The 144,179-nt window shown below is 37.5% G+C and overlaps 1 pseudogene; it reads right to left on the minus strand.

Moving 5' to 3' along the window:
- Window positions 1-3,849: 3,849 nt before the first annotated feature.
- On the minus strand, window positions 3,850-4,627 carry LOC111879758 (uncharacterized; annotated as a pseudogene).
- Between the last annotated feature and the right edge of the window lie 139,552 nt (window positions 4,628-144,179).

The following is a 144,179-nucleotide window of genomic DNA, read 5'->3' on the forward strand; positions in this document are numbered from 1 at the left end:
CTGGGCCGTAAACTCCTTATCCCATGCCTTCTTGGATGGTTTTGGGGCTATAATTACAGCTGGTAATGTTTAGAACAATCTAGGTTAAGCGGACTTACAATTTGGAAGCGTTGGGTTTTGGATTCGGGGCGAAAACGGGTCTAGAGAGAGAGTATAGAGAGAGTGTAAAAAGTCTCCAATGGACTCCACTCACCCTTATATAGGGTTTCGAGTCGGGGCTCAGTGGAATTTTACCCGATACTGCCGTTAAACGGGGCTTTTGGTCGCACCCTATTTAGTGGTCGTAACAATATAAAGCTTAACATTTTCCAAATAAATGGAAATGTGTGTCCTGTATTTTTATTTCCTTTATATCACAACTTAACGGCATTTTAAATGTAACCAAATGGAATGTTTATTAAATTGACGCCCTCTAATTAACGTAACTTTTATACAGTGGAATATTCCATTAACGGTAACGGGGAAATGTAACGGGACAACTTGGGTTGTCACACAAGGCAAAGGCGTGATCGTACCGCTCCTCATATCTCATGATTTTGTGATTTGGTTATGGGGATACTCTTATGTTTAAACTATTTTGAAAACAAGTTGTAATAACTTAATGGTTTTTGAATAGATTAAAATGTTTTAAATTGGCGTAAATTTTTTGGATGTTACATGTGATAGATAAATAGATCATTTTTCATTTGTTGATTTGTTGTAATAAATTACTTAGACTAGTTGTATTCCTTTTAAATGTAACAAGATGAATAAATGACCTCCTTGAAGATGACTTAACCATTTAAGACCATAATCCCAACCATAAACTTCTAATTTTGGTTTTAGGCTTAATTATAGTCTTAATGGTTTAAGTGTTGCAACTTTCACTACATGAGTATTTGAAGTCCTTTTGCAAGCATGAGTTGACTTGGAAAATGGGAGCTTGAAGACCTTTTAAAGTATCCCTTAAGTCCTTTAGGAAAGACTTAATAATTTTTGTGATGGCTCACAAAAATTATTACTAGATATGGCTTGGCTTATACACATTAAAATGCATGCATGCGATGTTTAATTTTATGTTATGTTTTGTGTACGAAAATGAGTTTTACATGTTATTCAAAATTTTAACATAAGATAATATCACTTGGAGTTTGAGTAAAAAAATATTCAAAAGATAACATAAGATGTTTATAAACGGATATTTATAAAAACATTTTACCGGTTACCAGTTAAAAATTGAATTTGTGTTGAAAATAGTTTTATTGTAAAACTTATAAATATCCAAATTTAAAATATTTGAAATTGTTTAGAAGATGTTTAAACATTATATAAACTTCATGTATGTATAATAAATAAGGAGTTTTTATTAAAAAGACTAAAGTCGGTTTTGTAGTGTTATAACTGCAAATAATAAAACCAATGACTATTTTTGTGTTGAAACTTAACATATGATATTGGTGTTTTAAACATAACGAAACATGTTGATATTATGTTTTATGCATGCCAAATGAGATTTAAAACAAAAGTATTATCACCCAATTTTTAGTTTATTAAAATATGACTTTTATCATAAGATGCATAAAATTGAGTTTATAAAATGGAATGAGTTTTTTCTATAAATCCATGAAGTCATATGTTTTTGATTGTTAAAAGGAGAATTAAAATAATGATTTTATAACTCATCCAAAAGTCATCCAAAACTCCAAGTCTTAAGTATAAAATGAAATTTTATTAAGACTGTTACCGGTTCTTAAAACCGATCTACAACTAAACTTTAAAATACCAGATTTTAGTTTATAGTTGATTGTGGCGAATGGAAAATAAAATGAAGTTAATTTGACACCTAAATAACCTCATAACAACTGATATGAATTTTAGAAAAGGGTACATGAATTGTTGGATGCATGCAATATTCATGAGACCATGTTTTTATAAACTATAATTGTAAAGCATATATAAAACCCTTTCTAAAATTGCAAGTCATTGTCGTCCTTTTGAAGAACATTCATTATCATTTGTATGGTCTTAGTGTCATAGGGTCACCTGGTCATTAAGATTGGATTATGATGTTCGGGGTAGTTTTGTAGTTTTTGGTTTCTAAAGGTCACCTTGTCATTGGTTAGTTACAATACTACAAGTTGTTTCAAGTAGAATGACTTGATCAGAACTTCTGTGATAAAGGTCACCTAATCATGAGAGGTCTAAGACATAGATGGGATAAACATCCCAAGTTAAGCAATAGTTGTTTAGGATCCCATAATCTAGGGGTTACATATTGCATGCAATTGGTAATCGCTACCTATCGAGTTTTTTAAGTTTATGGGATAAAGGTCACCTAACCATTGACTTGTTTGTTACTTGGATCCTAGAATTTAATAAATTAATGTTTTAAGAAACAAAAAAAGGTATTAATTTTAAAGACTAAATATTGAAAATATTAAATGAAACGTTGTTAAATTCTGTTGATAACTATTAATAATTTTACGCCCTGTAAAATCCCTCTCTTGTTGAGTTTCAAGAGATAGTAACATTTGATAATTATAATTTATGTAACTGGTAAAATATCCTAAGGTTCCACCTGAAGGATAAATAGAAATTATATATACTAAAAGATCTCATACCTAAACAACCTCTTCTAACCAGTTACATTGATCATGACACTTTGATGGGAGTATTATTGTAATGATGTTGATGTGTCTCACATCATACTGGAGTAATTAACCCTGACTTGTAGAAAGTCTTGGACAATTATGAAACATATCAATTGTGTCATCAAGTAAAGCCGATATTCAATCAGAACAGTAGAAAATGTTTCAAATCTGTTCAAACATTGAATAATGGAAGTATAAGAGATTGTGTACACAAATAGACTTATAGTTCAATTAAGGGAAATGCAGATGTTTTGTACCTATCCTTATAGGGACATGTAACAATTGTAATTTATAAATAAATCTAGACTTACTTATTGTTTAATGGATGTTCACATTCATGTTCTGAAACGATGTATTTTGTGTAAAAGAATATTTTCTCATAATGTCATTTATGAAGTAAATCTCTAAGCTTTCATGAATTGATAGTTCAGATCATGACACCTAAATAATAAAATGATATTTTATTCAAACTTATCTATGTCATAATCACCATGAATATATAAATATGAAACATATATACCAACCTCAAAAGGAGGACCTACCTTGTATTAAGATGATGATTGGGGTGGAGAGGATGGAAATGAGGACCTACCTTATATTAAGATGGTCAAAAGTCAAAGGCAAACCCAAAGACCAGGTGGGTTCTCGAACCCACCTACTTTTTAAAATTTATTTGTAATTTATATAGAAAAAAAATCAAATCTATATTGAAAAAAAAATTAGGACATATCTTATTTGTAATCTGTATTAGTTTATGCTAGCTTATAGTCATTTCATAGTTAATTTAGGTGAATAAGTTATAAGCATTTGAAAGATAAGAAACATAAGAAACATGCGAATTTTCAAAAACTCATTTGTGAGTGTTTTGAAAGCTATTTCTAAAATCACTTTATCCATTCGCAAGCACTTTTTTAGACTTTTTAACTTTTTAAAAAGTCAAACGTCAATAAGCCCCTCTCATAAGCATTCTCAAACACACCTTCAATCCCCTTTTTTAATAGGTCAAATTATTACATTAACCCTATAACAAGATAGGGGGACATAGAAGTACACTAGTAAGTTTAATCCAAAAAAACATCCTCATGATCAAACACTACTCAAAGTACAAATAATGCTCTAAAAGCAAACCTTTATAAACAGCTACATATACCATAATCAAATAAAGAAAAAAAACAAATGATATACTTCTCAAGTCTCATTCTGAAAGGCAAAAAACTATGTAAAGTCCACATCATAATAAAATTTAACTCAGTTCCGAAGAAGAGCCAACAGAAAAAGAAGACCAATTATCAGAATTGGTGAAGCTGCAGAAAAACCTGTTTCATTGTGATGACCTCTCTGCTGATGGCCTCCATGTGCATGATTATGATGATGATGATGATTGCCGCCAAAGTTAAAACCATGAACAGCTCCACCACCACCACCACCATTTCCATACATCTAAGGACCAGTGAAAGCATGCATTTGAACATTAAAGAAAGATTGAATCAACCCACCAAATGAGAAAGTAAAATTCCCAAAACTTGCAGTCATTGAAGGCCCAAAACCACCCATTAATCCAAACCTATGTTGAGGGAATGCGTTTCTCTCTGGTGGAGGGGCGGTTTCTGGTCGCTGACTTGGCGGCCGATGTGGAATCTCGACACCTGGAACTGACTTTGATCTTGGGTCTGTTGAGTTTTTACCTCTTCCATATAAAGGTACTAACTTTTCTTCTTGAATTAGGGCTTTACAAACTGGGCATTCTTGTGAATGTGAATGAATGTGAAGCCATTTGTAAAGGCATGGCCAACAAAACAGGAGACCACATAAAGTCACGATTGGATCTTGAGCTAAATCAAATAATATGATCCATTCAAAGTTTCCTAGATCGCCATTAATGGAATTGTTAGCGTTTAAACAAGATGGGGATTGGGATGACCTATTTGGCACTTCCCCAAACCCAGCAGACATCTCTCTCAGAACAAATGCTCAATTTCCTATAATAAACCCACCAATTAATTATCAAACTTCAAATAAAGAGCAAGAAGAAAGATAAACAAAATACCCTAGAAACTCAAGAAACTTTCATGGTAACATAGACTTGAAGATAGCCAAATCGAAGTAGCTAGACTTTTAAGGCAAATGAGCTTGATTCATTTGATATATGCGGATCCTATTTATACAGGATGATGATCCGTAAGTGTCTTTATTTATTAGTAGTTAAAGGAAGAACGGCTTGACAATGAATTATACATAAGTGATGTATGTTATCTTTTCAATCCATGAATAGATTTGGTGATAGATACTTAGTCAATTTCATTGACAACTTTTATTTTTTCTTATTGAAACTTTTGATTTGCTCAAATTTTTTCATTATGAAGATTGAGATTCGACTTCATGAGATCATCATCAACCTGTCCTTGTGATAAAGAAAATGAGTTTTCTGAACCAAGTCTTCTTGGGACATCTTAGGAGTTATGGAATTGATCATAACTCATTCTGTCAAAAACACTCACTCGTCATTAGTATGGTTCTTGTGGCACAGGATCACCTAGTCACTTGGATCTATCTTTTGATGTTCGAGGTAGCCTTTGAATTCTCTAGTGAGATAGGGTCACCTGGCTACTGGTTAAAAGTCGATAGTACAAGTTTTTGAAGAGGATAAGGATAGACCTTTCAGTCTATTATATGATGTTATAAGAGAACTAATTACTTTATAAATTTTTTGAATTATGCTCATTGCAACAAATATATATTGAATATATATATATATATATATATATATATATATATATATATATATATATATATATATATATATATATATATATATATTCCAACCAAACAAGTGGATTAGATAATAATATTAGACTGGGAATGAAATGTTTTATCCTTATCTAAAAGGTATAGAGTTATAGAGCTTATGTTAGACAATAAGCTTAACCACTCTAGCATCTACTAACTGCATTTAAGTAGATTACCCTACATGATTGTTTCGGATGAAGTTTCTACTAATCCCACTAATTTTCATTCCATAAGACAAGTACTTAGAAAGTTCTTTTTCTAAGCGGGAGCTATATGGAACTTTAAGAGGTAAGGAACCATAAACTAAATGCATCATCGTTTGGAACTAACAAGTTTTCAATTATTGTTGAATATGCTTAATAGTTGACCAAAAACTAAGAAAACACATAGAGATGCATTTATGTATGATTATCACGTATGGGCTTGATTAATATTCTTCGATATAGTTTGAATATAAAGAACCTTCATTAGATATAGCATGAAAATCAAGTTGGTACTATAAGAACTTGTTAATATAAGTAGATGTATTTGATTAAATTTAGTATTTGGATATTGGCACAGTACAAGCAACATATATTATAATGAATTGATATATTCGTTATGAGTCTTTCATTGAATAATTGTTATGCTCTATATTAGGATGTTTAAACTAGGTGTTTCTAAATGTCCATAGTCGTTCATAGTTCTGAGAGCATCAAAGAGGTAAGACTAGTATGAGTGGATTGGTTGATATTCATGGAGATGAAAATTGCATGAGATGCTACCAAGTTCATAGGTACTTGATTAGGAGAATAAGTATTGGACTTGACCCACATCAAAATCACTTTATGGATCGTAGTCAAGAGTGATGTTTTGATCAACGTTGTATCTTTGTATTCTTAGACCTGAGATACATATTTAGGACTTGAAGTGTAGGGAATGTTGTTCTTTGACATGGTTTAACGATGTTCCATTAAAGGCATAAGGGCCATCGTTGGGTATGACATGATCTACATTCATGGGCGTATATAGGCAAGATGGAATTTTTATTGGATATAGTGTCTATTTCCATAACTTTATTTGGTATGTACCTGATGCGACTCGGCATGGTCCATTTGGGTTGCGTGGCATTCCAATACTTGGATTGACAAAATGAGAGAAAGTACACATGTGATTATTAATATATTATAAGTTCTAATATATTAATAATAGTATTATTTAATTAGTATTGATCAAGTATTAATCTAGTATTAATTTGGTGATCAAAGTAAGTCTGATTAAATATATAGGGTTGATTATGACAATCATCAATTCTTTTATGGTGGATTAATGATCCATGGTTTATGGGTTTGGTTATAAACATATGGAGCTCCATGGATAGTCCATGGGAGTTACAAACCCATGGGTCATGAGAAATGAAGAGTCATTACAATTAAGAGTATTCATCGGACCTAGCGAGTTCTTGTGAGGGCATAACCGATTTTGAGTATAGCAGTATTCTCTCAAGTTATTCCAAGTTTTGTGGTGTTGTGTGAAGCATTTGAGGCACAACATTTGGGCTGTCAGGCTCACAAAGTCTTGAAGGAATCCAAGCAACAACAAGGTATGTATTTCTACTAGTTTTTATGTTTTATATATTCCACATGCCATTCTAGTTAGGAAATAACCTTGAGAAAGAAATTTGCATGTATATAGAGAAAACATAGATTCAAGGTTAATAGGGTTGCATGTACACCATAGGGGTGTTAGAATGCTCTAAACCCATCAGTGGTATCAGAGCCTAGTATTGTTTTCTGTATACTTGATGCAAACTTCTTGAAAAAGTCGAAGATCTGCTCTCTGACGACTGGACTCGCTGAGTTCATGGGGAGGACTCGACGAGTCCATGAACAAATTCATCCTACTCGTTGAGTAGGTTCATGCACTTGACAAGTAGGAGCGTGTTGGACAGTTTTCGGAGTTTTGTTGCTGGAAATGGATTAAAATCATTATCCCAAACTATTTTGGACTTGTAAAATCTGTTTTTCAAAGAGGTAATGATTATGTTAACCCATTTCACATGGCTTTTATCAATATTTCAAGTATTATATGTGTTAATATGATTTCTTTAAATTGCTTGAGATGAATATGTGTTCTTATGAGTTTTTAGAAGATCATAGGAATTATGTGTAACCTTCATATGTGTTTAATTCTTGATCTTAATGTCAATGATGAAGTACATAACTTGTCCTCAAGTTATGGATAACCAAAAGTCACTTACATAAATTGTGATTAAAGAACAAAGAGGTTTCATAAAATGAAGAGTCTTCATTTTTATGAACCATTAAAACTCATAAGTTAAAAATTGAAGAGCCTTGGAATAGTTTCAATTCATGCCCTCAGGTTTTGGAATTTGTAAAGTCCTACACTTTAATACTTTAATTCCAAATTAAACCTTAGATTTTTAAAAGTTTAATAATCAAAACTTATACTATTATTATAATTTTATTATATAAATATGTATAAGAATATGTCTTTCTTACTATTAGTAGGCCTCATTCACGAAGCCGGTCTATAGGAGGGGTATAAGGTTGTTGCCTATAAAATGGTGACTTAATGTGTGTCCACTCTCGCCCACCGCTTTCTTGATCGATGGAGGGTCGTTAGCCAAACGGATAGGATACGACTTTAAATTCTCATTAAAAGTGTAATGAATGTAAAGTAACTATACATTATCAATTCCCAATCTTAGTTACTTTAGGAAAATGTGAAAAAAGGTGCTAGCCCATAAAATTACACTTTGTACCTTACCAAGTCGTTAGTGGAGCGTGTGTGGTTAATCGGCACACTAGCAAGGACTAGTAATTGTGGCAAAGGGTAACTTGACTTTATTATAGATCGGTGGAGCGTGTGTGGTTAACCGACATATCGATTAGGTAATATGGTTAAGGGTACGAAGTCAATTTGTATGCTTATTCACACCTTGTTTGTGATCATCGACATCCCAGTCACAAACTTGAGAGAGCACAATCGAGATTCAAACATGCCATTGAAAAGTTCAATGTATCTCAAAAGATCTAGGAGTTTCAAAACCAATAAAACCTAATTATAAAATATTTCATTCTTATGGTGGAAATTGGTAAATCGTCATTTACCTACCTTCAAATATTTTATAGTGTGGATTACGGCATCCCTCTTCTAACTATAAATAGTTTGTTGGATCCTAGCCTTAATATTTCATTTGGGTGACTTATTAAGGACTCTTAATCTAATGAAACTTGTCTTCCTTTTATTTCAGATGTCTTCCAATAACGCTGCTGGCTCAAACCCTACAGGCTCCTTTTCCCTAATGAACTTGTGTTGGAAAACCATTTTTGATGGATCCAACTTTAACGAGTGGATCAGAAACATCAGTATGATTACTCGCTATGAGGACAAGGAGTATGTCCTCGATAGGGAGCTTAAGGTTGTGAATGAAGCCACTGCTACTCCTGAAGAGTTTGCGGAGTTTGTTGCCCTTGAGAAGGATGATACGAAAGTAGCATGTATCATCTTGGCCACCATGGCTCCCGAACTTCAAAAATCCTTTGAAGATTTCTACCCCTATGAGATGCACCAAGATCTATTGGAAAGGTACCACCAGATCGCGCGTCAAGAGAGGTATGAAATCATCTCCTCTATGATAACCACCAGGATGAAGGATGGGGAACCCATCACCAATCACTTGCAGAAAATGCTGATAACCACCAGGATGAAGGATGGGGAACCCATCACCGGTCACTTGCAGAAAATGCAAAGGTTCGTGGACCGATTGTTGAAACTAAATTTTCACTTCCCTAAGGACATGGCGATTGACATCATTCTCTATTCCTTACCTCCATGTTATGCTCAGTTTCGTATGACTTATCATATGAACAAGGAGGAGGTCACAATTAGCAAGCTTCAAGGACTCTTGAGGACAGCTGAAACTGGCCTTAAGGGTAAGGCGGTTGTTACTTCTACTTCTACTCCTTCAGCAGCCCCTGTTCTGGCTATTGGGAAGGGAAAGGGTAAGAAGAGGAAAAGCCCTTCGAAGGGTACCAAGTGTAAGCCCCTTGATGCTTCCTCTTCAAGTGGGACAAATAAAAGTCCCATTACTCCTTCTTCAAACCCAAAGGAAGCACAATGCTTCTATTTCTAGGAAAAAGGGCACTAGAAGCGAAGCTGCCCCAAATATATGCAAGATGTAAAGGATGGGAAGGTTAAACCCACCCATGTAGGCATTTATACAATATTGTCTAATAACTTATCTAATGCCAACTCTTTGGTGGGAAGGTTGTGGTATTCACATTTGTACTGATTTGCAGGGCCTAAGAAGAAATGAGCAAATGGAGCACGGGAAGATAAACTTAGTCATTGGCAACAGGAAAGCATCACATGTCACCAAGATAGGAGTTTATTCTTTATTGCTTAATAATGGGTTAAGGTTAGATTTGAATAAGTGTTGTTACTCGCCCGAAATGCCGAGAAATATTATTTCTTTTCATGCCTTGTACAAACAAGGTTTTTCATTTTCGTTTGATAATAAAAATGGTGCTATTAATGTTTATTACAATTATGTATTTTACTTTAAAGCATTACCTTGTGATGGTGTATATGAAGCTGTGAATGTTGTAGACAATTTAGGAAATAATGTGTTGTATATTGATTTTTCAGATAGCTTGGATAAAGCATCCTTGTGGCATTGTCGTCTTGGACATGTTAACAAGAACCGCATAGGCCAACTCCAAAAGGCTGGAGTCTTGGAATCATTTGACCTCAAGTCAGATGATAGTTGCGAATCTTGTTTGCTTGGAAAAATGACAAAGTCAGCCTTCACAGGTACTTGTGATAGGGATGAAGGTTTGTTGGACCTTGTACACACGGATGTGTGTGGGCCCTTCAGAGTGGCTACAAGGGATGCTAATCGCTATTATGTGACTTTTACTGATGATTACAGTAGATATGGATATATTTACTTAATCAAGCATCAGTCAGAAACCTTTGAAAAGTTCAAAGAGTTTAAGAAGGAAGTTGAGAATCAATTGGGTAGGAACATCAATATGCTCCGATCTGATCGGGGAGGAGAGTATCTTAGCATTGAGTTCCTTGACTATCTTAAGGCTGAGACGCGCAATCAAACCTTGTTGGATATGGTTCGTTCCATGATGAGTCGAGCTTCGTTACGAATCTCTTTCTGGGGGTATGCCTTAGAGACTGCCGCCCATATCCTTAATCTAGTCCCTACTAAAAAGGTTGCCAAAACACCTCACGAGATGTGGACTGGGAAAGTGCCCAATTTGGACCACATTAAAAATTGGGGTTGTGAAGCTTTTTTGAGGCGTGAGACTCATGACAAGCTTGAACCCCGAAGCGAGAGGTGTATTTTCATCGACTACCCACAAAGATCCTTTGGTTACCTCTTCTACAGACCCAGTGATAATGTGGTCTTTGTAGCAAGAAGAGGAGTCTTGAGAGAGAGAGAGAGAGAGACAGAGAGAGAGACAGAGAGAATTCATAAGCCAAGGGTACAGTGGGAGGCAAATTGACCTTGAAGAGCTTCAAGAGTCAAGTGGTGAAGGAACATCAAACACTATCGTCCAACCTAAAGAGGAAAGTCCTGTTGAGCCGATAGATGAGTCCGTACCTCCAAGGCGTTCCACTAGAACTAGGAACACACCTGATTTTTTTTATGGTTATCATATCACTATTGAGGGTGATACATTTATCCGTGATAGTATATTGATAGATTTGGATGAACCTAATAATTATAAGGAAGCCGTGACAGGCCCTAAGTCTGCAAAATGGAAGGAGGCTATGGACAGCAAGATTCAGTCCATGTATGACAATCAAGTTTGGAACTTGGTTGAAAATGTACCCGGTCGTAAGACAGTAGGATGCAAATGGATCTTCAAGAAGAAGACCGACATGGATGGGAAGGTACACACTTACAAAGCGTGACTGGTTGCGAAGGGATTTACTCAAACTTCGGGAGTTGACTATGATGAGACCTTCTCGCCAGTAGCAAAGATTAAGTCTATTAGGGTGTTATTAGCCATAGCCGCATTTCATGATTATGAAATATGGAAAATGGATGTCAAAACCGCTTTCCTTAATGGGAAGTTGGCTGAGGATGTTTCAATGCCTCAACCAGAGAGCTTTGTCGATCCAAAATACCCTAATAGAGTGTGTAAGCTTGAGAAATCCATTTATGGACTGAAACAAGCGTCTCGCAGATGGAATCTTTGCTTTGATGAGAAGGTCAGAGAGTTTGGCTTCTCTAGGAGTGAGGATGATTCATGTGTGTATGGTAGGGCCAGTGGGAGTATAGTTAGATTTTTGGTGTTGTATGTGGATGACATACTTCTCATAGGAAATGACATCCCAACTTTGCAAGAGGTTAAGTCTTGGCTTGGGAAGTGTTTCGCTCTGAAGGACCTTGAGGAAGCTGCCTATATCCTAGGGATAAGGATATTAAGAGACAGGAGTAAGAGACTAATTGGACTTAATCAGAGTACTTATGTGGATAAGGTATTGAAGAGGTTCAGTATGCAAGATTCCAAGAAAGGAGAATTACCAATCCATAGTAATGACAAGTTGAGTAAGACTCAGAGTCCGAATACAGAGGTTGAGATAGCTGAGATGAGTCAAATACCATATGCTTCCGATGTGGACTCAATCATGTATGCTATGACTTGTACTCGCCCTGATGTGGCCTTTCCTTTGAGCATGGTCAATAGATGTCAAGGGAACCCTGGCAAGGCACACTGGACTGCGGTAAAGAACATTCTTAAGTATCTGCGGAGGACTAAGGAATGGTTCCTTACCCTTGGTGGCGGTGATGACTTGAGAGTGGAAGGATATAGTGATGCTAGCTTCCAGGATGATAGGGATAATTTCTACTCTCAGTCAGGCTGGGTCTTTATCCTAAATGGAGGGGCAATTACTTGGAAAAATTCCAAGCAGGAGATAGTAGCTGATTCAACTTGTGAATCAGAGTACATAGCAGCAAGCGAGGCAGCAAAGGAGGCGATATGGCTAAAGAACTTCATCGGAGACCTTGGAGTTGTACCAGCTATAAAGGAGCCAATATAAATTTTCTGTGACAGTGAAAGTGCGGTTGCTTTGGCTAAAGAACCAAGAGATCACGGGAGATCTAGGCACATTGACAGAAAATACCATTTCATTAGATATCGAATAGAAGAAGGACTTCTCGTGGCAAAGAGGGTATCATCAGATGAGAACCCGCCAGATCCCCTCACGAAGGGACTGAGTAGGGTTAAGCATTTACAGCATGCGAGGCGCATCGGGCTGAAGGATGATATCAGTTTCAATAATTAGTTTTCTGAAACTTGTAAAATGTAATTGACATTTGGTTATTAAATAAAAGTTGTTATTTATTTATGAGTAAAGTGTTACTATCTTGTGTTGATTGTTTACTATGTTTCAATTTTGCATGTTTTGACTTCCAGAATAATTATGTTATTATTTAAACTCTCCACAGTCAGTCAAACTTTGGAAGTAGGTATTGATTTAAGACTATCATGAATTTGGGTTGTATGATTTGTCTAAAGTGCTTTAGACATAGAAAAGGTTGCTACAACATTCATGAGTACTCATAAGGCCTGAGTATTGGATTCAACCCACGCTCACTTGCATCACTTCATGGAATTTATCTCGAATGATTGTGAGACGGTAATATCATATAAATCTTCAAACCTAGAGATATGAGTTGTTGACTATGAGTTGGTTATCCATTGATTGTACGAAAACGCATTGGTAACTCGATGCTATAAAACGTGCCTTTTTGTATAATTCAACAAATAGTCAGTACAAGCATATCAGTCGAAGTTTATATGTTCCTTTTAGAAATAGAAGTGATATCTGGGTCCCTCGATGATTTGGTTTTGACTTATGTACCGGGCCCTGTTGGGTCAAAAAATATGGTTTATACTTTTCTTTTTTAGCAAAAATATATTTTTATGTAATGTTGTATGTGTTTGCGGTTTGTGTGTACGGTCGTACACGTGTATACGGCCGCACACCCTGTGTACGGTCGTAAACAGGGTGTGTGGCTGTACACATGTGTATGGCTGGAGGTCCATATAAATACAGGAGTGCATGTGGGAGTGTACGGTTAGAAAAGAGAAGGCTAGAGAAGAGAGAGAAAGTTAGAGAGGAATAGTGTGTGTAAGAGAATCTATTGTAAGCAGCATCAATCATATCATCAATACATTAGATTCAAGTTATTATTCTTCTTCTTCTCTTCTATTTGATCTGACATCATCCAATTGATCGTGATTCCGCACCATCAATTGGATCTGATTGATACACAAGCAATTTAGGGGACTTACAATTGGTATCAAAGCTTGGTTGTATCAATCAATTTTTTTAGATCTAGAGCTTATTTGATCTTATTTTGAAAAGAGAATAGAGTTTTTGGATATATCTCGCGAAAATAAGGGGGGTTACTTCTTTGCATTTTTCCTAAAAACGAGTTTTTGATCGAGTTTTGGAGCAAAAAGGGTGAAAAAACATCGTTTTTTCGCGAATCTGTTCAAGGTGTGCGGCTCGGTTGAAAGAGTGCGGCTGGTTGAAGGTGTGCGGCTCAGCAGCCTCGGTGTGCGGCCTCGGTGTGTGCGGCTCGGAGTATACGGCTCGGTGTGCGGCCCCGATGTGCGGTCTTGGATTACGGCTCGGAGTATGCGGCTAGGTCTTCGGTCTTCGTCCTCGCATCGCAACCTCGCATCGCAGCAGACTCGCCTCGCCTCGGATCCTCGGCCTCGCAAGCAGCAACCTCGCACAGCAGCCCTTTCATAAAAAAAAGGAAGCGAAGTTGAGGTGCCAGGGAACGAACCCTGGACATCAAGGTCATTGCCCCAGCACCTTACCATCTCATCTGGAATACTCCTTGTGTCACTCCTCCGAAATTTGAAAGATAACTTCTCCTTCTAGGTTATTATTTTCGAAAATTGGCATTTTTAACCCCAAAAATCAATTTTTTTTTATTTCTAAATTCTATTTTCAACCCAAATTTTTTTTTTGTTTTTAATTTTTTATTTTATTTTTATCTTTAACCTTAAAATTTTGACTTTGACTTTTAAAATTTGACCTTTGACTTTAACCTTTTGACTTTCTCGTTTGTCTTTTAATTTTTCAAATTTCGCTTTTCGGTTTGACTTTTATGTTTGACTTTTGAGTTTGATTTTTTAAATTTGACTTTTAAGGTTGACTTTCTCGTTTTTTAAGTCAAAGGGAAATTAAAATTATAAAAAAAAATAAAAATAAAATTAAAAATGAAAATGAGTTCCATATCAATTCCGGTAAATGAAGTTTCATGTACTCCATCTTTTAAAGCTACGATTAAATTTCTTTGCGAACAAATTGATTTATTAAAAAGAGAAAATGAGGACCTCAAATACGAAGGCTATACTCTTAGGAAAGGACAGAAACCGTTAAAAGCTCAATTAGAAACAAAAATCAAGGATTTCCGGAAATTACAAGAAGATTACAGCAACAAGTGTGAAAATTATGATCACATTAAGAAATAACTTGATGCTGTAACTGAAGAACTTGACACTTTGAATATAAAGTGTGGAAAAACAGATGTTAGTTTCAAAAATTACACTGTGTCAAGTAAGACAGTCGAGTCCTTATATGAAACCCAATTAAAATTCAAAGAAAATCAAAACAAGGGTCTAGGGTATGATAGTGTTCCTCCACCTTTCAATCATAACTACACATCCATCCCTATGACAAATGATGAAATTGACAGGGAGGCACATCTTCGATATGGCAAACCAGCTGGATTTGTGTCAGGAGGTATTCAAGTTGAAGATACTAATGCTTCTATTGTATGTGCAGGTAAAGTAGTAGAGGCTGAGAACAAGGGGAATACTACTGAACAAACAAACATCTCCTTGAACTCTGAATCTGTTGCTTCGAACTCAAATGCTTCTGATCAACCTTCCGTTGAGAAATACAGGTCACCAATTCCAACGCAACATAGTTCTTGTTGCAAGTGTGAGCATGGGAAAAGTAAGAGACAAGGAAAAGACACACCACCAGGGGCAGGAGGAAACGACTCCACAGTGAAGAAAAAGCCTTGCTTTCACTGTGGAACACCTGGACACATTGCTAGAAATTGTCCTAATCGAGCATATATTCCTTACTATGCACAAGACTGGCAGAACGCACCAAGAGGGAGGTTTTCTAAAAGAAACCCCTCAAGGTCACGTTCAGACAATGATGACTGGAACGCACAGAAGGCCAACAATCAAACCCAAAAGGCCAAGAATCCAACTCCCAAGGTCTAGAAGGGAATGTCGGTCAAGAAGCCAAATCCAAGAGATGCTCCCATGAAGCCAAAATCAAATTCATCTCAACAGCCGACATCAAGATCAAAAGCAAGTACTGAGCCATCCATCAGAACGAAAAAGAAATGGGTTAAACCCAACTACAAATGGGTTCCAAAGGCTCACTCTCCCAAATCTTTTAACACTTCTAATATTTTTACATCTTCTGTTTGTGGTAAGCAGGACATGTCATGGGAGAGAGTATCGTGCAAAGATGACAAAGGTCGACCCGGTTTCAAAATGGACTGGGTTCCAAAGACCAACTGATCCCGCTCTATGTCGGAGCAGCTATGGAGGCATATCATCAGACTTCGGTTTGTTGGTAATGGCTGTTCCTGGCACTTGATAGGGGACATCTCTCAACTATACAACATTCAGACATTTGTTTGAGAGTATGTGTCCTTTGCAGGAAGGGAATAAAGGAAGGGATCACATGGGGTTTGTGCTTAATGACATGAAGAATTTTCAGATATGTTCTGAGAGTACGTGTGCTGTTCTCAGAACTTCTGGATGCAAATTCAATCGGTGACTTATGGTTTGAGTTTTCTTCTCGATACTCCTGAGCTTTTCTTAAACTGATTCGCTTTAAAGAAATTTTTTTGTTTTAGGATACTTTAAATTTGCGCATTTACTTTCAGTTCTCTCCTATGCACAAATTTAGGGGGAGAAATAAAAACAATGTAACAACGTAAATTTTCAAAACAAAATTTTCATTTCTTAAAAACATGTTTTCATCCAAAACAAGTCATAAAGATCCAATGTATCATATCATAATACAAATCATATAAATCCCAAGATCATAAATCCTCCATCATTGTGTACAGATCACGCCAGCGCCTTCCTACGGTCCTCGCTAGTACCTGAAAAAAATAACACAACAATTGTAAGCATAAATGCTTATTGAGTTCCCCAAAATACTACTTACGCACATACGCCTTTCCAGGCCATGACCTTCCAGTCCATGTATCTCAGGGACTTTCGTCCCGACCCGGTAAACCTTCCGGTCCTAACCGCGTCGACCTTCCGGTCCACATCACAATGCCTTCTGGCCCATAACATAAAATGCCTTCCGGCTCATATCAAGCATAGCATACATAGCACATACAAACGGTGAACTTATCATATTCAATGCATACAACTCATAACATATCTGACCTCTCGGTCACACATAAATACCCTTCCAGCTACAGTAAAAAGACTCACCTCGTAGGAAGTCTAGAATCTCACGTGCTCGCTATCTCCGAATCTTGAAACGAAGACCCAACCCCGCCTAATCATAACGAAATATCATTTTAATTAATATAGACTTTCAAGACTAGGCTACACCCTTATCATTATCCCACACAGGGGTAAAAGACCATTTTACCCTTCCTTGACTCATGTTGACCAAACCCTAAAAGTCAACGAAAGTCAACTGACCACAGTACGCGGGGCGTACCAGCTTCTGTACGCGGGGCGTACATCGATGAGTCACAATCAGGGGTCGCAACCCCTTACGCTGCGCGTACTGGGAGTTACGCCCAGCGTAAATCCTAGATTCAGCCATACCATATTTCTTGTCTTAAATGGTTAACACATTCCTTCAACTTCTAGATCTGGCTCTCATTAAGCCTCCTAATCCATAAAGTCAGAACCTTTAAGCCTTATCATGGTTGTAAAGGCTCCTACACTCTCTAATACCTTCCTTTTCAACTCCAAAGATCTAGATCTCATGCATGGCTAAAAATATACGTCCAAGATCACATTTTTATGAACATACAACTCAAATGGACCTGGAATATGGTAGATTTAAGCCAATGGAGACTACTTGATCAAGAAGTCTCCATCTTTGGGACCAAAACCCTAGAAATTGGTCCATGAAGCATACCATAAGAACTACAAGGCAAGATCTGAACTTTTTACCTTAGGAAGAAGCTCCAACCTTTTCTTTTCACGGATCTACACTTACACACCAACTTCTAGCCTCCACAATGGACTCCTCTTTCCTTTTGCTACCTTGAAATGACACCTCAAAGCTTAGAACACTCAAAAACAAGCTATGAACGAAGGGACAACTCTCTTAGGGTTTCTTTCTGAAGGATGGTGGCTGAGGAACCAAGCCATCTCATTCCTTTTATAGCCAACAACTCAAATTAGGGTTTTGGGTCTGGACCGATTACGCCCGGCGTAACCTTGGGTACGCCCAGCATACCCGACGATGACGTGTTTTAAATGAGGCGCGCGAGTAGGCGCAACGTACTCCTTGTATGCCCAGCGTACTCGCCCAACACAAAGGCCCAAAATGACAAATAAATAAAGATGAAGGGCTAATCGGTTGTACCTGAATTTCGGTTGTTACAATTCTCCCCTACTACAACCAGACTTCGTCCCCGAAGTCTTATACCGAAAACAATTCTGGATGCTGCTCCCGCATCTCCGACTCGGACTCCCACGTCAGCTCGGACCCCTTCCGATGCTGCCACTGCACTTGCACCAAGGGCACTTCCTTGTTCCTCAGAACCTTAACCTTTTGATCCCTAATTGCCACTGGTCTCTCAACATAGTTCAGACCCACATCCACCTGAATATCCTCTAATGGAACCACAGCCGACTCGTCGGCAATACACTACCTCAACTGCGACACATGAAAGGTGTCGTGAATCTGACCCAGCTTCGCAGGTAGATGCAAACGGTACACTACCCTAGCTACTCTCTCAATTTCCCTGAAAGGTCCAATGTATTGAGGTCCAACTTGCCCCTCTTCCTGAATCGAATCACTCCTTTCCAAGGAGAGACTTTTAAGAGTACCAGGTCACCAACCTGAAACTCGAGCTCGGACGGACGCCTGTCCGCAAAGCTCTTCTGGCAACTCTGGACGGTTAACAGTCTCTGCCTGACCTGCTGTATCTGCTCTTTCGTCTGAAGCACAATCTCCGTACTACCCATTACCCGATGCCCCACCTATCCCCAGCAGATGGGGGTCCGACACCTCCTCCCATACAACAGCTCAAAGGGTGGCATACCAATGCTCGAATGATGGCTGTTGTTGTACGAAAACTCTGCCAGGGGTAAATAGGTGTCCCAAGTCCCTCCAAAATCCAAAACACACGCTCGAAGCATATCCTCGAGTGTCTGAATCGTCCGCTCACTCTGCCCGTCCGTCTGTGGGTGGTATGTGGTACTGAAATGCAGCCTTGTACCCAACTCCTCGCGAAACTTCTTCCAAAATGTGAAAGTAAATCGCACGTCTCGATCTGAAACAATCGACATCGGAACCCCATGCCGCGATACCACCTCCCTCACATACAACTCTGCCAACCTCTCAGCAGAAGAGCTCTCATTGATAGCAAGAAAATGAGCGCTCTTCGTCAACCTTTCCACAATCACCCAAATTGCATCGACTCCTCTCGCAGACCTTGGCAATTTGGTGATAAAATCCATGGTAATATGTTCCCACTTCCACTCGGGAATCTCCAGCGGTTACAGCTTACCATGCGGACGCTGGTGCTCGGCCTTAACTTGGCGACAAGTTAGGCACCTCTCGACGAACCATGCAACATCCCTCTTCATACAGGGCCACCAATACTCCTTCTTTAGGTCCAAATACATCTTAGTAGCCCCGGGATGGATCGAGAACTTCGATCGATGTGCCTCCTCCATCAAAATGGTACACGTCCCGCCCACAAATGGTACCCAAATCTGACCCTGAAATGTCATAAGTCCCCGACTATCGGTAACGAACTCCGAAACCTGCCCAACAACCCGCTCCCACTTTCGGTTCTCTAGTCTCGTAGCCTCAGCCTAGGCCCCTCGGATGGTGTCCAATACCGGAGTCATCACCGTCAACCTTATACAAATGTCTCGGATCAGGGCGCTCTCCGACCTACGGCTCAACGCATCGGCTATGACATTATCCTTGCCCGGGAGGTACAGGATCTCGCAATCATAATCCTTCACCACATCCAACCATCTCCTCTGGCGCATATTCAGGTTTGGCTGATCCATCAAGTACTTCAGACTCTTGTGGTCCGTGCATATGGTACACCAAACCCCATATAGATAATGCCGCTAGATCTTGAGGGCAAACACCATAGCCCCCAACTCCAGATCGTGGGTGGGATATCTCGACTCATGAGGTTTCAGATGCCTCGATGCATACGCTATAACGTGCCCCCTCTGCATAAGCACTGCCCCTAACCCAGATATGGATGCATCACAATATACCACAAAATCCTCCATCCCTTCCGGGAGTGAGAGCACCGGGGCCTCGCACAACTTCTGACAAAGGGTCTCAAATGAGGACTACTACTCTGGACCCCAAGAAAATGCAACACCCTTCCGGGTCATCTTGGTAAGTGGCACGACGATCTTGGAGGAATCCCTAATAAACCTCCTGGTGGGGTTTGAGCATTCTAACACTTCCTAAGTGTACATGCAACCCTAAATACCTTGGATCTATGTTTTCTCTATTATACATGCAAATAAGAACATCCAAGGTATTATCCTAATCTAGCATACAAAAACTATGAATGTAACAAGATAGAATACATACCTCTTGATGTAGCTTGATGTCTTCAAGCTTTAAGAGCTTAGCCCCAATAGTGTGGAAGCCTCAAGTGGAATCACAAATCACCAAGACACCTTGGAATACTTTAGAGAATATGATTACTTGGTTCTCTCTAGTGAAATTGGCTAGCCCTTCTTTAGTGTATTCACACTAGTGTCAATTTCACCAACCAAAGACATCTTTATATAGTATGGAGGATTAGGGTTAAACCCTAATACCCATGACCTTTCATTTCCTAGGATCCATGGGTTAAACACTCCATGGACTATCCATGAAAGCTTAGCCCAACCTAAATGAACTTGGCCCATTCCATATATATAAGAGTCCATATTTAATTAGTTCCTTTTGATCACTTAATTAATTATAAATTAATTCTTGATCAATACTAATTAAATAATATGATTCCATATTAATATATTAGAACTTATAATATATTAATATTAATCATAAACATACTATTCTCAAAAGATTATCCATATAAATTGTGTCGGTGAAGTGCAACCCAAATGGACCATGCCGGGTCGGGTCAAGTACATACCAAATATAGTTATGGACTTAGACATTAATCCAACAGTCTCCCACTTGGATAAGTCTAAAACTATTATTGCGTATGACTTCAAACCTAACTGGCAATCGTAGCTCTTAAAGCTGCTGTCGAACTCTGATCTTGTCAACGAACTTGTCCATTAGATAAGGGATCATATATTCCTCCATTCTAGATATCATATGGACTGAGACATGGATTATAATCATTCTCTCTGTCCATTTGTTGTTTCCCGATTTCCAATTTATGACGACTGACTAATTGAACGAATCAAATCAGTCCTGGCCCGGCCGAGCACTTCCATTTGTCATCATCAAATCATCGAGGGGCCCACAGATATCGCTTTTATCCTGAAGGTAAAAGGAATGGATAAACTTCGACTCATATGGCTTGTTCTACTACTTGTTGAATCATACACAAAGGCACGTTTTATAGCACCGAGTTACCAAATGCGTTTTCGTGCAATCAATGTACAACCAACTCATAGTAACAACTCATATCTCTAGGTTTGAAGAATATAAGATATTATCGTCTCATGATCACTCGTGATAAAATCCATGAAGTGATTCCAATGAGCGCGGGTTGAATCCAATACTCAGAACTTATGAGCACTCATGAGTGTTGTAGCCCTTTGTCCAACACCTTAGACCTCTACAAGCCAACCCATGACAGTCTTAATTCATATCTACTTCCAACATATGACCGACTGTGGATGGTTTGAATAACTTAGTCATTCCGGAAGAATAACCTAGTTTATTCGGGAAGTCAAAACATGCAAAGTGAAACACAATAATAATTGAATCCAATATGGTATCAAATCTTTGAACATAAATAAAACACCTTTTATTTATCACCATATGATTACACATTATTCATTGTATACTGTTTCAGCTATCAACTTTATTCTTGAATTTAAAACAATAGTTGTCCCATGCTCCAAGCATGTACACTATGTTTTCTTAAACACTAGTCATGCCACACACCAAGTATGCATACTATGTTTGTCTATGATCCTTACTTTGTGAACTAGATCAATTGAACATAACTTCAATGATTCTCTTTTCACACTCCCAAATCCTTACCGCAAATGCAAGAATTCCAAATTCATGCCATTTACTGAAATCTGTTAGATTCTAAACTTATATGCATTGATCCTCTCGTAATGATTATGCACAAAGTCATAAAGACTTGGCAACAATCATTACAGAGTATTCCAAAGGAGATCAACTCCTTGGAAATATCCTTCTTGCATTAAGTTTCCTTAATCTTACACAGATTGAAAATTCTAACTTTGAAACATTTCCAGATTCCATTTTGACTATCACTTCTGAACAAGAGTTGCCTCCTTACAGGTTATGTCAATATGGTCCTTCCAGAATTATCACTATACTTCCAATTGTCCTTGAGTAACCAATCTTTGGTAAACCTTAGATTGTCCTCGACAATTGTTTAATCCTTTTAGTCATATCCAGTTCTAAAACTTTTCCCTTCTTAATGCCCCAGGCATTTGGAAAATTTTAGAACGGATGAATATAGCACATGTAATTGATCCTATATCCGAAGCATATGAGACACGATTCATGATGTCTTACATAAAGACTAAACCAGTCTTTTGCTATAATATTTCCATTTCAATTTGCCAAGTTCTCATAATTCAGATTATGAAAAGGGATGCCGTAATCATAATCAAATTTTAGAACGCAAATAATGGACCCATATACAGAATTTCAGAATTTCCTTATGTTGAGCCATTCCAACATGAAATTCATATATATCCTTGACTAAATGATTAAAACCTCACGATCTAAGCTTATAGATTTGAGATGAAGCATAATTTCCTCTCCCTTAATTATAGCAAAACAACTTTTTCCCAATTGAAACTTTTGTTTTCTATAATTAACATTGCTGACTTGCAATACTTATCATAATTATCATGCTCCCACTAACATGATGATTATTAGCATAACACTTATGCTCTCACTAGCTTTGACATGTACTCAGAAATCAGCTGGACAGTCTGAAATTTAGATTCATACACCCTTTCCGTAGATAGCTCACCTGTGTGTCTAAGCAATTTCAAGAATCATGAAAAGGAATACCGTAATCATGGTCTCAATTGCTTAGGCATTTGCCATTTCTCACAAGTCCATGTTAGTGTGCCGGTTAACCACACGCGCTCCACTAACGACTTTTGAAAATGCAAATAACACAATTGATATCTTCGTAAAATCTACTTAGTGAAAGCGTTTCCTCACCATCATTTTCATCAATCGGAGAGAAACCTTATGACACTTAGATTTATATGGTGTATGAGTTCCTACCCATATGAATTTGTCAAACCATAATCACAAGACAAAGATAATGACAAATCCAAAACCATATGGATTGAACTCAATCTTAACTTCTTGCCACCTGGCAGCTCAAGGGCCTGCCATTGCTTCCAAGTTGTTATGCAACAAACTGAGAACTCTAAGAACTCATATGCAAAGCCAACTTTAACTGGAATGGGCACAGATATGTCAACACGATAGGTTATAAACCTCAAGTCGTGTGCTAGTGAAGAACTTCAGGTTTTATTCTTGATTATTTCTTGAGACTTTCAAGACCTTTAAGACTCCCACTGTCCTCTTGACATATAAGACTCCCTTGTCAAACATCCAAGAGATAGTGCGGATTCTAATCAAGAAAAACACTTTACCCAATTGGCCTAAGTTGGTCTTTGTTTTATCCAAAACATCACAACTTACCAATTTCAAATGTACAAGAGTAGAAAACTTTTACTCTTACATTTGACAAGTGTTTTAAACCTTCTTTAAGACATGTCACTCAAATGACAATCTTGGAGTATGACTCTAAGACTTGTATTGGAACGAAGTATGACTCATCTTCTTGATTTAACCATTTCAACAATTCAAGTTCCTCTTCTTAGTCATAAGAATGCACTAAGATTTCCTTAGAGAACTAATTTTGATATGGTTTCTTAATCATTAAGATGATCACAAAACTGATACTAAAGTACTCTCCCATCTTTTTAGATATGAGAAACTTTTATCCTTCTGCCTAATTTGATTCTTCTTATTCGCCCTGCCATACATTGGAACCTTTTCCAATGTCTCAGAGTTACACTTAAGCTTGTAAGTATAATCATATTTACTGAGCTTTAGTAAACTATGACGAATAGTCTTATCAATCTTTTGTGGTGGACTTAATCAGTGCACAAGAATGTGTACTCGATCCCTTAGTCCTTTACTTGACTCACACATCCATGTGGCCGAGTAATTAGTCTTAAGTTTCCAAAACTTGAAAGTTCTCATTCATCATGCTATACAACTTGCATGATTCCAAGTTCCGGTCCAATTGAAACTTGGGTGATGAGAATCTTTCCTTATTTGGTAAATCCAGACATTACCACAAATGAAAGAATCAATTTCATATTTCCACTCTTGCTTTTAATGGAATCATATAAGCAACAATTTTTCCTCAAAAGCCATTGTAAGGATATTTTAAAATAAATAAAATCAAAAAAATTTTCTTTTATTTTAAAACTTTGCGGAAAAACTTATCCTTACAATCCATATGAAAACTTGTTGTTATCTATTCCTAAGCAATATCTCATAACTCCTTAGAAGTTGCTCAAGAATCCGATCTTCAAACTATGCGATAGAAATCCATCTAAGCCATCAGATTCAGCATATTCTTTCTTTAAGTTTCTTCACTTTTCTTTGATTCTTAAAACATCACCATGTGACCCAGTCACATCATGTATCAGGAATCTCAGAATAGAAACTTAACAGAGTTAGATAGTGGTCTTTACCTGAAGTAGAGTCAAACTTATTGACTTTAACATCCTTAGGTAAATTTGGCAGCTTCGCAACCAATGCCCCTTCCCTTGGCAATATAAACATATGGACCCTTTGATAATGGTACACGAGACTATCACAGACTTAGCTTTTCTCTTTACCATTTGGTCAACCGAGTTGACTATGGCCGATCCCTTTCCATTGGGAAGAGAATGCTTTACTGGATATCCAATGTCATCATTGTCAATGTCCATAAAGTTTTAGGAAGTTGATCTTAGCAAATAGATAAGATCGTTAAGGGTCTTGTCATAGTCTGTTTCATAGGTGTCCCAAAGGAACTCACTATGTGACTTAGAAAGTGATTGAACCACCAACTTTCTCAAGACTTTGACACCCAACTCTCCCGGCTTGTCAATATGTGACTACATCTCCAAGATGTGCTCACACCTAGACCTTGCCTTGCCAATAGGGCTTGAGTGACCTTAAACTTTTCAAGAACTTGTGGGTTGGGGAGAATAATTGGAGGAGGTGAAAGAAGTATGATTTCCAAAGGACATCATCTTCATTTAGGAAACCTTGTTTCACTAGATTTGGGAAGATCATAGGTGTCTATTACAGACATCTTTTGGGAGATATTCAAGATAGTTGATTTAAAGTCCTTAATATGACACCCAATATGAAATATTAAGGCTAGGACCCAACAAACTATTTTATAACTTAGAAGAGGTATGCCGTAATCCAAGCTATAAAATATTTGAAGGTAGGTGAATGACGATTCACCAATTTCCACCAAGATAAACGAAATGTATTATTAGGTTTTAATTGGTTTTGAAACTCCTAGATCTTTGAGATTCATTGAACTGTTCAAAGGCATGTTTCAATCTCGAGTGTGCCCTTCAGGTTTTGTGACTGGGATGCCGAGGATCACAAAACAAGGTGTGAAGTAACCATGCAAATCACTTGGTACCCTTAATAAATTACCCCTCAATCGATGTGCCGGTTAACCACACACGCTCCATCGATACTATGATAAATATTAAGTCACCCTTTACCTACCTTGTTAAGTCCAAGTTAGTGTGCCGGTTAACCACACACGCTCCACTAACGACTTAGACAAAGTGTAAAGTGTAATTTCATGGGTTAGCACCTTATTCACATTTTTCCTAAGTAACTAAGATTGGGTATTATTAAGAGTTTAGTTACTTAGTATTATCATTAATACTTTTAATGAAGGAGAATTATAGTCTTGTCAAACCCGTTCGGCTAACGACCCTCCACCGGTCAAGCAAGCGGTGGGTGAGAGTGGACACCCATTAAGTTGCCATTTTATAGGCAACAACCTTATACCCACCTTATAGACCGGCTTCGTGAATGAGGCGTACTAGCGGTAAGACTGACTTTACTCTTATACATATATATTATTAACTTATAATATTATAAAGTATAAGGGTTGAATTTTAACTTTTAAAATTCTAAGGGCTAACTTGGAATTAAAGTATTCATAAGAGAAAACTTTACAAATTCCAAAACTTGAGGGCAAGTTTTGAAACTATTCAAAACTAATTAATTCCATAACTTATGTGTTTAAAGTAGTTTTAATCCAAAAACTCTTCAAGTTCCATAACTTGAGGACAAGTTATGGAAGACTTTAAACTAATAAAAGAATTAACTTTTCTTTATTTTATAACTTATGGATTTAATTATGGTTACATATTTTTCTTTAATGAAGTGACTCTTGAACTTCCATAACTTGAGGACAAGTTATGGAGTCATAAAAAATTATTCAATGACACAAGACTCTTCATTTTGTAACCATTGCCAACTTTATGAGTTTTAAGATTCATAAATGTGACTTTTAAGTTACATAAACACATTTTATGAACTTATTTTAGATTAATTTGGATTAAAACCAAGTAACAAATAATATTTTTCATCAATCTAAATTAACTCATAAAACAAGATAACACAAAAAAAACTTTTCATGTTCCATATCTTAAGAACAAGTTATGGAATTCTTTAAAACATTAAGACCAAGTTTTGTAACTCCATAAAAAACTTTGAATCAATTTTTTTTTAAAACCTTTTCAAATCCATAACTTATGGAGGTTTCAAAAATAAAACTCTTTAGATCAAACTTTTAAAACTAATAAAATAATCATATTATTTTATCTTTTATTAAATTTGACCTAATTCAACTCATAAAGCAAATTATTCAAATTTTACAAATAATTAGTTTTTCACAAGAACAAGTAATTATCTTAAAATTTGACAAACTTCATGTTTTTTTTCCTTTTTTTTTTTCAACTTTGAAAATAAAATATTTGCATCAATATAACAGAAAACAACCCGTGGCTCTGATACCACTGGTAGGGTTTGAGCATTCTAACACTTCCTAAGTGTACATGCAACCCTAAATACCTTGGATCTATGTTTTCTCTATTATACATGCAAATAAGAACATCCAAGGTATTATCCTAATCTAGCATACAAAAACTATGAATGTAACAAGATAGAATACATACCTCTTGATGTAGCTTGATGTCTTCAAGCTTTAAGAGCTTAGCCCCAATAGTGTGGAAGCCTCAAGTGGAATCACAAATCACCAAGACACCTTGGAATACTTTAGAGAATATGATTACTTGGTTCTCTCTAGTGAAATTGGCTAGCCCTTCTTTAGTGTATTCACACTAGTGCCAATTTCACCAACCAAAGACATCTTTATATAGTATGGAGGATTAGGGTTAAACCCTAATACCCATGACCTTTCATTTCCTAGGATCCATGGGTTAAACACTCCATGGACTATCCATGAAAGCTTAGCCCAACCTAAATGAACTTGGCCCATTCCATATATATATAAGAGTCCATATTTAATTAGTTCCTTTTGATCACTTAATTAATTATAAATTAATTCTTGATCAATACTAATTAAATAATATGATTCCATATTAATATATTAGAACTTATAATATATTAATATTAATCATAAACATACTATTCTCAAAAGATTATCCATATAAATTGTGTCGGTGAAGTGCAACCCAAATGGACCATGCCGGGTCGGGTCAAGTACATACCAAATATAGTTATGGACTTAGACATTAATCCAACACCTCCGATAATAGCCGGTCAATCCCAGAAAGCTCCTGATCTCAGTGGGTGATCTCAGCACCTCCCATCTCATCACTGCCTCAATCTTGGCATACAGCCTCTCCGATCTTAGAACTCCAAGGATCTCCCTTAAATGCTCCTCATGCTGCTCTCTAGACCTCAAATATACCAAAATATCATCAATGAATACGATCACCGACCGATCCAAAATCGGCCTGCACACCCTGTTCATGAGATCCATGAACGCAGCTGGGGCATTGGTGAGCCCAAAAGACATCACCACAAACTCGTAACGTCCATAACGAGTTCTGAATGCAGTCTTCTGGATATCTTCATCCCGAACCCTCATCTGATGATAACCTGACCTCAAGTCTATCTTGGAGAACCAAGATGCCCCCTGCAACTGATCGAACAGATCATCGATCCTAGGTAACGGATACCGGTTCTTGACCGTCAACTTGTTCAACTCCCGACAATCGATACACATCCGGTGCGAACCATCTTTCTTCTTGACAAAAAGGATCGGTGCTCCCCAAGGTGAGCTACTCGGTCGAATAAACCCCTTCCCCAACAGCTCCTGAAGCTGAGAGGATAACTCTTGCATCTCCGGCGGCGCGAGGCGATAAGGCGCCTTGGCGATAGGTGCTGCTCCCGGAATCAAGTCAATACTGAACTCCACTTGTGTTTCCGGAGGCATGCCCGACAGTTCCTCGGGAAAAACATCCGGGAACTCGCGCACTACCGGAACCTCGTAAATCGAACCCTGCCTCCCAGTGGCCACTCGTGCGTCCATCACATAGGCTATGAATCCACTGCAACCCTGCTGCAAACTCTGCCTCGCCCTGGCAGTCGAACAAAACGCTGACCCACACAGGGTCCCCTCGCCATACACAGTAAGCACTCCCCCACTAGGGTCTCGCATAGTCACCAGCTGTCTCTCGCAGTCAATGACCGCTCCAAACTTACTCAACCAGTCCATGCCCACGACGACACAGACATCTCCCATAGCGATATGAACTAGGTCTATAGGGAAATTTGATGGGTTTTAGGTAAAACAAATAAACTAGAATACAATTCCTAAGTTCACATGCAACCTACTTTGGATCTATGTTTTAGCTATTGAACATACAACTTTGAATTGCAAAATAAGAACCCTAGAGGAGAGAGGCTATTTTCGAAATTCACAAACTAGGGTTTAGAAATTACATACCTTTCAATTGTTATAGTAAACAATTGATAATTCCCTTGATCTTGATCTTGATCTTCTTGGAAGCTTAGCACCACAAGTGTAATGCCTCTAATGGAATCACACCCAAACTAGCAAGAAGGAAAGTAGAAGGAGAGAAAGGGAGTATGCAATTTTCGGCCCTAAGGGTTTCTTCCCAAGAAAGAGTGACCAAAATGTGAACAAGGAGGCTCCTTATATAGTTGAGGGATCTAGGGTTTAGGAAAAACCCTAATGCTCCTTGCTTAGCGCCTAAGCAAAGCCAAAGGCCTTATCCAAGCCCCATTGGACGAAATCCTTAGGGTTTCCCCTATAGATTTCGTCCACCTCCTACCAAGGAGGTTCTGGAGCCTTCCACTCAACTATTAGATAATTGCAAACTAGTCCCTGCACTTTATAATTAATTCTTTTAACCCCAAAATTAATTCTAATTAATTTCTGGCTAACAATTAATTAAACAAAATGATTTCTTATTAATATATTAATCTTTTAACATATTAATAAATTCATTTATATTAATTTATTAATCTTATAATAAATTAATATCTCTCCTTTCATAATTTCCTTGTCCAGTTGCTAGGTTTGAGGGCAACCCAAAAGGACTGTGCTGCTATCAATTGAAGTACATACCAATTATATTTATGGGCTTAGACACCTAATCCAACAGTCTCCCACTTGGATAAGTCTGTAACTATAATTGCTAGTATGCCTTCTAAATTTGACCAGCAAATTGTAGCTTCCAAAAAGTTGCTGCCGAACTCTGACCCAGTCAGTTACGAGTCCTAAGATAAGAGATCACGTTACCCTTCGTTCTACTAGATATCTCTATACATAAGACATGGAATACAATCAATCTCTTTGTCCAGAATCTATGTTTCCCCATTTCTGATTTGTGATAATATAGGACTTCTAATCGAACACATCAATTAGTCCTGGCTGGGCCCAGCACATAAGTCAACACCAAATCATCGAGGGGCCCACAGATATCACTTTTCCCGTTAGGGAAAAAGGAACGAATAAACATTAACTCATATGCTTATATCTTTTACTCATCAAACCATACATGACAATAGGTTTTATAACACCAAGTTACTGATGCGTTTTCGTATCACCAATGTATAGCCGACTTGCAAATTACAGCTCATGTATCTCTGTTTCAAGATCATAGATATTATCGTCTCAGTATTACTCGTGATGAATTCCATGAAGTAATACTCTGAGCGTGGTTTATCCAATACTCAAATCTCAATTTCTGAGTACTCATGAACGTTGCAGCAAATCTATTGCCATGTCTATCCTTAGACAATCTACAACCCAGTTCATGACAGTCTTGATTCACTACTTACTTCCAAAAGTACGAGCGACTGTGGAGTTTGAATAATCTTATTATTCGGGAAGTCAAAACATGCAAAGTGAAACGCAATAATAATATTAATCCTATATGGCCCCAAAGCTTTTGAGCGTAAATAAAAACACTTTTATTTAAACACCATATTGATTACTCATTATTTATTGCTTATAGTTTCAGAAAATCAACTTATTACTTGAATTATAACCACAATTGTCCCATGCTCCAAGCATGCACACTTTGGTTTCCTATGGTCCATACTTTGTGAAATAGATCAATTGAAAAACCTTTCCAATGATGCTCATTTCACAATTCCCAATCCTTATTATTAGTGTTAGAACACAAGTTTCTTGCAACTACTAGAATATGCTAGATTCTAACATTTTATGCAACGATCCTTTCGCAAAGTCATAGCACAAAAGTCACCAAGACTTGGCCAATGAAATTACAAATTACTCTATCGGAAATTGTTACAGGATAATTCCATAGACGTGAAGTCTCACATTGAAAGTACATTCCTTTGAACATCCTTCTTGCATAAAAGTTTCTAATCTAGACACAGACTCTCAACATCCAACTCCCAATATGGAGACATTTCCATATTTGCCATATGACGACTTATTCTTAACAGAATCTTATCTATTCATAATAATGTCGATATGGCCCATTCATTACTATACTTCCAACTACTCATAAGTGATAAATCCTCAGTGAACCTCATATTTTCCTTTGATAGTTGTTTAATTATTTTAGTCAGAACCGATTCTAGATCCTTCTTCCTTCTTAATACCCTAGGCATTTGGAAAATTTTAGAATGGTCAAATATTACAGCATATGCAATCGATCCTATACCCGAAGCGTATTGGACACAATGCATAATGTCTCACATAAAGACGTGATACTTTATCATCCTTCTGCCATAATATTTTATGTGTCCTGTTCCCACAATTCGATCTATGAAGAGGGATGTCGTGATCATAATCAAATTTGAGAATGCACTATATCCTTGACTAAATTTATTAACATTTCTCGATCTAAGCTTTAGAATTTTGAAATAAAGTATAATATTCTCTCCCTTAATTATAGCAAAACAACTTTTCAACCATTGCAACTTTGCAAAGTGAATCTTTGTTTTCTATAATTAATATTGCTAACTCGCAATACTTTACCATAATGATCATGCTCCCACTAACATGATGATTATTTTCTTACCAGCATAACACTTATGCTCCCACTAGCTTTGACATGTATTCATAAAACAATTAAACTTCCAGAGAACAATGCTTATTGAATTCCTTAAGTTCATATTTCTAATACCTAATGCTTTGATAAGCCTTTATCAAAGCTTCTTAAAATCATACACCTTTGCCTTAGAAAGCTCATATGTGTGTCTAGACAAATTCAGAACTTATGTCACTAAGTCCCAAATGTTCAGACTAATTGCCAAATCTCACAATTCGAACTATGGAAAGGGATGCCGTAACCATAATCGAATTTGAGAATACAATTTCCACAATTGCTATCTTCTTAAAATCTCTCTTAGTGAAAGCATTTCCTCACAGTCATTTTCATGAAGGAGGTAATCTTATGACACTTAGATTTTGTGGTGTATAAGTTCCTATCCATGTGAATTTGTCAAAACCAAAGTTTGTGACAAATCCAAACTCATATGGACTGAACTTTCTCAATCTCGATTTCTTGCCTCATGGTAACACGAGCGCCCACCATGTCTTCCAAGTGGTTTATCAACTCATCCTTACTTATCAATGTACTTTCCATTGATCAAGGTGCTATGTCTTTATGCATTCACATGAGAACTCATAGAACTCACTTGCATAATTAATTCAATTGGAATGGCATAGAAAAGGAGTATGTCATCCACGATATGCTATAAACCTCAAGTCGTGTGCTAGTGGTGATCGATAAGGTTTATTCTTGATTTGTTCTTGAAACCTTTTCAAGATCATTAAAACTCCCACTGACCTCTTGACATATACGATTCTCTTGTCAGGAAACTTTCCTCGACAAAACAAATATTCAAGAGTTAGTGTGGTTCTTATCAAGAGAAAACACTTCACAAAATTTGTCCTAGTTATTCTTTGTCTTATCCAAGACATCACAACTTACAAATTTTAAATGTGCAAGAATAAGAAAACTTTTCCAAATTCCACATTTGATGAGTGTTATAAACCTTCTTGAGACTTGTCACTCAATTCACAATCTTGGAGTATAACTCTAAGACTTGATGTTGGAACGAAGTATGATTGACTTCTTGATTTTAACCATTTCCACAATTCTCGATTCCTCTTCTTAGACATGCAAATGTACTAAGACTTACTTAGAGGATCAATTGAGATATGGTTCCTAATCATTAAGACTTATCATAAAACACAATAAAAGTTACTCTCCCTTCTTCTTAGAATAGAGAAACTGTTATCTTTCTGCCTACTTGATTCTTCTTATTCGTTCTGCCATTGATTGAAACTCTTTCAATCAACTCAGAATTATATTTAATCTTATAAGCATAACCATATTCACTAAACTTTAGTAAATCATGACGAATATCTTTATCACTCTCGTGGTGGACTTGATCAATGTACAACCTAGTGTACTTGATCTCCTAGTCCTTCTCTTGACACTTTGTCAAAGAATTAGTCTAATTTCCAAATATGAAGTTTCTCATTCATCACGCAATCAAGTTGCATGACTCCAAGTTTCTGTCCAATTGAAGCTTGGGCGATGAGAATCTTTCCTCATTTGGCAAATTCTCGACATTTCCACAAATGACATAATTAAGAATCAAATCCATTATTGATAACAATACATCAATTTTTCATAACGACTTCATTGCAAGGATATATAAAATTATTCAAACCAAAAATTTTATTTTATTCATAAAAGAAGCGGAAAACTTGTCCTTACAATGCAAAATCAACTGAAAAACTATGTATTTATTCCTAACAAATCTATCATAACTTTCTAAGCTCAAAATCTGATCTTCGAATCCATGCAACGGTGATCCATTTCTTCGTGATCAGACTCATCTTGCTTTTCCATCAAGCTTCCTCTCTTTTCTCTGATCCTGTAAAACATTCAAATGTAATCTTATCACATTATGTATTAAGAATCAATGAATAGGAACTTGATGGAGTTAGATAGTGGATTTTATACCCAAGGAGGAGTCATAACACTAGACTCTCCCATCTCTTAGATCTCTCAGGTAGATAGGGCAGCTTCATCTCCAATGCCCCTTCTCTTGGCAATAAAAGCAAATGGACTCTTTTCGAATGACACAAGGAACAATCTCAGAGTTTACATTTTCTGGATCTCCACTGTCATCATTTTCAATGTTCCTTGAAGTTTGGGAGTTTGATTCACCAGACAAGCACGCCAAATCATTGCTGATTCAACAGCTATAAGCAAATAGGTGAGATCAATGAGGGTCACGTCGTGATCCATCATATAGTACTCTCTAACGAACTCACTATATGATTCAGGAAGTGACTAAAGAACCCAGTCAACAGCCAACTCACTTGAAATCTCGACACCAAACATGCTTAACCTATCAATATGTGACTTCATCTCTAAGACGTGTGCACACACAGGTTTCCCATCTTCGTGTTTACTTGCCAAAAGGGCTTGAGTGAGCTTGAACTTTTCAAGCCTTCCAACTTGTAGGTTTGGGAGAACAACGGGAGGAGGTGGAGGAAGTGGGATCAAGTTAGTCCACATGGTAGGGATTAATCTTTCACCTTCATAGTGGAACAGACTTTGAGCAGGAATACTTTTTCCTTTAGATTCGGGAAGACCATGGTTAGATTCAGACATCTACAAAAACGGGAGAAAATTCAAGTCAGTTAATAAGAATCCTTGATGTAACACCCAAAAGAAACATCAAGGCTAGGATCCAACACAACATTCCACAAATTGGAAGAGGGACGCCGTAATCCAATTTGCAGAATATTTGAAGGTAGGTAAATGACAATTTACCAATTTCCACCATGAAAAACGAAAAATAAGGTTAAGTTTTAAATGTATTGGAAACTCCTAGATTCTTTGAGATACATTGAAACTATTCAATGGCATGTTTTAATCTCGGATTATGCTCTTCTATTTGTGACTGGGATGCCGAAGATCACAAACAAGATGTGAATAACCATGCAAATGTGCTTGGTAACCTCATTGCCTTTATCATTAACTATTGATGTGCCGGTAAACCACACACGCTCCATCAAAATGACAATTATGAGATACCCATTACTACTCTTTATTAGTGCCTTTTAGTGTGCCGGTTAACCACACACGCTCCACTAACGACCAATAAAGCATTATGTGCAATTTCATGGATTAGCATACTTTTCACATTTTTCCTAAAGTAACTAGAGTTGGGATTTTGTAAAATAATGTTCTAGTACTTTCTTTAATAACATTATACTTCTAATAAGATGTAGTTGTCCTATCAAATCCGTTCTGCTAACGACCCTCCAATAATCAAGGAAGCGGTGGGTGAGAGTGGACACCCATTCAACTACCATTTTATAGGCAGTTTCTTATACCCCCTTATAGATTAGCTTCGTGAATGAGGCATACTAGCGATTTGACTGACCATATTCTTATACATATATAATATTTAACTTTTAATTATAATATACATATAAGGTGTGTTTTAAAACATTTTAAAACTCCAAGGGTTTATATAAATTTTTCGAAATTTAAACTATTAAATTTTAAATTTAAGTAAACCAATTAATTAGATTTAATATTTATCTATTAATTAAATTTTAATTAATTTATTAAATCTTTTAAAGATTATCTAATTAAATTAAACAATTAACTTAATCCTAATCCATATCCCTTCTAGATTTCAAAAATATGGGGGTAGGATAATTTCCTTAATTTTCTCAACCAAATAACTAGATTTAATATTTGTCTATTAATTAACTTTTAATTAATTAATTAAATCTAGTAAGGATTATCTAATTAAATCAAACACTTAATTTAATCCTAATCCATATCCCTTCTAGATTTCGAAAATATGGAGATAAGATAATTTCCTTATTTATCTCAATTATCCAATAAGGCAACTATTATCCAAAACAAAGAAACCTTAAAAAAAGGAGAGCATATTTCGAAATTACAAGGGGAGGAGGCTAGGGTTTTGGAAACCCTAACCCTAATTTCGACTAGGGTTCATGGAGGCTAGGGTTTTCGAAAACCCTTTGCACCAAAACCCTAAAATCGAAAATTTTGGCCTTTAGGGTTTAACGGCTATAAACCCTAATTTGCAATTCAACTATTATAGCAATATAATTTAAAACAACAATGGCTCTGATACCACTGATGGGTTTTAGGTAAAACAAATAAACTAGAATACAATTCCTAAGTTCACATGCAACCTACTTTGGATCTATGTTTTAGCTATTGAACATACAACTTTGAATTGCAAAATAAGAACCCTAGAGGAGAGAGGCTATTTTCGAAATTCACAAACTAGGGTTTAGAAATTACATACCTTTCAATTGTTATAGTAAACAATTGATAATTCCCTTGATCTTGATCTTGATCTTCTTGGAAGCTTAGCACCACAAGTGTAATGCCTCTAATGGAATCACACCCAAACTAGCAAGAAGGAAAGTAGAAGGAGAGAAAGGGAGTATGCAATTTTCGGCCCTAAGGGTTTCTTCCCAAGAAAGAGTGACCAAAATGTGAACAAGGAGGCTCCTTATATAGTTGAGGGATCAAGGGTTTAGGAAAAACCCTAATGCTCCTTACTTAGGGCCTAAGCAAAGCCAAAGGCCTTATCCAAGCCCCCTTGGACGAAATCCTTAGGGTTTCGCCTATAGATTTCGTCCACCTCCTACCAAGGAGGTTCTGGAGCCTTCCACTCAACTATTAGATAATTGCAAACTAGTCCCTGCACTTTATAATTAATTCTTTTAACCCCAAAATTAATTCTAATTAATTTCTGGCTAACAATTAATTAAACAAAATGATTTCTTATTAATATATTAATCTTTTAACATATTAATAAATTCATTTATATTAATTTATTAATCTTATAATAAATTAATATCTCTCCTTTCATAATTTCCTTGTCTGGTTGCTAGGTTTGAGGCCAACCCAAAAGGACTGTGCTGCTATCAATTCAAGTACATACCAATTATAGTTATGGGCTTAGACACCTAATCCAACAAAATTGACACCAAAAATCTCGAGCACACATCCTCGAATCACGTCGGTGGCATATACCGCTTTCTCATCAGCTATGGAAACCCTCAGAGGTCGACTCATCGCCTCTCGATCAATACCGAGGTGCTGACTAAAAGCCAGAGATACAAAAGACCGACTCGCACCCGAGTCAAATAATACCAAGGCAGGTACAGAATTTACAAGAAAAGTACCTACGCATATCATAAAATAAGCACAACATCTCAGCAAAAAAAGTAAATACACGAAAGAATACATACCAGCCACGACATCGGGCGCCGCGCGGACCTCCTCCGCTGTCAACTGAAAACTCTCCCACGAGCCCTCAGGGCCTCGGCCTTCACTGGTCGAGTCTCAGTAGCCCTAGCAGCAGACGCAGATCCCTAGAGAAGGTGAGGACACTCGGCCTTCCGATGGCCGGTCTTGTTGCAATGGAAGCAAACCATAAATCCCTTGGGGCAATCCCTAGCGATGTGTCCCTCCTTGCCACATTTGTAGCAAGCACCTGATCGACAGGCCCCCTCATGACCCTTGCTGCACTTTCCGCAAGTACGGCCCTTCTGACCTCCTGTCCTCGAATCGGCGGACTTGGTCCGCTTGGTTGCTGGCTGGGACTGAGCCGGCTGCCGATCCACCCGCTGAGACTCGGCCTCCTCCCTGGCCTGGGTCTCCAACTCGATTTCCCTCTTCCGGGCATTTGCCTAGAGCTCAGCAAATGTCCGGTATGTCGAGTTCGATACGAACTCCCGAATGTCCCTCCTCAGTATACCCAAATATCGGCTCATCCGTGCCTGCTCAGTAGACACCTGCTCAGGGCAGAACATCGCCCTCTCATGAAACTTTCGGGTGACCACAGCAACTGAATCATTACCCTGCTTGAGGGTCAAGAACTCCTGAACCAATCGTTCCCTCTCCACCGGGGGAACATACTCATCTCTAAACATGGTGGTGAATTTCTCCCAAAACCGCTGAAATTTCCTCAAGAGTGAAGTTCGCCGTCACGAACTTCCACCAATCCTTTGCTCCCATGTGGAGCTGGTTCAAAGGGAACCGCACCCTCAGATGCTCCGGACATGAACACGTGTAAAAGCATCCCTCAATGTCAGCAATCCATCGCATCGTAGCGACCGGGTCCTGCGTCCCATCAAACTCGGGTGGCTTCGTGTTGCTGAACTCTCGGAACAACAACGAGTCACCTCCCTGAGGTCTGGCAGCAGCCACAACTGTTGTAGCTGCAGCAGCCGCAGCCTCAGTCACCGCGGCGTACCGCTCATCAAAAGTCTCCAACAGCGTGGTCTTCATAGACCCAAACATCTACGGAATCTCGGCCCGGATTGTCGCGGCCACCTCATCGTGGATCATCTGACGAAGCTCCTCATCACTTACACCGCTCGTCTCAGGTCTGTGGCGTGTCCCAACCATGATGCCTCTGAAATACAACATAAAAATATCATATACCCAATCGAGCATACTCGCACTCGATAACGCAACCCTACTCGACCTCCGATACCCAAAGGATTCTTACTTGGACTGCCCACTGATCGGGTGTCTTCAGTAGTACGGGCCCTATAATACTGACTACACCGCATCAGCGTTCACCCCAAGTCCTCCTCCTTGGACCCCGAATCACGAGTACTCTATTCTTGCTATGCCTTGGTTACCTACTAGCTCTCAAAGCATCTCATAGCAGCAGATTTCCCCTAGACTAAGGCATTACAAATCAGGCCACTCTAGTCCTAATATGAATACCTAGTCTACTCTAGCATGCATAACATATCGCAACATATCTCATAACACATATTGTAAGGGTATTTTGGGGATTTTACCGTTCGGGCGCTGGCTGACCATACACACTGCTTCATCCTTAGTTATCACAAAATCCCTTATAAAATTTTATGCTTTTATTTTTGAAAATTTTTCCCAAATCCTCGGTTTGAGTTCAGTTACGCCCGAAGGTGCACCTGAATCCCTCAAACCAAGGCTCTGATACCAACTTGTAGCAACGTAAAGTTTCAAAACAAATTTTTCATTTCTTAAAAACATGTTTTCATCCAAAACAAGTCATAAAGATCCAATGTATCATATCATAATACAAATCATATAAATCCCAAGATCATAAATCCTCCATCATTGTGTACAGATCACGTCGGCGCCTTCCCACGGTCCTCGCTAGTACCTGAAACACATAACACAACAATTGTAAGCATAAATGCTTAGTGAGTTCCCCAAAATACTACTTACGCACATACGCCTTTCCAGGCCATGACCTTCCAGTCCATGTGTCTTAGGGGACTTTCGTCCCGACCCGGTAAACCTTCCGGTCCTACCCGCGTCGACCTTCCGATCCACATCACAATGCCTTCCGGCTCATAACATAAAATGCCTTCCGGCCCATATCAAGCATAGCATACATAGCACATACAAACGGTTAACTTATCATATTCAATGCATACAACTCATAACATATCCGACCTCTCGGTCACACATAAATACCCTTCCGGGAACAGTATAGTGAGAAGACTCACCTCGTAGGAAGTCTAGAATCTCACGTGCTCGCTATCTCCGAATCTCGAAATGAAGACCCAACCCCGCCTAATCATAACGAAATATCATTCTAATTAATATAGACTTTCAAGACTAGGCTACACCCTTATCATTATCCCACACAGGGGTAAAAGACCATTTTACCCTTCCTTGACTCATGTTGACCTAACCCTAAAAGTCAACGAAAGTCAACTGACCACAGTACGCGGGGCGTACCAGCTTCTGTACGCGGGGCGTAAATCGATGAGTCACAATCGGGGGTCGCAACCCCTTACGCTGCGCGTACTGGGAGTTACGCCCAACGTAAATCCCAGATTCATCCATACCATATTTCTTGTCTTAAATGGTTAAGACACTCCTTCAACTTCTAGATCTGGCTCTCATTAAACCTCCTAATCCATAAAGGCGGAACCTTTAAGCCTTGGCATGGCTGTAAAGGCTCCTACACTCTCTAATACCTTCCTTTTCAACTCCAAAGATCTAGATCTCATGCATGGCTAAATATATACGTCCAAGATCACATTTTTATGAACATACAACTCAAATGGACCTGGAATATGGTAGATCTAAGCCAATGGAGACTACTTGCTCATAAAGTCTCCATCCTTGGCACCAAAACCCTAGAAATTGGTCCACGAAGCATACCATAAGAACTACAAGGAAAGATCTGAACTTTTTACCTTAGGAAGAAGCTCCAACCTTTTCTTTTCACGGATCTACACTTGCACAGCAACTTCTAGCCTCCACAATGGACTCCTCTTTCCTTTTACTACCTTGAAATGACACCTCAAAGCTTAGAACACTCACAAACAAGCTATTAACGAAGGAGCAACTCTCTTAGGGTTTCTTTCTGAAGGATGGTGGCTGAGGAACCAAGCCATCTCATTCCTTTTATAGCCAACAACTCAAATTAGGGTTTTGGGTCTGGACCGATTACGCCCGGCGTAACCTTGGGAACGCCCAGCGTACCCGACGATGACGTGTTTTAAATGAGGCGCGCGAGTACGCGCAGCGTACTCCTTGTACGCCCAACGTACTCGTCCAACATAAAGGCCCAAAATGACAAATAAATAAAGATGAAGGGCTAATCGTTTGTACCTGAATTTCGGCTGTTACAAACAAAACAAAAATTAGAAAATTTAAAAAAAAAATTAGAAAATCAAAATAATAATATATTGGTTATGGAATGTGCTTGAGGGAGATGTTTTGGGAAGTGATATTATCAAGTGATAACGGGCAACCTGAGTCTGCGTAACGTACCCAAAGTTGAAGGGTCTATGCTCTAGTTTGATGCGTCGGTAGGCACGAAAGATTCTAAATGGACATGACTAGGTAGAGTTGAACTTAGGAAATCAAATGACTTGACAAATCTTGACCTAGATAGTTCCGTTTAGCCTGACAATACGACGCTTGGATAGGTTGAGCAGGGAGATATATATGGGAATCTACTCGTCACATTAATTGAACCCGTACTTGGAATCGTGGTTTAACTTTTCCTCGATGTGCGGATTCTGTCCTTAATTCCGGTTGGATGGGGCGACTGGTAAATTCCGATAAATTAGGTCTATAGAATATCATTTTCTTTCTTTCCGTCTGTTAGTCATATGTTGTCTCCTTTGCGTGAATTACAATCCGACCTGGTACACAACATATGCAACTCTATTTCTCTGCATGTTATATATGTGAAATACTTCTTATCTGTTAGCCATATGTTGTCTCCTTTGCGTGACTTCTAATCTGACCTGGTACACAACATATGCAACCTTCTAATTCTCAAACCCTCTAAAATAATAAGTAATAGAATGCTGAATCTATCCTCTCTCTGAATGGTTGTCTGCTCACCTGGTGTAATGTGACAGATTGCATTGAAGCCTCCTCAATCAGTCTGCTGCTATCTTAAACCTGTTGAAGTTATCCAGTGGATTATTTCTCTCCGTTGTTCTCTCTGAAGATTCTCAAGCTGAAAGTGCTATCTCTCAAGAATCTTTTCATCAAGCCTCCTCACCCGACGTGCGTTCAAAGCCAAACTCTGAAGAAAAGCCCAACCGCTCAACCTGAAGTCATTCATTGAAGATTCATCAAGTTCATCTTGAAGCTGTGAAGAATTTGAAGATTAATGCTGAAGCCAAGTTCCCAATGAGGACTAACAAGAATAGCCAGCTACTTTTTAGGGGGAGTTTGTTGGGCCAATTAGAAAAGAAAGCTATAAACCAAGGGGGAGACTGTTGGGTCAAAAAATATGGTTTATACTTTGCTTTTCTAGGAAAATATATTTTTATGTAATGTTGTATGTGTTTACGGTTTGTGTGTATGGTCGTACACGTGTGTACGGGCGCACACCCTATGTACGGTCGTGCATAGGGTGTGTGGCTGTACACATGTGTATGGTTTGAGGTCCATATAAATAGAGGAGTGCATGTGGGAGTGTACGGTTAGAAAAGATAAGGCTAGAGAAGATAGAGAAAGTTAGAGAGGAATAGTGTGTGTGAGAGAATCTATTGTAAGGAGCATCAATCATATCATCAAAACATTTGATTCAAGTTATTCTTCTTCTTCTTCTCTTTTATTTGATCTGACATCATCCAATTGATCGGGATTCCGCACCATCAATTGAATCTGATTGATACACAAGAAATTTTGGGGACTTACAGGCCCGGTCAGAAGCTAATTGATGTGTTCAAATTAGTTCTATGTCGAAACAAATCAGAGATCGAGAAACAAATGATGGACAATAAGTAAGACCATGTTCCATGTGTTTGTCCGGCTGATATCTTGAGAGCAGAGGATTATATCATCACTTATCTTAAATGGCGCATCATCATCATCTCAGTTTCGAGAGACTTTGAAAGAGCTACGATTGCTAGTTGGATTCTGAAGTCATATCTGCAAATAGAGTTATTAGACTTATCCAAGTGGGAGACTGTTGGATATAGTGTCTAAGTCCATAACTTTATTTGATATGTACTTGACCTGACTCGGCATGGTCCATTTGGGTTGCATGGCATTGCAATACTTGGATAGACAAAATGAGAGAAAGTACACTTTTGATTATTAATATATTATAAGTTCTAATATATTAATAATATTATTATTTAATTAGTATTGATCTAGTATTAATCTAGTATTAATTTCGTGATCAAAGTAAGACTGATTAAATATATAGGGTTGATTATGACAATCATCAATTCTTTTATGGTGGATTAATGATCCATGGTTTATGGGTTTGGTTATAACCATATGGAGCTCCATGGATAGTCCATGGGAGTTACAAACCCATGGGTCATGAGAAATGAAGAGTCATGACAATTAAGAGTAATCATGTGAAAACCCTAATTGTGACAACACTATAAAAGGAACCCTTTGGCTAGCAAAATCGGACCTAGAGAGTTCTTGTGAGGGCATAACCGATTTTGAGTGTAGAAGTATTCTCTCATGTTATTCCAAGTTGTGTGGTGTTGTGTGAAGCATTTGAGGCACAACATTTGGGGTGCTAGGCTCACAAAGTCTTGAAGGAATCCAAGCAACAACAAGGTATATATTTCCACTAGTTTTAATGTTTTATATATTCCCCATGCCATGCTAGTTAGGAAATAACCTTGAGAAAGAAATTTGCATGTATATAGAGAAAACATAGATTCAAGGTTAATAGGGTTGCATGTACACCATAGGAGTGTTAGAATGCTCGAAACCCATCAATTTTTTCCTCTTATTTGTTGAGAGTTAGACATTAAAAACCTTACTAAAAGCTGAACACTAAATAAGATTGATGGAGATCCATATCTATGACAACCGTCAAAATTCGAGTTGGTTCTAGATTTGATTAAACTTAGTTGCACGTATAGGCACGACACATACTAGACTTAGGTGCTGTTTGGAAAGATCTGAATTCTTAAGATCTGAAAAATTAAGAGGTCTAAATTTCTAAGAGGGTCTGAATACTTAAGATCTGAATTTTTAAAAGTTGTTTGGTTGGATCCTCTGAATTACAATATGAATGATAAAAATGACCATTTTACCCTTATTTATTATCTTTTTCTTGAATTCAATGTTTTTATTTATAAAATAAATGAATGAACTTATTGAATAATATATATATATATATATATATATATATATATATATATATATATATATATATATATATATATATATATATATATATATAAACCATATAGAATCCAAATTAAACATAAATCAAAAGTTAGCACATAACATCAAAAATCAACACATAAAGTCACAAACAGCAAAAATCAGCACATAAACAAAACAAATCATCACATAAACATCACAAATCAACACAAATCAAAAATCAGCAACATATTTCAGCAAATGAACTAGAAATCAAAAACATCACATCATATTTTAGAAATCAACTAGAAATCAACCCATATATTTCAGAAATCAACATAATTTTAGAATATTTGATTAAAATTCTTGCGTTTGTTTTTCAACCTTAGCTCATAGTACCATCCAAATCATGTTAAAATCTACTCAGATCTTATACAATCAAATAAATACATTGCTTTTAAAATCATCTAGATGTACATAATTTTAGAAGCTTAAATGATCAGCCATTGGAACTCGTTCATTCACAAGAAGTAACAACCCAAACAAAACACCATTTGTTCTTCTTCTTTCTTGTCGAGGTAAGAACAGCTAGAGGTTGTTGGAACAGCCCATGACCACCGTACCAGTCTCTTCCTTCTCCATTGACAGTCAACAGAAAACCCACAAACACCCCTCCTTCCATCGAAGACCACAACCCAAACACCTCCTATTCACACAATGTTTTCAGTCGACCCCTCTTCTCCACCTGTTCAAGATGAACACATCAAAACCAAACATTCCATGCCATCCTTTGATTTTTGTCAAAACAAACAAAAAAATGAAGCTAGTCGCTACTTACCTTGCCTAATCAAATACTTCTTTCTGGTCTGCCTTCGTTTTCCCTTCGCGACCGGCCAAAGACCAGAAACCCCCTTCCCTTCGTTTTCTTCCTCTAATGAAAATATTTTAGACAACAGGGAGCATCTTCTACACTTGAAGAATGTGATTTGAAACAACATCAGAAAAAAAGGATAAAAGAGAAGGAAACAGAACGAACCTGATGTCGATGTTGCTAGAGTCGACGACGGTGAGGATTGCGACGACAGGAGATGACTCTGGGGAGGGCGGCGACAGCAGCAGAGGACCAGGGGAGGAAGGTCTTCGGTGGCGAGAGTATCAATGAGAGGATGGAAGAGAGAAAAGCAAGCGAACAGAGAAAGGGTTAGGGCGTCTTTTTTTTCTTTTCAGATGGGCTTCCAAGTCTCATTCGGTAAGTGATAAATTTTAGATTAAGACCACAAAATAAGAGGTAAACAAATGGTTTGAATCTTACAAATTCATATCTACCTCTTATTAAGTGGCATTAAGATGCAAACAAACGGGGTCTTAGTAACTAGAAGCTAAGTTATACCCTACTAGAAACTTGAAAACACTTAGAATGATGGATAGTATACTTAGATTTCACATTGATATGTGAAGTCTACAAGTACTTAACTTTAGTGAGTATCCATATTCAGGTCACTCTTTGACTCGAACACCTTTTCATGAATCATATACACACATAATGCACTTGACCTAGAAATAGACATTAGGTCAAAGTCTCATAGAAACTTAAGTCAAAGTTGAAGACTAGGAGTAGTATACTTGATTCCTTAATTTCTCTTGAATCTCGGAATCACTACATAGAATGCCAATAAACTGGTAAAATTAAATTACAAACATTAGTTATAATTTGAATAAGAGTTATGAAATTCAAAAATAATTTAAAGTCTCAAAGATTCAATTTATTTTGATATCCAAAGATTTAGAAACTCTCAAAAACCCTAAATGCCCTAAAAATTCACATTTATAAACTTTAACCTTAAAAATTCTATAAAAATAATTATGAAACTTATAATATTATATTATAACAATTAAAATTATGAAAATGCATTTAATGAAAATAAAATTTAACTCATTAACATTTACCCATAATTTATAAGTCAAAAATCAAGGTTTTATGAATAAAAACTAGGATAAAGTGCAAAATTTATAAAAACTTGATATTTTTATAAAATATGTTTTAAATTTTATAAAATTTAAAAGAGGGAAATGAGATAATATGAGCCAAAATCTCACCCATGGACTTCAGATCCGAAAGATAGAGTGACCAAGGGACCAAGGTGAGCTATAAAGTTGCAAACTTTATGTCATCAAATCGACCCAAACTTGAATACGAGCCAATAAATGCAATGAATCTTAGATCTATGAAGAGAGAACCAAAAAGTGGAAGTTTTATACCTTACCAAGCTCCACAAGATGCATGTGGTGCAAGATCTGGAGTGACGCAATCTTCCAACTAGCAAGCACACCTCTCCTTCTACCAAAATGCAAACCAAAGCTTCAAAATTCAAGAATCACCATAAATACAATAATAATCACTCCAAAGAGGGTAGGGTTTCGTTTGAAAGGGTTGGAGCCTGGAAAGGATGCCCAAATGCTTGACATTATGTGTTTAAAAATGGAAAATACCCTACAAATCATGAGCTTGGGCTTCCACAACTACCACATTGTGGCCTTTCCCTTGCCACATCGTGGCGACCATCCAAACGTGCATTCTTGAATAATTTATGTTGCGTCGTGGTGCTCCATTCACAACTTCATGGCCATAGATTTTTCCAAAAGATCTAATCTCTGATCCCACCAAGCCCTCACCTAATTCATTATGTGAAAAGGGTGCTACAAGAAGGGTGTATACATGTGACATCCCCATTTTCACAGCTAGAAAAGACCGATTTATTTATGCTTCATTTTTTAAAATCATAGTATACTTTTAAAGAAAAGTGTTGCGGAATTTGTTCCCAGAAAACATGATACTAATATTATCAAATCATTTCCAATGAAATGTATTTAGTTTATATTGAAACTTTGGGATATCATCGTCAATACAGAAACATAAGCATAAACTGAACTTACATTCATTTACACTAGTGATTCACATCTCCTTTAATCTTTCATTGTAATGTAGCTTTGAATCGATACATGTGATACAAATAAACTGAGTGAGTCAGGTTAGAAAACCTGGTGAGTACATAGGGATTTCAATTCCACAATGTTATATCACATATCTATTTTAGGACTCACAAAATATACAATTTCACCATATATAAGCAACTTTACCACACCCTTTCGATCCTCATAATGACGCGATCTACACTCTAAAATTAACCTCTTTACCTAATCCATACCCCCAGATCGGGTACGTCTTGATCCATACTTCTGGATCTGAAATTTACCTTTTTACATAATACATACTCCCGGATCGGGTATGTCTTGATCCATACTCTTGGATCTAAAATTTACATCTTTAACTAATCCATACTCTCGGATCGGGTATGTATGATCCATACTCACAGATTTAATAGCAAGTAACTATTTCCTAATGGTACTCTCGGAATAAGGACAACTGACTAAATCTAATCCATACTCTCAGATCAATGACAAGTTTTAAACTTATTTCCTCCATGTATATCTCACTTGTACTCACAAGGAGATACTATCCAATATCCCTCTTATTTATTTAGGTCTAATATGTATCCTAAATAATCATATATTTATTAGATATGATCTTAACACGTATTTCAGGCGATATCAAATATTGCACACATAAGCATATAATTTAATTATTGTATTCAAATCATGTTCATTAAAGGGACTATGCACTCACCTGATAAAGTGGTGATTCTAACTTGGACAACACTTTTCTTCATAACGATATGGTTTCCTTTGACGAAGCTAGGACGTTTGCTGAAAACCGAGCTCTGTGGGGGCAGAACTTTCTAAACCGAAGAAACTCTATTTCCCGGAGCCTTCAGGCACTCCAGGTTTTTCTTCTAGTGCTAGGGAAGTTTCCTAGGCTTGGGGGAGGGGTGTTTAGGAGGTTTAAAGAGAGACCCGAGAGAGAAAGAATGAGTGGGAGGTATGAGAAACCAGGATGCCTTCACACCCTTTTATAGGTCGAAGCCTCAGTCTAGGCTATGCGTAACATTGCAGGTATGTTGCGCGTACCTCGGAACGTTGGGCGTATGAGGGTAGGCAGCGCTGTCTTACAGATACGTGTCTACAACTTTCATTTAGACTTCTAAAATCCATAACTCTTGCATACGAGCTCCGTTTTTGACATTTTTTTATCATTGAGCTCCTATTGACGAGATATTTGATTCTCGTTTAGGTTGTGTCAGCTAAAAATCTCTCGATCTAAAACTCGAACTCCAGTATGCACACAGTTATGCCAAATCTTAGAAAATTCATAACTTCCTCATAGGAAGTCAGCTTTGGACGTTCTCTTTATGCACGCTCTTGGTTTAACGCATACCAAAACTTTTGTTTAAATTGATAAGGCTAAAAAGCACTTTATCATAAACTCACTTTTCATGTCACACAGCGTCGTGTCGGTTTTGACGCAAAATGTCGACAGGTCATAACTTCTTCGTTATAACTCGGATTTCGGCGTTCTTTTATCCTGGGAATCCTTTTCTCGACCACTACAAGCTTATTCATAGATATCATGTTTATCTAACATTTTATTTTTGACGCTTATTTTCATTCTTAATTTATTTTATCATGATAAACAAGTATAAAGCACATAATTTCACATAATTCACATAATACTCAAATAAGTCCTTTTTATTACATCAAAATAAGTTATATTTGTTAACCCTAACTATTAAATCATTGTATCAATGCTTAGCCTCGAGACACGGACGTTACACTTATCTCTCCCTTAGGATGATTATGTCCCAGAATCAACAACAAAACAGGGATTGTATAATGACTACATAAGTTATCTCTTCATCCTAGGTAATAATCGTAACTTTTGTGTTCCTTAGAATGAGTATCTAACTTTTGGACTTCTTGACTACAGGCGGTGCTCGATCTTGCACATGCTCTCTATCTCATGTTGGACTTTCAATCACGACCTTTTTAGTTACAATCTCGATCCTTATTGGAGACTCCTTCTTCTTCTAAACAAACTTAAGATAAGTTCCTTCCTTCGATTACCATAATAGACCGATGGGTCATGTTCTAATAACCTCTCATTGTGTGATGCAATGCTTAGACTCATGTCTCCTAAGGTGAAATTCCAGAATGGAATATACCTTCCTTCGTGTTCTAATGGAATATAATCACATTCTAGCATGCAGAACTTCTAGCTACAAGCTTCTTACTTTAACAATGATCACGATACTTCTATTGATCGCTTCGATTATCTTTCACTTTAATCGTCTGGCTTAAGTCAGATGCTACATCAAACTTGCTTCTCTGAACCACGTAACATACCTATCTTAGTCAAACTCAATTTGATATGACCTCTAGGGTCGGAATAACTATCATCTTCTTAGTCATTACTGAATCAATGGTAACGAAATACATGAACAAAATGGAATCAATTACTAGCTTCTTGGTAACCTTGTCACTTTCCCTGATCCAAGTGTGAGTTCTATGCTTCCGGTAGTATAGGCCTCTACTACCATTCACACCTACTCTTACTTGTCCCAAGTATTGTCTCACGGTTTTCCATGTTATCATACAAGAATTTCACATAGTTATTGAACACATCGAATAACATAACCAAGCTTTATATCATTTCTTGAAATGATTACATATGTGTCTAAGTTCAAGCTATACTATGCATCTAATAGGCTACACCACATGATACTATCCAAATGGCTAGTTTATACCTTGATCCTCGGATATAAAGTCCCTTACTTCTAATCCCTTGCATTGTTGCCTGCTTCGTCGAGGATCATGTGGAATGCTCTCACCTTTGGCTTTGGTGGAACGTTTGGCTTCGTAGCTCCTTCCCTGTTTAGACAGTCTTGCTTGAAGTGTCCCTCTTCACCACACTTAAAGAAGACTTCTCTCTTGGCCGTGCATTCACCGGCATAGTGACCATTCTTTCTGCATTTTAAGTAGGTCATCTCTTTAGAGCAGCTCCCAATGGGTTTCCGTCTACACTTGTCACACCACTTTTCCTTATTGTTATCCCCATACCTTTTGTTGTTGGGGTCAGACTTTGGGAACATGTTTTTCTTTTCGGATCTTGAAGACCCCCTCAAACTTCCTCTTCTCGCTAACTTTAACATTGTCGGCGGTTCTTCCTTTGATTATTTCTTCAACAGACTTAGCAACCCAAATAACTGCCTCCAGCATGGGTGCCTAACGTACTGGAACCGCATACTCCCATGGAAGTCCCTTTGCATATCCTGTCGATTTTCGTTAGCTCGTATGGGACAATATGCAAAGCAAAATCCTTTTTTTCTGTGAAGGTATTAGTGTATTCATTGATGGACATGCTTCCCTTCTTCAATGTTAGGAATTGGTTCTCTAGTTCAAGTAGATTTTGAGCCGAGCAGTACTTACGCTTGAAGTGCACTAAGAACTCTGCCCAAGTCAGTTGCAGGGGCGCATTGGGGCTTATGGTCTTCCCCACAGTGTTCCACCTCTGAATTGATGCACTGCAAATGTGGTTTGAAGCTTGCCTTCGCAACCACATGTCATGAAGACTAATTCCATCTCTGAGATCCAATCCATTACTGCAATGGGATCCTCATTTCAAGTGAAATTTGACGTTTTACATGTTATAAAATCCTTATACTTCCATTTATTCCTCTCGACTCCGTCCTCTTGGTTATTCCTCTTAACCACTGGCTGTTCAGCTTAACCAATGGTCCTAATCTAGTTCCCTACTTTCGACTGTCCATCATTCAGTTCGGGCAATTCAAGAAGCATAGAAGTTTCATCCCGATTATTCAGTAACAGTTGTCTCATCTCTTCCCTCTGTTCGGTCATCATGGCTTATACTTCAGCCATTGTGACTAGATCATGTGCAACTTCTACTATTGGCACTTTCTCATTCACTTGGGGACGAGGCTGTTGATTCATGTTCTAATTTGCATTTCCGAGTCCACTTCGGGTTCTCACCATTTAGATCTTTATTTAAGATAGAACTTTAAATTCTCCTTATCACTTCTAAGTGTTACATGCTAGTTCTAATATCGTAGTCGAACGCTTAGAATCCTAAACACATAAGGTTTCTAGATCCAGTCAGCAATAGACCATAGATGCGAACAAATAATAGCATATAAGGAAAACATAAAGCATTTAGCACATAAAAGCATTTTAGGCATCTTTCCTAAAATAAACTAGTGCTTTTGTCTAAAATATGGTAGACACTCATCTCATGATCATCGCTTAGCATTCTAAGTTTAAGTCTAGAAATCCTACAAATTCCTAGTTCGCTTAAACTAATGCTCTGATACCAACTATGACATCCCCATTTTCACAGCCAAAAAAGACCAAATTGTTTATGCTTCATTTTTTAAAATCAGAGTATACTTTTAAAGAAAAGTGTTGTGGAATTTGTTCCCATAAAACATGATAAATATATTTTCAAAGCATTTATGAAGAAATATATTTAGTTTATATTAAAACTATGGGATGCCATCATCAATACAGAAACATAAGCATAAACAGACCTTACATTCATTTGCACTAGTAATTTACATCTCCTTAATCTCTCAATGTAATGTAGCTTCGTATCGACACATGTGATACAAATAAACTGAGTGGGTCAGGTTGGAGAACCTGGTGAGTACATAGGGATTTCAATCCCATAATGTTATATATATATATATATATATATATATATATATATATATATATATATACACACACACACACACATACACACACATTAGGACTCACAGAATGTACAATTTCACCATATATAAGTAACTTTACCACAACCTGTCGATCCTCACAATGACGCGATCTATACTCTAAAATTAACCTCTTTACCTAATCCATACACCCGGATCTAAAATTTACTTTTTTACCTAATCCAAACTCCCGGATCAGGTATGTCTTGATCCATACTTCCGGATTTGAAATTTACCTTTTTACCTAATTTGTACTCCCGGATCGGGTATGTTGTGATCCATACTCCCAGATCTGAAATTTACCTCTTTACCTAATCCATACTCCCGGATCGGGTATGTCTGATCGATACTCCTAGATCTAATAGCAAGTAACTATTTCCTAACTCCAATCCATACTTTTGGATCAATGACATGTTTTAATGTTATTACCTCCGTGTATATCTCACTTGTACTCAAAAGGAGATACTACCCAGTATCCCTCTTAACTTATTTAGGTCTACTCCGTATCCTAAATCATCATATATTTATCATATATGCTATTAACACGTATTTCAGGCAGTATCAAATATTCCACACATAAACATATAATTTAATGATTGTATTAAAATCATGTTCATGAAAGGGACTATGCACTCACCTGATATAGTGTTGATTCCAACTTGGTCAGCGCTTCGCTTCTTAAAAATATGGTTTCCATTGAAGAAACCGGGAGGTTTGCTGAAAACCAGGCTTTGCGGGGGCAGAACTTTCCGAACCGAAAATCTCTTTTTCTTAGAGCCTTCGGGCGCTCCGGGGCTTTTTTCTAGTGTTAGGGAAGTTTCCTAGGCTTAGGGGTGTTTGGGAGGTTTAGATAGAGAGTAGATAGAGAAAGAATGAGTGGGAGGTATGAGAAACCCAGCTGCCTTCGCACCCTTTTTAATGGTTGAAGCCTCGGTCTATGATACGCGTTACTTCTCTAGTACGCTGCGTGTACCTCGGAACATTGGGCGTACGAAGGTACGCAGCTCGTTCGTACATATACATGTCTATCATCGGATGGAGATTCGTTGCTCGCTTCGGACCAAGTATGCGAGTACGCTGTGTGTTCCTTCATCTTGCGCAAGGCGTTCCTCGAACAGCTCGCAAATTCTATTACCGACTTATAAAATTCATTACTCTTGCATACGAGCTCCGTTTTTGACATTCTTTATATCCACGCTTAGGTAGAGACATATTCTACAACTTTTTTTTAGACTCTGTCAGCTAATTTTGACTTTATTTTTAAAGATATATTTTTAATAGGCTGGGACAGGAAAATTCCGTTAACACTTCATAACTTTGTCATCTGACGTTCGTTTCCGTCTGTCTTTTTATCTTTGAGCTCCTATTGACAAGATCTTTGATTCTCGTTTAGGTTGTATCGGCTAAAAGTCGCTCAATCTAAAACTCAAACTCCGGGCTGCACACTGCTATGTCAAATTTTAGAAAATCCATAACTTCCTCATACAAAGTCTGATTTGGACGTTCTCTTTATGTCCGCTCTCGGTTTAACACATACCATAACTTTCGTTTAGATCGCTAAGGCTAAAAACACTTTATCGTAAATTCACTTTTCACGTCACACATCGTCGTGCCGGTTTTGTCGCGAAACTTCGACAGGTCATAACTTCTTCGTTATAACTTGGATTTCGGCTTTCTTTATATCCCCGGAATCCTTGTCTCGACCACTACAACTTTCTTCATAGATATAGGGTTTAACTAACATTTTATTTTTGACGCTTCTTTTTATTGTTAATTTATTATATCATTATAAACAAGTATAAAACACATAATTCACATAATACTCAAATAATTCATTTTTATTACTTCAAAATAAGTTACATTTGTTGAACCTAACTATTACATCATCATATCAATACTTAGTCTCGAGACACCGGCATTACAATACATCTCAAAGTGAAGATTCGTATTTATACTTAACAATTTAGGGTTTCCGCCAGGGGCTCTGCCCCTTGGACCCTGCTAGGGATGTTGTCCTTAAGACCCTTCATGTGGTGCAACCCCCTTGCCCCTCGTTATTTTTCCGTATTGATTTATAGTTCGATCTTATATATGTGTGCACTCCGAACATACCAAACATATAATATAGAGTACAAATCATAAACTCCTTAGCTTACTTATTATTTTTAATTATACAAAATGCTTGGTCACACTAAAATCACCTACAAAAAAGCTACATCTATTTAGACTACCCCATGTGGAGACCAACTTTACTCCAAGTTTAAGATTGTTTTAGTAAAAAAAATGGATAAAGCGGTTTAGCTTTGATGCTCTCACCATCAATTTTTATTTATGCTGAACCGGTTATTTTTCTAATTAAACCTGATTTTTTTGTTGAACTGATACGGTTGAACCCGGTATAAAAACTACGTGGTTTTCTATTCTAGATTCCTCACTTATCTTAACCGACAACAATAACTAGTATAAACACGTGCCACATTTGTGAATAATGGTGTAAAATTGTCATTTTAAGGGTTTAGTTTAAACTATTCTATTAGTGACTTCAGCTTAACTTGTTTACCTGTCATTGACGTAAAAACTATTTTTACAAATACTCAAATATAAATTTTTTGCCGGTCCTGATTGTCAAGCCGTTTTAATCTTTAAATAGTAGTTGTTATAGAGAAAATAAATTCACCATTTCTATACTTGTCAATTAGGATCATTTTAGTACCCCGTTTGTTAGACTAAGTATAAACATGAATATCAATGATTTTAAGACAGGTACTATATTTGCCCATATCTCTTTTAGTAAAAATTAAATAAAATAATTTGTGATCAATACATGTTTTTTAAGAAAATGTAGTCTTGTCTGATCTACAAAGAATGCCTCGGACCTTCCCCTTGCATTACTACCAACAAAAGCGAAGTGAAGGTTACCCACAATGATTGTACAACCGCCACATCTAAACACTTCAACGTATACCATAAAAATTGACATTTTGTGGTCAAAACACCACATGTTGTTAATATATTTCACATCATTGCAACATAATTGATTATGTTTCTATCTGCAAAATGGCTCTTTTAAAAAGTTAATCTTAACTTAATATATATATATATATATATATATATATATATATATATATATATATATATATATATATATATATATATATATATATATATATATATAGGCTTGGTAAATATGTGGCTGTCATGTATACAAGTTTAGATATAGAACTTGATAAAACTACGTAGTTTTGATTAAAATCATTTAAATTACCTTCCTATTATGTGAAATTCATATATTAATTATTTAGTTTTTCGTTAATTTTACAACCAAATGGTAAAAACCTCATCTATTTTTTTTCATTTGTGAACGTATTGTCCACCACCTCAAAATCTATTTCAACCATCTTTATTTTCTAATATATATGTCTTCATATGTAACTGGGTACATCGAAGTTATAATAACTTTTTGTGAATCATGATTTTTCATATCTACAAACACTTGCTTCGCAGCACAACAAAAAGCAATAAATAAACAAGAATATATGATGATGCCTGAAAACAATTTTAAACAATAATATGATGAAGTCTGAAAACAATTTTATATTCAAAAATTGTTAATATAGTTTTGTTATTTATTCATGAATAGAATATTTCAACGAAAGAAGATACACACAGTTTAACTTCGTGAAGATGTTTATTTATGTTGTATTTGGTCATTTGAAAACATTTAACAAAAATATAGTAAAAAAAACTGACGCAATTAGGTGGAGTGAATGCAGGAAAGAGACGAATGACTTGGAGAAAAATTAGGAGAAAATGTAGATCGAACATGAATAATCTTCTATTATTATGTAAGATTTAATCAAAAGTACATAGTTTTGATGTGTTCTATATGTATACTTACATACCTAACAACCTTATATTCACTTTTGTATATATATATATATATATATATATATATATATATATATATATATATATATATATATATATACACTAGTTTATAACCCGTGAGAATCATAGTTATAAAATTAATTAAATTTTTATATTAATTATTAATCAATTATTTTAAATAAATTATTACTTAACATATATTTTTTTAGTTATATAAAGTTATAATTGTTGATTTAAATAAATACGTGAAGTTATATCATATTAAAATCTGTATTAATTTTACTTTATTTTTTAATCTAATGTTATTAATTCAATATAATTAATGTGAAAAAATTTGAAATTTGAAATTTAAAATTAAATGTAATTAGGGTGGGAAATTTAAATTTTAAAATTTGAAATGAATAATTAATATATTGACAAGTGACATGATAAATAACATATAATTTTAATGAGATTTCTAATATAACGCCACTTGTCAATAGAAGATTAAACCTATTCATTTACTACTTTATAACCCGTGAGAACTACGGTTACAAAAGTAATTTAATTTTTATAGTAAAAGTTCAAAGTTATTAATCAATTATTTTAAATAAATTATTAATTATGAGATTTTTTAATTATATAAAATTATAATCATTGATTTAAATAAATATGTGAAATTATATCACTTTATAATTTGTATTAATTTTTATTTTAATGTTATTAATTTAATGTAGATAGAATGGAAAATTTAAAATTTAAAATTTGAAATGAAGAATCAATAGGTTGATAAGTGACAAATATTAATTAGGAGACATAATATGGTGACACATGGCAAAAGAAGAATAAAATATGCATTAATTAAGAGTTCTAATAAGGTGACACATGTCAAAAGGAGAATAAAACTATTTTTTTATTAGAATAGGGAGATTTATAACCCGTGGGAACCACGGTTACAAAAAGAATTTAATTTTTATAGTAAAAGTTCAAAGTTATTAATCAATTATTTTAAATAAATTATTAATTATGAGATTTTTTAATTATATAAAATTATAATCATTGATTTAAATAAATATGTGAAATTATATCACTTTATAATTTGTATTAATGTTTATTTTAATGCTATTAATTTAATGTAGATAGAATGGAAAATTTAAAATTTAAAATTTGAAATGAATAATCAATAGGTTGACAAGTGACAAATATTAATTAGGAGACATAATATGGTGATATATGGCAAAAAAAATAATAAAGTATGCATTAATTAAGAGTTCTAATAAGGTGACACATGTCAAAAGGAGAATAAAACTATTCTTTTATTAGAATAGGGAGATTAGAATAATGATATATATATATATATATATATATATATATATATATATATATATATATATATATATATATATACTAGTTTATAACCCGTGGAAACCACGGTTACAAAATTAATTAAATATTCATAGTAAAAAATTCAAAATTATTAATCAATTATTTTATATAAAATTTTAAATACATTATTAATTAAGAGATTTTTTTATTAGTTATGTAAAGTTATAATTATTGATTCAAATAAATATGTGGAATTAATTTATCATATACATTAGACTCTTTTTATTTGTGAACTAATGAGAACAATAATATAAAATTTAAAATTTAAATTTAAAATAAAGAATAAATAGATTGACAAATAACATCACATTAATTAGGAGGTTTAATGAATTTAAAATAGAGAATTAATAGAATGACAAGTGACATCATATTAATTAGGAGTTCTAATATTATGACATTTGGCAAAAACACTACTCTTTTATTAGTATATATATATATATATATATATATATATATATATATATATATATATATATATATATATATATATATATATACTAGTTTATAACCCGTGAAACCACGGCTACAAAATTAATTAAACTTTAATAGTTAGAACACAAAATTATTAATCAATTATAATCGTTAATTTAAATAAACATGTGGAATTATATCACCTTATAATTTGTATTAATTTTATTTTAATTTTTATTTCATTGTTATTAATTTATTGTAATTAAAGTGAAAATTTTAAAATTTGAAATAGAGAATTAATAGGTTGACAAATGGCATGCATTAATTAATAGGTTTAATAGAGTGACACATGACAAAAAAAGAATAAAATGTGTATTAATTAGGAGGTCTAATATGATGACACATGTCAAAAGTAGATCAAAAGAATATATATATATATATATATATATATATATATATATATATATATATATATATATATATATATATATATATTATGTTTTAGATATCCATCTTCGTTTGTCAATGTGAGCCACCTCACAAGCATTTATCAAAATGATATTTGATGAACGTGTTAACCTCCCATTCAAATAATGAAACTTTCGAAGTCCCTTTCACAACTCCTGATATTATATCCTAACGCCTTTGATAAATCTATAGCATGACATAACTCATCAACTATAGAGAAAAGCCAAACTTTTGTTTTGAAGAAGAATGTCCAGACATAAAAGGCTCCTGTAGCACAAGTCTTTACTCTCAATGATGAATTTTTGTAGCTCAATTTGAAAATTTTGTTTTGTCCTTATCCTCTTTAATATCTTTAATAACTAAAGAAGGTGAATTATGCTATTAGTATTAGTAATGGCATACGATTTGCACTCCTCAATAGTTTAGCTCTCACAGCAGTTGGTGTGTCATTTTGGCCCAATCCAGCATCAACAGGCCCATATTCGACAGTATGAGACTATGAGTCATTCTACTTATGTAATTATGTTAATTGCATTTTTTTAATAAATTGCACTCGCTGGAAGATCCATAGCGAATCCGTTCTATGATCATTATATATGAATAAGTCATTAAGTACTAATAATACTTGAGATGTTTAAATCTTTAACTTTTTTTTTTATTAAATTATACATCTCAATGCATCTTAAAAGTGTACGAGACTATGGGTCTCAAAACGTTGCTTATTGAAGACTTATATTATCAATTAGAAGTGAAATTCGTGTACTACACAGATTTATAATGAAAAAAATGAAATTATAAACATTAAAAGAATTTTTAAGTAATAATTTTACATATATACAAAATATTTGATGAATAAATATGTATTTACACGCAAAATAATAAGAATTGGTAATTGGTAAAGACATATTTCAAATAATTGTTACGAATAGCTATGAAATGTGAATAAAAAAACATTTCTATGCCATATCACTAATTTAAAACTTAAATCCTGTAATATTTGAAACATGAAGGAATGAAATTGATATATAACTTTTATTATGAAATTTAAAGAATGTATATAATAATAATTATATACTAATAAATACCTTATATATTACCATACATACATATTACCTTACATAGGTTAAATGTGGAATTTAAATTTAATGAAATGAAAAATAAAGCATGTATCACCATACATATCTATTACCTTACATATTACCATACATATGTATTACCTTATATATAAGAAAATGTCATATGTTCAAATGAATAAGAAAATGACATGTGAAAAAAAGATTTTGATTTATTACGGAGGATTATAATCTTATTTTTTTTCTTGAAATAGTTCATATATTAAATATTAATATTAATATTCAAATAGTGATCGAATTTTAATTTTTTTAAACAATAAATTTAATTTACTTCTAAACTATTTTTAATTTTACATTGTGCTTCGTACGGGACATAAAATTTCGACCTGAAGAAGGACAATAATTGTACCTCATATCATGGTTGTCAAAATCGCGATCCTGATCCTAGGATCGTACGATCCTACGATTCTAGGTATGAAAAACGATATGGATCGTAAAAGGATCGTATTTGGGGTAGGATCGTAAGAACGTAGGTAGGATCGTAGGATCGAGATCCGATCTGATCCTACCTTTCCTTGATTTATTATTATTTTTTTTTGAAAATAATTTTTTTACCACTTTATGTCTTTTATCCTTTACCAATCTACAATTTATCATTTTTTATTCTGACTTATGACTAATATTTTGAAGTTTTTATAACTTTTGGATGAAAAATTAATTGTTTGAAATATTTTTCATGATTAAATATTATGAATTACAATTATATTTTATTTTGTGTGATCTTTAGATATCGATCCCGATCTTGCAAACCCAAAAACGATTCTAGATAGGATCACGATCGTCAAAACATTGCCTTATATTATAAATATTTCTACATAGGATCTCGATCTTCAAATTTTAAGATAGGATTCTAGATAGTTTTATTAACTCTTCAAAAGAGCCCTTATGGAAAGAGAGAGACTCCAACATATATAGTCACTTTTAAGACCGTGTCAGACCGATATACGATACACTAGCACTCCCCTCAGAGTTAGAGGCTCGATGGGAATATACATGAATGTGTTGAGTACGGATGAACGTATATGGGTACATGTCCTAATTATCTGGAACCGGAACCGAAACCAACGGTTCCTAAAATGTTGGAATCGGAACCGGTAGGTAGTGGTTCCAATATCAGGTATCCGGTTTGTTAAATTTGTTTAATTATTATAACTTATAAAACTATATATGTTGTAAACATATAAAAAGTTATCGATAACATCAATATGTAATTCGCTACGTATTAAAAAAAGTTTTCTAAATATCAATAATTTGAATGACATGATAAAAAAATATGTGTATGCTTATTAAAACCTTTAAAGGTTCAAAACAAAACAAATTATTCAAAATTTTAGAATTTAAAATGATGTTATTCAAGATACCGTATAAAGTGTGTGTGTGTATATATATATATATATATATATATATATATATATATATATATATATATATATATATATATATATATATATATATAGAGGGAGAGAGAGAGAGAGAGAGAGAGAGCTAGGTTCAAATATTCTAACTAATTATTGTATGGATGTAGGAATGATTGTGAGTCAATCATTTCCAAAACCTAAATAAGGGTAAAATTGTAACATTACTTGTTAATTAATTTTGGTAAACAAATGAAAATTTAATTATCCTTTTGATTTAGTCACAATCGTTCTTCTGCCTCATCCCTCACAGTTCGTTCGCTCATTCTCTTAGACGCCGATGAAGGAAATCGACAGTCAACAACGATGAAGGAAATCAACAATCAACAACGAGGAGGCGGTGGTGGTGGGTATCAGTGACCTGCCATTTAGCCCTCATCTTCTTCACGCACGTCTCGATTCCCTCCAAAAGTCACAAAGAGTCGACCGATTGAAGATAATCTTTACTGATATAGCAAGTTCAATAGTCTAGGAAACAGCGATATGTAGTTGATTATTTGTCTTTAATTGTGTGTTGTAGGGGTGGAAGACCGGATGCTTTTCCGCTAGATTTTCATAAAAGGTTTAAAGAGCGTGTTCATATCATACCCGACACCATGACTAAAGAAAAAACCTTGGAGGAAAAAACCATGGAGGAGTATTTATATCCATGAGTTTTTTTGCGGCGAGCCATCGTGAGGCATATAATTAAAGCGGAATCTTACGAGATCAACCCTTTAACTCTCCAAATAATAATCCAAGATTATCGATTCAACGGGAATCTTGAAGAAGATCCATATGACCATATTTCAGATTTCTTGGATATATGTTACACGTTCAAGCTAAAAGACGTCTCTGAAGATGTAGTTCGTCTTCTACTTTTTCCTTTCACATTGAGGAATAAAGCAAAGGAGCGGCTTCGATCTCTTCCAGTTAATTAAATCACTACTTGGGATGAGTTTAAAGCAGAAGTTTCTAAGGAGATTTTATTGGGAATTCAAGACTTCAATGATGAGCAATCAAGAACAACAATCCCAACAACCAAATTAAAAAGAAAAGCAATCATGAGGAGTTGATGACAAAATACATTGCTGACTAGGAATTGAAAAATGTAGTGAATGACAATTAGTGTGTATTTGGGATGACGGTTCCACTACAGTAAATGATTCAACTTTGGTGCTTGGTGTTCTAATGACTGTTGTATATTGTTTAATTGCATATGGTGATAATATTAAAGCACTAGCACGATATAAGACTAATTGGGGTTCTGACTGACTTATTTCTACAAGGAAAGGTTCAAGGGATTGGGTCAATAAATATGATACTTTAAAGAGATAGAGAAGAATTTGGCTCCATTTGGCCCTTCAGCATGGTTGCTTGGTGTCACATCAAGTGGATGTACAATTTTCTTCTTCTTTTTTCTAGTAAGTTTAGCAGCCTGGATCAGTGCTAGATGCTTCACTTGTGGTGGTGGAAATGGAAGAATAAAATTTTAAGCAGGGGATGCCCCATCATTTTGTAACTTGTAAAACCTTATTTTTGTATCTAATTAGAGTTTTATGAACAGGTTGGAATGGGAATTCGTGGTGATGCTTGTAAGGTTTTCAATGATCATAATGCGAGGGTAATTCTGCCAGAATTGAATCTTGAATTCCAATTCTATCGAAATGGAATCACGAATTACAATTCTTTTGGAATGGAATATGGATATTTTCCTACTGATTTATACATGTTCTACAATTCTTGGTTATTGGTTTTGGTGGAATTCACAAGTCCGCATATTTTTCCAAAGGAATATAGTTTTTATTTTTTATTTACTAATGCATTATTGGATTCTCTAACTACAATTGGATTTGTTTTCACAGAAGTGAATGCTTGAAGAAAGGACCACAAAATTGAAAGTGATTCTTAGCAACATTATGCTTGAAGAAAGGACCACAGAAGTGAATGTTTTTTTCTCGATTTGAAAGTTTTTTAAGTTTTATTCTTTAACAATAAATGTAATTCTTAGCAATTTTTACCCGTATTCTATAAGAAATAATGTAATTTTTGTTTTTATTCTTCAATTGAACCGAATTAATGTTTTTTTAACAGCTTAAAATTGAACACGAAATTAGCAAAATGCTAGAAATTACAAAGAAATAGCTAATAATGGGTTTGAAGCCAATTAACCCAAGTAGCTTTAACCTTATTGTTTCTATGAACAGACCAACTGTAACACATACTAACAATATCATCAAAAATAAAAACTTCAGACGAAACCACTTCACAAAACATAATATCATTTCGAAATCTCCACATCACCCAAATGATTGTTTGAATAGTCGATTCCAACACATCCCAAATATGTAGCTGATCAAATATGTCTTGTAACATATCCCAACCAGGAAACACTAGATCAACCCATCTAAAAACCCTTCGCCAAATAGAACCCGCCAAATTACATAAGAGAAAAAGATGATCATTTTTCTCCACATAATCATCGCACATATGGAAAACCAAAGAAGGAAGCTCCAAACCTTTAAGACTTAAATTCCACCTTGTAGGAAGTCGATCTCGCAACACCCGCCAACACAAACTATTTGCCTTCGGCAGCACACATCGATTCCATCTATCTGGAAGCGAAACCTTGTCAATAAATTGCCTTATATCGTGAACCGAAAACCCAACGACACCATTAACATCCCATCTCCAAGTTTTCATCTGTGGGCTGAAAATTGCCAATAAGGTTTATGAAATCATCAAGTTTTCGTTGAAAAACACCTCCACATATTTGACGACTCCAAGACCACGATCAACCATTAGACTACCTTTCCGCAATGAAAGTGTCCGGATTTTGGTCAAGATGAAAAAGACGATTAAATCTCAAATTCAGAGCCATGTCCCCTATCCAAACATCCGACCAAAAGCGAGTACTTCGACTATCACCAACTTATTTCCAAATGCAAGAATAAGATATGGCACATTTATCATGCATCATGTTATCGAACCCACAATACGAGACCAAACTACAAAAATATGAATCTTAGCATTCTGAAGAGAATCACCTGGATTATACCCATGTACCTCTAAAATCACATTAACCCATAAAAAACCTTCTTCATTTACAAATAGCCACCACCACTTTTGAATCAAAGCACAATTAAGGGACATTAGGCTTCCAAATCCAAGACCCCTTCTCCATTGAAGACATCACCATATTCTAGTTAACCCAAGCCAACTTCTTTTTGTTTTCACTCAAAACCTAGAAAAACATGGCTCCCAATGCCTCTAAATGTTTTTTCACCAGAGTGGATATTGGGAAAAGAGACATATAATAATTCCCCAAAGAACCCAAACCTGAAGTAATCAATACCGATCACCTCCAATCAACAACAAGCTAGCCTTCCAATTTGCAAGTTTTTTTTAAACATTTCCACAATCGAATTCCACCCTTTAATTCTGCCCATATTTACACCTACCGGAAGACCAAGATAAAAGAAAGGGAACTTCTCCGCTCTACATCTTGTAACAGCTATTAAATCTTTCACCTCCAAAAAATCAACCCCAACTCCATAAATATTTGATTTTTGAAGGTTTAGCCTAAGGCCCGACGCACAATAAAAACAGTCCAGTAGATCAACCAAACAATTAATGTTTCGCCGAGACCAATCACCCACAAATAACGCGTCGTCTGCGTAAAAGAAATGAGATAAAATAATAGACTCGATGTTAAAACTTTGAAACATCCCCGCCTCTACAACATCCTTCACGGCCACATGGAGACCTTCCATTATCATAATAAAGAGTAACGTGGACAAAGGATCACCCTGACGAAAATTCCATTGAAGGACTACTATTAATCAAGATTGATGCTTTGGCAAAGAAAAGGCAACCACGAATCCAACTGATCCATTTGGACGCGAAACCCAAAAAATTCATCATCTGACACAAGTAATCCCAATTAATAGTATCATAAGCCTTCTGAAAATCTACTTTAAACACCATGAGTTTCTTTTTCTTTTTTTTACACCAATCGACAATCTCATTAACCATAAGCAGACCATCCAAAATCTGTCTACCCTTCACAAACGCTGATTGTGCAGACCTAATGGTCGAATTCATTATTGGAGCAAGAAGTTTAGAGATAATCTTATATTAGGCACCTATAAGACTGATTGGTTGAAAGTCCGTAACAACCAAAGGGCTAGCCACCTTAGGAATTAATGTAATAAAAGACGAATTACATCCCGAAGGTATCTTCCCTTTCTGAAAAAAATCACCAACAAAATTCATCACATTACCTTTCAGCAACTCCCATTATGGCTTATAAAAAGCAAACATAAAACCATCTGGGCCCGACGACTTATCAGAACCACAAGCACACACCACATTCCTAACTTCTTGTTCTATAACCGGACCTTCAATTCCAGCTGCCTGAGAAGCTAAAAGAGACCTAAAGCTACTGCTACGCTGAGTAATCATGATTGCAGGGACCTTCTGAAATTTCCCTGCAAAAAAGTCAAAAAACTGTGCTTTAACTGACATCGGGTCCGTGATCCAGACCCCTTTGCTGTAAATCCCTTTAATCGAGAGCTGATGTCTTCGCCGATTAATAAGCCTGTGAAAAAATTTAGAGTTTTCATCAGCTTTAATATTCCATTTCACTTTCGCCTTCTGAACAACATCTTTCAAATCCGCCTGATCAAGACTCCATATTTCTGCTATAATATTGCGACGATTAATAGCAGCTTGAGCATCACCACTACCATCTTCTAAAACCTTGTCGACACCAGAAAGTAATTGAATGAGTTGCTTTTTTCTACTACTTTTCTCCATTGTTACTTTAGAGGCCCACTCACGAATTACTTTTTTAATACTCTTCATTTTATCCTTAAACAAAATAAAAGCATTTCCATTGCCATTCATAGTAGCCGAATCTTAAGCCTACTTAATTAATGAATCGAATCCTTCTGTAAGCATCCAAGAGTTATACAATTTAAAAGGAGATGGCCCATAATCGTACTTTTTTTTGAAAAAGTAGAATAGGTCGATGATCCGAAACAACTCTATCTAAGGCTATATGTCACGGGACAATACAATCACCGTGTGCCACTTAGTGTAACTTCGACTAAGTCAGGCTACGACGCTTCCTTTGGATGTATAAATGACTAAGTAAGTAAGAGAATAATGGCTTCAAAGTTTCTACACACGAAAGAGAACTTCTATTAGAGAGAACGAGAGAATACAAGAGAACTTCCAATGGTTTGGAGCAAATGAGCTCCTCCCTATTTATACTTGTCCTTCTCCCTCTTGGGAAGTTTCTAGATATTACTACAATAGTCCTATATTCTTGACTAATCTAGAATATTCTACCAAGTTACATATATTTACAAGTCTTCATGAAATGTTCTAAATCATTCTTTGATGTCCTAGAGAAATCTAGGACGTTCCAGTGTCTAATGTGCTATACTTGTAAGTTCTCCCATTTTCTTGAGTACTCCGGAAGAGTCTAGAATCTCGATCGTGACACCCTCCCCCACTTAAGTTCTTGACGACCTCGTCAAGTCTTAGATATGTACTCCTCGATCTTGCTTTGGAACTGCCACAGATCTTGTTCTCGTTCCCAACTGGACTCACTATCGGGTAGTCCCTTCCATCGAACATAATATTCTGTCCAATTGGGTAAGCCTCGTTTACGAACTGTTCTATATGCTAGGATTTCATCCACCTCCTTGTCATATGAGACCATGTTTGCTACTGGGGCTCGATGTGATTTGCTCCTCAATGGATCTTCTTCATCGCGGTTGTAAGTTTTGAGAAGACTTACATGGAATACTGATGGATCTTCAAGTCGGATGGTAATTCAAGCTTGTATGATCGGGTCCCAACCTTTTCGAGAACTTTGTATGGCCCCTCGTATCTTCGTGTTAAGACTTTGTGTACCTTTTCGGGTGGATTTGAACATCCTTTGTGGGAGTTTTACCATCACCTCGTCCTCTACTATGAACTCTCTTGGCTGCCTCTTCTCGTCCGCCCATTTCTTCATTCGCTTGGCTGCCTTGTGTAAGTAAGACTTTGCTATGTTGAGTTCCTTGTCCCATCCTTTGACAAACTTGTACGCAGGTGGGCTTGATCCTTTGTAACTGTTTGTTAGCTCTTGGGGCATCAATGGTTGTTGGCCTGTTACAATCTCGAAAGGACTCTTCCCCGTAGCCTCACTCTGTTGTAAGTTATATGAAAATTGGGCCACATCAATTAGCTTGGCCCAATCCTGTTGGTTTGCACTGACAAAGTGCCTTAAATATATCCCGAGCAAGTGATTCACCCTTTCAGTTTGGCCATCGGTTTGAGGGTGGAAACTAGTTGAGAAGTGGAGTTCTGATCCCATTAGCTTAAATAGCTCCCTCCAAAACTTCCCTATAAAGCGGGGATCTCTATCACTTATAATGCTTCTAGGAAGTCCCCAATACTTCACGACATGCTTGAAAAATAGTCGCCCTACTTCTTCAGCTGTGCAATCCCGAGGGGCTGGAATAAACGTTCCATATTTGGAGAATCGGTCTACAATCACCATTATGGATCCACACCCTTCGGACGTCGGTAATGCTGAAATAAAATCCATCGATATGCTTTCCCATGGTCTTTCGGGGATCGGTAGTGGTTCCAATAATCCCGCCGGTTTGGTCTGTTCGACCTTATCTTGTTGACAAATAAGGCAAGTCCTCACATAGGCGTCTATGTCATTTCGCATATTGGGACAATAATAGGATCGTTCTATAATTGATTTCGTACGATGAGTACCTGGATGTCCAGCCCATTTGGAATCATGACATTCCTTTAGGATTTCTCTTCTCAAGTTGTTCCATCTTGGGACATACATTCGATTGTCGACCGTGAATAATAATCCGCCTTCGACCCAAAATTTTCTAGTCTTGCCTTCTCTTGCTATTTCCATTAAGTTCTTCGTTAACTGATCGTGATTTAGCCCTTCCTTGATCCGGTCAGCAAAATCGCATGTTACTCGAGAGAGGGTTGCTAGTTTGGCCTTTCGACTCAGGGCATCCGCAATTACATTGGTTTTTCCCGGCTTATATTCCATGACATACTCGAATTATGCTAAGAAATCTTGCCAACGAGCTTGCTTAGGACTTATCGTCTTCTGATTTTGGAAGTAACTAGTCGCCACATTGTCGGTTTGGATAACGAACCGGCTCCCAAGCAAATAGTGTATCCATACTCGAAAGCAATGTAGGATTGCTATCATTTCTTTGTCGTGTACCGGGTATATCCGTTCTGTATCATTTAGTTTCCGGATTTCATAGGCCACTGGATGGTCATCTTGTAATAACACTCCTCCAATCGCGAAGTCTGACGCATCTGTTTGCACCTGGAATGGTTTCGTGTAGTCTGGTAGCTTTAAGACCGGTTCCTCCGTGACAGCTTTCTTTAGAAGATCAAACGTCATTTGACACTTCTCAGTCCATTCCCATGGAACTTTCTTTTTTAGAAGGTCGGTGAGGGGAGTGGCTTTAGCTGAGTATCCGGATATAAATCTTTGATAGTAGTTTATAAGGCCTAGGAATGATCGTAGTTCAGAAACGTTCTTTGGTGGCTCCCATTCTTGGATTGCTCGTATCTTGTTGATATCCATATGGATCTTCCCATCAACGATCCTATGCACTAGGAACATTACTTCTGGTTGGGAAAAGGAGCATTTTTCTATCTTTATGTATAATTGGTTTTCCCTGAGTGTTTGGAAGACTAACCGCAAGTGTTCAACGTGCTCTCCTAACGACTCATAGTAAACTACTATGTCGTCTAAGTACACTACTACGAATTTGTCCAAGAATGGGTGGAATATCTTATTCATTAAAGTGTAGAATGTGGCAGGGGCATTCGTCAATCCAAAAGGCATGACTAAGAATTTGTAGAAGCCATACCTTGTCATACACGTCGTCTTTGGTTCGTCCCCTGCTGCTATGCGTACTTGCCAATAACCCGACCTTAAGTCCAGCTTTGTGAACCATCGTGCACTCCCGAGTCGGTCAAATAGATCAGCTACCAGTGGGATCGGGTACTTGTTCTTTATCGTTACTTTGTTCAGGGCCCGGTAGTCTATGCACATTCTTAGACTTCTGTCATGTTTCTTCTGGAACAAGACTGGGGCACCATATGGGGCTTTTGAGGGGCGGATAAATCCGGAATCTAGTAGCTCTTTCAATTGTCTTCTTAGCTCTTCCAACTCCGGTGGAGCCATTCTATAAGGACACATCGCTGGTGGCTTAGCTCCGGGCTCGAGTTCTATCTCGTGATCCACTTCCCTTCTCGGTGGTAACTTCTTTGGTAACTCTAGCGGCATCACGTCTTTGAATTCTTCTAGTACTTTTTTCACTATCTCTGGCATCTCTTCATTGAGAGGGGTGGTTTCTTCTTTTAACGTTGCTAATTATGTCATTTCTCCCTTCTTTAGTCCCTTGTTGAGTTGCATGGCCGACAAGATCTGGGACTCTGTTTTGCTTATTTCCAAGGGTACGATGTGTATCGTTGAACCCTTGGTGATACGCATGGTTTGATCTTCGAACGAGAAAGGGCGTACCTGGTCGAAGAACTCCATCCCCAAGACCATGCAATAATCATCCATGGGTACTACGGTTAGATCGATAGGACCCATCCATCCTCCGATCTCGATAACTACCCCATAAGCGACTCCAAGAATAGGCTCGGAAGGAGAGTTGATAGCTTTCAACCAACCTATTTCTTTGGTGTATTGAATGTTCATCTTTTTAGCTTCATTGTTAGAAAGGAAATTATGGGACGCACCTGTGTCTACTAAGGCTTTAGTGACTTTCTCGTTTATACTAACTTCCACAAACATGAGTCCTCTTTCGTTCTTCGAGTGGGACTCTCCTTTTGCCACTGAATTGAGGCGTTGTATTGAGCCTAGTTGTGCCTCGTCTCTCTCTTCGTTTTCTTCTTCAAAGACCATCGCATTGAAGCTTTTCTTCTTGGGACAATCTTTGATTAGGTAAGGGTCGTCACATAAGTACCACTTGACTTCCCTTCGAGGCCCCCCTTCAATCGCCTTCCCCTTGAAAGTTGATGGTCTTCCAGCGGGTTTATCATCCTTCTGTTGCGGCCTAGTTGTCGGTCTCTCTCCCCCACTAGGTTTCCTAATCGGGGTATCTCTTCGGAAGTCCATAAGGTCTTCCGCTACTGCTATAGCTTTGTCAACATCTTGGACGTTCCTCCTCTTGAGCTCGTTGTCAGCCCAAGATTGTAGTCCATCTTGGAAGTAAAATAACTTGTCTTTCTCCTGTAAGTCGGGTAACTCCAACATCAAGGCGGTGAACTCTGCTACGTAATCTTTGATAGACCCGGCATGTTTCAATCCTCAGAGTTTCTTCATGGAAACGTCTTCAACATTATGGGGACATAATTGTTTCTTGAGTTGTCTCTTAAACTCGTCCCACGTGTCTATGACATACAAGCCCTTTTCAATGTCACCATGCTTCCGCCTCCACCATAGTGCCGCGTTTTCACTTAAATATAGAATAGTCGTGTCTATTTTGTACTTATCTTCCTTTACTCCGACGACATTGAAATAACATTCTAGGGACCAGAAAGATTCTTCTAGTAGTTTAGGATCACGCTTACCTCCATATTTCGAGGGCTTAGATGCTTCTGTGTGTGGCGTCATCTTCGTGACAGATCCTCCGGCTATTGCTGCTTTGCATAGCTTCACTTCATCTTCTAAAGCACTTATCTTTTCGAGAAACTCATTCCGCAAGGTGTTGACAAGTCCAAGGACTTCTTCCTTGATGACACCGATGGTCTCCTTCAATCCATCGCTCGTGTCTGTAACATCCCGAAATATCAAGAGTAGAGTTAAAGGGCTAAAAGAGTAAGTTGTGGAAGAGTGACTCGGCGAGTCCATGGATGGACACGGCGAGTAGAGTCGCGACTGGGTCGCGTGTTAAGTAGCCGACTCGGTGAGTCGGTAAGGAGGACTCGGCGAGTAGGCGCTGAGTGGAGAAAACCCTAATTCCCGGGGCTGAGCCCTATATAAAGAACATAGCAGCCCACTCTCAGCCTCTTTATTCACCTCCAAGTCCAAAAACCCTTAGCCTTCGTGTGTGAGTGATCATATCTCAATTGGGAGCTTGAAGGAGATGATTATTGAAGGAATTTTGAGAGATTGAAGGCTTGGAGCAAGGGGCTTTGCTTGGATTCGAATTACATTGCAGTTGAGGCGTCCATTGGAGGTAATATCTCGTTCTTGGACTGATTGTATGTTGTTTCTTCATTTTGGGGTTTGTGGGAACTTGCCTATGGATGTAATTGGAAGTCTAGAGGTTAGATCTGAGGTTGCTACCTCAGATCTGGAATGGAGAAGAATCAGAGAGCATGAAAGTCCCTGTGTTGGAGTGTTTAGTGAAGCTTACATGTCCCAAACCCTAGCCCAATGTGCAAATAGCCTAGATCTCGTTGGATTCACGTAAAGTTTGCCACTTTACGTGATGAAGGGGTTGTAGGAAGATAGATCTATGTTTTGGAGCAATTGCATGGCCTGGAGTGCTTCTGTATAGATTCAGACTGGTGGTACTCGGCGAGTCACATGGGTGTACTCGACGAGTTGCTTGAAGACGAGCTGGGACTTGGCGAGTTGGATGAAGATGGCCTGGAACTCGGCGAGTTGTATGAACAACTCGGCGAGTAGGTTGAAGATAGCCATAGACTCGGCGAGTCTGTTCTTGGACTCGGCGAGTCTTGTCGAAGAGTTCCGATGTTCTCTGGTTGAGTCGAGAATCGGTGAGTCAAGGGATGACTCGGTGAGTTGTGTGCGAGAGGACTCAGAAGTTGTGGGACTCGGCGAGTCTCGGGGTGACTCGACGAGTTAGGTCGCGGATTGAGTGGAGTTCTGAGTATGGGAACTCGGCGAGTCATCGGGTTGACTCGGCGAGTAGGGTCAGTCAGGGGTTGACTTTGACCTTGTCCTTGACCAAGGGTTGACCAATGGTTTCCAGGGATATTTTGGTAATTGTTGATTATTTTTTGAGTTCAGTGCATTGGTGGCTGTCCAGAGGTGGAGATAGTATCAGTGATCGAAGCAGCTTGAGTTATCTGTTCAGTCGGTAGTTTCGAGGTGAGTTATCCTCACTATATCAACAGGGTTTACGGCACCAAGGCCGACCCTTTATCGGATGGAAATCCGGGTAGTGTCTGTTGTTATGATAGTTCAAAATCTGGGCCGGAAGGCATTATATGTTGTGGGCCGGAAGGCATCACATGTTGTGGGCCGGAAGGCAATGCGATGTGGACCGGAAGGTCATGGCCTGGAAAGGCGTATGTGTGTAATTAGTATGTTGACTGATTCGTAGGGCGATGTTATGCTGATGACCGATTAGGCCGGTATCTTGGTTAGGGTAATGATATGTTATGTGATCTGTTGATCGATTTGCTGACTGTGATCTGTTGTACGATTATATGTTATGTGCACAGTTGCTTGGTCTGGGGTTTGACCCGATATGTATGGCTGTTCTATGATCTGTTATGTTATGTGGGCATTTTATGTTATGGGCCGGAAGGCGATATGTTTTGGACCGGAAGCTCGTGGCTTGGAAGGGCGTATTTGTGGTTGGTATTTTTGGGGGTATCTCACTAAGCTTTCGGGCTTACAGTTGTGGTTTTATGTTTTCAGGATCTCAGGAGTCTGTGGCAAGGCAAAGGCGTGATCGTACCGCTCCCTGCGTTGGTGTTTTATGATTTGAACCTGGGAAAAATACTCTGTTAAATAATGTATTGAAAACCTTTTTGTAACAACGTTATTAAAATGGGTGGTTTTTGAAAAGTTTTAATTGTTTTGAAAGTTTGGTCGTTACAGTGTCACTTATCTCCGCAACGAATTGATCGACGGTATCCTTCCATTCAAGGATCTCCCTGACGTTGATCTCCGTCCTTGTAAGCTTGGTTTCTAAGCTTGCCAAGGCATCTATCGATTGGTCCCTCTTGTTGGACTTTCTTCCTCTCTCTTCGACAATAGGGGGTAGGTTTGCTACTTCGCTACTTCCTGCTTCCGTAGTCATGATCTCTTGCTTGTACGAACCAGTCTCTGATACCAAGTGTCACGGGACAATACAATCACCGTGTGCCACTTAGTGTAACTTCGACTAAGTCAGGCTACGACGCTTCCTTTGGATGTATAAACGACTAAGTAAGCAAGAGAATAATGGCTCAAAGTTTCTACAAACGAAAGAGAACTTCTATTAGAGAGAACGAGAGAATACAAGAGAACTTCCAATGGTTGGGAGCAAATGAGCTCCTCCCTATTTATACTTGTCCTTCCCCCTCTTGGGAAGTTTCTAGATATTACTACAATAGTCCTATATTCTTGACTAATCTAGAATATTCTACCAAGTTACATATATTTACAAGTCTTCATGAAATGTTCTAAATCATTCTTTGATGTCCTAGAGAAATCTAGGACGTTCCAGGGTCTAATGTGCTATACTTGTAAGTTCTCCCATTTTCTTGAGTACTCCGGAAGAGTCTAGAATCTCGATCGTGACATATAGCTGATAAATAAGGCCACTTTATTTACAATATCTTCCAAAACCAAAAAACGATCGAGTTTACTAAGCTTATCCCAATGATTATTAGCCCGAGTAAATGCAAAACCACCCAAAGCTTTCCGTTAGTTATAAAATTATTAAAACTCTTTGTAGCACCTTAATTAAAAAATGTTCCAAGTCTTTCGGATACATTCCGAACTACATTAAAATCTCCGAAAACAAAAAGTATCCCCGGATGTTCTGTCATAAAACTACAAACTCAAACTGATAATTACCCCATAATTGTTTAATCTTCCACCAATCAACATGCGACACATGCATCTCTTGTAAACCCAAAAAACTAACCCTATGATTATTACACAACCTTGAAATGATTCTCCTCATATCAATTCCCAAACTGCAAGAATTATAAGACATAATATTCATTAAATAACCCCTTTATCACCCATACTTGCAATCTTCTTTACCAGATCCTCTTTGCTACCTGTCATATCAAACCCCATAACCTTGGTCATCTCAACGTTAGAGATAAATATAGAAATCAAAGCACCATCACTATATCTCTTGTACTTAATTCGGCGATTATTTACAAGACTTTCAGAAGAGTTTTTAAACGTCTTTGAGGAAAACTCATGTCGAGAGTTTTCCCCCTCCGATTTTGACCCATTTGAAAATTGTCTTCGGAAATTGTCAAAACCGGGAGGCTTCGACAAAGACGAATCACATTCAACCGAATGTTGTTGTTTATTCTTTTTTTGTTTATCCAAGCTAATTTGTTACATTTCATTAACCACCTTAATATCATCATCCATATCATCAACCCATTTCCTTTGCGATACTCGGTTATCAGATGTTTCATCATCAGATGAGACATCTTCCAATTTTCCATCCCTTTCATGTTCATTCGATGAGACATCTGGATTATGTTCGAAATTAACTCCATCTTCTTTTATTTCTCCTTCTTCTAATTGATTCTCTTCTTCCGAAAATCCTTCCTTCTCTTCTTCCGAGAATCACCAACTGAGCTTTCCTCTTGTCGACTCAAATTTAGGAACCAACATGAGGTCTCCCTAACTCTAACCATGTATTCCACCTCTTCAATCATAACTGAGCAAGTCTCAGATATAATACCTGGAATTTTAGTAGAGATACAAAGTCTTCCGTGAGCAATACATTCGTCTAAATCCTCATTAACAAACATGACATCTCCCCAAGAACTAGCGACTTTTTTGTATGCGTTCGGAGTCCATGCATATAAAGGCAAACCATTAATCTTGATCCAAACCAGTCTCTACACTAATAAGAAAACTTTCATAATTGGTTGCATCTCCATAAAAGAACTTTTTATCTCTTTACTCTATTTAAAGCTAACACAAGCATTTCGGGATTGAAATTAACACTAGAACCACAATCCACCAATATAATGATACTCATACATCGGTGAAACCCTCTTTCAAAAGAATCGTATCAATATTATTAATGAGATTTACATCTCTTACCTTACACAAAACAATGCATGCAATATCAGAAACTTTCATTAGGTTTGAATTACACAACACCGCCTTTCTCATCATCTTCTCTACTCTTTGTACCTGTTCATTCTTTCCACTAACCGTTGAAGCATAACTTTTTTCCATTTGATTCACCTGTATTCATTCTTTTACCAGATCCCAACTCATGATTCAGTACCCTAGGTATTTTAGTTGTGTCTTTCCCATTCTCAATCTTTCTAACATGCTTCCTTTCAAACCTTGCGATTGTTACGTACACATGAAAATTACCGATCCAAATCCTATTCAAATCTTCAAGAAGTAATTTTTGGTCTTTCACCTCTAGAAAACGAAAAAACGTAAAATTTCGGCCTAACTTGGAGACCTTCCTCGCGATATATACATCTGCAACCAATGCATGAGGTTCACACAATTTCTTGAGGTCCTTCACTTCCAACGTATCAGGGAAATTTGTCTCGTACACTGTGGTGGAAATATTTTCTAGGTTCTTGAAGTCATATTTCGTCTCGATATCAGTCTTTATCGTTTCCTCCTTTTTCTCACGTTGATACCCTTTCCTTCCTACTTTACTCTTTCAACCTTCTTGATCCGACTCTGTTTTTATTTTCTAGGTCCTTTTTTCAATTGATAGTTCAAAAATTTATTATTCTACAAGAATTTTTTAAAGTAATGATCAAGAAATAGGTTGAAGAATATTTTTGTTATTTTATGGTTCAAGAATATTTTTATTTGTGAATATACCCACAAATATATTTCTATTAGAATGTACGAATTAACAAAAATTTAATTCGTAAAATCGAAATTTTAAAATTAACAAAATGTGTGATCTTTTAAAATATGTAATTTTCCTTTATTAAATCTATATTAATTGACTAAAATACCATTGTAATTAAATTAGATGGTATTTTTTACTTATATTTAATTCAATAATATATATTAATCACTTTATTAAAATAAGTAAAATGATTGGCCCACAATCATTCCTACATCCATACAATAATTAGTTAAAATACAATAACAAGCATATATATATATATATATATATATATATATATATATATATATATATATATATAGAAAGAGAGAGAGAGAGAGTGAGGTTCAATAGAGAACCATAATTAACAAAGAACCAATCGTGGCTCATTGGTATTTCAAAAAATAGTACCCGAAAACAAGTTATTGAACTTCTTTGTCAATTCCATGTTCTATTTTCATTTGGAAACATCAATATACAGTTAGAAACAATTTCTTCCATATTCTCTTTTTCTAAAAAAACTTTCTTGAAGACCTTTTCAAACATTTCTTCATGTTCTCAAAAAACAATAAGGCCCTAGAATTATAAGTATAACTTATTAAATGAAATCATAATATTCAGTTGAATTATAAGTTATGAAGTAACATACGATATATCATATCAGAATATTAGAATATCAATTATGAACCATCAGCATGTCATATCAGAATATCTAGAATTATAGAAAATAGGAACATACTTTAATCGTTCTACTGCTATAAACAATGTACTTTACTTCTTACTCATTATAGCAACATACTTTCATTTCCTAACCAATATAAACAATATGTAACTTGAACCTTGTAATGTGATAGTAAGTGTTAGATTACATCTTGATATTATCAGTTAAAAATGAGTTCTCCATATGAGGTTTAGCAAGTTTAATTAGATACTCACATTCAACCTACGACTGCTAAATGACAACAGAACAAAGGATTTGACAGTTTTTTAGAATAATTGGAATAAATAGTTAAAAACCAATTTATATCCTTAGAATATTTAGAATAATTAACCTAATTATAGAGATAACTGGTTTCAAGATATGATATTTACATCTTTTGTCGATTAGCCATGTAGACATCAATTTTCAGAATATTCATCATCAATTTCTCCATTACAAACTGTAGTGGTTTTGATTATGATGGCATGTGCGGAATTAGAAAAGATCTAGTGATTCATCATACAAATCAAGAACACAAGGAGTAAATAATTCTTTGTAAGCTCTTATTAGATCTAGAAAGGATATACAAATGGGTTCGTACAAAATTTCTCTCTCTAGTCTAACACTCCAAATGGTTCCTCTCATAATGGGAGTCACTCACTTCCTATTTATAGGAAAGACTCAACCCATTTACACATACAAGAGAGTAAGCCTAAAACACTACATCTAAGAGTGACTTTGCACCCTAACATTCTCCCCCTCAAAGTTAGGATTGGATGTCCGGCTTTAATCTCCAACGAGCTACCGCGATCAAGACCAAACTCCCCCTCGAAGTAACACCGGTCTTCAAATCCGCAAATGAATATTCGACAAACCCGAGAAGCTTCGAATACCCATCATTCTCCCCCTTTTTATAATCAAAAAATGATTATAAAACCCACTAAGGATGAGAAGCGCCCGAGGAATAGTCTTTACAATACTCCCCCTTGATGTGTACCAAAAATGAATCACAAAAAATCTTGCACGGAAAAACAATCACGAAAAAGCCACAAAAAATTTTCAATTTATGAAAATTTTTGACTTTTTGGGTGAAAGTTGCAAGATTTTTCAAAATCCGGGTAGAAATTGTCACTTTCTGAAACTTGCAGGGACCCGTTGCGCCCAAAACAGCCAAATATGCAAAACTCTCCCCCTTTTTCAAATCTGGGTAGAAAGCGTCAATTTGCACAAACTGCAGGGACCAGAAATGAACATTCTTCAATTTTCAGCAAAATATAGTCCTTTTTCGAATTTGGGTGAAAACTGCCAAAAATTCGAAGTTTCAGGAACTATCTTCGTAAATTCTGCCCTTGTGCACCAAACATACGAAGACCATGCCCAAAAATGCGAAGCACCAAAAATTTTTCGAAGTTGGGCGAAAAGTGTCAAACATACGAAACTTGTGTTGATTTTCGAAGTGTCAACAATTCGAAGGTTCAGGGGCTGATAGAGAAATTCTGTCATTCTTCACAATTTTTGTCACCATTTCGAAATTGGACCATTTGTACCATGTCTTCGAAACTTCAGGGTCCAATTTTGAAACATTTTTGTTTCTTCCCCAATTACACGCAGACTTGAAACCAGTAACTTACGAAGACTTTTTTTTTTTTCGTACGAAGATTCTATCTTTCTCCCCTTCGAAAAAAATTTCAGTAACCCTTCGTTACTTAACAATCAATTCTTCGTTAATTGATTCCCGATTCTCATACCAAACCTTCGAAATTTACCAGCACCAAAACCTTCGTTAGTCTAACCCTTCATCACACACCAATAATACCCTTCGAATCAAAATCAATCCAAATCAAATCTTCGTTCTTTTTGGTGTAAACCCAGTTCTTCATTCTTTATTCTTTTACAGTTCTTCGTTCCGATCACAAACACAGGAACTCTTCGTATCTTAACCCAGTTCTTCCCAACATTAAACTTTCTCGTTCAATTTACAAAACTAACGAAGGGTTTTCCCAATCACTTCTTAGAGTCAATCAAGATCTCCAAAATCAATTTTTCATTCTTACGGTCTTTGTTTCTCGTTCGTTCCTTACATTTCTTCCCAAACCCAAAATTATCAAACACGTTCATTGCCTTCGTTCAAAACAAAATCTATGTACAACCCTTCGAAAGCAAACCCAAATCAATTTCACATCTTTCGTTCTTTATCCCTAAAATATCCTAGTCGATTCCAAATCAATAACCCACATCGACCATAGACTCTAGGTAACGACCTTCGAACCTTCAATCTAAAGAACCCTTTACGTCGATGCAACTGAAGAAACCTTCAACCATCGCATATCGATACAAACAATAAGCCTTCAAAATTACACCTTCTGAGTTCCCAATTTTCAAAATCAAATCCCAAATTGAACTTGATTTCGACACACACAGCCACAAAACATTCTGTATCTATCAATTTAATCATACGATTCACCGATTCATCTATTGAATTCCAACTTTTTCACAGTTTGACTTTTTAAAGTCATTGAACCATAAACACGAAATTGATGATTTTAATGTCCAATTTAAGATCAAAAAGTGTTTAAACAACTTTTCTTCATCGATTTCAAGTGTTCTTGATCAACAATTTCATCAAAATCAAAGGTTCACTGTTCAATTTCTTAGCCAAAACTTGATCCTCATCGATTTGGAGATTGAAGACAAAAAGAATAAAATCGATTCACAAGTTTATATCCTCAAACAAATGCAAATCGATCGACAAGATTGATGAAAGAAGAACGATATTCCAGAACTAAGAACAAACGAAAAGTTGAATACGGTTTACAACGAACACATGAATGTCGACTCAATTTGAAGATGTGCTCAATTAAGTGAACAACACTGGACTTATTCTTTTGGATAATAATCAAATAACATATTGGGCTTCTCACTTTGAATTATTGAATAGTAGGCAGATCATGAAAAAATGATGAACAGTAACAAATTTTGTTTGGGCTGGGCTTCGAAATATACATCATATGAACAGTGCTCCACTCGTTTTATTCGAACGATTATTAACATTTTGAAATTAAAAAATGTTAGAAGATGATATTGATTTTGAGGATTTTGATCTAAACAAAAATTATTGGATCAATCAATGGGGTTTGAAACGGATTAGATCCAATGAGGCAAATCGATCAAAAATTGAAAAACGCAAAATACGAATCGAAATCATGGACGTTTTGGAATCCATTTGAGAATTTGAGATACCTTTTTGACGAATCGAGTTCCTTTTTCAACAAACGAATCAAATTTGGAAGATCTTGGTTCTTTTGTCGGAATGAGAAAATCTCCAAATCGAACATTGTACCACCCACCATGCGAGATGTACAACTCGTTCTTCGTGTTCTTCGTGTTCTTCATCAAACCAAGAACATCTTCAAAAGAACCACCAACGCATTTGGGTTTTGACTTCAAATTCAATTCAACACTTGGAGATTGTTGCTTTGGAACCCAAATTTGCTTCACGGATTTTGGCTTCACAACATATGACGATTTTTGTGAGTAAACCCGCTTGTTCTTCCGATTCATCTTCTTCTTCTTTTTCTTTCTCATCTTTTTGCATCTTGAAGACTTGACTTCATGAACAAACCCACTTTCAACAACATGAACATTTTGAGTTTGAGTCAAATCTTTTGGAGTTTGATACTTGTGATTTTCTTGGATCACCGGCTTCCGATAAGGAATCATTCCTTCAAACGAATCACAAGAACACAAAATATCAACGGTTTGAACTCCAATTGAGCAAAAAACTTTTTCATCATGAGAATCAACTTGAACTCCTTTTTCTTGAACATCAAGTACATCACATTGAAGTCCTTTTTCTTGAACATCATCATCATCAAGAACACCATCCCGAGCTTCACGACAATCTGCATAATATTCAAGTTTATTGCTTCCATATTTGCATTCGGTACGAGAAATTCCTTTTATGACTTCTCCATCTCTTCTATTTCTTTGTCTCTTTTGATATGTTGTAATCAAACGATCAAACAAATGTTTGGTTCGAAAAATTGGACAACTAATTACTTCTCCAACTTCATTCTTTTCTCCATTTACAACAATATCACATTCACTTATCAATCCAACAGTTAAGCTATAAAGAAGATATTCAAATGAGCATTCACTTTGAAAATCATTCCTACGTATCATCCATTTCTCCATGATTACAAGAACTTGAAATTTTCTAGAGAGAGAAAGTGATTTTGAATGGGTTTTCTAGAGAGATAAAGTGATACGAACAAGTATTCTAGAGAGAGAAAGTCGAATTATGGATCAAATCAAGGAAAAATTCGACTTCTAGAATACAAAAACACTCTCTAAACACGAAGATCAATGAAGAAAAAGAATCACCAAATCAAAATAGCCATCAAGGATCAATTCTTGATGAGATTCAAGAACAACTGCTCTGATACCAATTTTAGTGGTGTTGATTATGATGGCATGTGCGGAATTAGAAAATATATAGTGATTCATCATACAAATCAAGAACACAAGGAGTAAATAATTCTTTGTAAGCTCTTATTAGATCTAGAAAGGATATCCAAATGGGTTTGTACAAAATTTCTCTCTCTAGTCTAACACTCCAAATGGTTCCTCTCATAATGGGAATCACTCACTTCCTATTTATAGGAAAGACTCAACCCATTTACACATACAAGAGAGTAAGCCTAAAACACTGCATCCAAGAGTGACTTTGCACCCTAACATAAACATCTATTTTATATATTTCATATCACAAGATCAGTTTCCAACAATTCATCATCACATAATTTTTCTATTACTAAAGGATTATCAAGAAGGGTTGATTTTCAGCAACGCATTATTAAAATGGGAATGAACAAGATACTAAATCTAATATACTAAATCAAAAAGGCTAGAATATTCTACTAAAATCTAATATATAAAAAATAATTCCTAGAATATTTTACTACACAAATCAAAATGACTAGAATAATATGATAGATAAAATCAGAATGATTAAAATATTGTACTAAACATCAATGTTCTAAAATTCATCATCAATTTCTCTATTACAGACATCGATAAGGAATTTCGATATTTCAACATTAATTTTCAACAATTCATCTTCAATTTCTCTACCACCGAAAGATTAACATAAAGAATTGATTACCTATAGATTCTATACAATTCCATATCAGAACATCGATTTTTAGCAATTGATCATCAAATAATTTTGTTATTATTGAAGGATTATAAGCAAGGTTCAATTTTCAACAATTTAATAATTTATCATAAGCTTTGCTGTTACATAAGATTATCAACTCATCGGCAATCAGTTTTCAGCAATTCATGATAAAAATAGGAATGAGCATGATACTAAACAAAATGGCTAGAATATTACATAAGGAATTTTTAGATTTTAACGTTTATTTTCTGCAATTCATCATCAATTCCAAATTAGAATATTACATCATATACTAGAATATCACACCTTATAATATAATTTCATAACATTACACATTAATATCATAATATTATACATTAAAATTAGAAAAAAAAATATATGTTAATTATTTGGATTTCCTATAAATCATTCTAGATATTCGCGTTACAATATAAGTTTTAAATTTAGAATATTACATATATTATTAATATCTTATATAATATAAGTTTATTTTACACAGTAGAACCTAATTTTAAAATATTACACTTTAATATCAGATCACACACAATTTCATAATATTAAATACTAACAATATAATATTAAATGTTGAACATCTAGAATAACTAGAATTATAACACATCAATGAGTGTTAAAAAAAGCCTAAATTTAGTAAGGCATTATTCTATTTGAATATTTTACATATAACATAGATTATCGTAGAACATTATGCATACTATTCTAAATGAACAGACAATGTACAAAATTATTCAATTAGAATATTCTACATATACACATTAATTATGTCTTCTTAACAATACATATAAATTGAAATGAAATCATAATATTCAGAATAATCAACTTAAAACAATTCACCTTTCGCAAATCAAAATATTCTAATTATAATATTATACTTCTATTCATGTTAGTACTCAACCAATAACATTATTCTACAAGAATATTCTATATGTACATTCAACATGCATATCGCTCTTTTAGGATATTCTACTTCTATACATGTTAGTATACAATTTATAACATTATTCTATATGAATATAACTTATTAAACGATATCATAATAATTAGAATAATTAAATTAAAAAATAAATCATAATAAGTATAATATCAAGTAATTAAATAACACCAGAATATTCATAATAATCAACTTAAAACAAATCAACTTTTACAAATTTGAATATTCTAATTATAATATTATAGTTCTATACATGTTACCAATCCTACTATAACATTATTTTGTAAAAATATTCTATATGTACATATTTTATTCTTTTAGAATATTCTAATTTTATACATGTTAACAATTAGCCTATAATATTATTATGTAAGAACAATCTATATGCATGGAAAACATGTATATTATTTGTTTTAGAATAATATACATGTAGATTAGAACTAATTATATTTCCAACCATTCTATTAAGTAGTCATCATATTACCAAACATATAATTAAGCAGTCATTATATAATCGACCATACCAACTGATTTACAAAACATTAAGCAATCATTAGTATCTAATTTATTAAAAAAAACATAAAAAAGAAAATGTTTTCATGTTAGATAACCATATTTCCAAACATTCAGACTTGCAACAATTCTACTTTTCACTCCTTTCCAGTGCATCCCTTACTTCAATTCCTTATTTCATCAACCAACATCAACATAATCAAAATTACTCATTTGGTCGCCATATTCAACTTTCAACCCTTTCCGATGTTCCTTGTTTATGAGTTTCTTTAAATCCAACCCACTCTTTTTCATTTTCTGGATGACTATACTTGAAAACATAGTACCTAAAAATAATTCCAATAATTTTAAACTTCATACACTCTACTTATAAAATTTAGCTTGAACTACGACTTAAATTCTAAACAACACATAAAAATCATTGTTTGTAACAAACAACACATAACATTACCAAGTACACTTCATTACAAAAATGCCCAGAAACAAGCCAATGATAACATAAACCAAAAACATGGATAAATGGTGAGTAGACATACCATTCCTTTTAACATAAAAGAAAATTCCTTTCCATCATACTTGCTGCTTTTCATTTCTATGATAAGATGTGTGAAGTTATCAGGGAGCCTTACATCATCTTGGACTTCTACAGAGTTCACTTGATTAAGAAGATTGTAAAGTTCACTAACAAGCCTCTGTTTTGATTAAGAAGATTATGTTACAAACTATCTTAAACAAGTTTAGAACAACAATCATCAATCACATGTAACATTATCAACTAATTTATTCTACTGTAGAGTAATATATATATATATATATATATATATATATATATATATATATATATATATATATATATAACTACTGTACTTATTGTAAAGTATCTTAAGTTAACAGTAAATTTCAAACAATTACATCAAGTTAAAACATTAATAAGTAAATATTATTTTATAAAATATCTTTGTAACAACGGAAATTCTAACACAAAATTTTCATTTCAAAAATAATGTATTTTCATCCAAAACAAGGCATAAATATCCAACGTATCATGTCATAATACAATCACATAAATCCCAAGATCATAAATCATCCATCAGTATGTACAGATCACGCCGGCGCCTTCCCACGGTCCTCGCTAGTACCTGAAACACATACGAAACAACTGTAAGCATAAATGCTTAGTGAGTTCCCCAAAATACAACCTACGTACATACGCCTTTCCAGGCCCTGACCTTCCGGTCCATGTGTCTCAAAGGACTTCCGTCCCGACTAGGTAAACCTTCCGGTCCTACCCATGCCAACCTTACGGTTCACATTACAATGCCTTCCGGCCCATATCAAGCATATCATACATAGCACATATAACAATTAACTTATCACATATAGCACATATGTCTCATACCATATCCGACCTTCCGGTCACACAGTCAAACGCTTCCGGGTATAGTATAGTGAGAAGACTCACCTCGTGAATATCGATAGCTAGCAAATCCCGAAATCACACGTGCTCGATCCTCCGAGCTACAATCTCCCTATATCATCATACGTGTCTTATTAACATTTTTACCACCAAGGTTGACTACCCTTTTTAAGTCAACACTAGTCAACTCTTGGTCAACGGTCAACGGTCAACGGTCAACTTTGACTGGACTCGGCGAGTGCACTAGGGCGACTCGGTGAGTCTAGAAGTTTTCACCAATCTCTCTAGGATTCCCTTTTGACACGTCGAGTATTCCCCCTGACTCGACGAGTTCCACCTGGAAGAATCGCGGGGCCACGCCGACTCAACTCGCCGAGTCTCAAGAACAACTCGGCGAGTCCCAGTTCAACTCAGATGTGACAACCCTATTTTTCCCAAAAAGCATTGTAAACACTCGAAAGCTAAAAACAACGAAATTAACCTCGAAAATAAAGTGTTCAAGTATCTAAGTTGGGATGCATCGAATATTAGATATCATGCCAAGGTTTCCAAAAACATAAAGAACGCTCAAAACCGGATTATATTGAAGAAATTATAACCACTCGCATAATTACGACGCGACGTTAAAACAATATTTGACATAAACAGTAGAACCTCAATAAAATGCATTTTTAAGCCTTAAGTATCTAAACAAAAGTCGTAGATCTCGTTGGAAGGTGAACGTACATAAAAAGATCGCCCAAATTGGACCTCGTATGAAGAAGTTACGAATTTTCAAAGTTTCGTAACAGTAGTAGAGGGCTAAAAACTCGGATTGAAGATCGAGTGTTATTTAGCTAACGCAACCTAAACGAAAGTTGAAGATCTCCTCAGTAGTAATAAACAATAAAAAGACAAACGAAAACCGACGTCGAATAAAGAACCTATGAATTTTTAACGAACTTTAGGAGGCCCGGCCTATTAAAAATATATCATTAAAAATAAAGTCAAAACTAGCCGACGTAGTCTAAAGGAAAGTTGTAGAGCATAATCTCACCTACGCGTGGATATAAAGAACGCGAAAAACGGAGATCGTACGCGAAAGTTACGGAATTTAGAAGTCGGAAGCAGGGATTACGCCCCGCGTAATCTGGGAGTACGCCCCGCGTACTAGACCCAGAGTCGAGTCCCATCAGCCCGCCCAAGCTACGTTTAGCTAGCCAGGAGTCGTAAGCCATGACGCCATATTACGCCCAGCGTAACGACGTACGCGCCGCGTACGTGAGTACGCCCAGCGTACTCCGAAATTACGCCCCGCGTACGAGGCAATTCCAGCCTATAAATAGATGGCATGAGCTCGAGTCTTTGCACACCTTTCTCAATTCTTCAGTCACTCTCACACCCTTCCAAGCACCAGAGACCATTCCCTCACCTCGGTTTCCGCACTCGAACCCCCGACGGAAGATTTACGCTGCAGAGATCCCCGAAGAGCCTGACGACGCAACCATCCGCGGACGAAGTTCTGCTCAACCCTAGCCTCTCTCTTCGAAACGAGTGAGTTCATACCCCTACTTTTCAATTCTTTTCACGTTTTAGGGGGGAAATACAAGTACATTACAAATCAAAGTATTATTTTTATAATATCGTTCTTATAGAGTGTTGATACAAAAATAACTTTATGTTTTAAAGGGATATTATATCACCAAGTTGTTATTACCAAATGGGGACATACTTTTGACAAAACTATAATGAGTATAGTATTCAAGTGATTCATACATTTTACATATACATCTCGACAAATGAAATGCTTTCAAAAGAAGTATAGTCTTTTATCATCGTAAATCTGTTTATACCTAGTAATGTGAGACAGCTTCACGTACGTTCGAGTATGCATTATTAAGTCCTGTATTATATACCATAATCCCTTGTAGGGGGAGCGTGATACTTGTGTATAGATCTATACGGGATTGACAATCCCACACCTAAGCTGTTAGCTACAGCTAGGCCGGCAGGCCTGGGGTGACAAATGTCATAACAGTTCCAACGCCTGAAGAACGTTGTTACAGGCCATCATTGTCAATAGCATGGTTATAAAACTCACATAAAAGTATAAAAACAAGTTAGATTTACGAGATTCATACATGCATTTCAGTTTTCCATTTTATTGTCAATGCAAATGTTATCACTATTATTCAAGCATGGAAAACACTAATGCACTCCAACACGGGAAACTTTTCAAATCATATATAGAAAATATTGGATTTTCTGAAAACCTCGTTCATCGCTTTACTATCAAAAAGGACATACTTTTCAATGCAAAACACTTATGAACTCACCAACTTAATTGTTGACACTTTTTCGAAACCACTTGTATTTCTCAGGGAATCAGTAATACAGGTAACTACCAGCTTTTGGAGAAGGAAACACTAAAGATGTTTTATTATTGAACATTTATCATCTCATTGTAATATTCTTTTGCTATTATGTATAACGCAACAACATACGTTTTCATTATATATGTGATGGTTGAGTTACTTTCTTTACAATACTCAATGATTGTGATACTACGTGAAGTCATCCACCCCCGAATGTTTCCGCCATTCTGGTTTGGGGGTGTGACAGATTGGTATCAGAGCATTGTTTATAGTGAACTAAGTATATCGAACCACATACGATATACAAACTATAAATGCAAAGGGGACCAAAACCCCTCTGATGAAACATTTTCATGAACAAAATACTTTCTTTTAAAGATATACATTTTTACAAGCATGCATAAATCTCGTATCATAACAAGTTTTACTAAAAAGTATTACGGCAAGTTACGACACTACGATTGAGCCTCGGGGTATGTAATCATGTCGAGAATAAATATAGCCTGATCAACTATATTTATCCTGGATTTGACCAACGTACGTCGAGGAATGGTCATAGTGGACAACAAGCCGAAAACTTACCAAATACAAAATTGTTCTAGTTTCGCCAAGTTGAAATAATATAGAAGTATTATTAAGAATAGTTGTACAATAAAAAAAAAATTATAGTTAAAGATATTAAGTCGGTAAATAGAAATTTCTTTTCTTATAACGTTCTCATACATCTATCCTAGTACAGACAAATGGCCGGGTTCCATTTACCAGGAGATCCCTACTACCCAAACCAAGGCAACGGCGGTTGGATAGAAGAAGACCCGGAGGAAGACCCGGAGGAAATCGAAGAAGAGGTCGAGGAAGAATTCGAAGTCGAAGTCGGAGAGGAGTTCGAAGTCGACGAAGAGATCGTGGAGATTTCTAGCGGGACAGACTCCGAGCCAGAAGTGTACGATCCTCCCATCCCTCATCCTCCCGTAATCAGACCAGATCAACCGAGACCCATCCCCATCTGGGGAAGCCACCTCTACTACTGAAGCCGCCAACAAGGTGTACGCCCTCCATTCGGCATGTGTCGGGATTTTTACAACGTCAGTGGGGGAGGCTCAGCAGATCGAGCACTTCCTGTCGTCGTGAATGCTATAGCTAACCAGAACTACCAGGCGGACCAACAAGCAGCCAGAGTTCGTGAAATCAATGCTGCTACCCAAGGTAACGCCGCTGATATCCGCCGTTTGGAAGGACTACATGAAAATACCCAAATCTACACGGGAACACTTCAGAACCAAATGATAGTGGCTCTGGCAGAAATAAGAGGAATGAAGGAACAACAAGCAGATCTCGAGAGGCGACTGATGGGAGTCAAACGGTCGGATGCCGAGTCTAGCTCCAAACGCCGCAAGTAGAGCTTGTTCGATGCCCAACAATTTTGTTATAGATTAGGATTTCGGATAAAAGTTTTTCCCTTTATTTCCCTGTTATATCCGTAATCGGAGATCCCTAGGAGGATCAAATTTTCCCAAACAAGATATGCAATGTAACACACCTAAGGTGTGACCTATATGTATAAATATAAAGTATTTCTTATATACCTCTCAGAAATTTCGAGTTTTAAATGCCTACCTTGAAACCATAAACTAAAGTCAAAACAAATTACAAGATGCAACTACCACACGATTGTCAAAACATTAGAAACTTATAGTATTCATTCTTATTTTTCTCTACCAGGACATGCCTCCTCGTAGATCAACACGCAGAAACTCAACTCCAACACCACCTCCACCACCTCCTCCAATTATGGACACTGTTATGTTCCAGACTGCTGTAACCACTGCTGTAACTGCAGCAATGGCTCAAATGAGCAACAACGGATCGGGGGGAGGAACAAACAGTTTTACAAATGGCCAAGGTCAAAGCCGTTCAGGGGTATGCACTTACAAAGACTTCACCAACGGAAAACCTATTCCCTTTTGCGGGACTGGGGGAGTATTGGCTCTATCTCAATGGATAGAGAAAACCGAAGCTGTATTCGAAATCTGTGCATGTCCTGAAGAAAGCAAAGTAAAGTTCGCCGCTTTTACTTTCTCTGAACGCGCCCTGACATGGTGGAACGGCCACGTCCAGACACTAACCCTGGTGGTGGCAAACTCCATGGGTTGGGAAAACCTGAAAAGAATGCTCCTTCGAGAATACTGCCCAAGAGGCGAGATTCAGAAGCTTGAACAGGAACTGTGGAACCTCTCGATGGTAGGATCGGACATAGCTGGTTACACCAACAGGTTCAGTGACTTAATAACACTTTGCCCAGGAATGTTAACCCTGGAGAGCCAAAAGGTTGAAAGATACATTTGGGGACTATCATCCCAACTTCGAGGAAGTGTGCTAGCTTCCAGACCCTTGACTTTCGCCAGCGCCAAGGAACTAGCGCAATCTCTTGTTGATCATGGTGTCTGTCAAGGAGTCGCGGCGATTATGGCTGAACCAACCAAAGGGAACAGCAACAATGAAATCAATGCCAACAACAACAACAAGAAGAAATTTTGGAACAAAAGGAAGGGGCAAACTTCACAAGAACCTTCAAAGAAACAAATGGTTGCGGTTTATGCTGCTACTACCCCCACCACAACTCCTGCTACCTCTGCACCAACAAAACCATATGCAGGGATTCTGCCCAAGTGCAGCAAGTGCAACTACCATCACCATGGTATTTGTCGCGAGATGCACTGCAAGAACTGTGACAGGAAAGGGCACACAGCCCGTTTCTGTAAAGCACCGGCACGACCAATTACTCAGGTTCCTGGAACTGGGGTAAGCCGGGCATGTTATGGGTGCGGAGAGACGGGACACTTCAGGAGGGATTGTCCCAAGGAAAGGAATATTGGCGGTGTGGGGAGAGTGCTGGCAGTAGGACAGAGAGAAGCAATAGCGGACCCCACGGTGGTTACGGGTACGTTTCTACTCAACAACACTTATGCATGCATACTTTTTGACTGCGGTGCGGAGAGAAGTTTTGTGAGTCATAAATTCAAACACCTACTTAATCAAGAACCCCAGCCACTCAATAAAATATTCACAGTAGAAATGGAAAACGGTAAAACAGAACACGCAAACGATTTATACGTAGGGTGCACACTAAATTTAAACGAGCACTTGTTTCAAGTCGATCTTATGCCCATTTCCATAAGGAGTTTCGATGTCATCATCGGTATGGACTGGTTGAGCCTTCACCATGCCGATATCCTTTGCCACGAAAGGGTTGTTCGCTTAAATTTGCCAAACGGTGAAACTCTTGTCATTTATGGCGACAAACCTAGTTCAAGTTTACAAATCATTTCCTGTATTAAAGCACAAAAGTATCTTCGTAAGGAATATCATGCCTTTCTAGCCCACGTAGTAGACAAGAAACGAGAATCGAAAAACATTAAAGATATTCCGGAAGTCTGCAACTTCCCGGATATTTTCCCAGAAGATCTTCCAGGAATCCCACCGGAACGTCAAGTCGAGTTAAGAATCGACTTAATCCCCGGGGCTACCCCTGTAGCAAAGTCACCGTACCATTTAGCTCCAGCCGAGATGCAGGAACTGTCCAGTCAATTAAACGAGCTGCTAAGCAAGGGATTCATCAGACCAAGTTTCTCACCATGGGGAGCGCCAGTCCTATTTGTGAAGAAGAAGGACGGATCCTTTCGCATGTGCATCGATTATCGGGAGCTAAACAAACTCACAATCAAGAACCGATATCCCTTACCGCGCATAGACGATCTATTCGACCAACTGCAGGGGGCAAGCTACTTCTCAAAGATCGATCTAAGGTCTGGTTATCACCAACTACGAGTACTGGAAGGAGACATCCCCAAAACGGCTTTCCGAACACGTTATGGTCACTACGAATTTGTGGTAATGCCCTTCGGATTGACGAATGCTCCAGCAGTGTTCATGGACTTGATGAACCGAGTATGTCATCCCTTCCTGGACAAGTTCGTGATCGTGTTCATAGATGATATACTCATCTATTCAAGAAGCCAGGAAGAACACAGCAAACACCTCCGCCAAGTATTGGAAACATTAAGGGCAGAGAAACTTTACGCAAAATTTTCCAAATGTGAATTTTGGATTCGGGAAGTGGATTTCCTAGGACATGTGGTAAGAAAAGAAGGAATACACGTGGACCCTTCCAAGATAAAGGCAATAGATAATTGGACTACTCCAAGAACCCCTACAGAAATCCGGCAATTTTTGGGACTCGCCGGGTATTACCGAAGATTCATACCGAACTTTTCAAAGATTGCCAAGCCACTTACCACCCTAACCCAGAAGAATGTGACCTTCGACTGGGGAGAAAAACAAGACAGTGCATTTCAAACACTAAAGCGAGCCTTATGTAGTGCGCCCATCCTAACCTTGCCAGAAGGAACGGAGGACTTCGTGGTCTATTGTGATGCTTCAAACCAAGGACTTGGGTGTGTCTTAATGCAAAGAGGGAAGGTCATCGCCTACGCCTCAAGACAACTAAAGACGCACGAAGTGAACTACACAACGCATGATCTTGAGCTAGGAGCAGTCATCTTCGCTCTGAAGATATGGAGACACTATCTCTACGGCACAAAATGTACCATCTTCACTGATCATAAAAGCCTCCAACATATCCTCAACCAGAAGGAACTCAACATGAGACAGAGGCGATGGGTAGAACTACTAAGTGATTACGAGTGCGAAATCCGATATCACCCCGGGAAGGCTAATGTAGTGGCTGATGCACTCAGTCGGAAGGAGTACTCAGGTCGCCGAGTGAAATCCCTAAATATGACAATCCATTCACACCTGTTCACGCAAATCAAGGAAGCCCAAATAGAAGCCTTGAAATCCGAAAATGTGACAGGAGAAGCCCTAAGAGGAATGGATAAGAACCTTGAGACCAAGAACAACGGAATTCGTTATTTCATGGATCGAATTTGGATACCGAAGTTTGGTGGATTCAGAGAAATCGTTATGGACGAAGCCCATAAAACACGATACTCCATACATCCCGGCTCCGATAAGATGTATCTCGATCTCAAGAAATTGTACTGGTGGCAAAACATGAAAGCCGAAATTGCTACCTACGTAAGCAAATGCCTGACATGTGCCAAAGTCAAGGTGGAATATCAGAAGCCCTCGGGTTTATTACAACAACCAGAAATACCCGAATGGAAGTGGGAGCGGATAACCATGGATTTCATAACAAAGTTGCCCAAGACAACAAGCGGACTCGACACCATTTGGGTAATTGTCGACAGGTTAACTAAGTCAGCACATTTCCTACCGATCAAAGAGACAGATAAATTGGAGAAGTTAACAAGAACATACCTCAGAGAAATTGTACGACTGCATGGTGTGCCCATATCCATTATCTCGGACCGAGATAGTAGATTCACCTCAAGGTTCTGGCAGTCGCTACAAAAAGCTTTGGGGACAAGACTAGACATGAGTACCGCTTATCACCCACAAACCGACGGCCAGAGTGAGAGAACTATACAAACCCTAGAAGACATGCTGAGAGCTTGCGTAATCGACTTTGGCAAAGCATGGGACACACATCTACCATTGGTCGAGTTCTCGTACAACAATAGCTACCACACCAGCATCAAGGCTGCCCCGTTTGAAGCCCTTTATGGCCGCAAATGCAGGTCACCTTTGTGCTGGGCCGAAGTGGGGGACACGCAACTAGCAAAAGGACAAGCAACTGACAACACGCTCACTGGACCAGAAATCATAAGGGAGACTACGGAGAAAATTGTTCAAATCCGAGAACGTCTAAAAGCATCAAGAGATAGACAAAAGAGTTACGCAGATAAGAGACGCAAACCCTTGGAATTCCAAGTTGGAGACCATGTCCTACTCAAAGTCTCACCTTGGAAAGGCTTAATACGCTTCGGAAAACGTGGAAAACTGAACCCTAGATACATCGGACCATTCGAGATCCTTGCCAGGATCGGTCCAGTGGCTTACAAACTTAGACTACCTCAGGAACTCCACAACGTACACCCTACCTTTCACGTATCAAATCTAAAGAAGTGCTTATCCGACGAAACCCTTGTCGTCCCTCTAGACGAAATTGCAATAAATGAAAACCTTCAATTTGTGGAGGAACCAGTAGAGATCATGGATCGGGAAATCAAAAGGACTAAACAAAGCCGCATACCCATTGTAAAGGTCCGCTGGAACGCCAAGCGAGGACCTGAATACACCTGGGAACGCGAAGATCAAATGAAACAAAAGTACCCGCATCTTTTTCCTAAAACTGTAAACTCTATCTTAGAGTAAATTTCGGGACGAAATTCCCTTAACAGGGGGATGATGTGACAACCCTATTTTTCCCAAAAAGCATTGTAAACACTCGAAAGCTAAAAACAACGAAATTAACCTCGAAAATAAAGTGTTCAAGTATCTAAGTTGGGATGCATCGAATATTAGATATCATGCCAAGGTTTCCAAAAACATAAAGAACGCTCAAAACCGGATTATATTGAAGAAATTATAACCACTCGCATAATTACGACGCGACGTTAAAACAATATTTGACATAAACAGTAGAACCTCAATAAAATGCATTTTTAAGCCTTAAGTATCTAAACAAAAGTCGTAGATCTCGTTGGAAGGTGAACGTACATAAAAAGATCGCCCAAATTGGACCTCGTATGAAGAAGTTACGAATTTTCAAAGTTTTGTAACAGTAGTAGAGGGCTAAAAACTCGGATTGAAGATCGAGTGTTATTTAGCTAACGCAACCTAAACGAAAGTTGAAGATCTCCTCAGTAGTAATAAACAATAAAAAGACAAACGAAAACCGACGTCGAATAAAGAACCTATGAATTTTTAACGAACTTTAGGAGGCCCGGCCTATTAAAAATATATCATTAAAAATAAAGTCAAAACTAGCCGACGGAGTCTAAAGGAAAGTTGTAGAGCATAATCTCACCTACGCGTGGATATAAAGAACGCGAAAAACGGAGATCGTACGCGAAAGTTACGGAATTTAGAAGTCGGAAGCAGGGATTACGCCCCGCGTAATCTGGGAGTACGCCCCGCGTACTAGACCCAGAGTCGAGTCCCATCGGCCCGCCCAAGCTACGTTTAGCTAGCCAGGAGTCGTAAGCCATGACGCCATATTACGCCCAGCGTAACGACGTACGCGCCGCGTACGTGAGTACGCCCAGCGTACTCCGAAATTACGCCCCGCGTACGAGGCAATTCCAGCCTATAAATAGATGGCATGAGCTCGAGTCTTTGCACACCTTTCTCAATTCTTCAGTCACTCTCACACCCTTCCAAGCACCAGAGACCATTCCCTCACCTCGGTTTCCGCACTCGAGCCCCCGACGGAAGATTTACGCTGCAGAGATCCCCGAAGAGCCTGACGACGCAACCATCCGCGGACGAAGTTCTGCTCAACCCTAGCCTCTCTCTTCGAAACGAGTGAGTTCATACCCCTACTTTTCAATTCTTTTCACGTTTTAGGGGGGAAATACAAGTACATTACAAATCAAAGTATTATTTTTATAATATCGTTCTTATAGAGTGTTGATACAAAAATAACTTTATGTTTTAAAGGGATATTATATCACCAAGTTGTTATTACCAAATGGGGACATACTTTTGACAAAACTATAATGAGTATAGTATTCAAGTGATTCATACATTTTACATATACATCTCGACAAATGAAATGCTTTCAAAAGAAGTATAGTCTTTTATCATCGTAAATCTGTTTATACCTAGTAATGTGAGACAGCTTCACGTACGTTCGAGTATGCATTATTAAGTCCTGTATTATATACCATAATCCCTTGTAGGGGGAGCGTGATACTTGTGTATAGATCTATACGGGATTGACAATCCCACACCTAAGCTGTTAGCTACAGCTAGGCCGGCAGGCCTGGGGTGACAAATGTCATAACAGTTCCAACGCCTGAAGAACGTTGTTACAGGCCATCATTGTCAATAGCATGGTTATAAAACTCACATAAAAGTATAAAAACAAGTTAGATTTACGAGATTCATACATGCATTTCAGTTTTCCATTTTATTGTCAATGCAAATGTTATCACTATTATTCAAGCATGGAAAACACTAATGCACTCCAACACGGGAAACTTTTCAAATCATATATAGAAAATATTGGATTTTCTGAAAACCTCGTTCATCGCTTTACTATCAAAAAGGACATACTTTTCAATGCAAAACACTTATGAACTCACCAACTTAATTGTTGACACTTTTTCGAAACCACTTGTATTTCTCAGGGAATCAGTAATACAGGTAACTACCAGCTTTTGGAGAAGGAAACACTAAAGATGTTTTATTATTGAACATTTATCATCTCATTGTAATATTCTTTTGCTATTATGTATAACGCAACAACATACGTTTTCATTATATATGTGATGGTTGAGTTACTTTCTTTACAATACTCAATGATTGTGATACTACGTGAAGTCATCCACCCCCGAATGTTTCCGCCATTCTGGTTTGGGGGTGTGACATCAGACCACCTGTCAACCCTCTCTGACTCGCCCTAACTCACTGAGTCAACCTATGACTCGACTGGACCACTCACTGGGCGATCTGAGGGCAATCTTCAAGCTACTCGCCGAGTCTGATCGTCAGACTCGGCGAGTCCATGCCATGCAATCACTCAAACTTGCTTCTAAGGTCAGATCTGTTCCAACAATTCATAGATCTGGCCTTCCTAGACTGCTTCATCATGTAAACTCCTTATCTTGGTGTTTAAAACACACCCCATGGCTCATAAATGGCATTTTGACCTAAGGCATAAGGATTCCAGTCCAAAACCTCCATTGATTCACAAAAAGCTTGGGCAAAGGGACACTCTGGACCTCCAAGTGTCCAGATCTATGGTCTAAATCGTTTAAGGGACCAAGGGAGCACTAGATCTAGCCACAAAAGGGCTCAACAAGCCCTAAATCAATGAAAACATAAACATAGCAGAGGATAGCTCGAAGATATTACCTCAAATGTGATGCTCTGGACCCCAAACTCTCAGGAAGTGGCTCCTCTTGCCTTTCCTTAGCTGATCCTCCCTTTTCCTTGCAAGATGACACCTCCAAGATCAATAATGGCCTCCTTCTATGCTCCAAACGCTCACACTCGATTAGGGTTTCACTCAAGGGACTGGTGAGCACAAATGACGGCCATAAGGCCCTTTAAATAGGTCCCTAACCCGAGAAATTAGGGTTTCATTAAACAACACGGACTTGCCGAGTCCATACCTTGGACTCGCCGAGTCCAGGCGCGAACCCGCGTCCAGATCCGCGATCCTACTCGGCGAGTCTGAGCTCCAACTCGCCGAGTCCCCTCTCAAAACACGAAAAACATAAACATAAAAGATACCTGGAAATCCGGGCTGTTACAACTCTCCCCCACTAGAACTAGACTTCGCCCTCGAAGTCTCGCTCTGAAAATAGCTCCAGATGCTGCTCACGCATCTCACGCTCCGGCTCCCAGGTCATCTCCGATCCCTTCCGATGTTGCCACTAAACCAACACCAGAGGTACCTCCTTGTTCCTCAGAACCTTGATCTTCCGATCTCTGATGGCCACTGGTCTCTCGGCATAATTCAGGCTCGCATCCACCTGAATATCCTCTAATGGAACCACTGCCGACTCATCGGCTATACACTTCCTCAACTGCGACACATGAAAAGTGTTGTGAATCTGTCCTAACTCTGCTGGCAACTCCAAACGATAGGCTACCCGGCCTACCCTCGCAATCACACGAAATGGTCCAATATACCGGGGTCCCAACTTGCCCCTCTTCCTGAATCGGATCACTTCTTTCCAAGGAGAGACCTTCAGGAGAACGAGATCGCCGACCTGAAACTCAAGCTCGGATCGGCGTCTGTCCGCATAACTCTTCTGTCGGCTTTGGGCGGTCAACAACCTCTGTCTGACCTGCTGAATCTGCTCTGTCGTCTGAAGCACTATCTCTGTACTGCCCATCACCCTCTGCCCAACCTCTCCCCAACAAATGGGGGTCCGACACCTCCTCCCGTACAACAGCTCAAAGGGCGGCACACCAATGCTCGAATGATGGTTGTTGTTGTAAGAAAACTCTGCCAAGGGTAAATACGCATCCCAGCTACCCCCAAAATCCAACACACATGCTCGGAGCATGTCCTCAAGCGTTTGAATCGTCCGCTCACTCTGACCGTCTGCCTGGGGATGATATGCGGTACTAAAATGCAGTCTAGTACCCAACTCCTCATGAAATTTCTTCCAGAATCTGGAAGTGAAACGCAGATCACGGTCCGAAACAATCGAGATCGGCACCCCATGCCGAGATACCACTTCCCTCACATACACCTCTGCCAACTTTTCCGCTGAAGAACTCTCACTGATGGCAAGGAAGTGAGCGCTCTTCGTCAACCTGTCCACAATCACCCAAATTGCATCAACTCCTCTGGCAGTCCTCGGCAATGTGGTGATAAAATCCATGGTGATTTGTTCCCACTTCCACTCGGGAACCTCCAATGGCTGCAACTTGCCATGCGGTCTCTAGTGCTCGGCCTTAACCCTACGGCAGGTCAAGAACCTCTCAACAAACCATGCGACGTCCCTCTTCATGCAGGGCCACCAATACTCTTTCCTCAAATCCAAATACATCTTCGTAGCCCCTGGATGGATCGAAAATTTCGACTGATGAGCCTCTTCCATCAAAGTAATACGCGTACCGCCCACAAACGGTACCTAAATCCGACCCTGAAAAGTCATAAGCCCTTGCCCATCCGTAACGAACTCTGAAACCAACCCAATGACTCGCTCCTTCTACATCTCCGATTGCACAGCCTCGGCCTGTGCCCTACGAATGGCATCCAGTACCGGAGCTATCACGGTCAATCTCAAACATATATCCCGCAGAGCAGTGCTCTCCGCCCTGCGGCTCAACGCATCAGCTACCACATTAGCCTTGCCTGGGTGGTACAGGATCTCACAATCATAATCCTTGACCACATCCAACCACCTCCTCTGCCGCATATTTAGGTTGGGTTGATCCATCAAGTACCTCAAACTCTTATGGTCCGTGTATATCGTACACCGAACCCTATACAAGTAGTGACGCCAAATCTTGAGGGCGAACACTACTGCCCCCAACTCTAGATCATGAGTGGGATATCTCGTCTCATGAGGCTTCAGCTGCCTCGATGCATATGCTATCACATGCCCCCTCTGCATCAGTACCGCTCCCAGCCCCAAAATCAATGCATCACAATATACTACAAAATCCTCCATCCCTTCCGGGAGACCTAATACCGGGGTTTCGCACAACCTTTGGCGAAGTGTCTCAAAGGAGGTCTGCTGCTCGGGACCCCATGAAAAAGCAACACCCTTCCGGGTCAACCTGGTGAGTGGCACTGCGATCTTGGAGAAATCCTTGATAAATCTCCGATAATACCCTACCAACCCAAGGAAACTGCTGATCTCAGAGGGTGACTTCAGCACCTCCCAATTCATCACCGCCTCAACATTGGCCGGATCGACCAGTATCCCTTCCTGGTTAACAAGATGTCCTAAGAACTGGACCTCCCGTAACCAGAAATCACACTTGGAGAACTTTGCATAAAGCTTCTCCGATCTCAGGACCTCAAGGACCTCCCTCAAATGCTCCTCATGCTGCTCTCTAGATCTCGAATATACCAGAATATCATCGATAAATACAATCACCGATCGATCCAACATCGGCCTACATACTCTGTTCATGAGATCCATGAACACCGCCGGGGCATTGGTGAGCCCAAAAGGCATCACCACAAACTCATAATGTCCATAACGCGTCCTGAACACTGTCTTCTGGACGTCCTCATCCCGCACTCTCACCTGATGATATCCAGACCTCAAATCGATCTTGGAGAACCAAGATGCTCCCTGCAACTGATCGAACAAATCGTCAATCCTTGGCAATGGGTAACGGTTCTTGACCGTCAGCTTGTTCAACTCCCGGTAATTAATGCACATCCGGTGTGAACCATCCTTCTTCCTGACGAACAAAATAGGTGCTCCCCACGGCGAGCTGCTCGGCCTAATAAATCCCTTCCCCAGCAGCTCCTGAAGCTGCGAGGATAACTCTTGCATCTCTGGAGGTGCAAGACGATAAGGCGCCTTAGCGATAGGCGCGGCCCCCGGGACCAAGTCGATACTGAACTCCACTTGCCTCACAGGAGGCACACCCGACAACTCGTCGGGAAAGACATCAGGAAACTCACGCACCACCGGAACCTCCTCAACTAAACTCCGCTTCTCAGAAGTCACTCGCGTATCCATCACATACGCCACAAAACCCTTACAACCCTGCTGTAGACACTGCCTCACCCTAGCGGCCGAACAAAAAGTTGATCCCGAACGTGTACCCTCGCCGTACACCGAAAGAAATCCCCCACTAGGGTCTCGTATAGTCACCAACTGACGCTCGCAGTCGATAACCGCGCTGAATCTGCTCAACCAGTCCATGCCCACAATGACACAGACATCACCCATCGTAATAGGAACCAGATCAATCGGAAACTCAACCCCGAAAATCTCTAACACACATCCACGGAGAACCTCCATGGCACAAATCACTCTCTCGTCAGCTATAGAAACTCTCAGAGGCCGACTCAATGGCTCACGGCTAACACTGATATGCTGACTAAAGACCAAAGATACAAAATACCGACTCGCACCCGAGTCAAATAACACTAAAGCTGGTACAGAGTTCATAAGGAAAGTACCTACACATAACATAACATAAGCATAATATCTCAACATCAAAATAAATACATGAAATAAAGCATACCTGCCACAACATCAGGCGCAGCGCGGACCTCCTCCGCAGTCAACTGGAAAGCTCTCCCACGAGCCCTCGGGGCCTCGGCCTTCACTGGTCGAATCTCAGTAGCCCTGGCAGTAGGTGCAGATCCCTGATGAAGCTGAGGGCACTCGGCCTTCCGATGGCCGGTCTGGTTGCAATGAAAGCAAACCATAAACCCCTTGGGGCAATCCTTAGCGATGTGCCCCTCCTTGCCACACTTGTAGCAAGCACCTGCTCGACATGTCCCCTCGTGACCCTTGCCGCACTTTCCGTAAGTGCGGCCCTTCGGACCTCCCGTCCTCGAATCGGCGGACTTAGTCCGCTTGGCTGCCAGCTGAGATTGAGCCGGCCGCCGATCCACCCGTTGAGACTCGGCCTCCTCCCTGGCCTGGGTCTCCAACTCAATCTCGCGCTTCCTGGCATTCGCCTAAAGCTCAGCAAAGGTATGATATGTTGACTTCGACACGAACTCTCGGATATCCCTCCTCAACACCCCCAAATACCGGCTCATCCGAGCCTGTTCTGTGGACACCTGCTGGGGGCAGAACACCGCCCTCTCATGAAACTTCTGCGTGATCACCGCAACTGAATCAGTACCCTGCTTGAGGGTCAAGAACTCATGAACCAACCGTTCCCTCTCCACCGGGGGAACGTACTCGTCTCTAAACATAGAGGTAAACCTCTCCCACGTCACAGCTGAAATCTCTGCCAAAGTGAAGTTCGCCGTCACGAACTTCCACCAATCCTTCGCTCCCAGACGGAGCTGGTTCAAGGCGAACCGTACTCTCAGATGCTCCGGACATGAACAAGTGTAGAAGCATCCCTCGATATCAGCAATCCATCTCATCGCAGCGATCGGATCCTGTGTCCCGTCAAACTCAGGTGGCTTCGTGTTGCTGAACTCCCAAAACAGCAACGAGTCACCTCCCTGAGGTCTAGCAGCGGCCACCGCTGCAGTAGCTGCAGCGGCTGCAGCCTCAGTCAATGCGGCGTACCGGTCATCAAAGGTCTCCATCAAAGTGGTCTTAATAGACCCAAACATCTCCGGAATCTCAGCCCGGATCGCTGCAGCCACCTCCTCATGAATCATCTGACGAATCTCCTCGTCACTCACACTGCTCGTACTCGGTCTGTGGCGTGGTCCAACCACGATGCCTCTGAAATACAACATAGAACTATCAGAGACTCTATCGAGCATAATCTCACTCGATAACGCAACCCTACTCAGTCTCCGATACCCAGGGATTCTTACTTGGGTTGCCCATTGACCCGGTGTCTTCGGTAGTACGGGCCCAATACTACCGACCACACCGCATCAGCATTCATCCCAAGTCCTCCTCCCCAAACCCCGGATCCTGAGTACTCTACTCTTGTTATGCACTAACCACCCTGCTCTCTTACAAAGCATCTCATAGTAACAGACTTCCCTAGACTAAGGCATCACAAATCAGGCCCCTCTAGTCCTATCATGAATACCTAGTCTTCTAGCATGCATAACAATTAATATCATATCATATCTCTTAACACATCATTGTAAGCGTATTTTGGGGATCTTTACCGTTCGGGCGCTGGCTGATCGTACACACTGCTTCATTTTTGTTTACCACAAAATCCTTTAACAAAATTTTATGCCTTTGTTTTTTTTAAAAGTTTTCCTCAAATCCTCGGTTTGAGTTCAGTTACGCCCGAAGGTGTACCCGAATCCCTCAAACCAAGGCTCTGATACCAATTGTAACAACGGAAATTTTAACACAAATTTTCATTTCAAAAATAATGTATTTTCATCCAAAACAAGGCATAAATATCCAACGTATCATGTCATAATACAATCACATAAATCCCAAGATCATAAATCATCCATCAGTATGTACAGATCACACCGGCGCCTTCCCACGGTCCTCGCTAGTACCTGAAACACATACGAAACAACTGTAAGCATAAATGCTTAGTGAGTTCCCCAAAATACAACCTACGCACATACGCCTTTCCAGGCCCTGACCTTCTGGTCCATGTGTCTCAAGGGACTTCCGTCCCGACTAGGTAAACCTTCCGGTCCTACCCACGCCAACCTTACGGCTCACATTACAATGCCTTCCGGCCCATATCAAGCATATCATACATAGCACATATAACAATTAACTTATCACATATAGCACATATGTCTCATACCATATCCGACCTTCCGGTCACACAGTCAAACGCTTCCGGGTATAGTATAGTGAGAAGACTCACCTCGTGAATATCGATAGCTAGCAAATCCCAAAATCACATGTGCTCGATCCTCTGAGCTACAATCTCCCTATATCATCATACGTCTTTTATTAACATTTTTACCACCAAGGTTGACTACCCTTTTTAAGTCAACACTAGTCAACTCTTGGTCAACGGTCAACGGTCAACGGTCAACTTTGACCGGACTCGGCGAGTGCACTAGGGCGACTCGGTGAGTCTAGAAGTTTTCACCAATCTCTCTAGGATTCCCTTTTGACACGTCGAGTATTCCCCCTGACTCGACGAGTTCCACCTGGAAGAATCGCGGGGCCACGCCGACTCAACTCGCCGAGTCTCAAGAACAACTCGGCGAGTCCCAGTTCAACTCAGACCACCTGTCAACCCTCTCTGACTCGCCCTGACTCACTGAGTCAACCTATGACTCGACTGGACCACTCACTGGGCGATCTGAGGGCAATCTTCAAGATACTTGCCGAGTCTGATCGTCAGACTCGGCGAGTCCATGCCATGCAATCACTCAAACTTGCTTCTAAGGTCAGATCTGTTCCAACAATTCATAGATCTGGCCTTCCAAGACTGATTCATCACGTAAATTCCTTATCTTGGTGTTTAAAACACACCCCATGGCTCATAAATGGCATTTTGACCTAAGGCATAAGGATTCCAATCCAAAACCTCCATTGATTCACAAAAAGCTTGGGCAAAGGGACACTCTGGACCTCCAAGGGTCCAAATCTATGGTGTAAATCGCTTAAGGGACAAAGGGAGCACTAGATCTAGCCACAAAAAGGCTCAACAAGCCCTAAATCAATGAAAACATAAACATAGCAGAGGATAGCTCGAAGATATTACCTCAAATGTGATGCTCTGGACCCCAAACTCTCAGGAAGTGGCTCCTCTTGCCTTTCCTTAGCTGATCCTCCCTTTTCCTTGCAAGATGACACCTCCAAGATCAATAATGGCCTCTTTCTATGCTCCAAACGCTCACACTCGATTAGGGTTTCACTCAAGGGACTGGTGAGCACAAATGACGGCCATAAGGCCCTTTAAATAGGTCCCAAACCCGAGAAATTAGGGTTTCATTAAACAGCGCGGACTCGCCGAGTCCATACCTTGGACTCGCCGAGTCCAGGCGCGAACCCGCGTCCAGGTCCGCGATCCTACTCGGCGAGTCTGAGCTCCAACTCGCCGAGTCCCCTCTCAAAACACCAAAAACATAAACATAAAAGATACCTGGAAATCCGGGCTGTTACAATCTTAAGTTAACAACAAACATTATCACTTAGAACTACATCTTAACAATCAAAATAAACCTAGTTGCAGTAAGTAAATTTAATAAAAAAACTATAAACCTACCTACAATAAACAAGTTTATTGATAACTTTGACTACAATAAAGTTATATAAGACATTTGGTATGAAAGATTATGAAATTCTAAAAATGATTGCTAACCCTAGCTACAGTAAGTTGGATCAAATACTAACCATAGGTGTAGTAAACAAGTAAATTACTATAGTACATAATTTCACAATATTGTTTTATAAATCATTATCATATAATATCCAGAATCAGAATCGAAATCAGAATCATAAAAACAAACTAAATGAGATATTAGTGTCATCTAACCTGATTGTTAAACTATATGATCAAAATGAGAATCATGATATTCAAAATCAGATGTATTCGAGCTTTGATTTGTGGTAGAATGAAATTGTGGTTTTCAGAATGAGAATCATAATCACTTTCTTCGGGTTATTCTTGAGAGATTTGAAACAAAATTTTACTGCAAACGAGAATCTGAATTAGAACATTGAAAATCAAAATGAGAAAGAATCATAATCAATTCTTAGGGTTTTTGAAGAAACATTTCATAATCAAAATCGAATCAATTTAATGATTTTAGGAAGAGCAATATGAACCAGAATCAAAATGAAAGGAGATTGAATCCTGGCAAGTTCTTCGATCAAGATTACAAATTAGGAAAAAGGATGGTTTTTAGGGTTTGTCGAAGGGTGAGAGTTTTCTAGTGCGTGAAGAATGAATGAATCTGTTTGACTCACGATTGTAGATCAATTAAAAACAAAATTACGTTACTATCCCTCAATGTCTTTCATTAATCCCAAAGTTTAATAGAATTTCAAAAATGCCACCTCAACTATATTGTTCTAATTTGATTCATTCCCATCCATAGATTATGGTAGATGAATAGTCCAGATTTTGTCTCCATGTGTCACAAAATATCATTGTCACAGATTCATGTGTGTGTGTGTATAATCGAAATTAACCATGTTTTCATATTTATGACTTTTTTGTGAGATATATTCGATATTAAGATTATTTTTGTTTATTTATACATATCATTTTTTTTATTATGTCAAATTCTAGTGTTATTCATGGTGACTTATATTCTTCTATGTGTGAGAGTGAAGAAGAAGATGTTGAGAACTCATTTTTTGAAGGTATTAGTTATTGAATTATTTTGTTGTTTGTAATTTTGTTGATTATCATTTATTGACATATGAATATGTTAATTTGAATAAATTGTTGTCTTATTCATATATGAATAAACGTGTGATAATTGTAATTTCGAATTTATTATTATTTTCGTTTTATTCATGTATGAATAAGTTATGTTTAATTTATATATTTTGAATCCTCATGAATTTTATGTATTCATATATGAATGTTTTATCACTCCATTAATAAACATTGTTTTTTGTTTTATTCATATGAATTTCATGTATTCATATATGATTGTTTTATTCGTATATGATTGTTTTATTCATGCATTATTAGATTGATTTAGATTTATAATTTTGTAGGTGGGGAATCTTCGAGTTCAGTAGATGATGTGCAATATTGGGGTGATATAATTGGAGAACATGTCTATAAGCAAGATATACCTGTTCAACTTATTCCATTTAAAGGTTTAATCTTAAAATCATTAGATTTGGCCATCCAAATGTATTATGAGTATGCTGAAATTAGTGGTTTTGATGTGAGACTAGGCACACAATCATGGTTTGATAACAAGATTATAAAGAAGAAACATGTTATATGTAATCGTGGTGGCAAATAGAAAAAGAAATCTTATGGCACACTGGAATGTTCCCTGATTAACCAACTATTGATTAACTCACATTCAACCATTCTATTACTTAAACTGTTAATGAATTCCCAAATTGTTTTCCACTTAGTTTCTAATTAATTATTAATCAATAATAATTAATAAACTAATCAATCATATTATTTATTCTACTCAATTTTGAGTCTTGAGGGCAACCCAAGGGGACCCTGCTATTATTAGAAATATCACCAATTAGTTAATGACCTTGGACACACTTCCAACAGTCTCCCACTTGGACAAGTCATTAAATATATATGGTCCTATATCCATCTAATAATCAACAGAGAGAATGCCATCCAATGCAACTGTTGAACTCTGATCTAATCAGTTCCAACCCTTAGATAAGTGATCAACTATTCCTTCATCATCATGATATATGTATGAACTCGAGACATGGATAATGGTCAATATCATAATTCAAGATTATGTTCCCGATATAGATTTGTGACGACTGCATCTGACTACTAAATTGAACACATCAATCTAGTCAGCACTCGGTCAGGTATATAAGATGTCAGCACCAAATCACCGAGGGGCTCATAGATATCGCTTCTCCTATTAAGTCAGAAGGGACAAATAAACTTTGACTACATAGTCTTTGTCTATTTCATCATGTCACACATGAATATACCCGTTATAGCCACCAGTTACGGATAGTGTTGGAGTATACCAATGCATAACAAAATCTTAGAGCAAAACCCCACATGTATCTCGGTTTGAAGAACAGAAGATATTATCATCTTAGAATTACTCGTGACTTAATCCATGAAGTAATCTCTAAGTGCGGGTTAATCCAATACTTAAATCACTATTAAGTACTCACAAGTGTTGACACAATCACTATGTCATGCTCAATCAAAATGGTCAATCCACCAACACTCATGACAGTCTTGAATCACTACTTACTTCCAATAGTATGACCAACTGTGGAGGTTTGAGTAAATTAATACTCGGGAAGTGGGTTCTAAACATGCAAAAGTGAAAACACAGTATTAAATTAATAGAAATGATAGCAACACCAGCACTTTATTAAGTCTCCACAAAATAAACACCAATTCTATTACAAATTCATACTGCTAAATGTTTCAATATTTTATCAAACTAAACAACTAAACAATTACACCATATCTTCAGCAAATCTAATGCCTATAGATCTAGTATGACGATCATGCTTGATCCTTGATAATGGTTTAGTGAATGGATCGACTAGATTCTTATCCGACGACACTGTGCTCATGATAATATCCCCATCCTCGACTTGATGTATCACATAATGGAACTTTCTAAGTATATTTCTTAAGTTACCATGGTCTTTGGGTTCTTTAGTCAAAGCGACTGCACCCTCGTTGTCACAGAAGATTTCCAAGGGATCCTTGATGCTCGGAACGACGCCAAGATCACCAATGAAATTCTTCAGCCATGTAGCTTCTTTTGCGGCTTCACTAGCCGTTATATACTCCGACTCGCACGTAGAGTCTGCCACTGTCGACTTCTTGGAACTTTTCCAAGTGACCGCTCCTCCATTGAGCAAGAATACCCATCCCGAATATGAACATGAGTTGTCCTTATCAGTTTGGAAACTGGCATCTATATAACCTATGACTCTCAACTCATCCTTACCCCCATATACCAAGAACATATCCTTTGTTATTCTTAGGTATTTCAAAATGTTCTTTACTGCCGTCCAATGACTTTCTCCTAGGTTGTCCTAAAAACAACTCACCATTCTCAGAGCAAATGGGACGTCAGGACGAGTACATGTCATGACATACATGATCGATCCTATACCAGAAGAGTACGAGAATCGAATCATTCTTTCTTTTTCTTCAGTAGAACTAGGACATTGAGTCTTACTCAATTTCATGCCATGTTGCATAGGTAGATAACCTTTCTTGGAGTCTTGCATCTTGAATTTCTTCAAGATCTTATCCAAGTATGTACTTTGGCTCAGTCCTATCAGACGCTTCGATCTATCTCTATAGATTCTTGTACCAAGTATGGATGCAGCCTCTCCCAGATCCTTCATATCGAAACAAATCCCTAGCCACGTTTTAACTCCTTGCAATGTAGGGATATCGTTTCCTATAAGGAGTATGTCATCTACATACATCACTAGGAAGACTAAATTACTCCCACTAGCTTTGATATATACGCATGACTCACCTTCACTTCTTGAAAAACCAAACTCTTTGATCCTTTCATGAAAGAAAAGGATGCAGCTACAAGACGCTTGTTTAAGTCCATATATCGACCATTCAAGCTTACATACTCTATTTGGATATTTTGGATCTATGAAACCCTCAGGTTGTGCCATATACACTTCCTCTATAAGTTTTCCATTAAGGAAAGAGGTTTTCACATCCATTTGACATACTTAATAATCATGAAAAGCTGCTATGGCAAGCAATATCCTAATAGACTTGATCTTGGCTACTGGTGAAAAGGTTTCCTTATAATCAATTCCTTGAGTCTGAGTGTAACCCTTTGCAACCAACATAGCCTTGAACGTGTGAATATCCCCATCCATGCCTGTCTTCTTTTTGAAGATCCATTTGCACCCAACAATTTTAGTGCGAGGCGTAGGTTAAACCAAATTCCAAACCTGGTTGTCATGCATAGACTCAATATCGCTCGCCATGCTTTCCTTCCACTTGGCAGCCTCAGGGCCTGTCATCGCTTCCTTATAGTTGGATGGCTCATCCATATCAAACAATGTATGATCACTGATCAATATGTCTCCTTCTGTGGTCACAAGGAAACCATAGAACTCAGGAGGATAACAAACTCTATTGGATATGCGAAAGGGATGTGGAGATATATCATTTTGCTCAACACGTGTCTCTGCTTGAGGTTGTGGCTCCTCTACAGTTTGAGACACCTCAGGTTGAGTGCTAGTGTCTACTAAAGGTTCTTCTTCATTTGACTCTTGAAGCTCTTCAAGGTCAATATGGCTCCCATTGTCCTCTTTGGAAATGAGATCCCTCTCAAGGAAGAATCCCCTTCGAGCAACAAACACTTTGTTTTCCGATGGCTTGTAGATCAAGTATCCAAATGACGTTTTTGGATAACCGATGAAGTAACACTTCTCTGATCGGGGTTTGAGCTTATCATTCGCCTCGCGACGAACAAAAGCTTCGCACCCCCAAACCTTTATGTGTGCTAGAGAAGGACGTGTCCCACTCCACATTTCATAGGGTGTTTTAGCAACCTTCTTAGTAGATACGAGGTTTAAGATGTGGGCGGCTGTCTCTAAGGCATACCCCCAAAAGGATATCGGAAGTGCAGCTCAACTCATCATAGATCGAACCATGTCTAAAAAAGTTTGATTTCTCCTTTTAGCCACACCATTCAACTACGGTGTTCTGGGAGGAGATAATTGTTAAACTATTCCACAATTCTTTAGATCGTCGTGAATTCAAGACTTAAATATTCTCCACCCCTGTCGGATCAGAGCATCTTGACCTTTCTGCCCAATTGGTTCTCTACTTCATTTTGAAACTCTTTGAACACCTCAAACATTTCTGACTTATGCTTGATTAGATAGATATATCCATATCTACTAAAATCGTCAGTAAAATTCATGAAGTATCTTTCTCCATGTCTTGTCACAGATTTGAAGGGTCCACAAACATCTGTGTGGATTAGGTCCAACAAATCCTTGCCCCTTTCACAGTGGCCTGTGAATGGTGCTTTTTTCATCTTGCCACATAAGCCAGATTCTGATACATCATCCGATTTGAGGTCAAATGATTCCAAGATTCCATCAGATTGGAGCTTGGCAATGTGTTTCTTGTTTATATGTCCAAGTCGACAATGCCACAAACATGATTTATCTAATTCACTATTAGACGAACCAACATTCATTATTAGTTTATCAACATCACCAGCACAAACAATACTTTCATACACACCTTTACAAGGACTAACTTTAAAAATAAAACAACCATTCTTATAAACCAAAATGTCAGCATTATCATTATCAAAAGAAAAACGACAACCATCCTTATAAAGTGCATGAAAGGAAAGAATGTTTCATGCCATATCAGGCGAGTAGCAACAATTTAATAAACTAAGATAAACACCACCACTAAGCATGAGCTCATAGTTCCCAATCTTTCTAACAACTGACTTGTGCCAGTTTCCCGTGATTAGGTTGAGCTCTCCATGCTTCAACTTCCTACTTTGTCTTAGTCCCTGCATATCAGAGCAAATGTGAGTACCACACCCTGTATCAAGAATCCAGGAATTAGAAGTATATGTGATATGGAGTTCTATTATGAACATACCAAAGGTGCTAGCCACCTTGACTTTTCCCTTCTTAAGGTCCTTGAGGTGTTTAGTGCAGCTACGCTTCCAGTGTCCCTTCTCCTGACAGTAAAAACAAATGGCTTCACTTGGATCAGTAGAAGGAGCTATTTCAGCTTGAGCCCTTTTCTTGGGAATAGGTTCAGAGTGTTTAACCTTACCCTTACCCTTTCCTTTGGGTTGTGGCGCCCTTTTCCTTTTAGTAGAACTATGATCAACAGCCTATACAGGAGCAGTAGGGTTAGAGTTGTTGGGTTTCTTCATGCTCGCTTTAGCAGTTTTGAGCATGCCATGCAACTCCATCAAGGTCTTGTCAAGGCCATTCATATTGAAGTTCATGATGAATTGTGAATATCAACTAGTAAGCGAGTTCAAAACCATGTTAATGGCCAACTCCTTAGGTAGCTTGACACCTAGATTCCCAATTCTGTCTATGTATGACTTCATATTTTAGACGCAAAAGCTCCCTCTTGTAATTTACATGCCATGAGGGACTTAACGATCTCGAATCATTCTTGCCTAGCTTGCTCTTGGAACATCTCCTTAAGTTGCTGGATTATGTCAAATGCACCCTATGTTTCAAAGTTCTTCTGGAGACCAGAAGCCATGGTCGCTAACATAAGGCAATCCGCTTTGGTTGATTCATCGTAATGATTGTTGTAGGCAGCAACTTCATATGGGGCAGAGTTCTCTCCAAGTACGGGAACATCTTTGTCGAGAACATACTCTTTTTATCTTAATGTGATACTGATCCAATCTGTCACACCCCCAAACCAAGGATGGTGGAAACGTCCGGTGGTGGAGGACTTCATGTATAGTATCACAACAACGAGTATAATAGTGCTCAAAGTAAAAAAACCAACATAAATATAATTGAAAAAGTTACACCATAGTATGAGTTTACATGTTTCTAAATCAATTACATTATGTTGACAAAAATGAAATGTTTAACGCGTAAGCGTTCCATCCTCAAAAGCCGCTGATTTCCTGTTTTGCTGATTCCCTGAGAATACAAGTAGTTTTGAAAAAGTGTGAACAATTAAGTTGGTGAGTTCATTAGAGTTTTATTTGATAAAGATGTCATTTTCCTTGTAAAAGCGAATGAGTATGATTCCAGAAAATCCAATATTTTCTTCATAAAATGTGTAAGGAAAGCTCTTATGTTATGCAATAATGTACCCTAGAAGGACCCATAGATTTCCTCTATAATCACCCAATGTATATAAGTTATACAAAATTTAAGTTAATTAAAGCGTCGAATATAATGGGTTTGCCCTAGATCCACAACCAAACAAGGAACAGGAAGTAAGGCGGGCCCACCAATTCTAAGTTGATCGCAACTAAATTGTTATATAACTCTGACATATACACTTAGCAATTATAACCGGAAACTAACAAACTCTAGATGAATTGTAGTTCTAATATCATAAAACAATTTTGTGTAAACCCGATACTTTGTAATATACCCCTTTAATTATGAAAACCCGGTACTTTGTAATGTACCCGTTTGTATAGACCCGATACTTTGTATTTGTACCCCTTTTATATGAAAACCTGGTACTTTGTAATGTAGCCCTTTGTATAGGCCCGATACTTTGTATTTGAACCCATTTTATAGACCCAGTACTTTGTATTTGTACCCCTTTTATAGACCCGATACTTTATATTTGTACCCCTTTTATATGAAAACCCGGTACTTTGTAATGTACCCCTTTGTATAGACCCGGTACTTTGTATTTGTACCCTTTTATATGAAAACCCGGTACTTTGTAATGTAACCCTTTGTATAGACCCGATACTTTGTATTTGTACCCCTTTTATATGAGAACCCAGTACTTTGTAATTTACCCCTTTGTATAGACCCGGTACTTTGTATTTGTACCCCTTTTATAGACCCGATACTTTGTATTTGTACCCCTTTATATGAAAAGAAAACCTTTCGTAATGAGTTTCAAATGTACTTGTAACATAAACTATACTTATTATAGTTTATTGTAATGTTTATAATGCATATGCAACCTAACTATACCTATTATAGTTTAGCATATTTGTTTGTGGTGTATAATAGGCTTAACTATGCCTATTATAATTTATTAATATTATTTGTAGATGTAGTAACCCCTTGTATATGATTCGTACCTTTAGACTAGGGTAATAATATGTACTATCAACAACATGTATATATATATATATATATATATATATATATATATATATATATATATATATATATATATATATATATAATAACACACATTATAACACCCAAAATTTTCAAACAATTTTTCACAATTTCAAAAACATACTTTCATTCATAATTATTATAAAAATGTCATTGTATCACATATAAATCCATAGTAACACATCCCAAGATCATAATATATAAAAACTCCTCATGTGTCTACCGATCATGTCGGCGCCTTCCCGCGATCCTCACTAGTACATGAAACACATAACACAACACTGTAAGCATAAATGCTTAGTGAGTTCCCCAAAATACCACATATAACACATAATAGCCACTCGAGGCTATCTCTCTGTGGACCCTCTGGTCCTAGCTCTGTGAACCTTCCGGTTCTAACTCTGTGAACCTTACGGTTCTAACTTTGTAAACTCTGGAACATACACGACATGAATCACATAGAAATAATGTAGTGCATCACAATCACATATATAACATACAAGATACTCTGTCATATACTCTAATTACCACTCTAGGTAAGGTATAGTGAGAAGACTCACCTCGAGTAACTCGGTAATCTTGAACTCGGTAAAATCAGGTCTAGCCTCCGCCTAATCACATGGAATAAGCACTCTAATCAATACAACTCTCAAGGCTAGACTATTCCCTATCTTAGCACTCTCAGAAGGGTAAAAGACCATTTTACCCCTCTCATGGCTCAATGACTCTAACGTTGACCAAACCCTAAAACTCAACAAAAGTCAACTCTCCGGGTTACGCTGCGCGTACCAAACCTATAGGCTGGCCGTACCCTGCGACCTCACAGTAACGGGGACCACAACCCCCTACGCCGTGCGTACTAGGATTACACCCCGTGTAACTCCCAGTTTCAGACTCCTTAGCTTTTGGGGTCTTAAACAGTTAAGACAAACGTCCGACTTTCAGATCTGGCCATCTCTAAGCCTCTTAATCCATAAAGTTGGTGACTTTAAGCCTTTGCATGGCTGTAACAGTCACCAACACCCACAACATTCCATTTCCAACCCTAGAAAAGCTTATAACTCAAGCATGGCCCCATAATAATGACCAAGTAGGGATTTTTATGGATCTACAACACATATGTCACTGAAATGGATCTTGGTCCATGGAGTCCCTTATGCTCTTAAAGTCTCCACCTTTGGGACTTTAACCCTAGAAATAGTCCATGCAACACCAAACCAAAATAAAGAGGAAAGTTTTGAGCTTTATACCTCTAGATGAAGCTCCTCCCTCTCTTAGCACTCTCAGAAGAGTAAAAGACCATTTTACCCCTCTCATGGCTCAAAGACCCTAACGTTGACCAAACCCTAAAAGTCAACTATACGGGTTACGCTGCGCATACTAAACCTAAACGTTGGGCGTACCCTGTGACCTCACAGAAACGGGGAACGTGACCCCCTACGCCACGCGTACTGGGATTACGCCCAGCGTACCTAGGTGAGTTTGCGTCCAAATTAAGCGCATGAGTATGCACAGCGTACTCTCCAGTACACCCAACATACTCATTTGCTACAAATTCCACTCAAGAGCTAATCTTGACAACTTCACAAAAGAGAAGGGTTAAATAGCTTTACATGAATTTCGGGATGTTACACACACCTTGCTCAACAAGCTACAAGGTGCAAATGAAATTGTTAACCATTTTCTAGTTTTAATCTTGTTGTTCCTGTTCTTACAAAAATCATAGAAAAATCATTTAAAGTCGAAATCAGAATCCGTAAATTCTGAGAGCTTAGAAAATGTGTCTATTTTATTCATAATTTTTATCATGATTTTTAGTGACCTTTAACTTGTGTAAAAATGTCGAACTTCAGAGACTGGTCCGAAGTGGTTTCTGTAATGATAGGCTGTTTTGTAAAAATCGCCATAAATTGTAGAAAAATTGTGTAGAGATGTGCAAGTAGTCATTTTAAAGGTATTAACCTGAAATATTTGAATATTAAACAGTTTTGGAAAACAAAAAGTTTATGAAGGTCAAAACAGTCAGTGAATGGGACTCAACTTTCCTGTTGAAAGATGATGATAGAGTTTGAGTTATATTATGGTGATTTAACTTGTATCCCCCCCCCCTAAAACTTGAAGAAAACATGAAAATTTAGGGGTATGAACTCACCTTGTGTGTTCTTAGTGGATGGATGTTGAAGAAAAGAAGTTTTCAACTCAAGAACACTTTGAAGATGCCTTGAAGGTTCGAAGATCTAACACAAATGAGATGGAATTTGTGTAAGATATGCATGATTTGAGTAGAAAGAAGTGAAATAATCATATGGTGGATGTTAATACTTACCAAAAGTAGAAGAAAGTCTTGAAGAATAGCCTTGAATCTCGAAATTTTAGAGAGAGAAAGTGAGAGAAAATGAAGTTTGTTCTTAGGTGGAAAATGAGAGGAATGAGAGAAATATGAGGAGAGAGGAGGGTTTTCCAGCCCTTGACCAAGTGTGTGGCTGGAAAATGGTGGGAAAAGTACTATGGTGGAAGGACAAGGGTTGGTCTTGGAGTGGGCATGGGGTGGTTGCTTGTCTCATACACTAAAGCAAACTCAACACTCCACCAATAATATCCCAATCACTCTTCTTGGAAACGGATTATACCCCAAAAACGTGATTAATTATGAAATAAGGGGTTCTATATGTTAAAATATGATTTTGGGTGAAAATCTCACGCAAGAATAATGGAAAATGGGCCTAAAATGAAGTCGTAGTCGAAAGTAGGCGAAAGTAGGTGGAGTGAAGGCAAAAGGAGGTTCGGTCCGAAGGGAGAAGGTTTGGGTTCGGTTCATTGGCAACTTCAGGTTCGGTTCAATGGGGCTTCAGGTTCTGTTCTCAGCAGGTTCGGTCCCAATAGGGGACCTTCGGCCCTAAGAGGGTTCGCCCCTAAACAGTGGGTTTTGGGTCCTTAAGGCTATTTACCCGTTTCTACCCCGTTTTAAGCGATTTTTGACCCGGTTAAGGGTCAGGATGACCTGAATGAGTTCATAAATTTATAGGAACTGTTGAGAGAGATTTGGGAGAGGCTTCACTTGTGACCTTTTTGATTGTTTGGATTCACAATGAAAGGTCCGTAAACCCCATTAAGCCATGTTTAAGGGTCCTACACACTCCCGATGAGTGTGCAATAGTGTTTTGTCATTTTGTTACCTCACTTACCGCAATTAAGGTTAAAGAAAACTAAATATATGAACTTTTCAATTGATGATTTCTTATTAGAATAGCGAGTTGTACAAAAATTTCATAACGTAAACCCTAGTATACAAAGGTTAGTTGAGTTGACCAATTTGACTAGTTGACTTTGTTTGACCTTGACTTGACCAGAATTTGACGGTTGTCACACAATCAAGATAGTTGGATCCATCCTACTTGAGTTCTCCTTATTAAGAACCAGCATTAGAGAGAAGCTTGAGTTTTGAGTTAGAGGAGGAGGAGGAGGAGGAGGATGAATATTGTTATTGTTGTTGTTTGCTTGGTTCGACATCTACAAAAGATAAGATTCCAAATAGTTTAATACAAATCCTTAATTAGCAATTAACCTAAAACAAATTACTAGAATAAGGCTAGGATCCATATTTGGCTTGATGATGTGTGAAGGGATGCCGTAAACACACCTTGAAGTTATTTAGGTGACACAGTTGTTTGTCAATTTCAATCACTATGAAATTCCTAGATCTTTGAGATTCATTGACTATCAATGGCATGTTAATCTCAGATTATGTTCATCTCAAATTCAATGACGGGGATGCCACAGATCATTAAATAGATTGTGAATCACCCATATAAAATTGTGTGGTCCCCGACTCAAGTTAAGCTTGAGATTCGCGAGTCTCACAACATTCTCTACCTATACTCTCAAATTGATGTGCCGGTTAACCACACGAGCTCCATCAACATGTTATAAAGAGAATATGCAATTTTCATGGATAACATAATATTCACTTTTTAATTAAACCGGGATTTTGTATTATACTTGTATTGAGAATACTTTTAGATTGACCATCATCACTATCAAACCCTTTCGGTAACTCCATTCTCAAAATGAAATAGAGCCGTGGGGGTGGGAAGCATGGAGCATATTAAAAACCGACCTCATTAGGAATCATAAAGACCTCCTTAAACCCCTAGATTATAACGGGTGCGCCTAGTCAAGGTAAGACTGACAATGTCAATATTTAAAATATGCAAGGATGCATATTGCAATTCTATTATATATAATAGATATGGATTATATATATATATATATATATATATATATATATATATATATATATATATATATATATATATATATATATATATATATATATATATATAAGGGTTTAAATTTAAAACCTTTAAATTTAGCTGTCTATTTATTAATTCAAATTAATTACAAGGATGTAATGTAACAATTAATAAAACATGAGGGGTTAATATTCAAATTTATAGTTATCTATTATAAATAATCTTAAAATAAATATTCAAATTCAAAAACATGATTAAATAATATTTATCCATAAATATTCAAATTTAAATAACCACATTTAGATAATATTTATTTATTTTTACAGATTTAAACAATTTAAATTAGGTATTTATCCATGTTTATTAAAACTTCAAATTCGAAAATTAGAGGAAAATTCAAAAATCCCGAATCTACTAAGTTCACGTCGTGAACTACGATTAGGGTTTTATCACATTACGAAATTTTCAATTACTCTTTCATTATTCAGTTCCAAACCAATATTTTCAGAAAACATACATGTAGGGTGAAGGTAACCATGAACCAATGGCTCTAATACCACTGTTGGGTAATATATGCATCAAATGCAGTCAATAACTAGGCAGCGGAAGAATCGAAACAACAAAATGATTTACCTAAGTGTACATGCAACCTATGGATCTATGGCTTTAGGCTATTACTTCTACCTTATGAAAAACGAAAATACCAAGAAGAATACTAACCTCTTTAGCAGCTATGATCTTCCAGCTTGACTCCTTGTATGTGCCACCGTGTTTGGATGATAAGGATCCAAACTAGAATCCCTCTCTTGGTTTACACCCAATGAACTCAAAAAAATAGAAACAAATATTAAACTAGGAAGGATGAACTATAAGGAAAGTTCTTCCACAATGAGGGAGAAAGAAGGTGGCAAATACTTAAGCCAAAAATATGAGCAAGGAGGAATGAATCCATAAGGCCTTATTTATAGCCTTGGATACCTCCTAGGGTTTTATCCTTCCACCCATGTGGGATGGGATATGAAATGAACGAAACTCCCTTTATCTAAAGGGAATTTTCGTCCAACCCCCTTCCTTCTAGTGTTCTGGAATGTTCCATGATAAGCAACTATTGATTAACTCACATTCAACCCTTCTATTAATTAAATTGTTAATTAATTCCCAAATTGTTTTCCAATTAGTTTCTAATTAATTATTAAATAGTAATAATTAATAAACTAATCACTCCTATTATTTATTCTACTCAATTTTGAGTCTTGAGGGCAACCCAAGAGGACTCTGCTATTATTAGAAATATCACCTATTAGTTAATGACCTTGCACACACTTCCAACAATTCTATGACTTGGAGAGCCTGAAGAAGTACTTGGAATAGCTTCATCCACCATAGGAGTCATAAGAGGCACCAAAGGTTGTTTGTACACAACATCTTCCTCTTCATCTTCAATAACAGCCTTCGTACCTGAGCAAGAACCTGACATATCATCTGAAAACACATTAAATGATTTAAATAAAGAAGCATAATCAAATTACCAGTCATGACCGACTCGGGCATTTGTCTCATTCTCTTCCAGCCATCACACATTGAAAGATTCCAAAATCTTCTTGGTGGTTTTGTTTTATACTCTATAAGCAATTCGTGAGGTGTATCCCACACAGTAGAAGTCATCGACCTTCAAGTTGAACTTGGGGTTGGATTCTAGGTGAAGGAGGGTGCAAGGACATCCAAATATTCTGAAGTGAGCAACTGATGGCTTGTCATTGTACAGAAGTTCATATGGGGTCTTCATTTAGGCTTTGTTAATCAGGACACGAATCTGGACATATCAAGCAGTGTTGATCGCCTCGGCCAAAAAGAAGACCGATTGTTTGGAATCATAGAGCATCATCCTTGCAACGTATATCAGAGTACGATTGTGTCGTTTTACAACACCATTTTGCTGAGGAGTTTGAACAACACTGTACTGACGCAGTATACCCTTGTCGGCATAAAAATGATCCAGAACTGCGTTCTTGAATTCTATACCATTATCAATTCGAAGCGCCTTCACATTTTCATTAGTTTGATTCTCAATCATCACAATGAACTTCTTGATCAAGTCAGCTATCCCACTCTTGTTGGATAAGAAGAAAACCCATGTAAACTGTGAGTAGTCATCGATCACAAACATACAGTAAGAACTTTTGTTGATGCTGAGAACATTGAATGGACCAAACAAATCCATATGCAACAATTAGAGAACATTACTTATTGAGTTAACAGTCTTTGGAAAATAGGGCTTCCGATGATGTTTGCCGTGAGCACATGCCACACATTTTTCAAAAGTGATAAAATCTTTGACAGGAAGGCCACACACAATCTCGTTTTTAGCAAGACGATTCGGGTTCTTGGCATGCACATGGACAAGACGACGATGCCAAAGCATGGCATTGTGTTCAAAGACTTTAGACAAAAGACATGTGACTTGTTCTGGAATATTATGATTCATGTCGATGATGTATGCATTTCCATCCCCCTTCGATTTCACCAAGATCCATTCTTCAGGGATAATAATTCCAGGCTTCAAGATGAGACACTCTTTGTTAGTGAAGTGTGTTGAATAGCCTTTTTCACAGATTTGTGAGACACTCAACATACTGTGCTTCAGCTCAGTAGCGTATTTGATATTCTCAAAGCTAAGCACTCTGTTTGTGACAATTTCGTTATAGGTGATCTTCCCACCTTCTCCTCCTGCGAAGGAAACATAGCCCCCATTAAATTTCTGAATGTCATGCTGTTGGGAGATGTCTCTTGTCATGTGCCTAGAACAACTACTGTCGACATACCAGGGTCAGGCGACATTCCTCCGTAGTTGTTCTTGCACAATGCGTGATATTAATTAGATTTTGGAACCCAGGTCATTGAAACACAGGGTTTTCTCTTGTTAGCAACATAAATTTCTTTTTCACTTTTTGAATTTGATTGATTGCCAGACGCACATACAGAAGACTAAGGTGATTGGACATTTAAATGTTTGGGCACCCATTTATAGTTAGGTTTAGAAACATTTACAGGTGATTTTGAAACATTTTTCTTTGGTTTTGATAGTTTGGGTTTCCGTCTAAAATTAGCCGAAGACCCAAATGAAGACTTCGGCGAACCCAATCTTGGCTTAGCCACATTCGGTTTCATTAATGTTCCTGTTGTATTTTCATGTAAAACTTGTTTATTCTTTTCGAGTTCAGCCCGTTTTCTGTCTTTATTGACATTCCAATCATCATCACGAGAACGAGATCTCAAGAATTTTCAAATGAGAGATCTTCCTCGTGACTCGTTCTCTCTTCTTTGTGCATAAAAAGGAACAAATGCCCGATTTGGACAATTGCGTGCAATATGACCAACAGTTCTATAGTTAAAGCAAGTCTGTTTCTTAGCATAAAAACCGGTACCCGCTATTTTCTAGTCTAGTGTTCTTATTTACTCCCTTATTCTTCCCACAAGTGCATGTGCAAGATTCAGGTTGTGTGACAGGTGTAGGTGGAGTGTATGTGGTTGTAACAGGAACATCAGATTTATCAAATACATCACCATACTTATCAAAAACATCTGAACCATGAGACTTTGACACATAATCATCAGAAACAAAAACATTAGTTTTAGAGTTAGAAACAAATGCATCATTGTTTAAAACAGAAAAATCAGATTTTGAAATAAGATTATTATTAGAAACACTCTCTACAGAAGCCTGCTTGCCTTGACATAATGGTGCATTTACATATGAAGTAGAAATGTAAGTCCCAAAATCTGGAACCAACTAGTGATCAAACACAAGAATGAGCAATAATCAATAAGAGCAAGAAGTAGTAGAAGCAAGAGTGATCCAAATTGCACATGCTTCTATTTAGTCGCAAACGTCTGGTAGAATGGACACACACACAACTGTCGTACATTCTGACAAGACTGACACACACACACACACACATATATATATATATATATATATATATATGTATATATATATATATATATATATATATATATATATATATATATATATATATATATATATGGAATATGAACCATAAACAGTTCACGACTGCAAACAGCCTTGCAGCCGCAAACACCAGTTGAACCGAAAACACCTTGTTTTCGGTTCACCCAACCGCAATCCCTATAAATACCTAAAAAATTCTAAAAAGACTCATAAAAATGAATGCCTAGCCCAAACCAACAAAATAAGACCTAACAGGATGAGTTTATGCCCCAGTTTAGGGCAGAGTTTTCACCAGCTATTGAGGTGCAATAGTTGGCAAGGCAGTTTTAGGACCTTCGCCAGGCGATTAAGACTATGGCGGAGATCACTACCAAATTTAGGGAGAGGGATCTTTTGGTTCCACTGTATGCCACAGAAAAGGAGATGAAGAAGGATCAGTACCATGATATGCTGTGAGACAATATAAGGGATTTTGTTATCTTTTCAACTTGTCGGACTTTGGAGGACATTATAGCTAAAACCTGAGAGCGGGAGATTGATTTGGAGCACTCCAGGAAGAGGAAGCTACAATAGGTGCAGAAAGTTTGGGGTCCTACGAAGAGACGCAAGACTTCTGATCAGCAAGTGAGATGCCAACAGGGCCAAGGTCAGTGCAGTGCATGCAAGGAGCAGCACGATGGAGTTTGTTGATCTAGGGGTTTGGGTTGCTTCAAGTGTGGTCGGGTTGATCATGTCAGCAGAGATTGTCCGAGGGGATGAGTCTGTTCTGTTTCCATTGCAACCAAGTGGGTAACAAAAAGGCCGACTATTCGAAGTTGACGATGGGAGCAGTGAGGGAACCTACTCCAACAAGTCTAAGGATTACTGATGGTCACAAGAGTAGAGTGGATGTTCCTGTGGTGAGGAGCTAAGCATTGTAATCACATGTTAAGGAAATCCGAGTTCCACCAGTTGACGTCAGATGTATGTGTTGTTTTCTTTCCTTCATGCTCTTATTATTTGTGTTTGTAATGGTATGTTGTGTGTGAGACACTATGTGTGGTTTATATAAGTCTCCACCTAGAAATTAAAATTTTCCTCATTATGGTCTAGGCATTTTATTTTGAGAATCTTCATATGCCATTTTGCATACCGAGAGTTGTGCTTAGAGGATATCCAGGTGAGTCGGTTTTGAATTTGGATATAGGGGGCATCGACCACTATCAGAGCTAGCTTTAAGTAAGAGAAGACCAACATCTGGTTCGATCTTTGGTGGTATCAACAAGGAACTCAAGGAATCCGCAAGAAGGGCATGATGGGTTTATATGTAGGATTTGTGGGGTTCATTCGGGGGAAAATAGGCAATGACAACTTCTTTTGGTCGTGGGTGTAAGATTGGTAGTTGTCAAGTTCATACCTTCAAAGTGTGGTCGGTTGCAGGTTCGTACATGAATTAGTTTAGTGCAAGTATACCCATTTCTATAGCTGAGATTATGTTCTTCCTCATCTGATAAATTCATCAATGACTTCTAGTGGATTTAGCCGAAAGTGCTCAGGAATATTAAGCTCTTTGAGATTTTCGGGTGCATTAATTCAATTTTGGCAGTGTGTGTTCACTAGGATTGAATAGTAATGGAACGCTAGTACTTGTGAGTTCATGTTGTCAACAAGTTTGAGTAGTCAGGTTGCAAGATAGATTGGAAAATGTATGAATTTTGTGGTTGGAAGAGCATGATTGAATCCAAGTGGGGGAGAACCGCTTAGACTAAAGGATTGCATAAGTAATGAGATTTCAGGTTACCTTGCGCATCAATGGTGGTGCATGGCGGGTATGTGATTAGATTCAGGTTGAGGGTTTTGATAAAGCCTCTCTAGCTATTCTTGTCTTATAAAGGCTTTAGGACTCGAAGCATGACACGGATACTTGATTGGGGTATAGTCGAATGAGGCTTCAATCGATGATTTATTTGGTTATCAGGTAGCGATAGAAGTGTTGTAAGACTACGGTGTGGTTGTAGCATTCACTAGGTTTGTAAAGCCCGAAAACGGATCTACCAATGATCAAAGAAAAATAACAGAAGCAAAAGATGAAACAATAAGAAAATAACAAACGAACGAAGCTTGCATACGCCTTAAAGCAATAAATGTCAGATACAACTTGGAGAAAACACAAAGGCATCAACAACCTTTAAAGTATGACACAATGCCCTATTTATAGGCCTGACTTACAACCGACTTACAACCGCAAGGAGTTTACGGCCGTAAGGAGTTTACGACCGTAAACACATAACAACCGTAAACTACACAAAATCGGTTTTTCCTACACAATCACTACCACTAAATAGTATGCCTAGAGCAAACCATTATACAAGGTATTTCAATCTCCCTCTTGGTTTGGACTAGCTCGAACCCATTCCTTTGTTAACAATCATCACGTCCATCTGGCCCATCGCTCCATTCCACATTCTCTTGCTTAGAATCTCCGCGACCATTGTTGTGTACACCTTGGCTCCTTCCTCGTATATGTCTTCAACAACTTTAATTTGAAAGTTGCTAAGATAATGAATATCCCACTTCATGAATTGCAGCAAGTCTCTACGATCATACAAACGGATACACCCATTTTTAAGTTTTATGACCGCTCCAGAAGTATTTTCATCATAGACCCAACATTCTAAAGAACTAAGAGATCCATCTTCATAGACCTGAGGAATTGGAAATTGCTTGACCTGCTTCGTAGGAGGCCACATAACCACCTGTAATGGCTTGTCGGTAGATTCTTCAAAGACATCTGGATGTTCAAAGATAACTGACTTTGCCGTCGGCATCGATGGAAAACCTTTCTTAACTTGATTACCCAGAAAGTGCTTAAACTATGTAACCTGAGGATTATTCAAGAGATTCACAAACGGATCTTGTGACAACTCCGGTAGATCAATTCTTGTTAAAGACCTAAAAGCATAGACATCCTTGTACAATTCTGAATTACCACTCTTACGAATGATAATCCACAGTCTGAGAGCGTCATGAAATCCCCATGCAGCCACTCCGGATCTATCTCCAAATGTGTCTCGGAATCTAACAACTTCAAGATCAGTGACAGTTATTAAGGGTTCACCCTGAGATGCATTTCGAGTAGTATTCCGTTTAAACAATAATTGTCGTCTCTGAACATCGTCTTCTTGACCTCGTTGGATAATCTCTTGAATATACGGAGCCACTGGAGGATCAACTATAACACGTTCAGTGGTACCAGAAGACTGACTGACCGACAAGTCTACTGGAAAAGCCTCCACGAGAAGATTAATTCTCTGTTCTTCAATAGTCGTCTTATATCTATCACCAATATCAACCTCCAGTTTCTTCTTCAACTCAAAATAGCTCGAAGTCAGCAGATTAAAATGATCTTGTAAATCGGATATCTGCTTGCTTTTCAGCTTCTTATCCTTCTTGAGTTCAGCCAGTTCTCCGCCAAGACCAGACTTATTTGATTGTAGCTTGGATACTTGGATACGAAGATCGACATTCTCGGCACGAAGCTCTGCCACCTGAATATTGAGTTCAATGTTTTTCTGGCTAAGAACCGAAATTTCTTTCTGTAGACCAGCAAGAGTAAGATTATCACCCCTAGCACCCCCTTCATCAATAGAGACACCCTTTCCTTGAGGACCAGGTGACAAAAGTTTCTCTTCTACCATGTGTAGCGCCAGCTTTTCGGAAGCAGTATTCCGATTAAATCTAGGAACCGAGAAACCGGGTGGTGCTGAGGGACCAGCAACATCAAATGTTGAACTAGGACCAATAGGAAACATCTTTGTAGTGGTGAGTCTTTTAGTAGTAGCAGTGATAGGTGGGGTAGGAAGACCGCTAACCAAACTTGCGATCAGTTCAGATTGTCTTGCATCAAGTCTTCTTCTTTTAGATTGTGGTTGGTAAGCTTCTGGAGAAAACACACTCACAAATGGTTCGGAAGTAGGAGAAACTGACACAAGAGGGGAACATCCCATAACCATCTACATAGGAATAGAATTCGATACCATTTGGTTGGAAGTAGGAGTTCGCGTTTCAAACGTCTCGCTCGATTTCCTGGTCTCAGTTGTTTGTAAAACAACATCATCGACATTGTGGAATTTGTGTCAAGATTTTCATGAGACACAATATTGGCACTGCTTGCCAAAGAAGCGGCTATATCATCACGATCAAAACCATTTAGGTCAAGATCATCAAAAGAATCATTTCGCTTTTCACTGACATTCATCTCTCCACCAACTTGATCTTCACTCAACTCTTGTTCACGTTCTGAGACAGTTTGAGCTCTAGGAGTTGGTGAGTCTTCTTTTTCGGTTTCTTCATCTTCAGATACATCTATAACAATGTTGGTTGGAGTTGACCTTTCAGCAGATGTTTGCTCCGAGGATGTTTGCTCGGACGAGTCATATGACTCTGGTGGTTCATCCAGTTCAGTAAACTTGCCGAACTTTTCCAAAGGATATAGTCCTTGAAATATAACTTTGCCTTTTCTATTCTGTTTGATGAGTCCCACAGTGTGCAGACCCAAGGAATTCATATCCAACGTCTCTCCCGTCCTCCTCACTTCAGGAAACTGATTGTTCATAAACACTTGCACAAAACGGGGATACAACAGGAAAGTATCCCGAGTAGAAGCTCTGATGTTGATAACAAATTCCTCAAGAATGAACTTTGATAAATTAAAGCGAAACCCTGCAGCAAGAGACACCAACGCACAAGTTGTGCGTTGAGAAATCTCATCTGCCCCAGACCTCCTTCCTGAGATGCAGCTTACAAAAACATGGGCCAAGAACCTCCAGTATGGATGTAACAGCTTTTTCAGCGTCGGCGGAAAGGTTCCCTCGTAACTCATTCTTCGTAGAACTCTTTGAACATCCTCGATTCCAATCTCTGTCGGGAAGTTCGGTTGATCATCAATTAACAATGCTTCACAAACAAAGCCTTCATTAATAACAATCTCTCAACCCTGTACTTTTGCCTTCACTGTAAAATTACCGTCATTATCCATGTGTGTCTTTGCAGTCGCCCAAAAGTCGCGTATTAAATTTTGATAAACCACCGGATTGACAGTGATTGCGGATGTTAAGCAGCATTCACGCAATCGATGAATCATCGAACGCATATCCGAATGAATAGTCGGAGGATCCGCGAGTACAATTGCTAGGTTGTGCATATCTTCAAATTTTAAGTTCGCCATTGTCTACACTCAAACACAACTGTAAGAAACCTCAAAATAAAATTTTTATTTTGACCCAAAAAAATATTCTAATTAAAAATATGACCAAAATAAAATTTCATTGTATAAAATTGAGTTTATTGCCAACAATATAAGGAAACTGTGAAAAATGATTTTTTTTAAATAAAATTAACTGAAAAATCCATTCTTGGGCCGTAAACTCGAAGTTTACGGCCTAAGGACTCTTTTGAAAAATTATCACACACAAATTCCTTATTTAATTCATTCAAAACTCAAGGCAGTAAATTCATTGTTCCTGGGCCGTAAACTAGGAGTTTACGGCCTAAGAACCGTCAGTCGAAAAATCTCCAAAAATCGATCCTACACATCGAATTGATGCACAATACTTGAAGATATATCAATATAAAAATCAGTAGCACCAATATAAATTAGTAACAAGTCCAGATTTCGAGTGCTTGGAGTTTACGGCCTAAGCTTACGACCGTAAGCTCCGACGAATCATTTTTCGTGATTTCCGACACAATGGCACGGTGAAAATTGAAACAAACTACATATTCGTGATCTAGAAGTGATTACCTTTGTGATGATATAAATGTTTTTCCGAAAATCAATAAAAAAATTTTGAGCCTTTGAGAGGGTTGGAGAACTGTTTTGCGGCCGGAATCTCGTGAATGAGGAGATTCCGGCAGTGAACTATTTTTACCCTTTCTTACCTTCCCTTACCCTCTTACCTGATAGCTACCCAATATTTCCAACTTCCAACAATTAAAATTAACTAAGAAAACTTTAAGGATTAATTTAATTTAGAAAATAAAAAATAAAATAAAATAAAACCTAACAAAATACAATTTAAATGCTAAAAAAACGAAATAAGAATAAAATTAAAACAGTAAAAATAATAAAATTAAAATTAAAAATTAAAAATAACATTTTGAAAAATTTTAAAAAGTTAAAAAATAAAATTAAGAAAAAAACATTTTAACTAAAAATAATTTTACACAACAAAACTTAACCACTATAACTTTTGTGATGCTTGGATGAAAGTTGTTGGACGACCTTATTCCACTTGTCGGTACCCTTATCTTCACATCTTCGTCTGACCGATTGTCAGTATTGTGGTCCACTTAAACACGAAAGATTTGTGACAGATTTGGACATTTTATCAATGACATGATTCAGGCATATATCTAATTGTAAATTTCTGTAATTATGATAACTCCTAAATCTTAAATAAATTCACCTTATGACCATTCAACTGACTACAACCAGGGATATTCTTGTCCACCTAAATCGGACAACGAGATCTACAGACAATCTGTATGAGTTCAATTTTAAGTGTACTGGAACGTGTTTCCCGCTTCCTGATATGCCCCAGCCATCAAGAACTTCCAGAGTACTCCTTACACCGGGTGAGCAGACAACCATTCAGAGAGAGAAGAGATTCAGAATTCTATTGCTAACTACTTTAGAGGGGTTGAGAAGAAGAAGGTTGCATATGCTGTGTACCAGGTCGGATTAGAAGTCGCGCAAAGGAGACAGCATATGGCTAACAGATAAGAAGTATTTCACACACACACACACACACACACACACACACATATATATATATATATATATATATATATATATATATATATATATATATATATATATAGCCTGCAAAGAAATAGAGTTGCATATGTTGTGTACCAGGTATTGGACCTTGAATATGGCTAGAGTACTTTATGAAATGGAATTCGAATGCCTCAAAACAAGATTTAAAGCCTTGTATATGAGTTTACGGCCCTGGAAGGTGCCTAGGCCGTAAACACATATTTAAAAGGGGTTTTAAGCCATTTAACCCTTCCAAGACACAAACAAGACTTAAATATGATTTTTAGAATATTGGAAATGGACCTAGAACACTTAAAACATAAATTTTGAAGGGTTTTCGTGAGTTTATGGCCAAGGCTTGTGTTTGGGCAGTAAACTCCTTAAACAAGGGTGTAAACTCACTTCTAAGGTGTTAGAAAGCCATCCAACACCACCAAAAGCCTTGGAATAAATCATAGAACAAACCAAAAATATTTTAAGGGCTTTAAACACATCAAAACCCCACCTTTGAGAGTTTACGGCCATAGAACATGCCCCATTGCCGTAAACTCCAAAAAGCATGTCAAATGGTGCCCAAAATTCATTTCTAGGCTTGTAGGAATTTTTAGAATCACATGTGATTAATTTTGAGACCTTAAAAACACTTATTCAAGAGGATATGAGAGTTTACGGCCATAGACCCCATGCTTAGGCCATAAACTCCCTTAAGTGTTGTATTTGGTGATTTTAATTCAATCCAAGCCTTAGGTAAAATTATTCCAAGCATTTCCAAGTGTTAATATCCATTTGTGACCCATTAAACACCATAAACCACCCCACCATGAGTTTACGGCCGTAAACTCATGGGGAATGGGTGTTTAGTACGTAAACATCATTAGGGAGTTTACTCTTGGGGAGTAAACTCAAATTCCAAGTCCCTCGTTTCAATTCCCGTTCGTAGATGTCACCCGGGTTACTCCAAACACCCGTTTTGAGGTGTTTTCGTTCGTTGGAGTGTAATTTCATATCTAATTAGAGTTTGTGAATCTAATTAGATATATTTGTATGCCATTTCATTTTACATAGGAACCTCGCGAGTTATCAGACCTCGATTCGACGTTTAGCATCCGAAATCGACACATATCCGCGTCCGGTGAGTTCATACCCCTACCCTTTTTCAATGGTTTTTCAATGTTTTCAAGGGGGGAATACAAGCAAAATTACAAGAATACCTTGTACTCAATCACATGATTTCAGTTAAATGGTTTCATAATTGTACATTTTTAAGAATTGAAAACCTTTTAAACAAACTGTTTTTAACTTGCAGAGTTGTTTGTTTTTAACCCGATTTTCAATCCTTATTATACACTGTTATATTGTGTACTTTGCATTTGATTGTTCATACTTAAACTGATAGAATACATAAACCATTGTAATGTCTGTAATAAAACACTAAGGTTCAAGTGTAAAAGACAGACACCATCAGAAAACATAAAACATTTGTATATTCTTAACAATACACCTAGGCTCGAGTGTGTGAAAGATAAACATCATTATGACACGCAAATCAATTGTAATGTCCTTAATAATACACCTAGGATCGAGTGTAAAGGACAGTAATCATTAAATAACACCTAGGCTCGAGTGTAATGTCCTTAATAAAACACCTAGGCTCGAGTGTAAAGGACAGGTACGTTAGAACTCAACTAGTCATAGATACTACTTTCCTAGTCGAAAAGTAAGGAGTAATCTTAAAGATTGGAGACACGTCCTTGTAACACTTCCATGGCACGAGATAGTGGAGGACTAACCCTGTAACCATAATCTCCGTTCGTAGGAGAGCGTGGATTGAGTGTATAGATCTATACGGGACTGACAATCCCACAGCTGCCTGCTAGCTACAGCCAAACCAAATGGTTCAAGGGTGACGAAAGTCATAAAAAGGATATTGGCCATGGTCCGAGACATATCCAGTCTGAGTATGGTTAAGGACTTCCAATCTAGATTATTACGTTTTAGACTCATTTGCTAGCTTTATGTTCGTAGTAAAGCTAATGTACGTTCAAGAATGGCAGGCACACATACATACACAGTCAGGGAAACATGGGGTTTTCCTGGGGAGAACATTGAACATAACCAGATCCGGTAAAGATATACACACACAGTCAGGGAAACATGGGGTTTTCCTGGGAAGGACACCGAACATAATTAGATTTGGTAATAGTTCCTGAGTAACAGTAGTACGTATCTAGAAAAGTGTAACAAGTTAAACAACTGAACTACAATTCACAAGAACAATCATGTTTTCATTGTACATCGTTTACTTCACTTTCGGATTTGGAAATTAACTTTACATAAGAAAATATGGGATTTTCTTGGATAACTACTTTTTCAGGAAACCAAAGGAACTCGTACATTTTCAGAAAAACTAACCGCTTATCAACTCACCATCTTTATGCTGATTTTCAAACCGCTTGTATTCTCAGGTCCGTGTTAGACAGGTACCCGAAGATCCTTTTGTGCGAAGACGGAGTACTTAGAAGACTCGTTTCGTGTTGTTCATATATACTATGTATCACTTGTATAACTTATGCTTTTGAAACAAATGTAAAACTTTCATATATGTAATGTAATGTTTGTTTTACCTTACTTACTATGTATATTGGATTTGATACTCATCGTGGAGTCAACCCCAGAAATGTTTCCGCCTTCGGTTTTCGGGGTGTGACAGATTAGAAGTTGCGCAAAGGAGACAACATATGGCTAACAGACGGAAAGCAAGAAAATGATATTCTACAGAACTAATTTATCGGAATTTACCAGTCGCCCCATCCAACCGGAATTAAGGACAACATCCGCACATCAAGGAAAAGTTAAGCCACGGTTCCCAGGACGGGTTCAATTAATGTGACTGGTAGATTCTCATGTATATCTCCCTGCTCAACCTATCCGAGCGTCATGACATCAGGTTAAACGGATCTAACTAGGTCAAAGTTCGTCAAGTCCTTAAATTCATTAGGTTCAACTTTCCTAGTCAAGTCCATTTAAAATCTTTCGTGCCTACCAGCACATCGAGTACAGAGCGTAGACGATTCAACTTAGGTACGTTACGCCGATTCAGGTTGCCCTTTATCACTTGTTAATTTCATTTCCCATCACAGTACTTACAACCGAAGTTATCAACAATAAAATTTAAAATGCTGAATAGAAATGACACTAGTTTTGGATTTTTTTTATTTTTTTATAATTATTTGTTGTTTTTGGATTTTTATTTCTCCCACTAAATTTGTGCATGGGTGAGAATACGAAACAAAATAATGCGCAAATTTTAAACTATCCTAAAACAAAAAATGAAAATGTAAACTAATAAAACCAAAAATAAATTGAGAAAGAAAATGAAAATGAAAAAACTTAATCCTCAAAACGTATCATTTTCAGAAATCCGACAAGCACATCGAAACGAGCTTTGTTAAATGGTTTTGTGAACAAGTCCGCCACATTGTTATCAGTGTGGACTTGTTCGATTCGAATTAAAGATCGTTCATAACAATCTCTGATAAAGTGAATTTTAATGTCGATGTGCTTGGTTTTAGAGTGTTGGACTGGGTTTTTAGCTATTTGAATTGCCGCTTCATTATCACAATAGATAGGGTTTCGAAGTAATTCAAACCGTAGTCCAACAGCTGATGTTGGATCCAGATAACTTGAGAACGGCAAGCTGATGCAGCCACATATTCCGCCTCTACTGTTGAAGTCGAGACAGTGTGCTATTTCTTGCATTGCCATGAAACTAATATGTCACCTAGGTATTGACATCCTCCATAATTACTGTCAGTAAAAGCATAAAGATCAAATTCAGAATTCTTCGGATACTAAAGACCCAATTTAGGGCTTCCTTTGATATACCGAAAAATTCTTTTAACAGCAATAAGATGAGATAGCTTAGGATTAGTCTGATATCGTGCGCATTGACAAAATGACATAATGTCAGGTGGACTTGCAGTAAGATACATCAGCGATCCGACCATCGATCGATAGAGAGTTTGATCTACGGACTCGCCTTCAGGATCTGGAGTCAGGAGAGGTCGTTCAGCCATCGGTGTAGAAGCAGATTTAGCATCGTGAAGCGCAAACTTCTCATGAATATCCTCCACATACTTGGCTTGATGTAGCAGGATTCCGGTTGAATTCTGTTTAACCTGAAGCCCCAAAATTATGGTCATTTCTCCCAACGAACTCATTTCAAATCATTTCTTCATTACACTTTCGAACTCCTTGCAAAGCTTTTGGCTTGTTGATCCAAAGATTATGTCGTCGACGTATATTTGTACGAGTATCTGGTCCTTGTCGACATGCTTTATGAATAGTGTTTGATCGATAGTGTCGCGAGTGTAACCATGTTCGAGCAAATGCTTTGTTAGGGTTGCATACCATACTCTAGGAGCTTGATGCAGCCCATATAACGCTTTGTCCCACTTGTAGACATGATTAGGATACTTCGAGTCGACAAACCCTGGCGGTTGATCAACGTAGATTTCTTCCTTCACCTTGCCATACAAGAAGGCAGTCTTGACATCCATTTGAAAGACAGTAAAGTTCATATACGAAGCATACGCTAGGAAGATACGAATAGCCTCCAGGCAAGCTACTGGAGCATAAACTTCAGTGTAGTCAAGACCCTCGACTTGTCGAAACCCACGAACTACCAGTCTAGCTTTGTTTTGCACAACAACCCCTGAATCGTCCTGTTTGTTGCGATAGACCCATCGTGTGTCAAGAGACTTCTTGCCCTTCGGTAACTCAACTAACTTCCAAACACCGAGTTTTTCAAATTGGTGCAATTCTTCATGCATTCCATCCACCCAGCTAGGTTCGTTTAGAGCCATTTCTACATTCTTGGGCTCAATTTGAGAAATAAAGCAAGAGTACAAATATGTATTCACGTCTCCACTCTAACTTCTAGTTTTAACACCACCATCTAGCTGGCCAATGACGTTTTCGATCGGATGATCCCGTTGAACCCTAGAAGGTATTTCTTGGCTGATGTCATTGAGAGAAACAGGTAGAGTGTGAATGTTGAGACCTCCTTCATTTTCTGGTTGAGTAGCACCAGATGGATCTGCGACATACTCATCTGCAATAAAATCAGGAAAGAGTAATTCCATAAAGGTTGAAGAGACAACGAAAGCATCATTTGGAACTGTCACACCCCCGAACCAGACGGTGGAAACGTCCGGGGGCTGTCGTGACTCAATTGAATACCATAACATTGAATATATATGAAACATAACAACATTCGTCACCATTCGTTAATGTAGTACAACCAGTAGTGTTTACATGTCATACATTGTTTAAACATTACATTCCCAAAAAATTAAATTGTTCGGTTCGTACATAAATAAACTGCAAGCCGTCACTGAATATGATTTCCTTTGGTTCACTGGTTCCCTGAGAATACAAGTATTTTGAAAAACGTCAACATATGAAATGTTGGTGAGTTCATAAGTAGTGTTTGAAATCGAATGTTTGTATTGTTTGAAAAACCACCAGAAAATCCGATATTTTCTGAAAAGAAAAGCTTTTGAAAACGTTTGTGAAGATCCATATGTATGCTTGCTTGTTTCTATACTTGTAAAAAAAATGTTCATTGAAGTTGTATGCATTTCAAATCTGTATGTATTGAAAACCCTAGGAAAACCCGATGTTCTCCTAGTTCCTTGAATTACATGAAGTTACATTGAAACCATTGCATAGCGTATAGTGTCAGTCCCAGGCGACGTTGGAAGGTTCTCGAGCATGATTATTTACTACAAACCCGCATTACACAAACGCCCAGTTTATAGTTATACTAACGATCCCGAAGGCGTCGTGGCTCGAGACCGAGCCAATTCGTTTAACAACGACTTTTGGTATTGTAATGTATTGTATTTCGTCGATAGTCGCGGTGCCATTATTTGATAAAATTGTGTATATTGAATTAGCCTTGTAATATTTCTGTTTTCAGCCCCTCATTATTTGTAAAATTTACATTTTCAACCCTTTTATTGAATATTTCCCGGTTTGGTCCTTAAATTAAATTTTCTTGACATTTTAACACCAAAAATTATTGAAATTAATATTTTTCAACATATTTTTCATAGAAAACAGTTTAAGTCCCTGAAAATGCAGTTTTCTTGGTTTTAATCCCTTCTTTTCGCAACTTTGACAATTTTGGCCCAAATTGGAAAATTTTTGCAACTTTGGTCCTTTTTAAATTTAAAAAGCATTTTAAACCTTTGAAAAGGACTTGGATCACTTATGGTCCACTGTTTTACAGAAAATCACAGTTTTGGCCCTCCAAAACAGAAAAATTCGCATAATGGGCCTCATTGGGCCGAAAATGTCATTTTTAGCCCATTAAGCTTGAAATTTATGTTTTTAATCCCCTAAATGAGTATATTTACAGAAATTGATTTATGGAAACTGTTTTGGCACACTTCATCCATCAGAATTCGTGATATGCCCATTTGGACCCTTAATTTTGTATTTTTCACATTTTAGGCCCAAAATTTGTGTTTTTAACCAAAGGAAAATTGTTACTAAACCACTTAGCCATTTTTCTTGAAACACTTTGTATTTAGAAATATATTTGAAGCTAAAATCATTTAACACAAGATATATCTCGGTTTTGAGGGGTTTTATGGCTAGATCCAACATTATAACACACAAATGCATACATATAAGCATGGAAATCATACAAGGCATACAAAACACATATAGATCTACACTTTCACTTGTATTCCCCCCCCCCCCACAAAACTCATAAAAACAGAAAATAGGGGGTATGAAGCTCACCTTGGGTGTGGTTTCGGTTTTTGGAAGAAAAGATGGAGGAAAACTTGATGATTTTTGGCCTTAGCACCTTTCCTTGGTAGATCTCGAGTTTGAGATGGTTCTAGGGTGCAAGATCATGATTTTTGCATAGATTAGGAAAGGATTTTGATAACAAAAGAATCTAAACCATATATCCAAGTATAATCTTACCTTAGATGATGATTAACTTGCAAGATCCTCTTGAAAGTCCCTAATTTTCGAGATTTTTGGAGAGGGGAAGAAGGAGAGTTCTTGAGTAATCTAGAGAGAATTTGAGAGATTTTTGTGTGGGTGTATGGCCGAGAGTGAGAGAGATAGGAAGAAGAGATGTGATCTTGAAGTGATTTGCATGGAAGAATGAGAAATAATGCATGGAAGTCCTATGGGTAATAGTGAGGTGGCATCCAAAGTCAACACTTCTATTTCTCTTTGGGTTTGGGCCTTGGGCCGAGAATGGGAAGAGAAAAAAAAGATTTTTGGGCTTTTTGCCCTTAAGCCCAATATTTGAGGTAGTTTGGGTGTTCATTGGCCTTATAAAATAAAATTGTGATTTTTATGCTTTATTAAGCTAGGTTAGGTTAAATTATGGATCAAAGCTTGTGATTTATTTCATTCTAGGCCCAGTATGGCCCAAAATTTTGAGATAAATAAGTGTGGGTCCAATTAGAGCCCAATTAGGGTTCTAAGCCCATGATAGTCTATTTGGAAGCTTATTGGTCCATTTGGATCCAATGAGGAAGTTCTAGTCCAAGGTGTACCTAAACAAGAACCTTTAGGGTTTCCAATGGTTTGATGACTATTTGTAGTACTTGTATAATGTATTTGATTGAAGTTTTTGATTCACATTAACTTGAATGTATAGATTACATGACACAACATTTCCAGTTGTGACAGGAACGAACTCTTTCTCTGTAGATATGTGAGGTGTCGGTTCAACATCAGAAGAATCAGTGTGGACTGATTGAGGACTATCATGTTCCAAGAACGGCCCCCCTTGAGGAGTAGAGGAGGACTTTCCCGAAGGTGTTGCAGAAGACTCCCCCTCAGTTGCAGCAGAAGACTCCCCCTCAGTTGTAGCAGAAGGCTCCCCCTCAGATGCAGTAGAAGATCCTCCCTTGTGCGAGTCAGAGGACTCTCCTTCATGTGAAGCTTTAGATTTTCCTTTCGTTGAAGCAGAGGATTTAGATACAGGCTTGTACACAACTTCTTCGTCTTCATCTTCAGAGATACTCTTCCAATGCGAACCAGTTCTAGATACATCATTTGAATACACGTTTAAGGATTTAAAAAGTGACGTATAATCAAACAACCAATCCGGACCCACTCTTGCGTCTGTCTCATTCTCTTCCAACCAACGCACGTCATAGGATTCCACAATCTATTTGGTTTTCTTATTGTAGACACTATAAGTGGTACGAGCAGCATACCCTACAAAATAGCAGTCATCGGCTTTGGCATTATACTTCGGGTTGGCATCTAGGTGAAGAAGGGTGCAAGGACAGCCAAATACTCGGAAATGACTGACTGAAGGCTTGTGTCCATAGTAAATTTCAAACGGAGTTTTCATTTGAGCTTTTTTGATAAGAACTCGATTCTAAACATAACAGGCAGTGTTTATTGCCTCCGCCCAAAAGAAAACAGGCAGTTTTGAGTCACACAACATCGTTCATGCAGCGTCTTTGAGTGTTCTATTCCGCCTTTCAGCAATACCATTTTGTTGAGGTGTCTGATCTGAACTAAATTGACGTAGGATACCCTTTTCAGCACAGAAGTGATTGAGAACAAAATTCTTAAACTCTGTTCCATTATTGGTACGAAGCGCCTTCACCCTATGATTGGTCTGATTCTCAACAAGTACAATGAACTTCTTGATCAATTAAATGACACCAGCTTTGTTGGATAGAAAGAAAACCCATGTAAATCAAGAGAAATCATCAATCACAACTAAACAGTAAGAACTTCTGTTGATGCTTAGCACGTTCACTGGACCAAACAAATCCATGTGAAGTAATGGAAGAACCTGACTGATTGAGTTAACCTGTTTTGGCAAGTGCGGCTTTCGATGATGCTTTCCTTGAGCGCACGACACACACTTTTCAAACGTAATAAAGTCCTTGACGGGCAAACCACGGACCATCTCATTCTTCGCAAGACGGTTTAGATTCTTGGCATTGGCATGACCTAATCTTCGGTGCCACAACATTGCAGTTTGCTCGGAGATTTTGGAGAATAAACAAGTAGCTTGTTCTGGGAGATTGCTATTCATATCAATGATATAGGCGTTCCCATCCCTTTTTGATTTTACGAGAATCCATTCTTTTGGAATGAAAAAGCCTGGCTTTAGATCATGCATTCCTTGTCAGTGAAATGCGTAGAATAGCCCTTGTCACAGATCTAAGAAACGCTTAACAGACCGTGTTTCAACTCGGGAGCGAAATTCACGTTTTCAAAACTTAGAACTCCATTTGACACAGTTCCCCTTTGAGTGGTTTTACCTCCATCTCCACCCACAAAAGAGACATATCCCCCATTAAATGATTGAATGTTTTGCAGTTGGGCGATATCTCCCGTTATATGCCGGGAACAGCCGCTGTCGACGAACCAGGGTCTGACGACATTTCCCCGCAACTGTCCCTGCAAGATATGCGGGTTTAATTAGATTTGGGCACCCAGTTGATGATCTTCTTGGGTGATCCTAATGCCTTTTCAGATTTATCATATTTAAACTTTTCTGAGGACACAAATGATGTATAGGGAGCAGGTTTGGGCAACCATTTACAATTAGGTTTTCTAAGTGTCCCAGTTGATTTAGTCATTGAGTGTTTGACAGTCTACTCAAAATATGTATGACTTCTACCAGAGTTGGTTGAAGATCCACTGCTGCTTCGTGATGAGCTTGACCTTGGCTTGGCTTTTCTTGTTTTCGGCAGACTGTCAGGGACAGGGTGATTAAAAACCTTTTTATCTCTTTGAAAAACAACCCGTTTTCTATTTTGTTCATCTACCCAATCATCATTTCGAGAACGAATTCTAGAGGAGTTTCTATTTAAAGACCTTCCTCTAAACTCGTTCTCCCCTCTTGGAAGACTATAACTCACAAACATAGGATTTAGACAATTTCTAGCAATATGACCACTAGTGCCACAATTAAAACAAATCTGCTTGTAATTTTTAGAACTTGTACTGCATTGATCAGATTTGTTTTCCCTATCTGCACCCTTGCTTTTCTCACAAGAACAAGCAACATTATTAGGTTGAGAGGCAAGTGAGGGTGCGTTAGATGGGGAGAGTTGTGAAACTAGCAGCGTTTCAACATCTTTATCACAAACATTAAAATTTTCAACCACAAAGTTCAAACCAGACTTCTTCAAAACATTCAAACTAGTGTCAGAAGTCATAAAAACACCATCACAAAAAACATTGTCTTTAAAAATATTAGAAAACGTATCGTCTTTATTAAAAACTAAAGCTTCAGATTTAGACTCGATTTTACTATCAGAAACACATCCTTCAACTTCGTGCTTTGACTGATTCAAGGATTGATCTGCATGAGAAGTAGAAATGCTAGTACTTTCAACATTAATAAATCCTCCCGAAATAAAACTGGAGGGCTTTCCATAAACCATAAATGATTCATTGGCAATCTCTTCTTTGGACAAAGGCTTGGGCACGTATGAATGATTGAAAGGAAAGGGTACATGGTTATACCGTAGACCTTTCGATTGATTCCTTTTAAACTGCATGCTTTGGTCTATCATGTTTGCAACCACCTCACTTGAGAAATCATATTTTCTTACATCAAGTTTGGCGGTTTCAAACTTTCCTTTTAAAGATTCAACTTCAGCCACTAGCTCAACATTTGGTTTGACTACATAATCATAGATTTCACATTTGTTACTATAGTCTTTCTGGAGTCTCCTAAAGTCCTTAATTTTCGATTCCAGTTGAGCTTTAAGTCGTCTCTGTACTTTTCGAAGTTGATACCCTTCATATCGAAGGTCTTCTACGTCTCTTATTAATTTTTCATTAAGTTCACGAAGAATCCTAAGATTTTCTACATCATTGCCTAATGTCTCAATTTTGTCATGTAGAGATTTTACATAATCTATACAAGCCTTAGAGCATGATGGGAGACTTACCTTGGACGAATTAGGTGTTGGATTAATGTCTAAGTCCATAACTATAATTGGTAAGACTTAACCCGACCCGGCATGGTCCATTTGGGTTGCATGGCATCATGCATTTGGATAGACTATAATGAGAGAAATAACACTTAATATTATTAATATATTATAAGTTCTAGTATATTAATAATAAGAATAATAAGATTATTTAATTAGTATTGATCAAGAATTAATCTAGGATTAATTAAGTGATCAAATGAAGACTAATTAAATATATGGGTTGATTGTGTAAATCATCCATACTTGTATAATGGGCTAATGCTCCATGGATAATCAAGTTGGGCTAAAAACCATAGGATGGTCCATGGATGGTCCATGGTGTATTTGAACCCATGGATCCAAGGAAATGGAAAGTCATGACAATTAGGGTTTACCCTAGTTGTAACACTATATAAAGATGTTATTCTTGACAAAATCGGTGACTAGTATCATCTAGAGAGGGCTAGCCGATTTTCATGAAGTGTAGAATTCTCTCAAGTTATTCCAAGTGTAGTTGGTGTTGTGTGAACCATTTGAGGTGTCACACTTGGGGTACTAGGCACTCAAGCTTCATGAAGACTTTCTACATGTAAAAGGTATGTATTCTATCTTGTTATATCCATTGTTTTGTATGCTAGATTAGGATAATACCTTGGATGTTCATATTTGCATGTATAATAGAGAAAACATAGATCCAAGGTATTTAGGGTTGCATGTACACTTAGGAGTGTTAGAATTCTCAAAACCCAACAGTGGTATCAGAGCCTAGGCTTGTTTTCAAGTATACTTGATGCAAATTGTTGAAAAATGCTGAAAAAGTCGAATTTTGGGCATTCTGGGCACTGGACTCGTCGAGTCCACTGATGAACTCGCAGAGTCAATGAGTAAAATCATCCTACTCGCCGAGTAGGTTCATGCACTCGACGTGTAGGAGCCCCAGACAACATATATTCGACTTTTTTGGCTAGAAATGGACTAGAAACATTACCCTAAGTTGTTTTTGAACTTATAAACTTGTTTTTGATGTGGTAATGTTCATGCTAATCCAATTTCAAAGATAATTTTCAATAGATTCATGTTTTGAATTAGTTTAGTGATTAGGCTAATTACATGAAAAAGTTTGATTTGAATTATCTTGTTCTTATGAGTTGCTTAGATTAATAGAAAGTTATGTTAAATTATTGTATTCAATCCAAATTAATCTAAGAGTTGATTCTAAAATGTGTTTTTGTAACTTGTCCTCAAGTTATATGAAAATTCACATTTAAGTTTCATAAAACTCATAAAAGTTGGCAATGGTTACAAAATATGAAGAGTCTTGTCCTTAAGTTATGGAGGTTCAAGAGTCACTTCATTAAGTAATTAAATATGTAACCTTAATTAATTCCATAAGTTACAAAATAAAGAAAAAGTTACATTCTTTAATAATTTAAAGTCTTCCATAACTTGTCCTCAAGTTATGGAACTTGAAGAGTTTTTGGATTAAAACTACTTTAAACACATAAGTTATGGAATTAATTAGTTTTGAATAGTTTCAAAACTTGCCCTCAAGTTTTGGAATTTGTAAAGTTTTCTCTTATGAATACTTTAATTCCAAGTTAGCCCTTAGAATTTTAAAAGTTAAAATTCAACCCTTATACTTTATAATATTGTAAGTTAATAATATATATATGTATAAGAGTAAAGTCAGTCTTACCGCTAGTACGCCTCATTCACGAATCCGGTCTATAAGGTGGGTATAAGGTTGTTGCCTATAAAATGGCAACTTAATGGGTGTCCACTCTCACCCACTGCTTGCTTGACTGGTGGAGGGTCGTTAGCCGAACGGGTTTGACAGGACTAGAATTCTCCCTTCATTAAAAGTATTAATGATAAATACTAAGTAACTAAACTCTTAATAATACCCAATCTTAGTTACTTAGGAAAATGTGAATAAGGTGCTAATCCATGAAATTACACTTTGCACTTTGTTTAAGTCGGTTAGTGGAGCGTGTGTGGTTAATCGACACACTCACTCGTATTTAACAAGGTAGACAAAGGGTAACTTAATGTTTATCATAGTATCAATGGAGCGTGTGTGGTTAACCGGCACATCGATTGAAGGGTAAACACTTAAGGGTACCAAGTAATTTGCATGGTTACTTCACACCTTGTTTTGTGATCCTCGGCATCCCAGTCACAAAACCTGAAGGGCACACTCGAGATTGAAACATGCCATTGAACAGTTCAATGAATCTCAAAGATCTAGGAATTTCAAAAACCAATTAAAACCTAATAATACATTTTGTTTATCTTGGTGGAAATTGGTGAATCGTCATTCACCTACCTTCAAATATTTTATAGCTTGGATTACGGCATACCTCTTTTAAGTTATAAAATAGTTTGTTGGGTCCTAGCCTTAATATTTCATATTGGGTGTCATATTAAGGACTTAAGATCAACTATCTTGAATATCTCCCAAAAGATGTCTGGTTTAGACATTTATGATCTTCCCAAATCTCTTGAAACAAGCTTTCCTAAATGAAGATGATGTCCCATGGAAATCATACTTCATTCACCTCCTCCAGTTATTCTCCCTAACCCACAAGTTCTTGAAAAGTTTAAGGTCACTCAAGCCCTACTGGCACGACAAGGTCTAGGTATGGTCACGTCTTGGAGATGTAGTCACATATTGACAAGCCAGGAGAGTTGGGTGTCAAAGTCTTGAGAAAGTTGGTGGTTCAACTACTTTCTAAGTCACATAGTGAGTTCTTTTGGAACACCTATGAAACAGACAATGACAAGACCCTTAATGATTTTTGATAAGATCAACTTCCTAAAACTTTATGGACATTGACAATGATGACATTGGATATCTAGTAAAGCTCTCTCTTCCTAATTGAAAGGGATCGGCCATAGTCAACTCAGTTGACCAAATGGTAAAGAGAAAAGCTAAGTCTGTGATAGTACCGTGTACCATTATCAAAGGGTCCATATGTTTATATTGTCAAAGAAAGGGGCATTGGTTGCGAAGCTGCCAAATTTACCTAAGGATGTTAAAGTCAATAAGTTTGACTCTACTTCAGGTAAAGTCCACTATCTAACTTTGTTAAGTTCTATTCTGAGATTCTTGATACATGATGTGACTGGGTCACACGGTGATGTTTTAAGAATCAAAGAAAAGTGAAGAAACTTCAAGAAAGAATATGTTGAATCTGATCGCATAGATGGATTTCTATCGCGTAGTTTGAAGATCGGATTCTTGAGCTACTTCTTAAGAGTTATGAGATATTGCTTAGGAATAGATAACAACAAGTTTTCATATGGATTGTAAGGATAAGTTTTCCGCTAAGTTTTTTAAAATAAAAGGGAAATTTTGATTTTATTTATTTTAAAATATCCTTACAATGGCATCTATGGAAATTTTTGTTGCTTATAAGATTCCATTAATAGCAAGAGTGGAAGTATGAAATTGATTCTTTCATTTGTGGTAATGTCTACATTTACCAAATAAGGAAAGATTCTCATCACCCAAGTTTCAATTCGACCGGAACTTGGGATCATGCAAGTTGTATAGCATGATGAATGAGAACTTTCAAGTATTGGAAAATTATGACTAACTACTTGTTCACATGGATGTGTGAGTCAAGTAACAGACTAAGGGATCGAGTACACATTCTTGTGCACTGATTAAGTCCACCACAAAAGATTGATAAGATTATTCGTCATAATTTACTAAAGCTTAGTATATATGGTTATACTTACAGACTAAAGTATAATTCTGAGACATTGGAAAAGTTTCAATGTAAGGTAGAGCGAATAAGAAGAATCAACTTAGGCAGAAGGATAAAAGTTTCTCAAATCTGAAAAGATGGGAGAGTACTTTAGTATCAGTTTTGTGATCATCTTAATGATTTAGAGACCTTATCACAATTCATCCTCTAAGAGTATTCTTATAGCTAAGAAGAGGAACTTGAATTGTGGAAGTGGTTAAATCAAGAAGATGATTCATACTTCGTTCCAAAAAAAACAATTCTTAGAGTTATACTCTAAGATTGTAACTTGAGTGACATGTCTTAAAGAAGGTTTAAAACACTTGTCAAATGTTGTACATTTGAAATTGGTAAGTTGTGATGTTTTGGATAAAACAAAGACCAACTTAGGCTAATTTTGTGAAGTGTTTGTCTTGATTAGAATCCACACTATCTCTTGAATAACTGACAAGAAAGTCTTATATGTCAAGAGGACAGTGGGAGTCTTAAAGGTCTTGAAAGTCTCAAGAACTAATCAAGAATAAAACCTGAAGTTCTTCACTAGCACACGACTTGAGGTTTATAACCTATCGTGTTGACATATTTTGTGCCCATTCCAGTTAAAGTTGGCTTTGCATATGAGTTCTTAGAGTTCTCAATGTGTTGCACAACAACTTGGAAGCAATGGCAGGCCCTTGAGCTGCCAGGTGGCAAGAAGTTAAGATTGAGTTCAATCCATATGCGTTTGGATTTGTCATTATCCTTGTCTTGTGACTATGGTTTTGACAATTCACATGGATAAGAACACATACACCATTAAATCTAAGTTTCATAAGGTTTCTCTCCGATTCATGAAAATGATGGTGAGGAAACACTTTCACTAAGTAGATTTTAGCTAGATAGCAATTGTGATATTTGCATTCTCAAAGTCGTTAGTGGAGCGTGTGTGGTTTACCGGCACACTAACCTGGACTTGTGAGAAGTGGCAAAAAGGTCTAACTATTATGATTACGGCATCCCTCTTCATAATTTTTTAGATACACAAGTGTGCTATCTAAGGGAAGGTGTATGATTTTCATAAGGTTTTATCAAAACAATCTAGCATCAGAAATCTGAACTTTGGTAAGAAAGTCAATGAAGTATTGATTTCTAGAAGTCCAGCTGATTTCTGAGTACATGTCAAAGCTAGTGGGAGCATAAGTGTTATGCTAATAATCATCATGTTAGTTGGAGCATGATAATTATGATAAGTATTGCAAGTTAGCAATGTTAATTATAGAAAACAAAAGGTTTCAATTGGGAAAAGTTGTTTTGCTATAATTAAGGGAGAGGAAATTATACTTCATCTCAAATCTATAAGCTTAGATCGTGAGGTTTTAATCATTTAGTCAAGGATATATATGAATTTCATGTTGGAATGGCTCAACATAAGGAAATTCTGTATACAGGTCCATTATTTGCGTTCTAAAATTCGATTATGATTACGGCATCCCTTTTCATAATCTGAATTATGAGAACTTGGCAAATTGAAATGGAAATGTTATAGCAAAAGACTGGTTTAGTCTTTATGTGAGACATCATGAATCGATTCCCATATACTTCGGATATAGGATCGATTATATGTGCTATATTCATCCTTTCTAAAATTTTCCAAATGCCTGGGGCATTAAGAAGGGAAAAGGTTTAGAACTGGATATGACTAAAAGGATTAAACAATTGTCGAGGACAATCTAAGGTTTACCAAAGATTGGGTGCTCAAGTACAGTTGGAAGTATAGTGATAATTCTGGAAGGACCATATTGACATAGTCTGTAAGGAGGCAACTCTTGGTCAGAAGGGATAAGTCAAAATGGAATCTGGAAATGTTTCAAAGTTAGAATTTTCAATCTGTTTAAGATTAGGAAACTTAATGCAAGAAGGATGTTTCTAAAGAGCTGATCTCCTTTGGAATACTTTGTAATGATTGTTGTCAAGTCTTTCTGACTTTGTGCATAATCATTACAAGAAGATCAATGCATATAAGTTTAGAATCTAACAGATTTCAGTAAATGGCATGAATTTGGAATTCTTGCATTTGCAGTAAGGATTTGGGAATGTGAAAAGAGAGTCATTGAAGTTATGTTCAATTGATCTAGTTCACAAAGTAAAGATCATAGACAAACATAGTATGCATACTTGGTGTGTGGCATGAGTAGAGTTTAGAAAACATAGTGTACATGCTTGGAGCATGGGACAACTATTGTTTTTAATTCAAGAATAAAGTTGATAGCTGAAACAGTATACAATGAATAATGTGTAATCATATGATGATAAATAAAAGGTGTTTTATTTATGTTCATAGGTTTTGATACCCGATGTGCACAAAAGTACCCACTAATTTTAATATTTATAACCTAACAAACTTAGACTATCTATGCACTTATAGGCAGTGTACCTAGTCAGATTACAGTATAGTTTAGGTAAGTCGGGTGTCGATCATAGGGAACGGTGGACTAATTTAAAATATTTGATTATAGGTTACAGGTCACACGAAAATAATAAAGAAAATAATCTCAAACTAACAATTAATTAACTACTCTCGATAAACTAACAGGAAAGCAAATCTCTTTAGGTACTTTGGTTTAGACAAATTACACCTTAATAACATAGACAATTGCATATATAAATTCATTTATTCATATTCACCGATTCCTAAAATGATTAGATTCGCGTTCACTATAACTAATCCTTTAGCAAACAAGTCAATTCAAACAGTGATCAGTTGATTAAACTAACATGTTTCCTAGTGTTCAGTTCGTATCGAGCAAGACTTGTAAATATAGTTAATCAATTTCGACATTTAATTAACCTCTTGTTGATGGTCATCAAACAAGGCTCACACATTAACTTATTTATTTTCAAATTAATTCTAGTTTCACATTCGTTATTTATAGTCTTATAATCTCGATGGTCAACAAAAATCATAAGAGACAAGCAAATCAAGCAGATGTTCATACAACTTAATTCACTTAACAATTAACAGAAAATAATCATCATTAACACATGAGCATCTTTTAACAAGCTTGGCAAGATAAATTAAACACAAATAAACTATTTAATATAGCAATTAGTCTAATAATCAAAGCTTCATTCAATTATAAACACAAAGTAAAAGGTTTTTACACCCAAATCAGAAACTAAATACAGAAAAGTACCACAATGGAATGCTAAACATGGTCACGTTAACAAACCATATGATTACCGACATGTATCCGCTCTCCAATCCTTCCGATCTCCGCTCCCGTTAGCTTAACGGCCTTCCGGCCGCCTTCTAGACCCTCAAAACGGCTTAACAGAAGTTAATTGTCGACTCAATTAGGTTAGAAGTCGAATCCTCCATCCTGGTTAGCTGAAAATCGACTTTTATAATCTTTGTGGCCGACCTAAGTACGCTGGGCGTACTTAGGATTACACAGCGCGTACTCAAGATAATCACGCGATTGAAGTTATCTGAGGCAAGTCTGTACGCGGCGCGTACCATTACATTACGCGGGGCGTAACCCACTTCTTCAGCATATTTAACTTCTTTTAGCTCCTAAGTCCGGTTTCCGCTTCGGTCTTTTCTTTTGTGCTTTATTGACAACGAATAGCTGCAAAACATAATTCAAAGCATTATGAGTACTTTTTAGTTCTAAAATAGAATAAATAAGGCCAAAATATTAAGATAAAGTGCATAAAAATATATATAACAATACACATATCAAAATACCCCACACTTAGCCTTTGCTTGCCCCCAAGAAAATTTACTTTTATTTTACCAATATCGCACTAAACTATCCATCTAAAACTCAGCCATTATGCCAAGACCTCAACGCATACATTTGTGTCTAAAATTTTCCTAAAGTACCCCCCCCCCCATATTTTAAATACTCACAATCTTCATAAACACTCGCCCACTTTTTCCGAACAATGCTCATTTTATGCAACCCTCCGAATCCATCCGCAGAAAACCTTCTAACCTCAAGGTATTTTTAGTTGAGCAACCTAAGCATACATAATCTAGAATTACAATTTATCGATACCACTATGGAGCTCTATTTGAATTCTTTATTTCTTTGACATTTGATCTTTGATCTCTTTGAATTCAACACCTTATTTGATTTGATTTCAGGTATCTTCAACTTTTGAATTTCTTGGAATTTTGATCTTTTGATCTTCACTTTATTTGCTCCAAAATTCTTCAAACTCTTTTTTTTTTCGTAATTTTCTCTCTTTTTTTTTTTACACATGTAACTCACTTTTTTTTCTTTTTTTCACTCAAAACCTACATGCTTAAGCAGAGGCGCTCAACCTCAACCTTTAT

The sequence above is a fragment of the Lactuca sativa genome, chromosome 3 (assembly GCF_002870075.4).
Source record: "Lactuca sativa cultivar Salinas chromosome 3, Lsat_Salinas_v11, whole genome shotgun sequence".
NCBI classification, from domain to species: domain Eukaryota; kingdom Viridiplantae; phylum Streptophyta; class Magnoliopsida; order Asterales; family Asteraceae; genus Lactuca; species Lactuca sativa.